This window comes from Schistocerca nitens, chromosome 12 (assembly GCF_023898315.1).
Source record: "Schistocerca nitens isolate TAMUIC-IGC-003100 chromosome 12, iqSchNite1.1, whole genome shotgun sequence".
Classification (NCBI taxonomy): Eukaryota; Metazoa; Arthropoda; class Insecta; order Orthoptera; family Acrididae; genus Schistocerca; species Schistocerca nitens.
In genome coordinates, this window is record NC_064625.1 from 86,387,306 (window position 1) to 86,531,484 (window position 144,179).

General features: G+C 44.4%; 1 protein-coding gene and 1 long non-coding RNA gene across 2 annotated transcripts; both read left to right on the forward strand.

The window, feature by feature from the left end:
* Positions 1 to 3,238: 3,238 nt before the first annotated feature.
* On the forward strand, positions 3,239 to 82,394 carry LOC126215149 (homeotic protein antennapedia-like). Its single transcript, XM_049941810.1, has 2 exons — positions 3,239 to 4,346; positions 81,991 to 82,394. Exons 1-2 carry the CDS (start codon positions 3,536 to 3,538, stop codon positions 82,248 to 82,250), a joined length of 1,071 nt encoding a protein of 356 aa, XP_049797767.1. The 5' UTR covers positions 3,239 to 3,535; the 3' UTR covers positions 82,251 to 82,394.
* Positions 82,395 to 82,516: 122 nt separating this feature from the next.
* LOC126215280 (uncharacterized) lies at positions 82,517 to 86,500 on the forward strand. The gene is made up of 2 exons (XR_007542114.1): positions 82,517 to 84,026; positions 85,591 to 86,500. It is a non-coding gene; the product is annotated as an uncharacterized LOC126215280 (long non-coding RNA).
* The last annotated feature ends 57,679 nt before the right edge of the window (positions 86,501 to 144,179 follow it).

The following is a 144,179-nucleotide window of genomic DNA, read 5'->3' on the forward strand; positions in this document are numbered from 1 at the left end:
TCACTAAAGTTTGTCGGTGCTTTTGTGGGAGGTGTGTGCGTGCGTGCGTGCGTGTGTGTGTGTGTGTGTGTGTGTGTGTGTGTGTGTGTGTGTGTGTGTGTGTGTGCTGTTGAGGGCGGTGGGGTACGAAACCCACTCGTTACTTGATAACGTCTTGCGGAGCCGAAAACTGCTCAATGAGTGAATTAGGGAAAAAAATTGGCCTTTTATGTAGCTGATAGGTTTTCGCTTAACGATAATCTCTATGAGGCCTGAAACAATTCCTTTAGAGATGTTGCTGGTGGGAAAACAATATATAGTTTGGGATCTCAGTAGCATCCATCATCCTGTATCTTAATAAAATGGTTTAAATGGCTGCAAGCACTATGGGACTTAACATCTGAGGTCATTAGTTCCGTAGACTTAGAACTACTTAAACCTAACTAACCTAAGAACCGCACACACATCCATGCCCGAGGCAGGATTCGAACCTGCGACCGTGGCAGCAGCGCGGTTCCGGACTGAAGCGCCTAAAACAGCTCGGCCACAGCGGACGGCCCAGTATCTTACCAACGAGGAATTTCAAAGGCGCACGCTCAACACAGCAGGAAGATAAGTTTGTTGTTATTGAATGGAAATGTCTGTAGCAGTTCTCTTGTGGTGTCTGTTATCATACACTGATGTAATTTTGGAGATGACTGTTCACACACACCTGATGCATTTTGTAATGTAGCATGAATCTGAAACTCTGGAGTTCCGTTCCTCAATTCCCGTACCATGACACAGTGTGAAGTGTCTCGCGAGTTTGTTAATGTCTTCTAATCTTCCACAGATACCATATCTAGAACATAAAAAATGTAGCGCCAAATCGTTTCTTGGAGGTGCCCAATTTGCAAGAAATCACTCATCATTATACGCACAATGATAGAAAAATATATTATATACACTTTATGATTGAATTTTCTTCTTTTTTTTTTTTTTTTTTTTTTTTGCGTGTGGGAAGAAAATCAAGTATAGCGATGTAGCGAAGGCTTGAATCGTACCTTGATGTGCCCCAAAGGAGAAAAGACTGAGAAACGTGGCTCTGAAGTAAAGCGTGTGGAGATGGAAAGTAATTTGTAGGTTTGTAGCTGTTTGCTTTGAGACGCCTACAATCAAAAACTATACTGAGACCACTCTACATCCTTGTACATTCGGTATCGCGATCGATTAGCAAATGATTGTCGTGTGGGGGGGAAAAAAGGGACAGTTATTAGGTTTATAGTGCCAAGTAAGCTTGTTACTGGCAGCAAACGGAATAAAAATTCTGTACACACCACTGTATGCACATTGGCGGTCTGCCTTTGTGCATCGTAACAGCTAAGGCGACTGCTCACGCTTCGTCGGGAAGCGATTTATAACGATTCGGGCCATACTGACGAAGCCATTGACTGTCGCTGCACACCCCTCCCCGTGCCCTTTGTAGCGCGTGACGCGCTTTATTTCGCCTGTTTACACGCCGCCCTGACGGAAAACCTTTGAAAAGCTGAACTGGCGATCAAAGTAGGCACATTGTCGCAAGCTGACGTCTCTATTTGTCGATGGCGAAATTTCGCATCCCGCCCCGAAAACTCACCCTCCACCTCCTCTTTCGTTCCCTCTCTCTCCCTCTCCCACTCCCTCCCTCCCTCCTCCCACTCCACCCCGGTCTCTCTCTCTCTCTCTCTCTCTCTATCATACCACACGAATCTGTTTGTTCCCATTCTGTGGCTTTCCCTCCTCTCCAAAATTCAGTGCACACCCTCAGCACGCTGGAACGAAAGAATAAGTGAAATCATCCATACTGAAAATCCACCACCCCTGCGCCTACATTCATCTTTTGTACCGGACGTCAGAAAAACAACAGACACGAAAACCAGAAAAATCGCTCGCAGCATGGCCTCTTTTGTCGTACTGTAACAGTAAAATTGGTCCCAGTATTGTGTCTTGTGGTACTCAACGTCGGCGTAGCCACGTGACTCTAGCAAAACACACTTCTCACCCCCCCCCCCCCCCCTCACACACACACACAGAAACATGCGCACGGACACACATGCTGCCCACCTATTCACCATTCTCCGCCAGATTTTCGTGCCTGTCAGATTATTAATTCTCATTTTGTTCCTTTTTCTGTGTGTTGCAGGGGCGGTGTTGGGTCAAAGCGTCTACGCTATTGGTCGCTGGCCTGAGGACTTCCGAAAGCAGCGATTCGGTCTCCAGACACCCCTGCGGGCAGCAAGCTCCGGGTGCCTCGTCACACAGAGTTAAACTCGCGGTTCGCGTCGTCGCAGCGACGCTTCGACTAGCACAGTAGCTGGCCGTGTATAGATACACATTCACCTATCCAGATCTCGAGATTAAGTATACTTACTACTGGGGAGGATAAATTATATATATATATACACGTGTGTACATAAAATAAATTCATCCGTCGCCGCCCCGTAGGAAAATTCGGATATATATATATTATATATACGTAAATGCAAGAAATTTAAAATATTTTCTCTCTCTCTTTTTTCGCACTAAAGATTATACTGCAGGTGTTTTTGTAGGACTTTTGTGAGAGGCTGAGTGTCGAGTGTCGTCTTTCCGAGAAGCGCTTTGTGTTCGTGAGCAGTGGATCAGCCCCTGAGGGGACAGTTTCGCGAGTTCTCTGGCGGGTCCAGCCTAGGAGTGTAATTGTTACAAAGTGTCAATATTAGTGCTCGCAGTTTTGGCCTGGAAGGAATAGATCGTGCAGGACGGTGATAGCGGAGCACGGCCGCGGTCCCTGAAGATGCCAGTCCGCTCGCTGCGAGTGAGGTAGAAGTGTCGACAGCCGAGAGAGAGCCACGTAACGGGAGTCGGGTTCCCCCGGGAGTCGAAGCAAGCCCGTAGCCTGGCGGTCGCCTGCACGAAGCTGTGGGGGTCCCCCACCAACTCCGCCGCCGCCGGCCCGTACGCGCCAGCCGCCGCGGACGCCGCCTCCGACGCCGCCGCCTCCGCCGCCGACGCGTCCTCCGCCGACGCGGGGCCCCGCCCCCAGCAACAGCAGCCGCCGCCGCCGCCGCTCCACCACCAGCCGCAGCAGTACCCCCAAGCCGCTGCCAAAATTTTGGTTTTCGGCGGCAGCCGCGCTGCGTCGAGTTGGGAGACCGAGGACGCGGCTGCGGGGGCGGCTGCGGGGGCGGCGGCGGCTACGGGGGCGGGGCCTGACGAGGACGGAGGCGTGCCGGGGGCGGGCGACGCGGGAGGCGGCGGTCCGGGGGCCGCCGCGGTGGCGCCGCCGCCCAAGATCTCGCCGCCGTGGTCCGACCTGTACCACAACCCCCACCACCACCAGCACGCGCACCACCACCACCCGCACCAGCTTCACCACGCGGCCGTGCAGCAGCAGCAGCAGCACCACCCGCAGCAGCACCACGGCCAGCCGCACCAGCCGCCCCCGCCGCCGCCCCACCCGCACCATCCCCACCACCACCAGCACCACCAGCACCACAACCACCACCAAGCCCAGCACCCGCACGCCCATCAGGGCTCTCCCCACCTCGACCCCGGCATGAGTTCCTATTTCGCCAACTCGTACATGCCCGACCTGCGCAACGGCGGCGTCGTGCCCGCCGAGCACCCGCACGCGCACTACGGCGCCGCCGTGCAGCAAGGCCCCGGAGGCGGCGCCGACCCCAGCTCGGGGGCGGGCGCCGCCTCGTGGGGCGGCGGCGGCGGCGGCGGCGCCGGGGCGCAGCAGCCGCCTCAGGGCATGCCCTACCCGCGCTTCCCTCCCTACGACCGCATGGACATCCGGAGCGCCGCCTACTACGGCGCGCAGCAGTCCGGCGGCGGCGGCGGCCTCGACGGCTCGCCCGGGGGCGGCGGTGGCAACGGGGGCGGCGGGGGCGGAGGCTACCGCTCGGGTTCCCCCATGGGTGGTGGCGGGCAGACCCCCGTCGTGTACGCGAGCTGCAAGCTCCAGGCGGCGGCGGCCGCGGCGGCCGCGGCGGCGGCGGGGAACGGGGGCGGGGCGGGCGGCGGGGGCAGCCCTCCGCTGGACGTGCCGCCTCACCAGCACCAGCACCACGCGCACCACGCGCCGCCCCACCTGCAGCAGCAGCAGCAGCAGCAGCAGCAGCTGTACGCCGACCCGGCGCCGCAGCAGCAGCAGCAGCAGCCGCCGCCGACGCAGCAGCCGCCGCCGGTGCCACCCCCGCACCAGCACCAGCCTCCGCTGGGCGCCGGCGTCCCGCCCCCCGGCCACCAGCACCAGCACCAGCACCCGCAGCAGCAGCAGCAGCCGCCCCCGCAGCAGCACAACGGCAGCCCCGCCAACACGCTGCCCAGCCCGCTCTACCCCTGGATGCGAAGCCAGTTCGGTGAGTGTCCTTTACCTACGTTAACTCTCTCCAACCCATATTTTATCTTACATTAGCAACAAAGTTAAAATACAATTTTTGACTTCTAGCAACACATTTCAGTTTTTGTTAGTGTAATTTCCTAATGGGTCTATGTGGAGGGGTTGGGTTGTTTGGGAGAGGAGACCAGACAGCGAGGTCATCGGTCTCATCGGACTAGGGAAGGAAGTCGGCCGTGCCCTTTGAAAGGAACCATCCCGGCATTCGCCTGGAGCGTTTTAGGGAAATCACGGAAAACCTAAATCAGGATGACGAGACGCGGGATTGGACCGTCGTCCCCCCGAATGCGAGTCAGTGTGGTCTATGTTGACCCAGTACTTATTATCTTGTTGGTCATCTAGTTTACAGGCGCTATGTCACGAATTGCACGTCTCCCCTCGTCGGAGGTTTGAGTCCTCCCTCGGGCATGGGTGTGTGTGTGTTGTCCTTACCTTCCCACGCCCGGGTTCCCGGGTTCGATTCCCGGCGGCGTCAGGGATTTTCTCTGCCTCGTGATGGCTGGGTGTTGTGTGCTGTCCTTAGGTTAGTTAGGTTTAAGTAGTTCTAAGTTCTAGGGGACTTATGACCACAGCAGTTGAGTCCCATAGTGCTCAGAGCCATTTGAACCATTTTGTTGTCCTTACCGTAGGTCAGTTTAAGTAGTGTGCAAGTCTAGGGACCGATGACCTCAGCAGTTTAGTCCCTTAGGAATTCAACCACATTTGTACATTTTGATCTAGTTTACAGATGCCATGTGAGAACACTGGGCTTTCGTGGATAATGCAGAAATATCTAAAATTTGTAATGGGTCCAATTCGATTCACTGGGCTGGAAAGTGTTAAGAGAGCTACTCGTAGAGTCAATCATAACCACGAAAAAATAAAAATAATTAATTCATCGTCACTTTTCTGCTCTATTCGCGGGTGCTTTGTGTCTCCCATTGCTTGCGATAAAGCCTTAACTGTCGCAAGGCTACCCCACGCAGCTAAAATATCTAACTTGCACAGAAATGGCTCAAATGGCTCTGAGCACTATGGGACTTCTGAGGTCATCAGTCCCCTAGAACATAGAACCACTTAAACCTAACTAACCTAAGGACATCACACACATCCATGCCCGAGGCAGGATTCGAACCTGCGACCGTAGCGGTCGCGCGGTTCCAGACTGTAGTTCCTAGAACCGCTCGGCTACTCCGGCCGGCAACTTGCACACAAATTCACTGCACAATTATGGTGGTATATGCACCAGACATTATATCGCTTCCAGCTGTAGCGAAATGCTGCCACCAACTTGATCAAGACCTGATAGACGTGGCTGATGCTGATCGGGAAGTTCAGATCCTACACAACCCATTTTTCGTGCTGTTCAGATCCTACACAACCCATTTTTCGTGCTGTCTGCAAGCTGAAATAACGTGCCAGGAAAAGAGATTTTCGACGCTGAAAACGTTCGCAAAGCGGTTCTCGAATGGCTTCGTGACGTAGAACTAGATTTCTGTCGTCGAGATCTGTAGGAGAGGCAGAAAGTTCCTACCGCTGTTTATAGAGACTTGGTGACTATGTTGAAAATTGTGTCATGTATTTGTGTCACTTTGACTGGTAATCCAGCAGTCAGTAAAAGCTACTTGGCTTGCCACAATAATGTATATCTTACTTTTTAAGTCCCTTCGGACTAAAGCACTTCCTTTTATGAAATGAAACAAGAATAAAAAGAATATAGTATGACGGAGTGAAACCTTCTCGTAAACTGTGAGAACATTCAGTGCGTGCATCACTTAGTCGCGTTTTTTCATACCGCTTTTGAAGGCTACTGGAGTAGATAACAGAATTCCAAACACCCTAAGTGTCAGCTTTTTACAATAAATCTTTTCCCGTAAACATGGACTCCAAAACGCGTACAGTAAGGGGCGTGACGCCTTGTTCATCTTCCTTACTGTGGAACACACCTCTCCTATTGAACAAGGGCTCATAGCTCTTTAGGTATGAAATTCTAGAACCCATGTTTACTGGACTTTTTTTCTTGTTTTGCTGTAAGTAACCTGTCCCCAAATTTTCTAGAAGTATTTTTGAAACACATGTACGGATGTAGACACGTGTGAGGTTGAATCTTGTAGTAACGTAAGCTTTCGGAATATTTGACAGTAAACCACTCAGCGATGCAATGCCTGTATTGTAGCGCCTGCCACGGCAGTTTATCTGAATGCTGGTACGTGAGGTTTCCGCGCTTACGGCACGAACCTGTCACGAAACGTGCTGCTCTTATTTGGATTTTCTCTATTTTCTCTCTCAGTTATACCAGACTAAAATGCCGGAGTGAGGAGCAATTCCTACGAATTCACATGTATCTACACACTCTACAAACAACTGTGATGAGCGTGGTTCATGGTACGTAGCGTTGTACCATAGGATACAGTTTCTTCCCGTTCAATGAATCATATAGGCGGCGGGGAGAATGCCTGCTTAAATTCCACTTTGCGTGGTGCACCTGCTCTTATTTAGTTTTTACTGCCCCTGCAGAAGTGATACTTAGCTGGACTCAAAAAAACGTCTACATTCTACACTTAATAATTTATCTTGAAATTTAGTAAGTAGGCTTTTGAGTGGTAATTTGAGTCTACTTTCAAGAGTACGCTTTTTCACGTCTTCCACTATTTCTACCACACCCTGTCGTGAATCAAACACACCTGTAACCACTCGTGCCGCCCTTGTTTGTATTTATTTAATATCCGCTCGTAGACCCCGTTTGGTATGGGTCCCATACACTTCAGAAATAATCCAAGGTGGGGCGCACAAGTGATTTTTGAGCATTCTACTTTGCAGATTGTGACTGCATTTTCACAGTATCTTGTCAACGAACTGCAATCTGACAAATCTTCTCCCTACAACATAGCCTGTGTGATAATTCCATTTCGTATCCCTCCACATTGTTAAACCTAGGCATTTGTGTGAGGCGTGGTCCTAATTGCGACTCATTGATATGGTAATCATAGGGTGCTACGTTTTTCTTTTTTTTCTATAGCGTGCCTAATTTTACATTTTTGTACGTTTCAAGCTAGTTGCCAGGTTTTCCGTAGTTCTGAAGTACATTATAAAAGAAAACCGACGCACCACTAGAAAATTATCCGAATGGAATGGAAATAGGTTAGTGCAATGTACATATACAGACAAACAAATGGTCACATTTTCTACATCTACATCTACATCCATACTCCGCAAGCCATCAGACGGTGTGTGGCGGAGGGTACCTTAAGTACCTCTATCGGTTCTCCCTTCTATTCCAGTTTCGTGTTGTTCGTGGAAAGAAAGATTGTCGGTATGCCTCTGTGTGTGCTCTAATCTCTCTGATTTATCCTCATGGTCTCTTCGAGAGATATACGTAGGAGAGAGTAATATACTGCTTGACTCCTCGGTGAAGGTATGTTCTCGAAACTTCAACAAAAGCCCATACCGAGCTACTGAGCGTCTCTCTTGCAGAGTCTTCCACTGGAGTTTATCTATCACCTCCGTAACGCTTTCGCGATTACTAAATGATCCTGTAAAGAAGCGTGTTGTTCTCCGTTGGATATTCTCTCTCTCTTCTATCAACCCTATCTGGTACGGATCCCACACTGCTGAGCAGTATTCAAACAGTGGCCGAACAAGTGTACTGTAACATAGTTCCTTTGTTTTCGGATTGTATTTCCTTAGGATTATTCCAATGAATCTCAGTCTGGCATCTGCTTTACCGATGATTAATTTTATATGGTCATTCCATTTAAATCACTCCTAATGCCTACTGCCAGATAATTTATGGAATTCACTGCTTTCCAGTTGCTGACCTGCTATACTGTAGCTAAGTGATAAAGGATCTTTCTTTCTGTGTGTTAGTAGCCCATTACACGTGTCTAAATTGAGACTCAACTGCCATTACCTGCACCATGCGTCAATTCGTTGCACATCTTCCTGCATTTCAGTACAATTTTCCATTCTTGCAACCTCTCGATATACTACAGCATCATCCGCAAAAAGCCTCAGTGGACGTCCGATAGTATCTACAAAAGCACTCCGTCTTCAGGCCACGAGTGGCTTACCGTTACCATCCGACCGCTGTGTCATCCTCAGTGGAGGATGCAGATAGGAGGGGCGTGGGGTCAGCACACCGCTCTTCCGATCGTTATGACGGTATTCTTGACCGGAGCCGCTACTATTCGGTCGAGTAGCTCCTCAATTGGCATCACGAGGCTGAGTGCACCCCGAAAAATGGCAACAACGCATGGCGGCCTGGATGGTCACCCATCCAAGTGCCGACCACGCCCGACAGCGCTTGACTTCGGTGACCTCACGGGAACCGGTGTAGCCACTGCGGCAAGGCCGTTGCCGGTGTTATGTACTACGAGGGGCGTTCAGACGGTAAGCTCCGATCGGTCGCGAAATGGAAACGACTATGAAAATCCGATAAAGCTTTGCACAGATGTGTTGGCTAGTGTCTCTAGTATAACCCCAGTTAGCATCACGTCGCTCTTCTCATTTCTGAGCTCGCAGTGAGTGCGTAAAGATGTCTAGAAAATAGTGTCTGCCGCCAAGTACGAGGGCCTGGTGAGAAATTTCGCCTGAAGCTATGCAGCTAACATTACATAACTGTCGTGCTGTTTCTTCTTCAAGACAATTCTCAGCCGCATTCTGCAGGGGCAATGAAGATGCTCCTGCATCGTTTTCAAATGGAAATGTTAGATTACCCACAATAGTCCGCAATTGTGTCCCCCTGAGTTTCATCTCTGGTCACATGAACCGCTATTTTTGAAGACAACATTTTGACACAGACAACGAGGTGTAGGCCAGCGTGGAGAATTGGCGGAAAGCACTGGCGGCTGCCTTCTATGATGAGGCTATTGAAAATTTGGTACAACGCTATGACAAAAGTCTAAGTCAGAACGGCGACTACGTAGAGAAGTAGCTGAAAGGTGTAGCTAATTGTTACAAGTAAAACATTTCTGATGTTCACTGTCGTTTCAATTTGGCAATCAATCGGAGCTTACTTTCTGAACAGGCCTCGTATATATAAATTTTGTGAATAGCATCGGTCTTACGACACTCCCCTGAGGCACACCTGAAATCACTCTTACTTCGGAAGACTTCTCTCCATCGAGAATGACATGCTGCGTACTGTTATCTAGCAACTCTTCAATCCAATCACACAATTGGTCTGATAGTCCATATGCTCTTACTTTGTTCATTAAACGAAAAACTGGATGATTTATTCAAGAGAAAGAGGTTCACAAATTGAGAAATTCAATAAAGCGTTGGCCCAATTCTGGCCCTTATGCAAGTAGTAATCAGCTTGCTATTCATTGACAGAGTTGTCGAATGTCCTCCTGAGGTGTACCGTGCCAAATTCTGCTCAATTGGAGCCTAGAAAGCGGTAGAAACCATCGCCGTGTTCGAGAGGCCACTGTATTGTCGAAATGTATGCCCGGGATGGCTAACCGCGAAGGGCAACTAAACGGGGCGTAGAATGTCGTCGACGTACCGTCGTGCTGTAAGGGCTCCAGCTATGAAATGAAGTGGCGCTCCAGACCAACACTCTTGGTTGTGGAGCCGTATGGTGGGCGACTGTCAGGTTGGTATCCCAGTGCTGGCCGTGGCGTCTCCAGACCCGTCTTAGTCGTGGAATCTCATTGACTGGAATACAGTGGTCTTCAGTGACGAGTCTCACTTCGAACTGAACATCGATGGTCACCGAAGACGTGTATGGAGGTTCCCCAGACAGTGGGGGGACACCAGCCCGACTATCGACGTCCATACGCCATGACAGCAGGACCCCTCTGGTCATCATCCGCCGCACCCTTAGAAGCCGGCCGCTGTAGATGAGCGGTTCTAGGCGCTACAGTCTGGAACCGCGTGACCGCTATGGTCGCTGGTTCGAATCCTGCCTCGGGCAAGTATGTGTGTGATGTCCTTAGCATAGTTAGGTTTAAGTAGTTCTAAGTTCTAGGGGACTCATGACCTCAGCAGTTAAGTCCCATAGTGCTCAGAGCCATTTGAACCTTAGCCACCCTTAGAGCGCAGCGGTGTGTCGACGATATTCTACGCCCCATTCAGTTGCCCTTGATGGCAAGCCCCCTGGGCTTACATTTCAGCAAAAAAATGCTCGCCCCCCACACGGCTAGATTTTCTATTACTTGTCTTCGTGCTTTCCAAACTCTACCTTGGCCAGCAGGGTCGCCATGTCCCTAGTTGAGAACGTTCGGAGCATTATGGGCAGGACCCTCCAAAAAGCTCGGGATTTTGACGATCGGCCGCGCCAAGTGGACAGAATTTGGCACCATATCCCACAGGAGGACATCCAAAAACTCGGTCAGTCAACGCTAAGCCGAATAACTGCCTGCTTACGTGCCAGAGATAGAGCTTCACGTTATTGACTCGCTTAGTTTGTGAAGCCCTTTCTCATGATTAATGCATCCAATGCGTCTGAAGTTGTAATCATTTGTTTGTCTGTACATGTACATCACAAATACCGATTTTTTGTCTCAGAGTGTATTTTCAAGATCTGTTTGAATACCCGAACACTTTTTTTCAGACTGTACCTCATTAAATACACTGAAGATAGAGAGAAACTGGTACACCTGTCTAGTATCGTGTAGCGCCATCACGAGCACGCAGAAGTGTCGCAACACGACGGGGCAAGGGCTCGGCTAATATCTGAAGTAATGCTGGGGGGAACTGACAGCATGAAACTTGCAGGGATGTCCATGAATCCGTAAGAGTACAAGGGGGTGGAGATCTCTTCTGAACAGCAGATTCCAAGGCATCAGAGATATGAATAATAATTTTCATTTTTGAGGAGTTTGGTAGGCAGCAGAATTGTTAAAATCTCAGAAGAGTGTTCCTGGAGTCACTCTGTAGCAAGGCTGGACGTGTGGGGTGTTGCATTGTTCTGCCAAGTCCGTCGGAATGCACAATGGCCGTGAATGGATGCAGGTGATCAGACAGGATGCTTACGTACGTGTCACCTGGCAGAGTCATATCTAGACGTATCAAGGTTCCCGTATCACTCCAACTGCACACGCCCCACACCATTACAGAGCCTCCAGCAGCTTGAACAGTCCCCTGCTGACATGCATGGTCCATGGATTCATAAGGTTGAGCCGGCGGAAGTGGCCGTGCGGTTAAAGGCGCTGCAGTCTGGAACCGCAAGACCGCTACGGTCGCAGGTTCGAATCCTGCCTCGGGCATGGATGTTTGTGATGTCCTTAGGTTAGTTAGGTTTAACTAGTTCTGAGTTCTAGGGGACTAATGACCTCAGCAGTTGAGTCCCACAGTGCTCAGAGCCATTTGAACCATTTTTTTGATTCATAAGGTTGTTTCCATGCCCGTACACGTCCATCCGCTGGATACAATTTGAAACGAGACTAGTCCGACCAGGCACAATGTTTCCAGTTATCAACAGTCCAATATCGTTGTTGACGGCCCAGGCGAGGCGTCAAGCTTAATGTCGGGCAGGCATCCAGGGTATACGAGAGGGCCTTCGGCTCCGAAAGCCGATATCGATGATGTTTCGTTGAATGGTTCGCACGCTGAGACTTGTTGACGGCCAGCATTGAAATTTGCAGCAATTTGCGGAATGGTTGGACTTCTGTCACGTTGAACGATTCTCTTCAGTCGTCGTTCGTCTCATTCTTGCAGGATCTTTTTCCAGCCGAAGCGATGTCGGAGATATGCTGTTTCACGGGATTCCTGATATTCACGGTACACTCATGAAATCATCGCACGGGAAAATCCCCACTTCATCGCTACCTCGCATGTGCTGTGACTCATCACTCGTACGCCGACTACAACACTGCGTTCAGACTCACTCAAATCTTGATAACCTTCCATTGTAGCAGTGGTAACCGATCTAACAACTCCGCCAGACACTTGCCTTATATTGACGTTGCCAACCGCAGCGCCGTATTCTGCCTGTTTACAAAAAAATGTTCAAATGTGTGTGAAATCTTATGGGACTTAACTGCTAAGGTCATCAGTCCCTAATCTTATACACTACTTAACCTAAACTATCCTAAGGACAAACACACAAAATTTTTCTACACTTACATTTTACTTTTTGTGCACAGTCTCCTTACTCTCTTCCACAATTGATACATCGCTAGCAACGCCGTTTCCACTTCCGGAAGCAGTGTTGGTAGGCCTCTTGCTGGATCGCGCCAAGCGCCGTCTGTGAATTTTCTTCTGTCTCGTCCATCGTTGCAAATCTTTTGTCCTTCCTATGGGGTTTTCAACTCTGCAATTAAAAATATTCCGGAATGGCCAGGTCTGGAGAGCGCAGAGGATGAGGCACCGCAGTGATCTCTCTCTCTCTCTCTCTCTCTCTCTCTCTCTCTCTCTCTCACGCACCAACAGGGATCAACGTGCGGGTGTGTTATCGTGATGCAAGAGCCGTGAATTGTTTCGCCACATTTCAGGCCGTTTCCTTCTCAATTATGGAAATGGAAGAGGATGTAGATGAAGATGAAATGGGAGATACGATACTGTGTGAAGAGTTTGACAGAGCACTGAAAGACCCGAGTCGAAACAAGGCCCCGGGAGTAGACAACATTCCATTGGAACTACTGACGGCCTTCGGAGAGCCAGTCCTAACAAAACTCTACCATCTGGTGAGCAAGATGTATGAGACAGGCGAAATACCCTCAGACTTCAAGAAGAATATAATAATTCCAATCCCAAAGAAAGCAGGTGTTGACAGATGTGAGAATTACCGAACAATCAGTTTAATAAGCCACAGCTGCAAAATACTAACACGAATTCTTTACAGACGAATGGAAAAACTAGTAAAAGCCGACCTCGGGTAAGATCAGTTTGGATTCCGTAGAAATACTGGAACACGTGAGGCAATACTGACCTTACGACTTATCTTAGAAGGAAGATTAAGGAAAGGCAAACCTACGTTTCTAGCATTTGTAGACTTTCAGAAAGCTTTTGACAATGTTGATTGGAATACTCTCTTTCAAATTCTGAAGGTGGCAGGGGTAAAATACAGGGAGCGAAAGGCTATTTGCAATTTGTACAGAAACCAGATGGCAGTTATAAGAGTCGAGGGGTATGAAAGGGAAGCAGAGATTGGGAAGGGAGTGAGACAGGGTTGTAGCCTCTCCCCGATGTTATTCAATCTGTATATTGAGCAAGCAGTAAAGGAAACAAAAGAAAAATTCGGAGTAGGTATTAAAATCCATGGAGAAGAAATAAAAACTTTGAGGTTCGCCGATGACATTGCAATTCTGTCAGAGACAGCAAAGGACTTGGAAGAGCAGTTGAACGGAATGGATTCTGTCTTGAAGGGAGGATATAAGATGAACATCAACAAAAGCAAAACGAAGATAATGGAATGTACTCGAATTAAGTCGGGTGATGCTGAGGGTATTAGATTAGGAAATGAGACACTTAAAGTAGTAAAGGAGTTTTGCTATTTGGGGAGTAAAATAACTGATAATGGTCGAAGTAGAGAGGATATAAAATGTAGACTGGCAATGGCAAGGAAAGCGTTTCTGAGGAAGAGAAATTTGTTAACATCGAGTATAGATTTAAATGTCAGGAAGTCATTTCTGAAAGTATTTGTATGGAGTGTAGCCATGTATGGAAGTGAAACATGGACGGTAAATAGTTTGGACAAGAAGAGAATAGAAGCTTTCGAAATGTGGTGCTACAGAAGAATGCTGAAGATTAGATGGGTAGATCACATAACCAGAAGAAGGGACCGGTTGGTAGGACATGTTCTGAGGCATCAAGGGATCACAAATTTAGCATTGGAAGGCAGCGTAGAGGGTAAAAATCGTAGAGGGAGACCAAGAGATGAATACACTAAGCAGATTCAGAAGAATGTAGGTTGCAGTAGGTACTGGGAGATGAAGAAGCTTGCACAGGATAGAGTAGCATGGAGAGCTGCATCAAACGAGTCTCAGGACTGAAGACCACAACAACAACAACAACAACCTTCTCACATTTTGTCGCAGGCGTCGCTACACGTTCCGATAGTACTATCGATTAACAGTCTACCCATTAACAGTTTGTCCCTGTGGCACGAAAAAAAAAAAAAAGACCTGAGCTGACGAGCTCTTTTTTATCTTGCTCTTTCACACACCTGTAAGTATGGTTTGTATGCTGTGCAAACTTCATCGAAGAATCTCTCGCACTTACGAAGAAAAGTGTACCTATACCAACAAATGCAGCCAATTGTAAGTGAAAAAAATGATGGAATTTCACTTGTGAATTTTTTTTGGTTATATTTTTCAACCTTTTACTGCTATGAGTGTGAATCTTGAATCCTTCCTGGTCATGCTGATAAACTATTATAAATTTATTTCTAAAAGTATAGACAATGGAAATTAAAATGTCCTGTGGTGCGACTCGTGTTCCAAGTCGGCCCGTTTGACGTCCACAACCCCCCCCCCCTCCCTCTACCCCATTAATGAACATCTCATTCTCATTTACGCGACCCAGAAGCTCCTCACAGTTTACCAGGCGAATGTCTTCCTGGTCTTGACTCATGACTCGTGGGACGAACTTGGTGGCAACACGATGCATTCCAGCCTGCTGTGTCAGTATTTCACGATATGATCTAACTGAAATGTCACATTCTTCTACTATCTCTCGGACAGTCAGTCTTCGATTGTCACGCACAGTTTCCTGACACGAGCGTCGTCGGTAGGCGTCGAAGGGCGTCCTGAACGAGGGTCATCTTTAACTTCCGTTCGGGCCTTTTTAAACTGTGTGAACCATTCGTATCACCGGGTACGGCTTAAGCACTCGTCACCGAACGCTTCTTGCATCATTTGTTTTACCTCTATAAAGGTTTTCTTGAGTTTCGCGAAAAATTTAAAGCAGACCCATTGCACCTCTAACTCTGTCGTCTCGAAATTCGGAAACTGTCTGACACAACGTTCTACTGAACCGTAACTAACAGACATACAACAATGAAACTTCCGGCACTTACACATTAAACACAGGCGTGTGCTGGAATGCCACCTGCATTTCGCTCCACCGCGCCGTTGGCGCAAAATTACGAATGTTCCGGAATTTTTTGAACAGGTCTCGTACTGGTATTTGAGGTGAGTCATAAAGTCGACCTCGCTCCAGACCTCACTGCAGATCATCGCTACCTTCAATGATTTCGATCATTAAGAAAGAATGAGCTGTCACTCTACAGGGACGTACAGATACCCCACTGAAAGCGATCCCAGCAGAGTACAAACCGACGCCAATGCGAAGGATGGACACACCTCATATTACACTACTGGCCACTAAAATTGCTACACCAAGAAAAAGTGCAGATGATAGATGGGTATTCATTGGACAAATATTTTGTACTAGAAGTGACGTGTGATTACATATGCACGCAATTTGGGTGCATAGATCCTGAGAAACCAGTAACCAGAACAACCACCTCTGGCCGTAATAACGGCCTTGATACGCCTGGGCATTGAGTCAAACAGAGCTTCGATGGCGTGTACAGGTACAGCTGCCCATGCAGCTTCGACACGATACCACAGTTCATCAAGAGTAGTGACTGGCGTATTGTGACGAGCCAGTTGCTCGGCCACCATTGACTAGACATTTCCAATTGTTGAGAGATCAGGAGAATGTGCTGGCCAGGGCAGCAGTCGAACATTTTCTGTATCCAGAAAGGCCCGTACAGGACCTGCAACATGCGGTCGTGCATTATCCTGCTGAAATGTGGAGTTTCGTAGGGATCGAATGAATGGTAGAGCCACGGGTCGTAACACATCTGAAGTGTAGCGTCCACTGTTCAAATTGCCGTCTGTGCGAACAAGAGGTGACCGAGACGTGTAACCAATGGCACCCCATACCATCACTCCGGGTGATACGCCAGTACGGCGATGACGAATACACGCTTCCAATGTGCGTTCACCGCGATGTCGCCAAACACGGATGCGACCGTCATGATGCTGAAAACAGAACCTGGATTCATCCGAGAAAATGACGTTTTGCCATTCGTGTACCCAGGTTCGTCGTTGAGGACACCATCGCAGGTGCTCCTGACTGTGATGCAGCGTCAAGGATAACCGCAGCCGTGGTCTCCGAGCTGATAGTCCATGCTGCTGCAAACGTCGTCGAACTGTTCGTGCAGATGGTTGTTGTCTTGCAAACGTCCTCATCTGTTGACTCAGTGATCGAGCCGTGGCTGCACGATCCGTTACAGCCATGCGGATAAGATGCCTGTCATCTCGACTGCTAGTGATACGAGGCCGTTGGGATCCAGCACGGCGTTCCGTATTACCCTCCTGAACCCACCGATTCCATATTCTGCTAACAGTCATTGGTCTCGACCAACGCGACCAATGCGATAAACCGCAATCGCGATAGGCTACAATCCGACCTTTATCATCGTCGGAAACGTGATGGTACGCATTTCTCCTCCTTAAACGAGGCATCACAACAACGTTTCACCAGGCAACGCTGGTCAACTGCTGTTTGTGTATGAGAATTCGGTTGGAAGCTGTAGGTGTCGCAAACGGCGCCAACCTTGTGTGAATGCTCTGGAAAGCTAATCATTTGCATATCGCAGCATCGTCTTTCTGTCGGTTTAATTTGGCGTCTGTAGCACGCCATCTTCGTTGTGTAGCAATTTTAATGGCCAGTAGTGTGCATGTGGTCAGGTAGCCTAGAGTGTATTGTCATGAGAATCGCTACGATTTATCGAGTGTCCCAAAAGAGACAGAATTTTAATCGTTTCATCAAGGATTTTTTTGTAAAAGCAGGAGAGTTGGACTCATCGAGGTTCGAATTAGCAAGAATGGACCGCATCTGTTTTGTTCCTCTTGGCCTCTCTCTCTCTCTCTCTCTCTCTCTCTCTTTCCCTCTTGCAGAAGATACGCGCGCGCCCGTACACACACACACACACACACACACACACACACACACACACACACACACCCCACACACCCAGAGAGAGAGAGAGAGAGAGAGAGAGAGAGAGAGAGTGAGAGAGGGGGGGGGGGGGGGGACACACGCTCAGGCAGCGTGCAGCCGCAGCAGATCGTAAGACGGTCACCTAGGCTGGCCTCCCCAGACACAGCACACAGCAGGATGGACAGAGGATTCGCCACGCATTCCTCGCGCCTGCACCCGCCTTGTTCTTGCGACTGCGGGGGCGAGCGGACAATACGAGACCTCCCGTCGCAGCCGGCACCGCTACAATGGCGGAGCCCCCCCGCGGACCGCCACCATTCAGATTGAGACGTCTGGCCCGTCCGAATAAATCACCCCCCACCACGCACTCCTCCCAGGTAGCTAGCGCCTCTGTTCCGTGGACAGGGAGTAATACGCGCCCGTTCCTTCGGCTCCCAGCGCACTCCCTTGTCGTAACCCGAAACAACTGAAAAATCATTTCAAGTTATTATCGCTATTATTCGTTGACGTCCAGCGACTGGCATAAACAACACAGTTTTAACGTTGTAGTCACTTTTAATGTCAACATTTAGTGTGGCAGTCCCAAAAGGCTTTCCAGATACCGCTACCATATAAAATTTTTTGTTGATTCTCGTAAATTACAAAGATAACACAAAATGGGGGTATATTTACATCGTTTGTTAGTATGCTGTGCACATAATTAAAAAAAAATCATCGCTGACTTCGCTCAGATGAAGTGAATGACTTGTTGTGATGTCTTCATTACATCCATTCGTGTGGCTCCTTCGATCTTGATAATCACTGTTTACAAATTTTCAAAGGGCACTTAAAACATGTCACAATCTACTCTACTTTACCGTACAAACAAGGTGATGTTCAACGCAAATTTTGATCAAAAATGGTTCAAATGGCTCTAAGCACTATGGGACTTAACATCTGAGGTCATCAGTCCCCTAGAACTTAGAACTACTTAAACCTAACTAACATGAAGACACCACACACATCCATGCCCGAGGCAGGATTCGAACCTGCGACCGTAACAGCAGCGCGGTTCTGGACTGAAGCGCCTAGAACCGCTCGGACATAACGGCTGGCGCTAATTTTGTTCCGATTTAACTAACGATGTGTCGACCGTCATGTTATCTATCATTTCTGTCTTCTGCACACCCTGCTAACGCATTTCAGATAAAGTATATTAAAACATGAGAGAGTGTGACAGTTTGGGCTAATAACAACAACATAAAAATTATTTGAAAGCATTACAAATATGTTACTTTTGGAACACAAAATCATATATATTTTTATTTTTATTTTAACTGATTAAGTGAAGTAGGCGAGTAAATGTGATTTCCTGAAATGCGTAATTTCTTTAAGATGTTTTTCCACTTTTGGGCATGGATGAATATTTCCATTGTCTCTAAGCCGCCATTTTCCAGCTCTTCTCTAAAGTGTTCAGTGTTTTAAGATCACTCTCTATTGGAACACTGTGTCCTATTCCATCTGTATGCTTCGCTATAGCTGTTTTGTTAGCGTTGTATAAACTGAAACAGCCAGCCTGTTCTTTACAGCGGGTTTAAAAATTTCTGCCTGTTCGGTCATAGAACATGCAAATACGGTAAGGAACGATTTTAATGTCTGCGCGTGTACTTTTGTTAAATCTTTTCGTTTAGCTATTGCAGCCTCAAGATGGGGTTTGTACCGCGAAATATGCTGTTTTAGTCAGTAATTTAAGTAAATCGACAAACATTTCTGACTGGTACCGATCTCTGAAACAATCTTTTCATATTTTTCAAGCCGGCCGAGGTGGTCGAGCGGTTCTAGGCGCTTCAGTCTGGAACCGCACGGCAGGTTCGAATCCTGCCTCGGGCATGGATGTGTGTGTTGTCCTTATGTTAGTTAGTTAGTTAGGTTTAAGTAGTTCTAAGTTCTAGGGGACGGATGACCTCTGAAGTCAAGTGCCATAGTGCTCAGAGACATTTGAACCATTTTGAGCCATATTTTTCAAATAGTCACGGCCGGTTAATGGTCACTAAGGTTTTAAATAGTTTTGCAGTATGCATTCTGGTATTCTGTTGTCTTTAGGTACCCATTGAAACGTGAAGAAGAATCGGAACAATGGGTAATATACGTGCCATTCAGTGTCAACAATTAAAAGTGTAAGAAACCTTATAGAAGATTCCGAGGCAATGATTTGCACATAATTTACTTTCTGTCACAGTAGTAGAGGATATATTGTAATAGGTACAGGTTCCGTGCATTAGACTGTATGCAAATACTAATTGAAAAACACGCAAAACTCTGTAATTCTATTCGTCTCTATTTGAAATGAGAAAACAAGAACGTAGTCTTCGTCACTGAATCGATGAAGTCCCTGACTAACAACCGAGTTGCAGCTCGACTTTAAGCATCGTTTCTTTTTCAGTCACTAGAAAATCAGGATTACGAAAACTCGTAAGAACCATTCCTGCCGATAACACTGCCACTTGTTTGTGAATCTCAAATGAGGTTCGTCACGTCAGTAGTGTTGTAGCAGAATAGACAAATTAGAAATTCCGCGAGAAATACCTCATAAGGCAGATAAAATGAAAATAAGTGTTTCATCCATTTGTACATGAAATACAACGCTACAGAAAGAAGAACTTGAGGTGGGCTTCAGATACGGCGCTGAAACTGGAATACGTTGCTGTAACACATACCTGGCAAATTAACAGTAGAAGATTAACTTGCTAGTGAATCTGCTGTAGTATAAGCTCAGTTCTCTGCAGCACCATTGCATACAGGAAACACAATTTTGATGCGTTTTCGAAAATCTGAAGATAGCACGGATAAAACACATGAAGCTATAGTTTGACTACAACTTTTACAGGAATCAGACTGCAGTTAACAGAACAGATGGACGGCAGAGGATGTAAGGGTTTGAAAAGTAATCACACAGGCTTGTAGCCTATCCGCGATTTTATTCAATATGTACACCGAGCAATAAGTAAAGCAAATAAGTAGACATTTGTAAAGAAAATTAAACATCAGGGAGAAGAAATAAACACTTTGAGGTTTTACGATAACAATGTTATTCTGTCATATATATAGGAATGGACTTACGGGAGCAGTTGAACGGAGGGGGCAGTGTCTTGAGTGGAGGGTATAAGGTCAACATCAACAAAAGCAAAAGTTGGATAATGGAGTGTACTCGAATCAGAATAGGAGATGATGAGAGATTAATGTCAGAAAATAAGACACTAAGTGTTGGTGTTTGGGCAGCAAAATAACTGAAGATGGCCGAAGTAGAGAGGATATCAAATACAGACTGGCAATAGGAAGAGAAGCGTTTCTGATGAATAGAAATTTTGTAATATAGATTTAAATGCTACGAAGCCCCTTCTGAAACTCTCTGGACTCTTTCCTTGGACGAAAGTGAAACGTGGACCATTAGCAGTTGAGGCAAAAATACAGTAGATGCTTTTGAAATGTGGTACTACAAGAGGATGCTGAATGTTAGATAGGTAGATCGAGTGGCAAATGAGGACATAGTGAACTCAATTGAGGAAAAAAGAAATTTGTGGCACAAATTGACTAAAGGAAGGAATCGGCTGACAGGACACACCGGGAGGCACCGGGAAGTTCTCAGTTTAGTAATTTCAGGAAGTATTAGGGCAAAAATTGTAGAGGGGAACCAAGAGATAAATATAGCAAACAGGTTGAAACGAATGCAGGGTGCAATAGGTGTGCAGAGATGAAGAAGCCTGCACAGGATAAACCAGTGTGGAGAGCTGCCTCAAACCAGCCCCACAATGTCATAACAACAACAACAACAACAAGTTTTGTCATAGCACACTACAAATCGGTTTCAAGCCCTTGTCCTGCGTTAATCCGATTACGGCATACCTCGAAAATCAGTGTAATTGCCAAATAGCTGTGTTGTTTCTTAAATGTTGTGAAGATAATACCATCAGCTTTATTTACTGGCTTTATTCGTACGTAACCTGTTTCAGTGTTACAGTAAGCTACCTTTAGGCCCATCTCTGACTGATGCTCACGTAGATATCGAGGAAATTGTTACTGTAAACTACCTTTATGCCCATCTGTGACTGATGCTCACGTAGATATTAAGGAAATTATTACTGTAGTTCCTGTAGAAGGACCAAAACATCGGCTTCCGCTAAGATGAAGCTTCTTCCCGCCTGTGGTGTGTAATAGGCGTGGACAGCCTTTGTTGACATCCGGACCAGACTGACATACTTAAGCTCGCGAGCACCTCGTAATGTGACGCAAATACAGTGCTCTTAGCGCATGAAGTCAGAACTATGGCACTCGTGACGTAAATGTTTATAGGGTATGAAAGACAGCCCTTTGCGACAAGCCAAAAATTCATTCTATGTTCAACACACCCTCAGATATTTACATTCATTTACGTATCATATTGGCCGGTCGGTGTGAGCAAGCGGTTCTAGGCGCATTAGTCTTGAACCGCGCGACCGCTACGGTCGCAGGTTCGAATACTGCCTCGGGCGTTGGTGTGTGTGATGTCCTTAGGTTAGTTAGATTTAAGTAGTTCTGAGTTCTAGGGGACTGATGACCTCCGATGTTAAGTCCCATAGTGCTCAGAGCCATTTGAACCATTTTACGTGTGATGCTGACTTGGCGACGTCTTACAATAGCTGTATTTCCCTTTGCAAAATTCTGCATCGTCTCTCTCTCTCTCTCTCTCTCTGTCTGTCTGTCTCTCTCTCTCTCTCTCTCTCTCTCTCTGGCTCCCGATGGTTGCCCACCCGTGGTGCATAATAATGTTTTTCTCAGTAAAGGTTACTCAGTCTTATAGACGCCTGTAGATGGTGTACAGTAACGCTGAAACCTGCTGCATTTGCCGGCCGCTGTGGCCGAGCGGTTCTAGGCGCTTCAGTTCGGAACCGCGCTGCTGCTACGGTGGGAGGTTCGAATCCTGCCTCGGGCGTGGATGTGTGTGATGTCCTTAGGTTAGTTAGGTTTAGGTAGTTCTAAGTCTAGGGGACTGATGACCTCAGATGCTAAGTCCCATAGTGCTTAGAGCCATTTGAACCTGTTGCATTTGAATAAAACCAGTTAGTACAGCTGACGGTGATATCCTTACTGCATATAAGATACAGTAACAGATGTTGTCAAATGGCTCTGAGCACTATGGGACTTAACATCTGAGGTCATCAGTCCCCTAGAACTTAGAACTACTTAAACCTATCTAACCTAAGGACATCACAGACATCCATGCCCGAGGCAGGATTCGAACCTGCGACCGTAGCGGTCGCACGGTTCCAGGCTGAAGCGCCTAGAACCGCTCGGCCACTCCGGCCGGCAACAGATGTTGTCCAAATGTGTCCACAAACTGGATGTACGAAGAAGTAGTGCCATTGGAAGATTATCACGCCGCGTACGTTCAACTCGTGCCCGGATCGCCCACTTGGAGTGGTGACCTCAGGGTCGACAACCCTCTCTGTCTGCAGATTTGGCACGCTCCTCGGGCGGAGTGAGTCGTCCCGAGGGACAGCTAAGGTAACCCGTTGTTGAAAAGACACGGCAGCGGGGGCGGACTCCCTGGAGACAAAAGCCTTCGTCGGACAATGGGGGACCCCTGGTCAATGTCCTCTTGGGGGCAGCGGCCGGGGCCACACGTCCACGCAGTGGAGCGGCGCCTTCAGTCTCTTCCAGTGTAGTTCCGCGCACGGGCGACTTCCCCGCGCCAAAGCATTTCTGCTGCGGTTTAGTTGCGATTGAGTTACGCGATGACGGAACATCCATCGCCACCTACACCGCCTGGCTAACGGACTGAGGTGAGTTTCTCGAGATCGCCTAACTAACGCGGTGTACGAGCGTTAAAGTTGAGTCTATATCATGTGAGTAACGAACGACTGAGCAATCTTCTCGACATAAGGCTTTTTGCGGATGATGCTGTGGTATATCGAGAAGTTGTAACAATGGAAAATTGTACTGAAATGCGGGAGGATCTTCAGCGAATTGACGCATGGTGCAGGGAATGGCAATTGAATCTCAATGTAGACAAGTGTAATGTGCTGCGAATACATAGAAAGAAAGATCCTTTATCATTTAGCTACAATATAGCAGGTCAGCAACTGGAAGCAGTTAATTCCATAAATTATCTGGGAGTAGGCATTAGGAGTTATTTAAAATGGAATGATCATATAAAGTTGATCGTCGGTAAAGCAGATGCCAGACTGAGATTCACTGGAAGAATCCTAAGGAAATGCAATCCGAAAGCTAAGGAAGTAGGTTACAGTACGCTTTTTCGCCCACTGCTTGAATACTGCTCAGCAGTGTGGGATCCGTACCAGATAGGGTTGATAGAAGAGATAGAGAATGTCCAACGGAGAGCAGCGCGCTTCGTTACAGGATCATTTAGTAATCGCGAAAGCGTTACGGAGATGATAGATAAACTCCAGTGGAAGACTCTGCAGGAGAGACGCTCAGTAGCTCGGTACGGGCTTTTGTTGAAGTTTCGAGAACATACCTTCCCCGAGGAGTCAAGCAGTATATTGCTCCCTCCTACGTATATCTCGCGAAGAGACCATGAGGATAAAATCAGAGAGATTAGAGCCCACACAGAGGCATACCGACAATCTTTCTTTCCACAAACAATACGAGACTGGAATAGAAGGGAGAACCGATAGAGGTGCTCAAGGTATCCTCCGCCACACACCTTCCGGGGGCTTTCGGAGTATGGATGTAGATGTAGATGTAGACATCGGCTGGACCGTGTACCAGTCATTTAAACTTCCCACTGGTGAATGACCAGTTTTGCCATTGTTGTGTCAGTTCCGGAGACTGGTTTGACATAGCATTCCTCACTACTCTATCCTGAGCAAGCGCCATCATCTCTGCATCCATTTGAACGCGCTTACTGTAGTAAAGGTGAGCTTGATGGTCTAGTGATTAAGTACAAGCGCAAGCGCCGTAATGTCGAGGGGTCGAAAGCAGGTCAGCCACCGTAACTTTGCCTTTACTCTAGACCTCACGTCTCAGTGACTTGAAGACACGTCGGGAATGACACGTGGATCGGATTGCATGTAAAAGTATAGTTCTCCTTTCCGCCGTATAATTGCTGGGATATGTTACGAGTGAGCAAGTCGGCGGAGTGAAGTCCGATTTTTCATAACTTGCAAACAGACTGCTGAACGTCACTCTTGAGGGACTTAGAGCTAATCGTGCCGTACGAAATTACTTTATAGTAGTCAAGAGTCCCCCTCCACAATTTCTACCTCGCCACATTGTCCTCCATCTTCTTTAAGTCAACGTGCTTAATAATTTTTTTCCTTTCTTTTCGACTCAGAACGTTTCCATTAGTTATACGATCTCTACCCGCCTAGTCTTCAGCTTTCTTCTTCAGCACAACATTTCAAAAGCTCCTCGTCTGAACTGTTTATCGTCCGTGTTTCACTTTCGAACAAGGGAGCACGCCAGACTAATACTTGAAGACTTAAATTTATGCTGGATGTTAACAAATTTCTCTTTCCCTAAACTGCCTTAATCGCTATTGTCAGTGTTATACCGCCTCTGTTTGATCCATCGTCAGTTATTTTGTTACCCAAATAGCAATCTTCTATTTTTAGTGCTCTGTTCTCTAATCTAATTCCCTCAGCATCGCCTGGTTTAACCTGGCTACATTCCATTACTCTTGTTTACTTTTGTTGATATTCATCTTACAATCTCTTTTCAAGACAGTGTCTAGTTCGGCCAACTACTCTTCCAAGCCGGCCGGAGTGGCCGAGCGGTTCTAGGCGCTACAGTCTGGAACCGCGCGACCGCTACGGTCGCTGGTTCGAGTCGAGCCTCGGGCATGGATGTGTGTGATGTCCTCAGGTTATTTAGGTTTAAGCAGTTCTAAGTTCTAGGGGACTGATGACCTCAGATGTCAAGTCCCATACTGCTCAGAGCCATTTGAACCATTTTCTCTTCCAAGTCATTTGCTGTCTCTGATAGAACTACAGTATCATCAGCCCTCTTCAAGCTTTTTAGTTCTTCCCCGTGGGCTTTAACTCCCTTTCCAATTGCCTGCTTGGTTTCCTCTCCCGTCTAGTCAGTGTAGTGATTGAGTGACATGAAACTCATTTGCATTTGAAAATGGTTCAAATGGCTCTGAGCACTATGGGACTCAACATCTTAGGTCATAAGTCCCCTAGAACTTTGAACTACTTAAACCTAACTAACCTAAGGACACCACACACACCCATGCCCGAGGCAGGATTCGAACCTGCGACCGTAGCAGTCCCGCGGTTCCGGACTGCAGCGCCAGAACCGCTAGACCACCGCGGCCGGCTGCATTTGAACTATCTCCAGCTGTATAATGTATGCCGAGAATGAAAATTTGGGCCTGACAGGGACTCGAACCCGGATTGTTCGTTTTACGAGAGCGGTCGTCTTAGCCGGTACAGTTATCCAAGCACGATCCACGGCCACACCGTAAATGTCGTCGTGCACCTGTCACACTTCTACTCGTACGTCCCATTGACGTTATTCCCGGACAAGTGAGATATTTATTTGTAAGCCGAAGGCCGGATAAATACGCGAGAGCAGTGCCTATCTTGTGTAGCAGTGCGAAGCAATGTTTCTTTGGACAAGCATGCATATTTGCAACTGCGAATACGTTTCGTGTCTTTCGCAGCAGCTGTAGTTGCCACAGTTCACAGTCCTTCAGCCATGCATGCATGCTAATCCGAAGCAACATTTCATCGTACCTTTTAACAACACAGGCAATGCCGTACCAACTGCGGTACGGTACAACCCTGTCTCACTTCCTTCTCAAGTACTGCCTTCTTATCGTGTGCTTCGACTCTTTATACTCTTCTAACAGCAGTCTTGTTCCTGTACAAGCTATAAATGACCTTTCGCTCCCTCGGTTGTTTGGGGTAAGAGACGAAACAGTGAAGTCATCGGTCTCATCGGATTAGGGAAGGATGGGGAAGGAAGTCGGCCTTGCCCTTTCAAAGAAACCATCCCGGAATTTGCCTGGAGCGATTTAGGGAAATCACGGAAAACCTAAATCAGGATGGCCGGACGCGGGATTGAACCGTCCTGAATGCGAGTCCAGTGTGCTAACCACTGCGCCACCTCGCTCGGTCCCTGCGTTTTAACCCCGCTACCTTTAGAATTGAGGCACGGTCCATGGTTCTTGAGCTTACTATCTCAACTAATTAATGGCATTGCGGTAATTTTAACGGCCTAGCCGCAGTGGTAACACCGGTTGCTGTCAGATCTACAAAGTGAAGCGCATTGCGGTAATTTTAACGGCCTAGCCGCAGTGGTAACACCGGTTGCTGTCAGATCTACAAAGTGAAGCGCTGTCGGGTTTGGTTAGCACTTGGATGGGTGACCGTCCGGGCATGCTGAGCATTGTTGGCAACCGGTGTCCCCTCAACCCTTGAGAATCCATTTGAGGAGCTACTTGACCGAGAAGTAGCTGTTCTGGGCACGAAAACTTCCAACGGCCAGGAGAATGGTGTGCTTCCATATTCACATCCTGTGGCGGCTGTCGATGAGGTTGACACGGCGGTCGGTCGGTGCCGGTGGGCCATCTGATCACAGAAACATCACGTCCAAAGTATCCAGCCGTGGACGGAAATTCAAAGTTTGACTATTCAGCAGAAATCATTATCTACAGCGAATTTATTTTTTTTCGCGTAACAGGCATTAGATGGGACAAGCCAGTTTGAATGCACAGACTTGGCCGTGCTCGTCGCGGGTTGACTGTCGTTTCTTGACCATAGCTCTACAGCCGTACGGTTCCGACATGTGGTAATCTGGTATAATTTTACACGACTCGACGTGCTCTACTTTGCTCTAATCTCCATGCTAATTTCTCTCCACCCTGCACAAGTTACGTGCCGTTCACAAGTTGCTAGCATCTAGCAGAAGTTGAAAATACCGCTTCAGTTGTGAATTACTTTATTTTCACACGACCGGTTTCGGACTGTTATAAGCCCATCCTCAGGTGTCGTAGCTGTGCTGTGGTCCCGAGTCCCTGTTCTGCGCTCATAGGCAGCACACAGCGCCTGCTACACGCGGAGCTCGGGGACCACAGCACAGCTGCGACACCTGAGAATGGGCTTATAACAGTCCGAAACCGTCCGTGGGAAAATAAAGTAATTCACAACTGGAGCGGTATTTTAAACCTCTGCTATAATGCCCAGTTGCGGATGATCTGCCAACAGGATTGTTTGTTTCTAGCACCTGCTGCGTCTGTTCTGCTTGTGACCTCTTATACGACATAACGCGGTTGAGCTCGAGAACGTAACTGCTCGTCCGATACCATTGAACTAGTCAGTTTTGATGAAGCTTGTCACAGCCTAAAGACGAAGTCTTAACTCAGAAACAGTTGCGTTCTAATACATCGCGTCAAAAATGGCTCTGAGCACTATGGGACTTAACTTCGGAGGTCATCAGTCGCCTAGAACTTAGAACTAATTAAACCTAACTAACCTAAGGACATCACACACATCCATGCCCGAGGCAGGATTCGAACCTGCGACCGTAGCGGTAGCTCGGCTCCAGACTGTAGCGACTAGAACCGCGTGACCACTCCGGCCGGCGCTCAAACGAAAAGTTGATGCATTGCGACTTATTTCGTTTGCCTCTCTGCTTCGGTGAGCAGTGTTATATGGTACGAGGGGCCTCCCTGTGCGAGAGTCATCGGAAACGTTGGATTTTCTTTCGGTATTTTTGACGAGTAACCGAGTATTTGCTGTTGTTAGCAATGGTTTTGTGAAATTTTCTACTGGACTCCTATTTCCAGAATGAGATTTTCACACTGCAGCGGAGTGTGCGCTGGTATGAAACTTCCTGGCAGATTAAAACTGTGTGCCGGACCGAGACTCGAACTCGGGACCTTCGCCTTTCGTGGGTAGGTGCTCTACCAACTGAGCTACCCAAGCAAGAGAGCTTCTGTAAAGTTTGGAAGGTAGTAGACGAGGTACTTGCAGAAGTAAAGCTGTGAGGACGGGGCGTGAGTCGTGCTTGGGTAGCTTAGTTGGTAGAGCACTTGCCCGCGAAAGGCAAAGTTCCCGAGTTCGAGTCTCGGTCCGGCACACTGTTTTAATCTGCCTTGAACTCCTATTCTATAGCCAGGTTAGATAATTCTCGGAAGCGCGCACTAGCCTTAGCTATGATTATCTCGGAAAAAAAAAAAATACCAGGTCGGCATCATCACAGGACTCTATTAAAATTATGTACCGGTTAATCAAAAAGTCAGTATAAATTTTAAAACTGAGTAAATCCCGTAATAGTGTAGATAGAGAGGTACAAATTGACACACATGCTTGGAATGACATAGGGTTTTATTAGAACCAAAAAAATACAAAAGTTCAAAAAATGTCCGACAGATGGCGCTTCATCTGATCAGAATAGCAATAAGTAGCATAACAAAGTAAGACAAAGGAAAGATGATGATGTTTACAGGAAATGCTCAATATGTCCACCATCATTCAGCAACAATAGCTGTAGTCGAGGAATAATGTTGCGAACAGCACTGTAAAGCATGTCCGGAGTTATGGTGAGGCATTGGCGTCGGATGTTGTCTTTCAGCATCCCTATAGATGTCGGTCGATCACGATACACTTGCGACTTCAGGTAACCCCAAAGCCAATAATCGCACGGACTGAGCTCTGAGGACCTGGGAGGCCAAGCATGACGAAAGTGGCGGCTGAGCACACGATCATCACCAAACGACGCCATCTGTCGGACATTTTGTGGCATTTTTTTTTTGTTTTAATAAAACCCCATGTCATTCCAAGCATGTGTGTCAATTTTTACCTCTCTATCTACATTATTCCGTGGTTTATTAAGTTTTCAAATTTATACTGACTTTTTGATCACCCGGCATTATTAACACAGCATCCGTTACTTCTTAGAAACGGACCGGTACTGTATTTCAGACTCTAATCCCCTCTGCGTGGCGTTCACAATACGTGTACGACAAAAGCGGAATACTGATGTTTGTAGGGAGCAACAGAGGTTGCCGTGCGACTACTTTCAGACTTTTAACGGACGCTGTACTGTACCCTGCTTCCACACACACACACACACACACACACACACACACACACAAGGGAACGGTTACTCCATATACAGACGCGCACCCAGCCGCCGCACCGCCGACTGTTTCCAAGTTTGATTGGCCGCCCCTGTCAGACCCGCATCCAATCTGCGCCAGCCTCGGGCCCCCGGGGGCCTTGCAACGTAATTCCATATATACATTTTTTTACTATTTTTTTTTATTCCCCGGCCGCGTTCCGTCTCTTGCAACCGCCCCGTCCCACTTGGCGGCCTCCCTATATACCTGCTGCAGCAACCCTCCTCCGCCACACACCGCACCACCGCCGCGCCGCCCAACGACTTTTTCCTGCGCTCGCGCTGCGGGGAACCCCCGCCGGGAATTGGCAGGGATGAAATTCCTCTAATTAAAACGCCTTGCTGGGTCGACGGCGGCCGGCGAGCGGACTCCGCGTCAGGAATCCACCACGGGATTGTCTTCGTTTTCCGAGCCGGCGCTCCGGCACGAACAAAAACTGAAAATAATAAAAAAAATACAGAGAGCGGGGGGACAGGCAGATAGATACAACACGGAATTCGATTTAAGCCCCTCTGCGAAGCCCCTTTTGCTTTATACTTATTTTTTCCCCCGCCCCCCCCCCCCCGCCCCTTTTCGAGTGACAGTGTTGGTAGCCCCGTGTCTCATTTGTCTGTGTAGGAGCTGACTGTCAGCTTCCCCCTTTTACTGCATGTCAGTGCGTGTATGTATATATGTGTGCGTGTGTGTGTGTGTGTGTGTTACGTAGTGTGTGCGGTATTTCGTCCGGCGCAGAGCTGCCTTATTTCGACCTTGCCACTCGCTACATTTTTGTTTTGTTTTATTGTTACATCTGACCTGCCAAATCGTTGACGAGTCCGCGTGCTTCCCTGTCGAACGGCCAGCAACGAGGAAAAAAAACTGTTGGTGCAGTCTGATTAAAAATTGTAGTGTTCAAACGGAATGGGGGACTAGGTTTTATCACTTCACATCTCCTGTAGAGTTCGGATCCTGTCTTTTCGTAACTACTAACTGTCGCCCCTTAGCCTTAGAAAAAATTGTTCAAATAGCTCTGAGCACCATGGGACTTAACATCTGAGGTCATCAGTGCCCTAGAACTTAGAACTGCTTAAACCTAACTAACCTAAGGACATCACACACATCCATGCCCGAGGCAGGATTCGAACCCGCGACCGTAGCGGTCGCGCGCTTCCAGACTGAAGCACCTAGAACCACTCGGCCACACCGGCCGGCGTTAGCCTTCAAATACAGGAACATACGAGTATAGTGTTGTCTACTCCACCGTAGGCAAAATAAGAGAATCGACACACACCCAGGATCAACCAAGTAACAGAAATACTTCCCTGGAAGCGCGATCTAGAATGGTCACGTACTCCCAATATTTCTAAATCGAAGTCATTTTCTTCCATGGCTGTCCTTTTGTTTCGAAATAAACAGTTTATTTCATTTATTCGTGTTGTTGGGCCGCCGTATTATATGACACTAACTTTGACCAACTCTTCTTCAGGGCGACTGAGCAACTTAGTCGACCTGAAGGGGACCACCGCAAAGACGGTCGAAACGTCGGCGCTGTAGTTTGTTTAGTATTTCTTACTGACGCGACCTAGTACCCGGAATGCATTTTATTAACTTTGATACTGAAAGTTTCTGGCAAAATTGAAAGTTTGTGTTGAATCGGGACTCGAACCTAGTACCTTTGCGGTCAAGTTCTCTATCAACTAAGCTACCCAAATACAACTCAAAACCAGCTATCGCAGATTTACTTCCGTCAGTGTCTCACGAATTATATTAATATATATGTAATATGTAAAGGGGAACGTTGTTCTTGACCGACGTACTTGAAGTGTTTACACGATGCTTAAAGTCCGCAGCTCGTGGTCGTGCGGTAGCGTTCTCGCTTCCCACGCCCGGGTTCCCGGGTTCGATTCCCGGCGGGTCGGGAATTTTCTCTGCCTCGTAATGAGTGGGTGTTGTGTGGTGTCCTTAGGTTAGTTAGGTTTAAGTAGTTCTAAGTTCTATGGGACTAATGACCATAGATGTTAAGTCCCATAGTGTTCAGAGCCATTTGAACCATTTGAACAACGCTTAAATGAGCATTCGTCTCACATAGATTATATATTTTTAATATACATAATATATAAATATGTTTGTAATGTATAAATATGACATGTAGTTATCAAAAATTTCTAAAAGTTTTGGACCGATTTACTTCATATTTTTACATGATACTCTAATCGATATTGGGATGGACATAAGCTATATTTTTTTTTAAACCACAACGTTGTATTTATAGCTTGTCGGTGTTTGATTATAACAGTACTGTGGACTGGGAATCGTCCGAAAGTTGGTAATCCTACCCATTCGCAAATAAAAACTAAGCGAACGAATGCCATGGAAGCTACTGTCCTCAGCTGGAGAGGTCTCTCTTGTACCCTTATACCCCGTATACAAATGATCCGATCGATTTAGTTATTCATTTTAAGCGACTGCAATTCCCTGTCAAGGCTCAAGGTCAGGAAAAAGGGTAAAAGGACATAGGGGAGGCGAGGCGAGGAAAAAATTGAGGAGGGAGGAGGAGTAGACGGACAAAAAGAGGAGAAGGAGAAGATGGAGGTGCGCAGGAGAAGTGAGGGAGGGAGGGGGGGGGTGGCGAGGACTTACGAGATACATCCAATTCCCATACATATTTAGCAATTGCGAAGCTTTGCAGGGTTCGAAGTTTTCTGTGTACTCAAACCCATCAATTCGCTCTTTGACTTGACTATAACTGATGCTATTTTCTTTTGTACGTGTTAATTATCTCTTACTTTTGTCCTATAATTATTTCCACGCTTATTTTCACCTTTACTCTTATTTATAAATTCCTGAGAGAGCTATGAAAACGCTCTTCATGCGGAATGATCTCAGTACAAAGCGTTTCGTAGACACCCCACAGTCGCTCAGTATTGTTCCGAAGTAACATTCTTTGTGACTGAAACTCTGTAATGATTTCACCTCTCCAAGCATTATTACTGTTGCATAAACGTCTATGGTTTAACTGAGCACTGTTTTGACACAGTCGTTCTCAAAGAAAAGTCTATCAAATCGACAGACTTCCTACCAGTAGTAATCTGAAATTTTTCTTCACCTCCATTAAGATAGAACTGCAGCTCGTTTCTAGAACTGTAAAACACGTTTTGTATTTATTGAAGCTCTTGGGAAGTAACTGACTGGGCTCCTTTCTAAGCGAATACAGGACTCGGAGGTAATATTTACGAGGCAGCTATAACGCACATCACCAACAACAGTTCGTCATACATGGGTGTCATTCACCACATTCAGGTTATAGGTGATGTTAATTTAGTATTAAAAATTGTTAGGCGAACTGACAACGAAATGGGCAATGCATGTTCCTCAATGGATTAACGTCGCCATTATTTCAAACCACTTTGTAAAAAAAATGGTTCAAACGGCTCTGAGCAGTATGGGACTTAACTTCTGAGGTCATCAGTCCCCTAGAACTTAGAACTACTTAAACCTAACTAACCTAAGGACATCACACACATCCATGTCCGAGGCAGGATTCGAACCTGCGACCGTAGCGGTCGAGCGGTTCCAGGCTGAAGCGCATAGAACCGCTCGTCCACAGCTGCCGGCACTTTGTAAAAGCTCGACAAAAAATGTGTAATAATTTTAATTCATTATACGATTTAGAGATGTAGTTAAGAGGTAAAATGCAAAATGCACTCTGGTTTATTTTCAGGCTTTTCAGGATTCCCTGTCACAATCTGTAAAAGCGGAACCCTTACAAGGTTGCTTTATTGTCCGTCGGTTAAGAGCCTTTTTCTCTGGAACAGGGCGTTCAAATTTATGTCACATACTAAGGTCTATAGTCCTTTTGCGGGTTAAGAATATTAAGCTCCTACGTCAATGCAATCAAAAGATACGGGCAATTTACGTCACATATTTTTATACTCGAAAACTCACTCATCAAAATCTATAGCGTGCTTCCCATTCACCTAGAGAGATGATATTTCGCAAGAAGCAAGGTTTCACAGTACAAGTAAAGGAAAAAAATCTGAAAAATTGTTAATTTGTTATTATATTGTACGAAAAAAAATATCGTCTGTCATTTTCATCCGTCTGTCTGTTTGCCCGTCTGTTAAGACCATTAATCTCTAGAACAGGTTGGCGTTTCAAGTTCAAATACTAGAGTTTATGGTGTAAAAATTCTGCGCTTCTAGCCCGCATCTCGTGGTCGTGCGGTAGCGTTCTCGCTTCCCACGCCCGGGTTCCCGGGTTCGATTCCCGGCGGGGTCAGGGATTTTCTCTGCCTCGTGATGGCTGGGTGTTGTGTGCTGTCCTTAGGTTAGTTAGGTTTAAGTAGTTCTAAGTTCTAGGGGACTTATGACCACAGCAGTTGAGTCCCATAGTGCTCAGAGCCATTTGAACCATTTCTGCGCTTCTAAGTGAATACTAACGAAAGATTCGGTCGTTTATGTCACATATTTTGAAACTCACAAACTCAGTCATCAAAACCTGTAAGGTACTTCCCATTGGCCTACAATCGTGAAATTTGGCAAGAGGGCAGGTTTCACAGTATAGGTAAAGGAAAAAAATTCGAAAATTATTAATTTGTTAATTATATAACACGAAAAATATAGGTTTGTCATTTTTTATCCGTCTGTCTGTCCGTTCCTTAAGACCCTACTCCTCTGGAACAAGCTGGCGTATCAAATTCAAATTGACGTCACATAGTAAACTCTATGGTCTGTTGGCGTTGTAAGAAATTTAAACTTCTAAGTCAATGCGATCAGAAGATTCAGTCTTTCATGTCACATATTTTGATAGTGGCAAACTCACCATCATTGCCTATTAGGTGATTCCCGTTGACCTAGAATCGTGATATTTGGCAAGAAGCAAAGTTTCACATTAAAAATATCTGAAACTTGTTCAGTTGTAATCGTATCACATAAAAAATACATTTTAGCCATTTGATCAACCATTGCATTCATCATCCGTCAAAAGCACAACAGACGAACATTGCTGTATGCGAACATAAACTGTAGGCTGTAGTCATGTTTTAGTAAGAAAATAAAACGATGTTTTATTAAATATTCCTCCTCTACATATTTAAACACAAGCCCCTGCACGTTTCTTTTGGTATGTCCCGGCTAGCCTCAGGAACTGCTATAGAGATTTTGATACGGACTTGGAATTCCCCGTACAAATGTCTTGCTAGTATCGATATCGACAACAGGCCAAAATCGTTGACATTCTCGTTTTCTAGGGTCGACGAAATACACATAATTAAGTTTGTACTGAACCCTCGGTGCGCAAGTTCTACTCACACTTGGCCATTTCTTTCTTTTTTTGCGTAAGTTTCTTTTGCACTTCTCTTGTAGTAAAATCTGCACAAGATAGATGACAGATATCGATCAGTGTATTCAGAGGACATTAACAGAACGGTGTCACGGGAGTAGCGCGTCAATTTATCTCGTTTGTAGCTGAAACCGGAAATGTCTAGTATACAGTTTTCCACTGTCATGTAGAACAGACGACATAGACATGATTCTACATACGCGAGTGAATAAGTGTTTTGACGCAATGCATAACTGATAGCAAATCTTCAGATTAGCGCGTGATCTGAGCTTGGTTTTTGATGACGTCTGCTTATAATAGATGGTCACTGGGAATTCACTCTTCATCGGCCTATCGGACGATGTTGTTATCTTGCAGTCGCAAGCGAAATTATTTCCTCATAATTTTTTTACTGCTGACAGAATAGACAGTGTTGTTTGAAACTACATGGGTTTTTTTGTTTTTTTTTTTATATCTGTCGCTAAAGGCGTTCAATTACGGGGCATTGAACTATCAAGGAAGCATTCGTGTTCTGTGCGTGTATTAGTGGGTGTGGGGGACGGGTACAGGGGGCGTGTCTTTTGAACTGTAGTTGATAGAAGTTACTACATTCGTACATCCGTGTTCTTGTGTGTGTGTGTGTGTGTGTGTGTGTGTGTGTGTGTGTGTGTGTGTGTGTACCCACTGCTTATTACTTAAACTATTAAACTGAATATGTTTGCTGTAAACTATCAGTTTTTCTGGCATACAAAAATGTTACAGCGCGAAGACGACGAAATGCGTACGTGGCTTCGATAATAGAAGTCCAACATACCTACCAAAAGCAATTCCTCTCATTTCTGCAAAAATTTTAGCTGCCTATTGCGAGCTGCCGCAACAGTAATTAATACGTACTGGTAAATATACAGCAGGTGGTTCATATCGTGATGTAATTTGGAATAAATCATAATTTGTGTAAACAAGAGGAAAAATTCAGTGATATTCAATTCAGTGCCAGTCGTAAAAGTACAGATTGCGTTAAATTCATTAGACATACAGAAATAAATTACCGAAGTAACATGAAATTGAAAGAAGACGTAAAATCATTTGTAAAGAGGCTGAGAAGATGAATTAAATGTATCTGGAAGGTTCTGGGGAAATGCGACGTATTTGTGAAAAGTAACTTAATACTCTCGACCTATTCATAAGTACTGATTTATTTTATCGGGTCCTACCTGCAAACTTGAAGAATGAGGCCGAAGTATCTCATAAAGTTGCCGTCTGGGTTGTAGCAGAAAGATCTGATGTGAGGCTGATTTTTGAAGATGCATGAAAGGGGTGCTGTGTTGAAACGCCCACGTGATCAAATCTTGCCCTTAGAGCGAAACATGTTTTCATGAACTTTGGCAAAAAAAAAAGAAAAAGAAAATAGTCAACACAATTAGCACTTGATGATTTGACTATGAAAAGAAAAGGAGGAAGTTTGAAGGAAAATAAGGCGTATATTTTTCAGCAGGTGGACAAAAGTATGGACGAAGACACAAACGATTTAAATCAAACTACTGTAGAGGTTTCTACAGGCGAACTTCTGTTCCATCTGCTCGATCCACCCTGTTTTCTTTTGAAATTTTAAACGTAGTAAGTAAAGTGTTCTCTAAAGACAAGGAATCCTTGTTGGAAGAAATAGGCGCCCCATGTCACGAAGATGATGGGATATAGGTGGCGATTTTCTAAAATGATGATGGATCCGTACGCTTCTTACAGTGGGCTTTATCTGTAACCTTGAACGTTACTCTAAAGTTAATGTAAACATGGGATTAAAACTAGACATTGGATGTTTCGAATTATTCTGCAACGCTGCGTTATTTTGGATTAGAGCTTACCATCAGTTGTCACGCGTGAAAGCTGCAGAGGGAACAAAAGATTAATACAAGAACTACTCGTATTACGGAGTACAGAAACACTCTGGGAATTTAAATGTTGATCACTGGAAGAGAGACAATGGTTTTTTTTTCTGGAGTAACACCTTTGGTGAAGTAGACTGATTCTAATGTAGCTCAGCGTTTTCCACGTAAGGACCGTGAGGGAAAGATGGCAGAGATTATAACACGTGCGCTGACTCACGGATAGTAATGTTTTTGATCCCCGCCTACTCGAATGAATCAGTAGGAAGTGTTCTCCATCACGACCGGTACTGCAGACTGCAGAATATATCTGGCAGAGTAAACAAATAGCTTTTATTGATTTTGTGGGGAGAGTACGTTTTCGTTTCTTTCGTGCAGAAAAATGCGTTGTTATCCTTTGCCGCATACTCAATTTGCTATGCGCTTGTTTTTCCTTTGTAGGACGGCATTACGATGCATTACAAAAACGTGCATACCTTCGACGGAGTCGTAGGTTTTTCTGCATTTATTAATCTAGTCTGTCGTGCAGCTGTAATTTAATAGCATTCCCGCTCCCTGTGCATTCTGTCATTTCTTTATCAAAACAAATCAATATTTAGCTTAAAAGTGAATGTTTCCGTACCAACTTTTTTTTTGGTTTCTTACATTTATTCTGTCTGCAGTTTCGAATTTTTTGCAACCTAAAAACAGTTCGTTTAATTTCTCCTCTTCAAACAAATTGTTAATAGTTTACAGTACTTTCATTCGCTCACATTAACAATTATTTCGTTATAAAATAACTGAGGTCAAAAATAAGGAAAATAATTTAAAATTGTTCTTTATATTACTACGGATGTAATGATACCTTCCTTACAGCCCGTGTTTCACCATGACAGGTTAAAAAAAAAAGGAAAAAAACCCGGTAACCGTTTTAGAAGCTGTTCCAGGTGTTAGTTTACTTGTATAAGTACCTCAGCCTCGGACGCACAAGGAGAGACTTAGTTTTAAAATACATGTGAAACAAACTAAGATACAACAGAGTTTCTCTTGGAACTCGGTAGAGAATAATAAATAACATGGAACATACTTCTGTATTCTCACAACTGTTTTAGTAGTTATTTCACTCGTTGGGCTTATGGCGCTCTATGGGATTACATTTGGTCACGAAATATCTTTTGATGAACAAGTATCACTCGCTTTCTTCGAAAAAGAAAACCTACTTTATATACACTGTGTCAGGTTGTTGACGATTTTCTACACTTTAAGAAAAGTTTAATACATCTTTTTGTCAATTTCTGCAACATTTGCTGTTAGCAGTAACTTTTATACGGCGTGCTGTGACTAGTTATTTGATGATTTGTGTAATGTAAACTGAGAAAAAATTATTGAATGGTGAACACTAACTACGAGTTTAACCTCAAATTTTTTCGTTATGTGGTATTAATATAATATAAAAGATATGGGTTATTGGTAGTTTGAAATGCTCAGAGCTTTTACAAATGATCAAGTCTCTTCACTGCTACTTCTACAGAAAAATTGCACCGGATTATCATTTTTCTGCCAGTTTTTTGCGTCAGTAAGAATCTGTCTAACCGCAACTTCGATGTCATTTACTTGGGAAGTAAACCGCACAGGTTTTATTGCCGCAGACGTTCTTCAATAGAGCAGATATTAGTATATCTAGTTTACAAACTATATTTAACTTTGTAAGTAATTTTCTCTTAGCTTATTGTAATAATTGTTCTGTTGTCTCGTTGAATAACAAATTACGTGCACAACTCTACAAAAGGCGTTTTCGCTTTCTCTTTTTCGTTGCCGTTTCCCTCTTCGGCGCTAAGCCGTCCACGCACATATCTGCGGAATGATTTGTGCCAAATATTCTCGCTTTTATTCCCCGTCGACCTGTTCCCCGATTAACAAGTCCAGAACTCTCCAGCACTAGAATATCGGAGGTGTAAAAGCTACTCTTTTATGTACCTGCCCACGAGTTGATGACCAGACCGCCTATGTGTAATGTGTAACTGACAACTCATATTTCATTTCACGTGAATAACAGTCTATGTGATGTGTGGTGCAGTTCCATGCTTGGCCAGATTTTGCAACAGCTCGTGCTGCAAAACTGGATTATCTGTGGCGATACGCAACTACGGTCCAAAATCGTAAGGGTTCTTACGAAGTTGTAGTTGATGGCTGCAAACATTTATAACTGAAATTTTGACGGAAATTTCATTGTAAAAATTTGCTCTGTTGAATAGTCGGGAGGGGGGGGGGGGAGTGGGGGCGTGTTTCTGTTATCCGGGAAAGATAGGCTCTACAAAATGTGACGAAGATACGTCAGCATTTTGAATAGGAAATATTTTATTATAATACGGGACTGTGATAGTGATAAGAAACGTGTAGTTGCTTTACTAATACACATTATTTAAACAGAAAGAAATAGCGAAAATAAAGAAAAATTGTTTGCTTTATCATCCACAGTGCTTCGACAAGAAATACTAATCCATAACACTCCAGCAGAACTCCTGCCATTTTAAGTAATTTAAAGGAAACAAGTGTCAAATACTGCACTTGAATTTCTATTTAAGAATTAAATTAGTTTATCTGCACTGCGAGGTGGTTTCCAGCTTACAGCGCCGTAATGAAGCGAATACTGACCACTCTCATTTTAAGACAGTAATGCACAAAACAGCACGGAAACATGGAGTAGAGGTACAAATGTTACTATAAGCTGAAAATAGTGTTAATGGATATAAACGGACTTGCACTCACTAGTGCTGCTATATACGGTAGAAAATGTTTATTCAGCACCTCATTTATCGGTATTCCGTGAAATTTAGACGACGCATAACTTCCTAAGGAGCAGAAGTGCGTGACATCGGATTGTGCGGCGATGATTGCGGCAATACGCACACTGTGTAATAAATATTGAACACCAGTCACATTGTTTAGTTACATTTCTCCTGACGTGCTGTTAATGATAAATATTTAGACACTACTCACAATCATTAGGAAAAACTGCTGAATAAAATGTGTTATGTGAGTGTACGGGGAAAATATTTTATAGTTATAAAGGTTACTGGAAAAGAATTGCAGTGCACGGGGGATATCACATATCGATAATAATCAAACATTGAGTGACATTCGTTTCTTTAATAATGTCTCGCTATTTCTTTGTGGTTAAATGACATGACAACCAACGCTTCTGTAACTATGGTGACGTTTCTTCGTGCTAAAATATTTTGTTTACAAATAAATGGAGTTTTATTAGTCGACTTCCGTAACTCCTCCTCCTTGTGTTTAATGGATACACACAAAAACTGTATGATTATAACCTGTAACAAAAATATGCTAGTAGAAGAACTGTTAAGTATTTAATCCTAAATGGGCAAGGCACAAAAAAGCAATATGAACGTAAGGTTTAATCAATACTCACATAGAGAGCGTTGCATGAAAGAAAGACATGCTGGGTTTAAACTCAGTTTTGCTAATAAATACACATTTCTGTTACGTTGAATCTATTATTTTGATTAAAACCTTTTTCATGCAGTGATGTCTTTCCACTTGGAGTCGCTTGTACAGCAAATTTGGTTTTCCATTGAGGCAAAAATATCCGTCCTCATTGAAAACACGTAAGCAACGTTTTGTGTACTTTAATATTCTGGAGCCAAGAGCTACATGTAAACAGACAATCAGTGCAGTGAATTTAAATTGGTTACCGTGTTGTGACGATGTTTATTGCATTAAATGGTTGGAGAAGAAATAAATTACAACATACTTCGTTCAGTCCTAAGCAGGCACGTACAACTGATATTCAGAATGCAAAATAATTAGCCCTGAACCGATAAAACAATATAAAGTACTATTGGTTGATTCTAGTGGGTGTGACGGTAAAGCATAAACAGAAATATTGACATCCCATTCGCAGAAGTTTCTACTCTTTTGACCTTAAAGCAACATGATTTGTTGCTGTAATGGGATTCATTATTATGACTGCCGATATGTTAGCTACAAATGTAATAGTAACAAATTCTTGTAAAGTTACTACGTATACTATTGGAGATGGTAGTACAAACAGTTTTTTTACAAATGGTCGCTTCATTTAAATTCTACTTTGTGAGTGGTCTCTTTGCGTTATAGATTTTACTAATAAACAATTAATTCTCTGTCTTTTTATAACTACGTTACTGAAAAATTAATACTCAAAAGTGCAAGTACATTCCATTAATGTCGTCACGTAAAACAATGCATTTTGAAACTGCATTTGCTCATAAGTTTCTGGACTAACGTCCCATGTTGAATCACACTTTGTACACGCACTTTCACTGGTACATTAACAGATACTATGTACAGTTAAGCAGTGAGCAAATACGCAAAAAAGAACTAGTAAAATGACTAAGAATATCCACTGAAATCACGTATTTGATGACAACATTGTGATCCAAAATGACAGCTGTCAATACCATAGCCCACAACTGGAAAACACACTATGTAATTTGATTAAGCCCTCTTTCCTTAGGCAATGCGCAAATCAATACCAAAATCCTAGTAATAGAAGTAAATGTTCTCCTGCTAACTGACCAGAGAGTGTTTAAATCGTCCAGGAAATGAGCTGATGGTGTAGATGAAACACTTTTCCTCATTTTCACACACTATAGCAACTGGGTTAGGTGTCTGCAAATTATGGTACAGCTTTTCACACGAAGCAACAGATCTGCTGTTTAAATCTTCATTCCACTCTCCCTATTTACATTTGGTAACTAGTTTGATATAGGTTGCTTACGAACATTTTAAGCACACTGTTCATATTTATATATTTTTTTTATTTGGACACTACGGCGCTGACAGGAGACAACTATGAAAATTCACGAGACGTCACCACATTTTTTTCCGCGTTATAACGTGACAATCACCATACACTATTACAGAAAAGTAGGAGAACCACAAACGAAGTTTTTTTGGTAATTTTCTAAGATTTCACGCAACTTTCCAACACTACTGTAGACTTAGCCGCCCGTTCACTTCTGCCCTCTCGCGACCGTTCGTGTGAACTATGTTTACGACCACTCTCACTTTTGATTGGTCTACTGAGTTCGTAGAGAAAGGGGGGGTAGGAGCACCGGAGAGAGCAGTGTGGAGGGAGTTGTAGGGTGGGGGGAGGTGGAAGGGGGGAGGGGGAAGAGTCGGAGAGAGAGAGAGAGAGAACCGTGGGACAGAGACAGAGAAACAGACGTTAGGAGAGAGACAGCGCGAGGTTTGTGTGAGAGAGAAGGAGAGAGACGAAGAGATCAAAAATAGGGAGAAAAAACACAAAATTCCCCTGTGGCGGGGGCGCTAGCAGGGGGGCGGGGGGAAGGAAGAACTGGCCGCGCAAGGGGACCCATGGGATTTTCGGGAGTGCGGGGGAGGGGGTGATGGAAAAAGTGGGAGGGAGAGATGTGGTCATTTTTCAGATGTCGCTTTTCTCGCCGCTTATATCCATCACAGTGCACAGTACTTCGAAACTGCTTCCTTCCCTTTCCTAGCATATCGCCAGCTTTGTTTTTTCGTATTTTTATTTCCTCTGTCTTACAAGTTTTCAGAAAAAGGGGGAAAGCGTGCTGGTGGAATTGAAGAAACACACAGAGAGCACAGTCGTGAGAAAAGGATTTATAATTCATGTTATCGGGTAGAAAGCGTGATGTGATACTCCTTCGTGTTAGTGTCAGCAATGAAGAGGTTGATCACGGGTGCACCGAAATTTGTCCCTTAGCTCAACTCACGCAGTTACGCCCTCCTCAACCTACGGCTAGGTTGCAATGGGCAGAAAGTCGGGCAATGCTGCAGAGCAACGATTTTTATCATTTCCCGCATTTGCTACCGAGTAGCCCTACGTATCAGCTACGATCGGAAGCGACCAACAACCACGTTCGCTATTACAGCGTACAAGGTTTCAAGAAGAAGTGGTCAATACTTAGGGATATGGTAGGAATGATCCTTCGAAGCAAAAAAGTCCAATAAACGTGGCTTCTAAAGTACATACTCTAAGAGCTATGAGCACTTCATCATCTTCGACACCATTAAACAAATATCTTCTGCTGCAAGCTCTGTGCTTTCCATGAATACAGAAGTTAGTTAGTTATAGGTTCCACGGGTGATTTTGCACGATAGATGGTAACAATGCGGAATGAGTCAGTTTACATTCACATCGCAAATTACTAATTAATCTGAACATGTGGTTTCATTCTGAACTTTTCTAAGCTTTTCTTTTTCTTTGTTTTTCTTTAAAGGAAAAAAGGTATACAGACGGTAGTTAGAAATTCCTACCCACTCCTTTTACACATTACTGTAACATAGATTCTTCTACGATGTAGAAGGACTTGTCAAGGAGAAACTGTTTCAGGCTGTTTTCAAATTTTACTTTGCTGCCTGTCACACATTTTATTTCTCAGGGTAAGTGATCAGTTATAATGTGGAGAAATGAATTTCATTATTCCTTCTGGTATTGTTATTATTTATGTCATTGTTCCTTTTGAACTGCAGTTAATTATTTACAAAAAAAATGGCTCACATGGCTCTGAGCACTATGGGACTTAACATCTGAGGTCATCAGTGCCCTAGAACTTAGAACTACTCAAACCTAACTAACCTAAGGACATCACACACATCCATGCCCGAGGCAGGATTCGAACCTGCGACCGTAGCGGTCTCGCAGTTCCAGACTGAAGCGCCTAGAACCACTTGGCCACTTCGGCCGGCGTCTATTTACAACAAACTGCATGACGGAATATATATATACTGTGAATCGGTAGTCAGAACGTCCAACTTTTTAAACAAAATGTCTATAATATAATAGTGTGTGAGCACCATATATTATTTTTACATCACGTATTTGCGCAATTAAGACTTTCTTTCTTAAATATGAGTTACCCGAACATTATTCCATATGACATTATTGAATGAAAGTATGCAAACTATGTCAACTTACTTATTTATCTCTTCTCAAGATTTGCAATGACCCTAGGAACAAATGTGGCCGAACTAAGTTCTTGTAGGATCTCCGATTTGTGCTTTTTCCAAATTTGAATTCTCATCAGTACGGACACCTAAGAATTTTGAAGTTTCCGCCCTATCTATTATTTCCTCAGCATGCGTTTCACTTATCATCGGTTAGTACCCCAAAATGTACAGAACTATGTATGTTGTGTCTTCTGAAAATTGAATTTGAGACCATTCCCAGATAACGAATCAATGATACTTTTAAGAATTTTGTTTACCATTTCTTCTGTTTCTGTGTGTGTGCTTGGATTGATTACAATACTTGTGTCATCTCCAAGAAGAATTAATGCTGCTTGTTGTCTATCAGGTGGAAGTTCATTTAAATATATGAGGAGCAATAGTGGACCTAAGATTGAGCCATGGGGAACCCCATAAGTGATTTCTTCCCAGTTAGAATTATGTCTTCGGACTATATTTGTTGAATTGCTAAGTAGAACTTCCCGCATTCTTTTGGTTAGATATGCTATTATCCATTAGATCGTTACACATCAATACTATAAAACTTCAGTTTATGTAGGAAAATACTGTGACACACACAGCTGGTGGTATAGACCAAAACAAGAAACATTTGTCCAGTAAACACCGTCTCTAAAGCGCATATCTTACGAGCTCTGAACATTCGCTCGTCTTCGTTACTATGAAACAAATCTTTTTCAGTTGAATAGTTCGTAAGGTATGCATTTTAGAGCACATTTTTACTAGACATTTGTTTTCTTGTTTTGGTCCGTACTACCGCCTCCCAAAATTAGGAAAGCAAAGAGCCGGCAGTAGAAGATATTTGTTTCACAATACTGGAGGCAAAGAAGTGCTCATAGCACTATAGAGACCATGTTTACTCGACTTTTTCACTTCGGATGATCGTTCCTGTCATATCCCTGAATTCGTTGACGTCCTATATACAGATAAGGGTCTCTCAGTTTTGAGAAGTTACTCAGAAATTTGCAATACCATCGCAATTAGCAATAACAGGGAGCCATTTAATGTTGATTTTAATTCTCTTTAATCTCAGTGCAGTAACAGGTCACCAACCCCATCACCCGGCAGTTTGTGTTTGAAGTATCAACAGTCTAAATGTCATACTGCCGTGTTTCTGGACGTACTGAATGTATTCCGCATTTGATTTTAATTGACATCACCTTGTTGGCATAATGGTGTTTATCAAATGACCTTTTTCACATGTTGACATTCAGATTTGAAGATAGTCATCACAGAGGGAAATCGGTAACTAAGTGATATACGTTTGCAGTCAAGCACTGGGACTAAAGCGAATTGAAATCACCATTTAGAAATTCATTTTAAACAAAAATTTTTTTTGTTGAAATAGGCCTAGTGAATGGCCTTTCCGTCGACGAAATCAACCCCAAGCTCAGACTACTTGTATTATCAGCCACATACCGCAGTTCACACGTCATTCCTCATTCGCGATCGGCATACGAGAAGTAAATCTAAATGGGAGACTGAAAAATGCTTCGTACAACATCTCATACGGTAGATACGAGGCTGCTCGCATTGTCAGTTAACTTTTTGTTCCGGTGTACTACTATGAGATTGTTTTGCGAGGCTTGCTCCGTATTCTTGCACGGTGACATACTTACTCAAACTCGTATTTGCTCAGCGGCAGTGAATAATTTCTTCACTTCAGAGGTGTCCTTGTGTTCAGGTTACGTAGTGTACAATGTTCGACAGAAACGGGCCCAGACTGAGATTACAAACCCGTTTGTTCTACTACTCAAAACATTTTATAAATCTCGTTTTCCGTGCGCCTGTGCTTTCCAGTTTGGGTTCAGGAACACGTCCGTTGTAAACTGCTCTCCCACTGTTACTGAGTTCATCAGTTTTGATGAATTTGTCACAGAGTAAGAACAGAGTTCAAGATCCGAAAAAAGTAGAGCGCTGATGTGCCGTTAACAGCCACTTAGTAATGGAAGTGGTCTCACTTTCTGTGTCAGAGGTAGTATTTACACAACGTAATTTCTCGAATTCTATAAGCAGCCAATCTTGAGTTGAGTAGTATCTTTGGTTATGTCGGGTGTAACTATTCGTCATCTTCGTGAGCCCCCATCGTTCACCGTGCTGTCTAGTATCCGCAATAGTATTTACTGTGTGACTAGAAACGCTCATTGGGTGCGAAGAACTTCGTATGAGTTTCGTTTCGACACTAATTGCAGTCTCGGAGTATAGTGTTAAATGTCTTTCATTATTTAGTCTTCCGTCATCACCATTTTAAAAGTGACGGGTTTCGATGACAGGTGGAAGATTGGAACAAAATGAATGGGATATTGTAGTGTAAAAGGGGAGATTGGAGAGAACTTATAAAGATGTCAACAAAAGGCGTTTAGTTGTCTAACTTACTCGGCCAATAATAAGCCTGCTACTGGGGAAGGAGTCTGTGGAAAAAGTTCAGGGGAGTAGCACCATATAGAAATGAAGCTCAACTAGTAGGGAAACCGAAGCAAAAGAAATTGGAGTCATTTCAAATGTGCTCTGCGGAAGGAGGAAGCTAGAAATAAAGTGAGTAGATAAGGTGCGTAATGGAGAGATGTTAGAGTTGTGGATAAATAAATGTATTGTACATTAATTTCAGAAACTGACATATGTTGATGAGATCTGTATTATAGAGTGACAGAGTACCTTGTTATGTGAGTGATAGGAGAAGCTGAGGGGAAAGCTACAAATCGGCTAGCATGGCATAAAAGGTAACAGAAAGAGTGATGAATATTAAAAAGAATGGACATTTTTGAAAGGCAGTGCTCCAAAAGTGTGATCTAATGCAGGAATGGCATTATGACTAACAGTTTCGGCTACTGAAGTAAACAGATTTATTGATTGTCGATTTCAGGCTACATGAGTATTTTAAGGTAGGTGAAAGTTATTTAATTCATTAGCTGGAGGTATTCGTAATGTCATTCCCGGAAATATGAAATCACTGAATCATTTATGACCCCGGATCTCTCTGCTCACAACTGTTTGTTTATAGCGAAAAATGTGAAGTAACCATTTACCACTCGCTTTTCTGAATATAATTATAAATTCACCATTGTGTAGCACAGAACTTTCGTATTTTATGAATGTTTACTCACCTTGTTCCACGTTCTGTGTAGCATGATAAGAAAATAAGCATCTCTCACGACAAAATTGCCCCTCCTTTGGATTACAGCATATGTTTGTACCTCACTCTGCCAATCTGCCTGTCTTCAAAGGTCACAGATTTTCCCAAAGACGAATAATAGAGTTGCTGAAAATAAGGAAATTGTTTCCATACAATAAAATGACCACCCAAGGTAACCGTTTGTATGACCAATTTTGTGAAGGTGAAAATTAGCAGTGTTCCCTAATGACTCTGTCAAGGAAGAGAAGATATTTCTTCAAAAATGCGATCCAGTAAAATCGAGTAAGGAAATGTCAGTTATCAACTGTTCTCAGCTCTGAGATAACATATTTGGATGTAGTAAGAAAATTCTTAACAACTTACCATAGGTCAACCATTTTATAAACAAATTCTCACAGATGACGTAATGCATCGTATCATTTCTCATTAAGAGACGGAACCGTTCCATCACGATAACAGCAATTTGTTCTTACGAAAGCAGAGTTTGTTTGATGAGACGAAATTTTCAAGATCAACAGCTATTATGAAGAACTTCAGTCTCTGTTAAACCTGAATCATGGGGGTAGATTAAATGGTAGGACCTCCTAATGAAACAGCCACATCTTTGCATAAATGGAAGTATTCAGTATTATTCATAACAATATAGCCGTAAATGTAATATTTTAATAATTTTCCCAATATATATAATAAACAGCAAAATTCCAACCTCTAAGACTAAAAAAAAGTGAAGAATGATAAAAATCATAAAACACACCATCTTCATGGTTGACCATACAAGCCTTCCGTTAATATAGGAATTCGAGATCATCTTTTTCCCTCTTCCAAGGGTGCCCGACGTATTTCCGACAAATCGGTTTGGTATAATAAAACATTTTTGACAGTTTTTTTTTGTCTTCCATTCGTAAGAAGTGCTCGTATGGGCAATTTTATTTTTTAATTAATATTAAATTTCTTTAATTCCTGGCTGACACGAGTTTCTCATATCGTATGTGACGGTCACTAAGGGTATTTCTAGCCGTCTTGTTAGGAATTTCACTTTCGCCGTTTCATTGATTCTCTTCTTCTTGTCTTCACAGACCAACCTCCACATCATAAAACTGTTATAATGCTTGATTTGCTAGGATATCGTTGAAGAACAGAGAAATAAGTTAAATAAATTTCAACTGTTATGGTAATGGCGCTACGAACGGGACGCTTGCCAGACGAAATAAGAAAATACAAACAAATTATATTTTATAAACAATAACAACCACATAAATTATTATCGCCGCCTTATATAAGGTGTAGCCGTAAGTCTGATATGCAAGTTACATTTAAAACACAAGTTAACAGTACTTTAGACACAAAAGAATTCACCGTAAACAGTCATATTGGTGGATACTTTTCTTAGTAAGTCGCATTTCGAAATTATATCTTTAGTCTCTGGCTATGAAACACATATCATTTGTATATTTGACTCTATGCCACATCCCAAGCGCATCGTAAATGAACGCGTCCCTAACTCTTTACAACGGAAAGAAATTTAGAAATACTCATATATACTTCCAAAGGGAAATAGGTTTCCATAATTGCAGCTATTTATCGAATTATTCTTCGTACTGTGTAGACTTGAGTAAGAAAGAAACAGTGATAACCTATGGGGGATGAGTTCGTGTATTCAGAATTTTCATTTAAGTGACGTAGGAAGTGTTTCATTATGTTGATTTTTCTCATTTTGAGAGAACTGGAGGACGATCTATTTAATCGTTAAAAACAGTTCAGCAGCAGAGGTCGCATAAAATACTTTGTTTATTTAAGACATACGGTTTCAACAAACTATGCTGTCATCTTCAGGTCTTAAAACCTTTTGTTGTGAAACATGTTCATTTTACGCTCACCTCTCGCACAAGATGTCAAGTAGATAAAAATAGCACATTTAGCGATGACAGACCTTTTATAATATGATAATTTTACCCACTTGACGCTACGGTCGCAGGTTCGAATCCTGCCTCGGGCATGGATGTGTGTGATGTCCTTAGGTTAGTTAGGTTTAACTAGTTCTAAGTTCTAGGGGACTAATGACCTCAGCAGTTGAGTCCCATAGTGCTCAGAGCCATTTGAACCATCTTTTGCATGAGGTCACCGTAAAATGAACCTGTTTCACAAAAAAAGATTTTAAGACCTGAAGATAACAGCATAGTCTGTTGAAACTGTTTGTCTTAAATATATATAAAAAATGTGATCTTGGGTGTTGAATGGCTTTCAACAGTTTCATTATGTTACCTGAGTAATAAAAAATTTGTTGGAAACGCTTTGTGATGCATACGGCACTAGCAACAGTGCAAAGTCTATGTTTCTCTAATTTAAACTTACCTGGGATCCTCAGTAATATGTAAGTTTCTCACATCATCATACACTGGAACTACAGCAAAGTGGCATGTACATTGTTTTGGAAGGATTCTAGAGTGAGAACAGTGGGGTGAAGAAGGATAAAACTGAAAATTAGAACAGAAACACAGTTGAGATAAACGATTTCTTTATTTCTGAAATTACAGCATTATCCGTGACAGATATTATTTTCGAAAATATTATGTACGAAATTCTGGGTGCACGTTTAAACGTTGATATTTCAGTGCTGTCGAATTGACTGTTTTAGAGGAGAGGGAATACGGATATTTCTGAAAAATTCTGCCCAAATGAACAGAAGAATAGGCTGGCCACGTGGCTTCACTTTTCATGCGCACTTTGCTTGTCGATGTCGGTAAGCGTTATACGTAGACATTGCGAAAGGCCCATCGTTTGATGAGCAATGAGAGACGCACAAAAGGAAGACTAAGGAAAAAAGCAACAAAATTTATTAAATGGCACAAGCTCAAACGCTTGTAATAGCTGTTACAAAAAATTACTTGTTATATTTGTAGTTGTGACTACATGAACAGTTTGGATGGTCTATAGCGAAATATATTAAAACGGCATGCTGCTGATGTCTTCATGACGAATACCTACTAGAAAAGTATAACATTCACTGTAAGTAGCTAGAAACCTTCTTATAGGAAAAGCCACTCACGTACATCTGCAAATCGGTCTAGCCTCTACAAGCAAAGTTCCTCGGATATTGACAAATAGTAGACCTAATACGCACTGCTGTGTGAAATTAAGTTTAGTAGAGCAGTGATAAAATAACTAACTAAATTGGAAATTCGACTAGAGCTTTCTATTAATTCGCAGGCAAATATTACACACACTGCTGCCCCAATATATAGACTGCCTCATTTGATTTATAGCTACTAATATTAATCCTTTGAAATGGAACTGCAGAATTCAGTGAGTAGTCATTGTCCAGAACATGATTTAAATCTCGGTAGGATTCGACAAATAAGCTGTGAACTATTCTACAGGTTCTCATTCTTAATAGGCTTCTAATAGAATTGAAAAACTAATAATCTTAAGATTTTCAAGATATGAGTTTAAAAGTTTTCATGTGGCACTTTTCGTTTATCTTGTACAGGAATTCCAAGTAATAGTATGGAGAAATTATGTGCAGTGTAATATTTATATGTACATACGAGTACTAATATCTTGGGTTTCGAGACGAGTCAGCATTCCTGGAAGTACATATGTAGCGATTACTTAAGCGTTCAAGTGATTCTGATTTACACATTATGACAGAATCTGTGAAAATGAAGATTGATTAAACATGTGTTAGTTAATTAAATGATTAGTTACTACATGTTAATGAACGAAGAGACACAGGTATTTAGCATCTGATGTATGTATTGCCGGCCGTTGTGGCCGAGCGGTTCTAGGCGCTTCAGTCGGGAACCACGCTGCTGCTACGGTCGCAGGTTCGAATCCTGCCTTGGCATGGATGTGTGTGATGTCCTTAGGTTAGTTAGGTTTAATTAGTTCTAAGTTCTAGGGGACTGATGACCACAGATGTTAAGTCCCATAGTGCTCAGAGCCATTTGAACCATTGTTTGATGTATGTATTAAACTAGCGTAATGATAAATCTGCTGTTAGATTACACGGACTTAGACAGTTAACCTTGGAGACAGTTATTAGTGTTCGAAAATCCAGAAATTTACTTCAAAATGCAATAATTTTGTTATCACACCTTCGCATTCCGCAGAAGCGCGTTTCAAATCTCCTTCCGGCCATCCAAATTTTTTGACTGAATGACGGAGTTGTTTCTATGAAAAGCACACAGTAAATTTCTTCCCGATTCTCGCCCAATCCGGTGCTCTCTTATCTCTAGAGATGTTAAAGCCTGAACTTATTTACTCCTTTCTTACTCCTCGTATCCTTTGTATACAAATGCAACCGTTCTCTTTCGCTGTGCAGCCTCGCATTGAGTCTCTGAGTGGCTAGGCAGTCTAGGTTCAATTTCAACGGTCGCTACGAACCATAAATATCACTTACAGCATCAGAAGTATGTTTCCGGCAACGTTTCATCGTGAAAAGCTTGCTTTGTGGAAGCGAAAGGTGTACAGCCGTGATATTAGTCAGTAATGTGTAGTGATGTTTCTAACGCGGTAAGCTGTGAACGAAACCAGCTAAGCCACTGGACGGCAAGCCCACGTTGTTGTATATGTGCATGTTGCGGACAGACATGATCTGACGCGTGCGGAAAAAAAAAAATAACTGAAGTGTATTATCAAACCTGCCCTTGAACCGTGCTGGGATAGAGACATGTTTAGCAAAATGATTTCATGAATAGAGAAATTAAACAACCGGCTGAGAACTGAGAGCTCCTTTCACTTACCGTGTTCTCTGTTTCATTCGTAGTGCGCATAGATTTACAAGATACCGAGCGTGTGAAAAACAACATGCTCCCTTCACAAGTGATTTCCTGTACCAGTTTTGGAGGGGGCCTTCTCCAATGACGAAAAGTTTTCAGTTGATTGTCGTATCGACGCCTACTGCAGAAAATACGCCCATGCGGAATAGAGGATCAGATACGCGACTGGATTGACGGTCTGTTGCTAAGAAAATCTTATGAGGGCAGTTCTCAATAGACACGTATAGGTCATTTCGAGAATGAACCAAAGTGTTTCAGGGACATTCGGTTGGAAAACTCGACAACGTTGTACAAATACAAGATCTTAAGCTGCAGGTCGTTTGTATAGCTTAAAATGCACTCCTTTTTCTAAGTATGCACCTTTTATGCTAATTCATATTCGTGTAACGCTTTTCTAATGATCTCATTCCATCCTTGAACCATTGTTAAGGAAGGTTTCACAGAGATCCATGTACGTCAGCCAGAACTTATATATTCGAATCAGCCGGCCGGGGCGGCCGAGCGGTTCTAGGCGCTATGGTCTGGAACCGCGCGACCGCTACGGTCGCAGGTTCGAATCCTGCCTCGGGCATAGATGTGTGTGATGTCCTTAGGTTAGTTAGGTTTAAGTAGTTCTAAGTTCTAGGGGACTGATGAACTCAGAAGTTATGTCCCATAGTGCTCAGAGCCATCTGAACCATATTCGAATCAACACGTGTTTCAGATACCAGTATCGCTAGATGTGGCAATAGGTTGAGGTCAGACAGTGCCAAACGTGCTGAGTAAAAGCGGTGTTTGTATTGTTCGTACTTCAAATCCCTGTTTGTACTTTGCCGAAATAACTTTGTTGACAGCTTTATTGCACTGATGATTTTTTTTATACTTTAAGACCCAGTCCTTTAATACACATTACATTTTTCATCCAGTTCTTCTGTATGATTTGCACAGTATCTGCGAGACAATTTATGAGAAGAGGACTGATGTCTGAGGGGATTATAGTTCGAACTGCCATGTGTCTTTCTAGATTTAGAATTTTTTCTTTTTATGCACTTACGGAGAATGCCGTGGTTGTTTTGTTCCCATAACGGGACTGCTACCAATCCAATGACAATTACTTTTAGGTCGTCAGTCCTCTGAAAGGTTTAAGCGGTCTATCACAAATTCATCTACCTCTAAATCTACATGATTACTCTGCAGTTCACAAATACGTGTCTGGCAGAGAGTTCTCCGAAGCTCCTTCAGACTATTTTCCTACTGTTCCACTCTCTAACGGCACGTGAGCAAAATTAACGGTTAAATCTTTCTGTACGAGATCTGATTTCTCCTATTTTCTTACAATGACCATTTCTCCATATCTACGTTGGCGACAATAAAATATTTTCACATTCGGAGGAAAAATTTGATGACTGAAATTTCGCGAAAAGATCTCGCTGCAACGAATAGCGCCTTTGTTTTAATGATTTCCATCCCATCATATCTATGAGACTCTCTCCCTGATTCCGCGATAGTGCAAAATGAGCTGCCCTTCAATGAAATTTTTCGATGTCCTCCGTCAATCCTTTCTGGTAAGGATCCTATACCGCATAGCAGTACTCTAGTAGAGGACGAACAAGCGTAGTGTAGTCAGTCTCTCTATTAGATCTGTTACATTTCTCAGTGTTCTACCAATAAAACACAGTCTTTGGTTTGCTTTTTGATCTTACCAACCTACATTGTTCGTAACTGTAATTCTCAGATACGTATTCGAACTGACAGCCTTTATATTCGTGTGATTTATCGTGTAATAGAAATTTAAAGAATTTATGATACATGCCATGTGGGTGGCATCGCACTTTTCCGTACTGTGAGAGAATTGCCACTATTCAGATATCGTAACTAAGTCATTTTGTATTTGCTTTGATGTTCTGATGACTTTATTAGACGGTAAATGACAGCATCATGTGCTAACTATCTAAGAGGGCTCCTCAGATTGTCTCCTAAATCGTTCATATAGATTAGGAACAACAAAGAACCTACAGAGTGTTCAGAAATTCCCGTTAAAAACTTCTAGCACTTGTAGAGAGGACTGAGTACATAGTATTCTGAATAGGAACCCTTGTCCTGAAACGTACCGTATCCAGCCGCACAACTGAAGCGGTACTCCATAGGCATGCAGTTGGATTACAAGTGTCTTGTGAGGGGCAGTGTCAAAAGCCTTCTGGAAATCACTTTGTGTGAATAAAGAGCTATTTGCGTTTCACAAGAGCGGTATTTTCTGAATCCGTTCTGACTGTGTGTCAATACACCGTTACCTTCGAGGTAATCCATAACGTTCGAACACAGCACAGGCTCCAGAATTCTACTCCTGTGCCAACCTCTTCGTCTCAGAGTAGCACTTACACAGAATTTCCTTAATTATTTTTTGGCTGTATTCCAGTCACTGTCTTCCCCAACAGGTTTTGATAGCTACGGCTCCCTTTAGTTCCAAGGATGCTCTTCTGTCGCGTCTCAACATACATTCTATTTTCTTCTTGTCTCCGTTCTCGAATTATTGCTTTCTCGCCTCATCATTTACCATCAGTCCACTTTACTCTCAACATCCTTTTATTGCACGACATATCAGATCTTTCAATTCTCTTCTGTTCCAGTTTTCCCACAGTCGATGACTTGTTGCCATTCAGTGCTCTTCCCCAGAAATACTTTCTCAAACAGTTTTTCCCCAAAACTGAGGCCGATTTTTGACGCTAGTGAGCGAAGGAAGTCAACGCGGAACTGCCGTGCGGGTGGACCGGGTTCGATTCCCGGTACTGCCAGGGAATTTTCCTCGGTAGGATGATTGGAAGGGGCTACACTCAATCTTGTGAGGTGGTTGAACCGAATAGTAGCGCCTCTAGGCTACGAAATCTGAAAACGGCATCCACACCTGCATACTGCATGAAATGACACCACTGTCAGAGGAAGACACGGCGGTCGGTCGGTGACCTAGGGCCTGCCACGCCCTGCAGGCGGAGTTTGCGTATTAAAAGTCTTGTTTTAGCATAAAAGTCAATTTTACCGGTTCTAGCCTGCATCTAATGTCCTCCATCCTCCGACTGGTATGTATTATTTTTCAAGATAACAGAATTCCTTCACTTGTTCTACTTCGTGAACTGCAATTTTGACGTTAATTTAATAAGCAGTCTCATTTTTTGTTGCTTCTTATCACTTATTACTTCCGCCTCTCTTGGTCGTTTGACTGCCCATTCTACTCAAGTGTTGTGGCTCTTCCTCACAGTCATAGTAGCAGTGTCATCAGCGTGTCTCATCATAGATCTTGTTTCACAGTGGATTCATATTTTTCACTTCTGAAACTGTTTTTTATTAACTTCGTTGCATATGGACTGGACAATATGGGAGAACGACAGCATTCCTGTCGTATGCCGTTTTTCATCCAAGAACGCTTTTCATGATCCTCATTGTTCCTTCTTGGTTCTTGACATATTTTGTATTACCCTTCTTTCCATACAGCCTGTACATACTTTTCTTATTATTTCAAACATCTTGCACCAGTCACGTGGATTAACACTTTTTGTAGTTCGGCAAATCCCTCAACAGTGTCTTGAATTTTCTTACCTCTTTCTCGCCTCCATTATGAAACGCAACGTTAGAGTTGCCTCTATAGTGCCGTCACCATTCATAAAGCCTACGTACTACATAAATGCTCTCACTGGTCAGATGAGTCCTGATTTCAGTCGGTAAGAGCTGGCCGTGGGGCTCGAATTTGGCGCAGACCCAATAAAATTGGAAATCGGCGATAAGGACCCATGGGACCAAACTGCTGAGGTCATTGGTCCCTGGGCTTCACACTACTACTTACTGTAACTGAAACTATCTTACGCTAAGGACAACACACACACACACACCCACACCCACCCACACACACACACACACACACACACACACACACACACACACACACACACACACACACCCGAGGGAGGACTCGAACCTCCAACGGGAGCAGCCGCGCGAACCGTGACAGGACGCCTGAGACCACGCGGCTATCCCGCGCGGCACCCAACAAAACCGAGGACCCAAGTTTTGTCAAGGCACTGTAGAAGCTAGTGTGGCCTAAATTTGCATAGATTGGACTGGGTCCTCTGGCCCAACTGAACCGGTCGTTGATTGGACATGGTTATGGTCTCTGCTTGGAGACCTTTTGCAGCTCTTCATGAATTTCATGGTGCCGAACAACGATGGAATTTTTATGGACGACAATGCGCCATGTTCGCAATTAGTTTTAAGAACATTCTGGGCAATTTGAGCGACTGATTCGGTCACCCATTGAACATTTATGGGACAAAAAAAATGTTCAAATGTGTGTGAAATCTTATGGAACTTAACAGCTAAGGTCATCAGTCCCTAAGCTTACACACTACTTAACCTAAATTATCCTAAGGACAAACACACACACCCATGCCCGAGGGAGGACTCGAACCTCCGGCCGGCCGAAGTGGCTGTGCGGTTAAAGGCGCTGCAGTCTGGAACCGCAAGACCGCTACGGTAGCAGGTTCGAATCCTGCCTCGGGCATGGATGTTTGTGATGTCCTTAGGGTAGTTAGGTTTAACTAGTTCTAAGTTCTAGGGGACTAATGACCTCAGCAGTTGAGTCCCATAGTGCTCAGAGCCATTTGAACCATTTTTGAACTCGAACCTCCGTCGGGATCAGCCGCACAGTCTATGACTGCAGCGCCGTAGACCGCTCGGCTAATCCCGCGCGGCTTTATGGAACATAATCGAGATGTCAGTCCATGTAGAAATTCCTCCACCAGCAACACTTCCACAATTATGGATGGCTTTAGAGGCAGCATGGCTCAATATTTACATAGTGGAGTACGAAAATGGTTCAAATGGCTCTGAGCACTATGGGACTTAACTGTTGTGGTCATCAGTCCCCTAGAACTTAGAACTACTTAAACGTAACTAACCTGAGGACATTACACACACCCATGCCCGAGGCAGGATTCGAACCTGCGACCGTAGCAGTCGCGCGGTTCCGGACTGAGCACCTAGAACCGCTAGACCACCGCGGCCGGCAGTGGAGTACCAACGACTTGTAAGAGTCTATGCTACGTCCAGCTGCGGCACTACGCTGGGGAAAAGGAGGTTCGGAACGATATTAGGAGATATCCCATGACTTTTGCCATCTCGATGTAGTGCTACATCTACAATGATGTGACCCCCACCCCCCGCCTCCCACGCCCGTTTTGGGGAGATGGTAGTCCCCGGCGCCTAATCACAATCGTGTTTCTCGAATTCTGCCCTTTCACTGGTCACGTTTAATTTTCCAGCTGCCGAAAGCGTTACGAGGGAAGCATTTGCGATCGACCACGACACTGTGCGTGCGCGGTGGGTGGCGAGGCGCAAGAGCTCCAGACACATCGCATCAGATGCTGTGCGCTGACCGCGTAAGCACGACTCTTGACGCCCCTCGAGATTTCTGATTACCGGTTGTGAGCTAGCGGCCACTTGCCAGAGTATCACTTACGGTTACATGGACTCCCGCGGTCGCTGCAGCTAGCTATCAGGAGATCGGTCATCCTAAGACGGCCGCTCTCCTTCTGTCAGGTACATCGGAGATCACTCCTGTGTCTGTGCGTGACTCCCCACCCAGGACAAGGAGCAACGTTCTGTTTGGCAGTAAACTTTCCGTTCCAGTCACAAACCTAGTGGCGCATCGTATACGGGTGCACTTTTTTTAGTCTGATGTCAACGAAACTTTGTATATCTATGCAGCATCGGTAGGTACGTAAATGATTAAGAGTTGCATTTGCCTGTGACAGGTAGAAATGTCACAAGAGTTCATCAGTGTTGTTCGGGTTTAGTGTTGTTAGCAGGCCTGTTAGCGTATATAAGGGGCGTGAGCAGCTTCAGTGATCACTGTGGAGGACACGGACATGCTGCGTACTCGTACGAGACAGCGTTATCAGCACCTGACACACCTGGAATGGAGCCTCATGGTGGTTCTCCATTTGGCCAGCTGGTCGAATTTTGCGATGTCCATATTTGTGGGGATATCGGGTCTGGCTGTGGTCTAATGTAGGACTACATGTGAACGTGGAGCAGGCAACAGTCATCATCAAGGTTCTGGTGGACCACATCTGGCTACTGCAAGTGTGTGCATCTAGCACATACTAACCTCTTCACATGGGTGCCTGGCATCCATAAACACCTAATGAACTCCCTATAACATTCTGTGTCATGCCACACCATTGGTCAGAGCCTAGCGGTAGCTGGAGTAGGGAATAAACATCCGATTCATAGACTGGTGTCAACACAAATGGCTTCTTCATCTTCGATAAGGATAGAAGCTGACGTAATGTATTGAAATATATGGCAAGGCTGGGACTCGAACCCGGGTCTCCTTGTTACTACGGAGATGTGTCAGCCACAATACCCTGGTGACGTAACAGGTAACACATCTGCCTAATAAGCAGTACACCCAGGCTCAAGTCCTGGTCATGGCACGAATTTTAATTAATTACTTTTGCTGCTAGCTTTACCAAAGATAAAGTTGAGATTCAGTATCACTCTATGAAAATTTAATTTCCCGTCAGATCAATAGATAGGCTACGCTTGAGGTACAGGCAGGATTTCCCAATTACGTACAAACCTGGGGTGCTATTCCAATATTGGAGAGCATCGTCAAAAATGACAACTTAAGAATGGGAAAAGCAAGATGGGTTGAGGTGTGAATTGAGGTTTATGATAGGGAGGACGTCGAACTAGGGCTGTGTTAGCGACAATACCACTGTGATGCAATCGATAACACATCTGCTTAGTAATCAGGACGCCTGGGTTCAAGTCGTGGCTTTGGCACAAATTTTAACTCACGACTTCAGCTTCTATCCCAGTTGAAGATAACGCTGAGACTCAGTATGCCTCCAAGAAGTTGTAACCCCATCAGATCAGCAAACGGTTGCGTTTAGAGGGACACCGTGACGGGGAAACATGGACTGCTGATGAAGAGCACTGCATTGTATTCAGCAACGAATCGCGATTCTGAACAACCCTCCAACTTCCATGACCGATGTGTATTGTTTTAAGCATTGGGCAGGTCACATTCTTCCAATGTTTGGTAGAGGCACAGTGGTGTTACTCTTGGCGTTATGGTGTGAGGAGCCATCGGGTCTATCTAATGGTCATGGCTGATAGTGACTGAGGGAAATCTGATGGCACAGCGGAAGGCTGCGGACATCCTGTGTTCTCAAGTGTTACCTCTCATGCGACAGTATCCTTATTCCATTTTCCAACGGGACAAGGCTCGTGCACACATGAAATGTGAACTCTCTGCTTGATGTTGAGATGCTTTCATGGCCACCACGAGATCTGTCCCCGATAGAACACGTGTGAGACCAGCTCGGGTGTCAGTTCTGTCCCACTGTCTGAGATATCAAAGACCAGTTCCAATAATTCTGCACCAGTTTGCTATTCGAAGAGGTTAAAACGGCGTTATGACAGCCTTCCCAACCGAATCAGTGGACGCATCCAGGCTAGAGGGGGCCAGCGTGATATTGATTAAGTGGACTTAAATTGCAAAGTTCTTTCCAAACTTTACTCGGTGTTGTTGAAATCACTGACATCACATACCCCCTCAACCTGTGAAGTTTCATTTCATTTCCTCCTCTCTATTTGGATGATTTTTTTTTATTTTAGGCAGTGTAACACACCCGAGGAAACATATTGTATTGTATTTATTGTACGTTAAACGGGGACCTAGAAACGACGGAGAGGCTCCGTCCCCGCCGCAACCGCAGTGGTCCACAACGCTACGACGACTACCGCAGTCCACTTCACCCCTCCGCCGTCTCCCACACCGAACCCAGCGCTATTGTGCGGTTCGGCCCCCGGTGGACCCCCTCAGGGAACGTCTCACACCAGACGAGTGTAGCCCCTATGTTTGCGTGGTAGAGTAATAGTGGTGTACGCGTACGTGGAGAACTTGTTAGCGCAGAAATCGCCGACATAGTGTAACTGACGCGACGCCCCTTCCCGCCAGGAAAGCCGTGCGTTAGACCGCACGGCCAACCAGGCGGGCCTGAGGAAACATACAGATTATGTTCCTCGCAGAAATGAAATCGTTATCAAGGCTAGAGACAGTACTGCAGGATACTGGCGTGATGACTCGTGAGGGTGATGAGCTTTTTATCTACTATGCTTTTGTAGTGACAAAGTTATTAACAAACGTAATGGCATAACATTTGCGAGTGGTTTAGATTCAGTAAAGGTGCAGCCTGGAAGGGATCTCTTTGCACAGTGTACACAACGGACGTCGGCGTAAAGCAGAGGCGAGCAGAAGATGGACGGAAGGAAAGTGAGAGGGCCATGTAGACGAAGAAAACAGCCGGCGGCAGTAATAAGCGGACTGTGGGTCCCTGGCCGGAGAGCCCATCCATCTTGGTCATCCGAGGCAGCGGTCAAAGCAGGTGCCCTTTTTTGTTAATACTATTTTCTCATCGCGTGCCCGCCCAGCCTCACTGAGTACAGCGCGTTGGTTCGCTTCACGCAGATGTCTGCGCCTCTCACGACGCGGTCATTGGCTCCCTCCGTTCTTCCCTCTCAAGGTTTGACACTCAGTCTTGTTTTGTAGCAGTTCCATCTAGCATTTTCTGCTTTGACACTAGTCCTATTTCCACTGAAATACTGTCGATATACAGAGTGTTCAGAAATACCCGTCACAAGCTTCTGGAATTTGTTCAGGGGAATGAGTACATAATATTTTGAATAGAACCCCATGTCCGTAAACGTCATCCAACGACTACCTGAGCCCCCATCTTACTGTTACTAGCTCCTGTGAACGAGAACGCGTTATGCAGATCGTGGTGCCCCTCGTGTCCATCTAGAAAAGATAACCTGAAGATGCCTAAGTAAGGCGAAACGCCTCGTTGAAAAATAAAAAACTAAAATTGCAACCAAGACTGTTTTTAACCAATACGCTACAGAGCGTCGAAGTGAATAGGCGTCAGCGCCTGTATACATATATACATATAAATCATTCTTGAAAGTTTGTAATATATATTTACATACACACACCGTGATGATATTACAAACTTTCAAGAATGAATTATATGTAAATGTATATATGTATACAGGCGCTGACGCCTATAACGTATTGGTTAAAAACAGTCTTGGTTGCAATTTTAGTTTTTTATTTTTCAACGACGCGTTTCGCCTTACTTAGGCATCTTCAGGTTATCTTTTCTAGATGGATGCGAGTTGCTTTAAATATGTCTGCTTGTGTCTGTATATGTGTGGATGGATATGTGTGTGTGTGTGTGCGCGAGTGTATACCCGTCCTTTTTTCCCCCTAAGGTAAGTCTTTCCACTCCCGGTATTGGAATGACTCCTTACCCTCTCCCTTAAAACCCACATCCTTTCGTCTTTCCCTCTCCTTCCCTCTTTCCTGATGAGGCAACAGTTTGTTGCGAAAGCTTGAATTCTGTGTGTATGTTTGTGTGTCTGTCGACCTGCCAGCACTTTCATTTGGTAAGTCACATCATCTTTGTTTATATATATATATATATATATATATATATATATATATATATATATATATATATACCTTGATGATGTTACAAAGTTTCAAGAATGATGGAGAAGGATAAATGTATCAAGCCTAGGCAAGGTTCCTTGCACCGGAAACGAATGAGTCGAAAGGTACAAGCGAAAACCGTTCTAATACCTCTGACAGTGGATTACATGTACCGCTACTGTTATTGCTAAGACTGTAGGGTAAGCAGCTTTCAGGTTTGGTAGTGTGGACGAAAACAAGAAAATGGTCCAGAAAACATGACCTCCAAAATGCATACCTGAGGAGCTGTGAGTACTTGTTCGTCTTCGCTAGTCGGAGTGGCTGAGCGTTTCTAGGCGCCTCAGTCCGGAGCCGCGCTGCTGTTACGGTCGCAAGTTCGAATCCTGCCTCGGGCATGGATGTGTGTGATGTCCTTAGCTTAGTTAGGTGTAAGTAGTTCTAAGTCTAGGGGACTGATGACCTCAGATGTTAAGTCCCTTAGTGCTCAGAGCCATTTGAACCATCTTTGCTAGTGTGAAACTCATCTCCTGTATTGGACAAGAGCTCATAGTTCTTACGTTATACATTCTAGAATCCATGTGTACTAGACATACTTTCTTGTTTTGGTCCTTACTACCACCTCTGAAAGTTACCTACAATTTTATCAGCAACAGTATCGGTACATGTATTCCACTGTCAGAGATAAAAGAACGGTTTTCGCTTCTAGCTTTCGACTCGTTCGTTTCCGGCACAGAGACCCTTACCTCAAATTGACACATTTATCCTTCTCCATTATCCTTGATAATTTGTAACATAATGACGGAATCACCATGTATATACTCGTACACAGATTTACAGGCGCTGCAGCCTGTAACTTTGAGGCTCGCTATCGTCGTTGGATGACGTTCTCTGACATGGGTTCCTATTCAGAGTAGTATGTACTCTCTCCCCTCTACAAGTCTTTCCGAACAGACTTTCTTGTGTTCAGAGGTCAAACTTCTTTAACCCAAATTAGGCTATGTTCATTATTTCCTTCCTTCGCTGCCATAATTCGTTGACGATACATCCGCCGGGTGAGTCAGAACAGGTCAGGAGATGTTCCATGTCGCCATATTCCTCATAATCAAAAATGGCTCAAATGGCTCTGAGCACTATGGGACTTAACATCTGTGGTCATCAGTCCCCTAGAACTTAGAACTACTTAAACCTACCTAACCTAAGGACATCACACACATCCATGCCCGAGGCAGGATTCGAACCTGCGACCGTAGCAGTCGCGCGGTTCCTCATAATCACATCTGTCTTCATATACCGTGTAAGTTCCCACTTGATTGTGTTTTTCCCCCACTGGTGTCACGCCCATTCTGATGCGTTTCAGGTTTTTTCCAAGTCCGGCGTCTCATTCTCCTCGCTGAACATCTCCTGTTGTGGGGGGGATCGTCATTTGGAGGCTTGTTACATTCTTTGCTCATGAACGTCTTGCGGTATATAAGTCTCCAGGTATCCAGGAAGCACCGAATTGGATGTTACCTCCATCAAAGTAATGATTAATTTTACTAGCGTTCATCATTGTCTGTCCGAGACATGACGTAAATAAGTTCGACTACTTTATATAGTTTATGATGTGTGTATTTTTTTTTTTTTTTTGCCGTTCATGAGGGATGTCTAAAAATTAAGGGAAATTCTTCTCGTTTATGGTCGTGCTTATTCTGGGAGCCTCTCGTTGTCTGAGGTCATGTGATCAGGGTTACAATGTCGAGGAGGAGGACGAGGAGATTAGAGTGTAACGAGGTCATAATAGACGGAGCACAAGCTCGGATTAGGGAAGGAAATCTGTCGTGCCCTTTCAACGTAACCGTTCCGGCATTTACCTGAATCGGTTTAGGAACATCACGGAAAACCTAAATCAGGATGATCGGACTCACGTTTGAACCGTCGTCCTTCCGATAGCGAGTCGAGTGTGCTAAACACTTCGCCACCTCGCTCTGTATATAAGCTCGAGTATTGTCTGCGAAGAATGGTCACGTTTCCATAGTGTGTATTTTCCGTACATATCAGCACCGACTGAACTTTTGTAACTGCTGAAAAGGCTGTTGTTATACATGAAGAGAACTCAACTTCAGAAGTACCGCAGGGTACTGTGTTAGGGCCAGTACTAAATCTCCTTTGCATTAGCATCCCTTTTTCACAAGATACCATATAGTCATGCACTACCTATGTAGTACGTGAAGGCACCAGAGGGGCAGCTCTGACGTTACTCTTGATACTGGAGGAGAAAAAGTGGTAAGAAAAATCAAGACACTGTTGAGAATGCACAGACTATTAGAGTAATTTTCTTCGTTCCTATTATATACGAGGATATACATCTACGTCCACACTGTGCAAATATCTTAAAGTTCACAGCAAGGAGTATTTTCCACAGCACTACGTGCTATACCCGCTCCAGGACAAGTTGCAGCATGTTGTAATAATGTCAGCTGGCGCCAGTGCTACAACCTGAACTGCCAACGTTCGTCCACTTACCTCACTAATAGTCGCTGATGTTTGCCGGAAGGACTTCGCTTCTCATATTGCTCATGCACACAGGTCACTTTCTTCTTATTGTGCCCCTCGCCCCTCTTACTGAGAACACCTCGTAGTGCGACCATAGTATTCGGAATGATTCGCGTTCCATTCGCGTATGGAACACAATACACCGTAAAAGCCTCTTTGGACTCTGCAGTTAGTATAATATTGTCTTCGCAGCCTCCGCGAGACTAATAAGCAGGAGGCTGTAGACTCGCACTATACTGTTCGCTTGACACTGAGCAGCCATTCTGACCGGAAATCGTTTAGGAATGCAATATTCCCAGATCCACAATTTCAAGAATTTGCCGAGAATACCAAATCTGAAGCATTACGTCTCACCACGGACAACGCAGGGGCTGGTGACCTTCTCATTTAAGGACCGAGAACAGCGGCGTTTGAGCACAATTGTCAGTGCTAACAGACAAACAAAACTGATTTAAATAACCGCAGAAACTGATGTGGGACGTACGACGAACGTATCCAATAGGACAGTGCGGCGAAATTTTGCATTAGTGGGCAAAGGCGGCGGACGACAGTCGCGAGTGCCTTTGCTAACAGCACGACATCGCTTGCAACGTCTCTCCTGGGCTCGTGACCATATCGGTTTCACCCTAGAAACTGGAAAATAGTGGCCTGCTCAGATGAGTTCCGATCCCAGTTGGTAAGAGCTGATGGTAGGGTTCGTCGCGAGGACACCACGAAGTGGTGAGCCAAAGTTGTTAACAAGATACAGTCCAAATTGGTAGTGGCTCAATAATTGGGAGGTCTGTGTTTACATGGAATGTACAATGTCCTCTGGTCCAACTGAACTGATCATTGACTGGAAATGGTTCGGCTACCTGGAGACCATTTGCAGCCATTCATGTTGTTCATGTTTCCAAACAACGATGGAATTTTTGTGGATGATAACAGGCCATGTCACCGGTCCACAGTTGTTCATGACGGGCTTGAAGAACATTCTAAACACTTCGAGTGAATGATTTGGCCACTCTGGTAGCCGGACGTGATTCCCATCGAACATTTATTGGACGTAATCCACAGTTCAGTTCGTGCACAAAATCCTGCACCAGCACCACTTCCGCAATTATGGACGAGCCGTGGAGGAGAAGTGACTCGATATTTCTGCAGGGGACATCTAGCGACTTGTTGAATCAGTTTCACGGTGACTTGGTGCACCACGCAGGGAAAGAGGAGACCCGACACGATATTAGATATCATTGTCATCTCAGCGTATACAACACTGTATGTTCCTTGTTCAGGAAGAAACTGTAGCTTATAATTGCTGTTGGATGTGCACTGGAGGTGCTGGACTCCTTGATGATGCCTGTATCATTATTAATGCAAAGCAGAAACAACACTGGTGCTAAAATAGTGCCCTGAGGTACTCCCAGAGTTCTTCTTCAGTAGATATAAAAGTTTAGATGGCACTTTGACTTCTACCCGTACTCCTTTCTCTCGCCCGCAGAAATAATACTGTACCCAACATAGTGCCCTGCGGTATTCTGCATTGATGATGGAATATTGTCTTCAGTAGATATAAAAGTTGCGTTGGTGTTTGGTTACTGAAGGGAACTCTTTGATCTCGCCTGTAGGAACATTACTGGCCCCAACATAGTACGCTTAGGTATTCTCTATAGATGATGCAACAGTGTCTTCAGTAGATATAATAGTTGTATTAGCACTTTGGCTACTATACTCCTTATACTCGCCTATAGAAATAGTATTGGAGCTAACATAAAGCCCTGAGGTAACCTTTGCAGATGATGCAGCAACGTCTTCAGTAGGCTAGTTATAAATGTTAAATTGGTGCTTTGGCTACCGAGCCAAACTCCTTGCTCTCGCCTACGGAACCTCCTTCCCTCTTCCTCCTCGGCCCCCAACACGCCCTCCCCTCCATCGCCCCCTACCGCTGGCGCCAGAACCCCTCTGCCTGCGGCGTGTTCGCTTCCTTTGCCGTCTGTACTCGTGCGCTTCTTTTTGTTTCTCATCCCACCGGGGCGCTCAGGACTGTGCGTTTGATGGTTTCTTAATTAACCCCTGAAACATACGTCTGTCTGACGGACGGGGCACAACTGGAAACCCAGGAAGAGCGGCGGGCGGCGGTAATTTAATATGTGCCCGAGTACCTGCCAAGATGTCTCTCTCTCTCTCTCTCTCTCTCTCTCTCTCTCTCTCTCTTCCTCCCTCCTTCCTTCCTCCCTCCCTCCCTCCCTCCCCGCCCCCCTCTCTCTGTTTTCTCTACGTCTCGTTCTTTGCAACTCCTCGTCACTCCGCGGGCTTGAAGTAATGCTCCAGGGCAAGAGGCACAGCTGTTAGTTCTAAGGAGATTTTAATAGGCAAAAGCGATCAGAAAGGGAACTATCCTGATTTAGAGCTATCTGCAGAGGCGGCTAATTGTTCCGGCGGTGTCGATCAAAGGGCACAAGGTACTCTAAATTTGGCGTCCATCTCGATGAACCCACCTTGGACGCTAACAGCCTGTGCTGAAGTAATTTAGTGAAAGTTGACAGACTTGCTGCATCTTCAGCCGAGGCAACTCGAGTTCTTTTTGTTTGCCAAACCTGGTGGGTGACAGTTGTTCAGACAGTCTACTCACTTTTCGGAGGACGACGTTTCAAATCCCCGTTTCGACATCGAGATTTAGGTCTTCCACGATTCCTTAAATCGCTTAAGGCGATTATCGGGATGGTTCCTTGCAAACGGAAAGGCAGGTTTCTTAGCTCATCCTTCCCCGATCCGTAAGAGCTGATGGCCAATTCGAGTGCGGCGCAGACCCCATGTAGTCATCGTCCCGAGTGGTTCAAATGGCTCTGAGCACTATGGGACTTAACATCGTAGGTCATCAGTCCCCTAGAACTTAGAACTGCTTAAACCTAACTAAGTTAAGGACATAACATCCATCCATGCCCGAGGCAGGATTCGAACTTGCGACCGTAGCAGTCGCGCGGTTCCGGACTGATGCGCCTAGAACCGCTCGGCCACCGCGGCCGGCGGTCCCGAGTGGTCAACAAGGCACTGTGCAATCTGGTGGTGGTTCCATAATCGTAAGGGATGTGTTGACATGGTCCTGTGGTCCAACTTAACCGATCATTAAATGAAAATGATTGATAGGCTTCTTGGAGAGCACCTGCAGCCATTAATGAACTTCACGTCCCGAAACGACTATCTAATTTTTATGGATGTCAGTGCGCCATGTCATTGGGCCACAGTTGTTCGCGATTGGTTTCTAGAACATTCAGGACGATTCGAGCGAATAGTTTGTCCACCCAGTACGCCCCATATAATTTCCATGGGACGTTTACGGGTCAAAATCGAGAGGTCAGTTCGTGCACAAAATCCTGCACGAGCAACAGTTTCGCAGTTATGGACGGCTATAGAGGAAACATCGCTTATATTTCTGGAGGGGCTTCCAAGGACTTTTTGAGACCATGTCACTTCAAGCTGCTGCACGACATCGGACAAAAGCAGGCCCGACACGACATCAGGAGGTACCACACGACTTTTTTCACCTCAGTGTACTAAGTGGCAGCCCCATAACAATGAGATGGAACACAATTACAAAATCAGTGGTAAGTTCCTGGATCATGTCACATCGTTAAGTACATCGTAAGTATGCGATATAAAATGCTTGAAACCAGTAGTGAGGAAAACCAAGTGGGAGAGTTGGCAAGATGTAGTACTTCTGCAAATGAAACCGCCCTCTAGACGCTATTGTTGGAACCAGTTCTAAATTACTGCTCCATCGTTTGGAGTCCTTATCAACAGACCATGACATTCTCTCGGTCTTCCTCTGCCATCTTCAACTTCGCACGCCACCACTCTTCCCTAAAGTTCCAGATCAACTGTACTTTGATACCGCCTAATGTGTCATCTCAACTTGCTCCTTCATTCAGGCATGTTATTCCATAAAGCTCATCTCCCCGCCCCCCTCCCTGTTTCACTCAGTAAATCTTATCTACCTATCCGACATCGGTAACCTTTTGTAATAAATCATTTCAGTAGCTTCTGTTCTGTCCTTCTTCCTCGTTTCGCTACAATACTGGCAGAACACACTTCAGAACACCTAGCTTTATCAGAATGAGATTTTCACTCTGCAGTGGAGTGTACGCTGGTATGAAACTTCCTGGCAGAGTAAAACTGTGTGTTGGGCCGAGACTCGAACTCGGGACCTTTGCCTTTAGCGGGCAAGTGCTCTACCAACTGAGCTACCCAGTTAGCTAGCTCAGTTGATAGAGCACTTGCCCGCGAAAGGCAAAGGTCCCGAGTTCGAGTCTCGGCCCGGCACACAGTTTTAATCTGTCAGGAAGTTTCATCTAGCTTTATTATTTTTTTTCCTTGACGTACTTCTTCGTTTTCAGGAAATCTCTTGCTACTAATTGCCAATCTGCGTTTTATACCGTCTTAAATTTTTCTTTCGGCAGTTATATTGATTTCAGTTAACACACTTCGCCAATTACTTCCGACTCCTCATTTCCTAATCTAATTCCTCCATCATTGCTATTATCGTTGTTTCACTTTTGTTGATATCTCTCTTTTCAACCACTGCTTGCTCAATGTGAAATTTGAATAACCTGGAGCATAGTCTACAACCCTGTTTCTCACCTTCCTCAATTATTTCCTCTATTTCATATCCACCGACCCGAATTGCAGCCGGAATTCTCTAAAAGTTATAGATAGCCACTAGGTGAGAAGAAGAAAGATAGAAAATTGTTTACCTTGACCGTTCTTCTGATGAAATCTGTCTTCATATGCACACATACCATGCAAACTCGTGGTATATTGCTCCTGTAAGGTTGATTTCGACCGTACTACGTTTAAAGCACGATCTTGTGGGATTGGAGATCAATAAACGTGTGTTGAGGCCAGAAAGTGGTACCGTATTTAGCGAAAGAGTTTGCCATGATCATTTCAGAAGAGAGAGTATGGTATGTAGTATACAATCTCAGTTGGAGGTAATGAATTATTTACGAACGGTTTCAGTTGGCAGCCATCCGATTCAAACGTGAAACAGTGATGAAGCTATCGCTCTGTGACTGACTGATTGCTTCATCACTGTTTCGAGTCTGATAATGAATACTCACTCTATGAAACACGTCGTCAATAAACGATAACTTTTTGAGAAAGTGATAGCATCATCACTAATACTTAGATGATAGATGCCTGTAACCGAAAACTGTTCGTCAATAAATTGCAACATGCGACGGAGAGTGTATACTACATACTATATTCTGCCCACTTGCTGTTGATGGGTGTCGCTACGGCAAATATTATGCTGAAGAAATCCCACTCGTGTTTCGAAAAAACTGCATTGTGAGTTTGTGTCGTTTGAACCCTATGTCAACTCTGCCGAAAGAGACCATGCTTCACCCTCAGCGGTGCCTGTGCAAAACTTTTTAATTAACGCCAATTAAGTGCGATACGTGCCCCGAAACAATTACGACGGGTAATTATCTGATAGCCGCGCGTAGCCTTCGGACGCTTCTAATTAGCCACTCTTCCGCATGAACGGCATCGCCCCACAAACAAACAAATGGCTGTAAAAGCTCACGCCGCTCGACACATGAGCGAATCTCCGAACATCGGAGTCACACTGCTTTAGGATTCTACCACTTCTTGCTAAGCGAGCTGAAATACTTTAAAATGTTCCGCCAGCTTCTAATTCGAAAGTCGTTTCTTAAGGGGAGGGAGAGAGAGAGAGAGAGAGAGAGAGAGAGAGAGAGAGAGAGAGAGATGCCTGTGCCTGGCCTCCGAGCCATCACAGTCTGCCGCCGGTCGAAGTGGCCGTGCGGTTAAAGGCGCTGCAGTCTGGAACCGCAAGACCGCTACGGTCGCAGGTTCGAATCCCGCCTCGGGCATGGATGTTTGTGATGTCCTTAGGTTAGTTAGGTTTAACTAGTTCTAAGTTCTAGGGGACTAATGACCTCAGCAGTTGAGTCCCATAGTGCTCAGAGCCATTTGAACCATTTGAACAGTCTGCCCTCGGTCAAACATAGATCGCGCGCCTTCCCCATTCGCCAGATGAGGCTGATATCGCCTGGATGGTTTTATATTGATAGCAGGTCGGTGGTCTTAATGTTGTGGCTGATCAATATATGTAGCTACAATATACAACCAGTCGTTCACCGGCTGCTGTGGCCGAGCGGTTGTAGCCGCTTCAGTCCGGAACTACGCGGCTGCTAGGTCGCAGGTTCGAATCCTGTCTCGGGCATGGATGTTTGTGATGTCCTTAGGTTAGTTTGGTTTAAGTAGTTCTACGTCTAGAGGACTGATGACCTCTGCTGTTAAGTCCCATAGTACTTAGAGCCATTTGAACCATTTTGAACCAGTCGCTCTTTGAGTTGGTGCGATTTTCTGTATTATTGACTACTACTCGAACCGCTGCAGGCCCATCATCAGATGAAAGTCTCACAGAATACCATGTTCCCGTAAGACCACCCTAACTTGCTTCTCATATCAGTGATACTCAGGAGGGGACCTTCTGGGAGGTGTATCGAGTTATGTGCTCCCACTTCGCCTGCTTATAGTGTGGGTAGGCACGTTTAACACCGTAATATTGTAGGTGCCAATGAGGCCTCGTTTTTGAAATATTGCCTGTTAAAGTTTTGGCAGCTCTTTACGTACAGAAAAGTTTCACAATTGTGACCAGTGAGCGAGTAGCTTGTTCGGTCAGAGAGCTGGTTGGCCTCTGTGATAAAAAACTGAGTGGAAGGATCAGCAAATGAACTTTAACGTATGTTATGTGACGTCCGCAACGACAAAAAAAAAAAAAAAAAAAAAAAAAAAAAAAAAAAAAAAGTGGCGAGCGAGCGAGACTCCCGTCAAGGCGACCCTGGTTCGAGACCCGTCTATGCTACTTTTGTTTTCGCGACGCTGGATCCACCGCAAAAAGAAATATTCCATGACGTCAACTTGAGAAAATACAGGTGCGATTGCAACGAAAATGAATGTGCATTCGTACAATTTTCGTGGTGTCCAAAGTACAAATGTTTTGATTGTTTTTGTAACAATGCTCTGAAAAGCTAATCATTTGCATATCAGAGCATCTTCTTGCTGTCGGTTAAGTTTCGCGTCTGTAGCACGTCATCTACATCTACATTTATACTCCGCAAGCCACCCAACGGTGTGTGGCGGAGGGCACTTTACGTGCCACTGTCATTATTACCTCCCTTTCCTGTTCCAGTCACGTATGGTTCGCGGGAAGAACTGCTGCCGAAAAGCTTCGTGCGCGCTCGAATCTCTCTAATTTTACGTTCGTGATCTCCTCGGGAGGCATAAGTAGGGGGAAGCAATATATTCGATACCTCATCCAGAAACGCACCCTCTCCCAAACTTGGACAGCAAGCTACACCGCGATGCAGAGCGCCTCTCTTACAGAGTCTGCCGCTTGAGTTTATTAAACATCTCCGTAACGCTATCACGGGTACTAAATAACCCTGTGATGAAACGCGCCGCTCTTCTTTGGATCTTCTCTATCTCCTCTGTCAACCCGATCTGGTACGGATCCCACACTGATGAGCAATACTCTAGTATAGGTCGAACGACTGTTTTGTAAGCCACCTCCTTTGTTGATGGACTACATTTTCTAAGGACTCTCCCAATGAATCACAACCTGGCAGCCACCTTACCAACAATTAATTTTATATGATCATTCCACTTCAAATCGTTCCGCACGCATACTCCCAAATATTTTACAGAAGTAACTGCCACCAGTGTTTGTTCCGCTATCATATAATCATACAATAAAGGATCCTTCTTTCTATGTATTCGCAATACATTACATTTATCTATGTTAACGGTCAGTTGCCACTCCCTGCACCAAGTGCCTATCCGCTGTCTTCGTGGTGTAGCAATTTTAATGGCCAGCAGTGTATATTGGAAGTTGAGGGTTGGACTGGTGTGGGCGGACGTGGCTGTACTGCCTGAGCCGGAGATGGGGCGAGAGAGCTGGTGATGCTGCCACGGGGGGCTCGCTGAGGGGGGGAGGGGATAGGGGGAGGGACTGGCAGAGGCGACTCACAAACGGACAGAGCCCGCCTGCCGCTGGAATGTGTTTGAAAAGCGCCGTTTGTCTTCATCACGGCGTGACGTAAGCCGGGCCCACTGCGCCCCCCCCCCCCCTCCAACGCCATCGCTCTACCGGCAGCGAGTGGCCGGCGCAGATACGGCAAGACGCGGCCACCCGCCGTGACGTCACACTCGCGGTCCGGCCGCGTAAACTGTCACACTGGTGCCCGCGACGCGACGGCATAATCTCGTTAGGTGTCCGCGGTCATCTGCAGCAGCGCGTTGCGACGTCGCTCGGCGGCAGCTGGCCAGCACCTGCGAGTTTACAGCGACTGTGGCGTGTGCGCTGCGCGCGCTAGATAACGAAGTTACTCTGATGCTATACGGCTGGCCCCACCCCTGTGTCCGAATCTCGCAACGGATTCGCGTGACAGCCGTAGAAGCACGCTGCTCCAGCAGACGGTTGCAGCCCCATATACCTGGATCACGATAACAAACGGACTGACGGCTGGTTGTTTACTGGACAGCCACAAAAAATGGCTCTGAGCACTATGGGACTCAACTGCTGAGGTCATTAGTCCCCTAGAACTTAGAACTAGTTAAACCTAACTAACCTAAGGACATCACAAACATCCATGCCCGAGGCAGGATTTGAACCTGCGACCGTAGCGGTCTTGCGGTGCCAGACTGCAGCGCCTTTAACCGCACGGCCACTTCGGCCGGCCGGACAGCCACAGCGTGACAATTATTGAACTATATGAAATAAAATCATTATTCACTGAAGACCCAAAGAAACCGGTACACCTGCCTGATATTGTGTAGGGCCCCCGCAACACGACGTGGTGTGGACTTGACTGACGGCTGCAGTAGTGCTAGAGGGAATTGACACCATGAATCCTATAGGGCTGGCCATAAATCTGTAAGAGTACGAGAGGGTGGAGATCTCTTCTGAGCAGCTCGTTGCAAGGCATATGCTCACAAGGGAACCTCGCCATCGCACCCCCCTCAGATTTAGTTATAAGTTGGCACAGTTGATAGGCCTTGAAAAACTGAACACAGATCAATCGAGAAAACAGGAAGAAGTTGTATGGAACTATGAAAAAAATAAGCAAAATATACAAACTCAGTAATCCATACGCAAGATAGGCAATATAAAGGAAAGTGTGTGCTCAGGAGCGCCGTGGTCCCGTGGTTAGCGTGAGTAGCTGCGGAACGTAAGGTCCTTGGTTCAAGTCTTCCTTCGAGTGTAAAGTTTACTTTCTTTATTTTCGCAAAGTTATGATCTGTCCGTTCGTTTATTGACGTCTCTGTTCACTGTAATAAGTTTAGTGTGTGTGTGTTTCGCGACCGCACCGCAAAACCGTGTGATTAGTAAACGAAAGGATGTGCCTCTCCAATGGGAACCGAAAACATTTGGTGGATTCATACTACCCACGGAATACATCTCACGTATTTAATGCACTCTCGTCCAAAGTAGCGAACAGTCAACTGGTAGCCAGGGAGCCTCGTTAGCAGGATACTCTCTCTTCCGTGCGCTGTAGTCGACTGACGTCGTGTGTTTCGATGTTTGTTTACGTGTAACGTCCCCATACTACGGCGCAGTTACCTCGCATCGGACGGATGGACGGACGGACAGATAATAAATGTCTGAAAATAAAAAATTAAACTTTTCACACGAGGGAAAACTTGAACCAAGGACCTCTCGTTCCGCAGCTGATCACGCTAACCAAGGGACCACGGCGCTCCTCAGCTCACATTCTCCTTGATGTTGCCTATCTTGCGCATGGACTACTCAGTTTGTACACTCCTGGAAATTGAAATAAGAACACCGTGAATTCATTGTCCCAGGAAGGGGAAACTTTATTGACACATTCCTGGGGTCAGATACATCACATGATCACACTGACAGAACCACAGGCACATAGACACAGGCAACAGAGCATGCACAATGTCGGCACTAGTACAGTGTATATCCACCTTTCGCAGCAATGCAGGCTGCTATTCTCCCATGGAGACGATCGTAGAGATGCTGGATGTAGTCCTGTGGAACGGCTTGCCATGCCATTTCCACCTGGCGCCTCAGTTGGACCAGCGTTCTTGCTGGACGTGCAGACCGCGTGAGACGACGCTTCATCCAGTCCCAAACATGCTCAATGGGGGACAGATCCGGAGATCTTGCTGGCCAGGGTAGTTGACTTACACCTTCTAGAGCACGTTGGGTGGCACGGGATACATGCGGACGTGCATTGTCCTGTTGGAACAGCAAGTTCCCTTGCCGGTCTAGGAATGGTAGAACGATGGGTTCGATGACGGTTTGGATGTACCGTGCACTATTCAGTGTCCCCTCGACGATCACCAGTGGTGTACGGCCAGTGTAGGAGATCGCTCCCCACACCATGATGCCGGGTGTTGGCCCTGTGTGCCTCGGTCGTATGCAGTCCTGATTGTGGCGCTCACCTGCACGGCGCCAAACACGCATACGACCATCATTGGCACCAAGGCAGAAGCGACTCTCATCGCTGAAGACGACACGTCTCCATTCGTCCCTCCATTCACGCCTGTCGCGACACCACTGGAGGCGGGCTGCACGATGTTGGGGCGTGAGCGGAAGACGGCCTAACGGTGTGCGGGACCGTAGCCCAGCTTCATGGAGACGGTTGCGAATGGTGCTCGCCGATACCCCAGGAGCAACAGTGTCCCTAATTTGCTGGGAAGTGGCGGTGCGGTCCCCTACGGCACTGCGTAGGATCCTACGGTCTTGGCGTGCATCCGTGCGTCGCTGCGGTCCGGTCCCAGGTCGACGGGCACGTGCACCTTCCGCCGACCACTGGCGACAACATCGATGTACTGTGGAGACCTCACGCCCCACGTGTTGAGCAATTCGGCGGTACGTCCACCCGGCCTCCCGCATGCCCACTATACGCCCTCGCTCAAAGTCCGTCAACTGCACATACGGTTCACGTCCACGCTGTCGCGGCATGCTGCCAGTGTTAAAGACTGCGATGGAGCTCCGTATGCCACGGCAAACTGGCTGACACTGACGGCGGCGGTGCACAAATGCTGCGCAGCTAGCGCCATTCGACGGGCAACACCGCGGTTCCTGGTGTGTCCGCTGTGCCGTGCGTGTGATCATTGCTTGTACAGCCCTCTCGCAGTGTCCGGAGCAAGTATGGTGGGTCTGACACACCGGTGTCAATGTGTTCTTTTTTCCATTTCCAGGAGTGTATATTTTGCTTATTTTTTCATATTTCCACACAACTTCTTCTTGTTTTCCCGACTGATCTGTGTTCAGTTTTTCAAGGCCTATCCACTGTGCCAACTTATAACTAAATCTGAGGGGGGTCCGATGGGGAGGTTCCCTTGTCAGTAATGTTCATATCTGGGGAGTATGGAGGCCAGCGGAAGTGTTTAAACTCAGGAGACTGTTCCTGGAGCCACTCTAGAAATTCTGGACGTATTGGGTGTCGCATTGTCCTGCTGGAATTGCCCAAGTCCGCCGGAATACACAATGGACATGAAAATGCAGGTGATCAGGCAGGGTGCTTACGTATGAGGGTTGTCCCAAAAGTAAGGTCTCCTATTTTTTTTATAAGTACATAGACCTGTTTATTTCTACAAAGGTTATCATCAGTTTACAGCTTGAACTTTTAGCTATTTTCCAACATAATCACCATTTCTGTCGATTCATTTTTGTAGACGCTGTGGCACTCTCTGTACGCTCATGTCATACCAGCTCGCCGCCATGCTGTTCAGAAGGTGAAGAGCGGACAGAGGGGCCTCAACCAGGCTGACATTCCTCCACGTGTAGATGTGCGGGTTCGATAACAACACCCGTACGTGGAAGGCATGATGCCGACGTCACCAGAGCAGACACAATAGCCACTGCGCGACAACCTCCCCCAGCGTGACCGCGCTCGCCTATAAATAGTACAGACCAAAGAGTCTGCTGCAGTAAACACGTGAGTCGGTCGTGTTACCAACCTACGGTTTCTATGTACACCAAAGACAGAACTCGCAATAGATAGTAGGTACACTACGGGCGGGAGTTCAAACGAAAGAGCTTCATAAAAGACCAACCCTGAACAACCGCGGAAAAACGAAATAGAAGCGAAGCAATAAAAGACAGCAACGAGTTGCTAGAGCTCGATCGCGCCCAAACACTGTCGATTACCCAAAATATTGGCTCCACACAACGCTCAGGAAGCGAGCTGTGGAAGAAAGTGCACACGGCTCAACGACCTCTTTCAAACTGAGTGAGGCGTTGGTTTGATTCCCAATCTTGGTACAAGTTTTCACTCGCCACTTCAGTCTATATACATGAAAACATGTCTTTATGGGACAGTGAAGTCTCTGACAGTGCGTCTTTTCATTTGTATAAGTACATGCGCCTGGGTTTCAGGCTGGCTTCTCCATGCTGAGGTGCTACTCCAGAACATGGAGAGCCTCAGCAATTCTGTTCGTGTGTAAGGAGAAATTGAAAGAAGACAAATGTTGATGGTGTTAGGACAGCAACCAGCAACAAATTTACTATCAGTTCCTTTATTCAAAGGGTACCGTTACCGGTTTCGAATCGTTGTGATTCATCCTCAGACGGTTTACACGCTTCCTTTATGAGATGTGGTGTGTTTTTTTACAGATTAACTGTCGTGAAACGTCTGTTTGGAGTGTTTGTTTCCATAACATTCGTCCAACAGATGTAAATGCATTCCCACTGCATTCTTATTGTTGCACACGTAAATTGTTCTCACTAAACACTTTAGATTTATTCAGTGAGAACAATTTACGTGTGCAACAATAAGAATGCAGTGGGAATGCATTTACATCTGTTGGACGAATGTTGTGGAAACAAACACTCCAAACAGACGACAATGAATCTGTAAAAAACACACAACATCTCATAAAGAAAGCGTGTAAACTGTCTGAGGATTAATCACAACGATTCGAAACCGGTAGCGGTACCCTTTGAATAAAGGAACTGAAAGTAAATTTGTGGTTGGTTGCTGTCCTCGCACCATCAACATTTGTCTTCAAACAACAGCCACAGTCTCCATCATGTCATCATATGACAAAATTGAATTTAAAGAAGACTGGGGCGGCAGTGAGAATCTTGATCGAGGAGGGAGGCGAGCCAGGATAAACCGTGCTGTTATGTGAACCGCTGTGTCAAGGTGGCTAATGCACATGCCTAGTGAGGGGAAGACCCAGGTTCGATTCACGGCCTTGGTACTAATTGTCACTCTCCGCTTCAGTCCACGTACATGAAATCATACTTTCTTTTTACCACATCATCTGATTTAATGCAGTGCATCCTGTAACCACATTGTAAACTAGTAAAAGTATTAAAATCAGCAGTAACGATTTTTTAAACATACGGTGTGTAGCAGCTTATTTTGGTTTGAGCTACCATAAGCTTCAATATCAGGTCCATTGTTGTTCATCTAACATTAGATGCAAGACCGTGTACTTTATGTTTGCTGGAACTGCATTCCTGCTATCCAGTTAGAACGATGTGGGGGGGAGGGGGGGCGTCGAAGACTGACAGAATGATGATACATAGCGGAAATATGAAAAAAGAATTGAAAAGGTGTACGGTTGTTAAGGGAGAAACTGAGCTACCACAAGATACAGTACTGCGTCCAAATTTTTCCTGTAACACTAAACGAAATTGTAGGTACACCATAACATCATTTCTGCCATTCAGTAAACTTACTAACGAGCAAGTGGGAGTAGCTGAAAACTGAGACAATGATGATGCAGCGTGGAAATGTGAAAGGGGAATGTAAGAGGTGGGAAGGTTGTTAAGGGAGTGGACTGCAATTACGAGTGGCCCGGTGGGCGGCTTTGTTAATCCCGTCGCCCCCCGCGCTGCGCAGTCGCTGTGTGTCTAATTGGCGACCAATCGGGGAGTCGGCAGTAATTGCGTGTCAGCCACCTCGGTGAGACGCGGCCGACAGATGGACGAAGACGGACGTCCGAGGCGGCAACGCAAAAGGACCAGCAGGGGCCGGCCGGGCTGCCTAATGGAAAGGAGGAAACTCCGAAACGGCTGGCTGGTTCCCGTGCAGCGTGCGGTGTCTGGCCTCACTGATTACCGACACCCACTGCTACGAAAAGCGAGCCCGGTATAAAAAGACGCCAACGACTGTTACAGACGAAGGGCGACGGAACACTTCCAGGACACTAAAATTTTTCTACGATCGAAACAGCACTTTCATTTTTATAAGTTACAGAAAACATTTATGGTAGGAATAAAAGCGTCCAGAATGAGATTTTCACTCTGCAGCGGAGTGTGCACTGATATGAAACTTCCTGGCAGATTAAAACTGTGAGCCGGACCGAGACTCGAACTCGGGACCTTTGCCTTTCGCGGGCAAGTGCTCTACCAACTGAGCTACCCAAGCACGACTCACGCCCCGTCCTCACAGCTTTACTTCTGCCAGGACCTCGTCTCCTACCTTCCAAACTTTAAAGAAGCTCTCCCGCGAACCTTGCAGAGGTTCATATCAGCGCACACTCCGCTGCAGAGTGAAAATCTCATTCTGGAAACATCCCCGTGGCTGTGGCTAAGCCATGTCTCCACAATATCCTTTCTTTCAGGAGTGCTAGTTCTGCAAGGTTCGCAGGAGAGCTTCTGTAAAGTCTCGGTCCGGCACACAGTTTTACTCTGCCAGGAAGTTTCAATAAAAGCGTCATTTGTAAGTTTCAATCAGGTTCGCATATTGTGACAGTCGGTCCACAGCATTAAGTGTTAGGGCTCCATCCAGCATCAGATTCTGTTACATAAAATGAATGAAGAACGTCAATGTGATTGGAATCAGACAGTACATAAAAATACAGTTCCAGGCGGGTTAAAACTGTACGTGCCATACCGGGATTCTTCTCCCGTTAATCAAAAGTGGTTCAAATGGCTCTAACAAGGGAACCTCCCCATCGCACCCCCATCAGTTATAAGTTGGCACAGTGGACAGGCCTTGATAAACTGAACACGGATCAACTGAGAAAACAGGAAGACGTTGTGTGGAACTGTGAAAAAATAAGCAAAATATACAAACTGAGTAGTCCATGGGCTACATAGGCAACATCATGGACAATGAGCAGAGGAGCGCCATGGTCCCGTGGTAGCGTGAGCAGTTGCAGAACGATAGGTCCTTGGTTCAAGTCTTCACTCGAGTGAAAATTTTACCTTCTTTATTTTTGCATAGTTATTATCTGTCCGTTGGTTCATTGACGTCTCTGTTCACTGTAATAAGTTTAGTGTCTGTGTTTTGCGACCGCATCGCAAAACCGTGCGATTAGTAGACGAAAGGACGTGCCTCTCCAATGGGCACTGAAATCATTTGCTCGCAAGGTCATAGGTCAACCGATTCCTCCACAGGAAAACACATCTGATATATTCTATACGACACTGGTGACGGCATGTGCGTCACATAACAGGAATATGTTGTCGACCCACCTGTCTTGTACACTTGGCGAATGGGTAAAAAGATTCTTCTACCTTGCCCGATTTAGGTTTTCTTGTGGATGTGATAAGTGTTTGTCACATAAACTGAAAATAAAAAATTAAACTTTTCACTCGATGGGAGATTTGAACCAACGACCTTTCGTTCCGCAGCTGCTCACGTGACCACGAGACCACGGCGCTCCTGCGCTCCCAGTGTCCTTGATGATGCCTATCTTCCACGAACTACTCAGTTTGTATATTTTGCTTATTTTTTCACAGTTCCACACAACGTCTTCCTGTTTTCTCAGTTGATCTGTGTTCAGTTTTTCAAGGCCTATCCACTATGCCAACTTATAACTAAATCTGAGGGGGGTGCGATGGGGAGGTTCCCTTGTAAGCACTATGGGACTTAACTTCGGAGGTCATCAGTCGCCTAGACTTAGAACTACTTAAACCTAACTAACCTAAGGACACCACACACATCCATGCCCGAGGCAGGATTTGAACCTGCGACCGTAACAGTCGCGCGGTTCCAGACTGAAGCGCCTAGAACCGCTAGGCCACAGCGGCCGGCCTCGTCTATGGATGTGAGAATGATCACGTGACCACTGATACCAGCATCGTTACACAACTGAACCAGCTCGTCCAACTTGTGTGGCCATTCTCCGAAACGACTATTCTGCCACTCGGAAATTGGAAATTTGTGGTAAGGACTATGGGACCAAACTGCTGAGGTCATCGGTCCCTAGACTACTTAATCCAACGTAAACTAGCTTATGCTAAGGACAACACACACACACCCATGCCCGAGGTAGGACTCCAACTTCCGACGGGGGGGGGGGGGGGGGGGGAGCTGCGCGAACCGTGGCTAGGTGCCCTAGACCTCACGGCTACCCCGCGTGGCCGCCACTCGGAAGATCACATTTTGACCCCTTTGAAAATCGCTCAGTTGGCTATAGTAAGCAAGAGTGCATCTCAGGGCATGGTTGCGTGCTTGCTTCACACGTTTGCACCACGCTGAACCTTCTGGCTGTGAGCATTGCCAGGTAAAAGGTAGACACAGATGGCGCTCTGATGGCTATTTCACTACACTATCTCTAGGTCGACGCCGTTGAAACCATTATCGGTACATCTTGAAAGTCCTCTTTAAATAATAAAAATGTGGCTGACGTACTCGGTTTTGAATAACAAGAGCTGTGCAGAAATAATGAGAAGGCAAGCCTTTAATACCGGTAAAGTGAATAATCTGACTATAATTTTGAAAACCTACGATGATTAGTTGTGCAAATCTGATCTCTGATCCAAGATCCCAGAACTAAAGCTGACACATAACACCTGTCTCTGAATGACGTAAGTTGGCCCTGGTCGAATAAAAACAACATCAAAATATTTAGACCTTACCTCCGTTCTGCGCAAATCTGGATAAAGCGTTGCAGTACTGCTCTGTCTTGCGCGCCGCTATACTAAACCTGCAAATTACTATATCTACACAGAGACACTCGTTAGGTGCAGCGAGTTCTATGCTCGTTGCAAATCGAAGTATTTTCGGAACACACTTGGTTCCTTTTCTACTTAAAAAAGAACCGTGATCAATTAAAAATTGTAAGAGAAAGGTAGGTAAAAAAGGCGCTGCAATAAAAAAAAGTGTGTCTTCAGAAAAATTACCTTATAATTCCTCTTCTCGCAGATGAGTTACCAATACAATCTTAATTAAATACATCGATATTTGAAACTTTACATTTGAAACATAACATTACACCTGCTTCTTCAGTTTAACACAGTAACCAGTATCTGCTCCTGCGCCTACGCGCACACCAAAGATGGTAACCTAACCCTCCGATAGAGCTTAAAACATTGGCGCCCGCTCACATATAACAGCTCGAGAGAAAGATATGGCACTATTGTGCAATCGATTAATACTCAAATAACACCTGTCAATCTATGTCCCCCATGTGGCATATGACATCATCGGATCGAAATCGGCGTCATTTTTCCAGTTGTTTTTCCGGCAGTGCAACTTACAGATTGCGAATGGGTACGCTGCGTAAAATGATCCGTTTACTTTTTTTTTATCGAGTATTGAAGCATGTGGTAGCTCGTAACTAAAGTTACGTTTTATATCCCTGATTTGTCAGAATATGGCAAACCACCTTGTAGCTGTTTTTAACACTTTTTACTTTATATTGCTCTGCTGGATATGTAAAATGAGCTGCTTTTTTCAGTTTTTGGAGGCAAAAGAAGCCGTTGAACCGTGTTTTGAAGCTTGTGGTCACTCATAAGAAAAATAACCGTTTATATGCGTCTAGAATTAAATTTTCACTGTACAGCGGAGTGTGCGCTGATATGAAACTTCCTGGCAGATTAAAACTGTGTGCCAAACCGAGTCTCGATCTCGGGACCTTTGCCTCTCACGGGAAAGTGCTCTACCAACTGAGCTACCCAAACACGACTCACGCCCCGTCCTCACAGCCTTAATTCCTCCAGTACCTCGTCTCCTACCTTCCATCCTTCGCAAAAGCTCTCCTACATACCTGGTAGAGCACTTGCCCGCCAAAGGCAAAGGTCCCGAGATCGAGTCTCGGTCCAGCACACAGTTTTGATCTGCTAGGAAGTTTCATATCAGCGCACACTCCACTGTAGAGTGAAAATTTCATCCTAGAAACATCCCCCAGGCTGTGGCTTAGCCATGTCTCCGTGCTAGTTCTGCAAGGTTCGCAGGAGACATTCTGTGAAGTTCGGAAGGTAGGAGACGAGGTACTGGCGGAATTAAAGCTGTGAGGACGGGGCGTGAGTCGTGTGCTTGGGTAGCTCAGTTGGCAGAGCACTTGCCCTCGAAAGGCAAAGGTCCCGAGTTCGAGAGTCGGTCCGGCGCACAGTTTTAATCTGCCAGGAAGTTTATATGCGTCATTTGCGGAGACTGTGTTGTCACAGGCTGTCTTTACAGCTGCTTTTTAACACTGTCCGTGCTACCGGTAAGCGGCATAGCCTCACGATACGGCACCTGTTCTTGTGTTGCAGAGCGCAAGCGCGGCCGGCAGACGTACACGCGCTACCAGACGCTCGAGCTGGAGAAGGAGTTCCACTTCAACCGCTACCTGACGCGCCGCCGGCGCATCGAGATCGCGCACGCGCTCTGCCTCACCGAGCGCCAGATCAAGATCTGGTTCCAGAACCGCCGCATGAAGTGGAAGAAGGAGAACAAGTCCAAGCCCGACGCCGGCCAGAATGGGGACGGCAACGCCGGCTCCGACATCACCCCGCAGACGTCGCCGCAGTGAGCGGGCCGCGCGCCGACCACCCTCCGCCACGCACCTCCGGCCTCCGCACAGAGGAATTCGCCCTCCCCTCCCCCCCGCCCCGCCCCGAACCCTCTCAGAAGCTGTTCCCGCAGAAAAGTATTATGACGTCCACCCTCATGTGCCCCCGAGAAATTTTGTGGCTGTCCCTCCCCCATAACCCCCATACATCGTTAGAGAAAGGACCCTTTTTACTCAGAGCGGCAGCCTTTTTTTTTTTTTTTGCAATTACCCAGCTGTGCTGCGAGTGTGTGCTAAATTATATATATATATACATATACGCGTATAGTCACTATATTTAAGAAAGCAGCGCTTGAAGTGTAGCAAGAGGAGACAGTGAACAAAATTTGAAAATATATATTATAAATGTGCTAAAATTTTGACAAGTCCAATGTAAATAGTCACTAAGCATATATTCAAACTGTTTTCTGTGCGTTTCTAGACGTGTTCGTGTAAGCGCTTTTAAATTAGGAACTTGGCTGTAAATGGGATGTGGCGTTTATGGAACAATTTTTATTGTGTTCAGACGCAAGCTCAGACGAAGAGGAACATCGACACTGTAGCTCAAAGGATGCTAGCAGATTTAACCTCTTCAGTTAACAACCTGGGCATATGGGAGGCACATCCCAATTTCTTTTAATGCATCGCATCTAAGCTCACTGTCGTACATTTCATAAAATCCGTGTAAAAAGAGAGGAAAAAATAAAAAGAACACACAATTTCAGCATCCAAGTAGAAAAGCAAGTATAATAACAAGCTTAGTATCACGAGCTAACCTTATCCTAGGAAAAACAAACGACAGATGTGCTTGTGTTAACAGTAGATGTAACGCTACAGTAAATGTTGTCACAACCTTTTTGCCCTCATGCAAATGTGATGCAGCTAGAAGAACCTATCCCTTTTACAACTGAACGCTGAGAATACGTTTTGCATTGCCCCCTTTTTTTTTAAAAAAAAAAAGAGAGAAAAAATGAAAGTGACTTCTTCAGTGGAGCGACTGACTGTTTTTGATCTGCCAAAATGTGACGAACGAAGAAGGGTAACCATGTGGTGTAGCGACCTACGGAACACACGTTTGGCGCTCTGACTGTGATGCGGTCTCCGTTAAAAACCTCGGAAATGAGATTTTTCGACGACAGGAAGACCTACGAGAGAGTCCTCTATGTGGATAATTGAACGAAGGCTGCGTGGACTGTTGGTCTGCGCAGATCTCCTATAATTTCATGACTAGTCGCAGCGAGCGATGAATGTGTGCAGATGCGCCGCCGATGGTCCAGTATTTTCAAGCTTTGAAAGTGCTTAGCTGTGTGTGGTGTATGCGTGTGCATCGAAGCTCTGCAGTGTTATCGTATTAATGTAGGAGGTAAAGAAAAATTGCGAGCATCGTATTACTGGTGATCAGGGAGTGAGTTATTCGAGTGAAAGTTGCCAAAAGTGATGTTGCTAATTGTTTCCTTGGTCGTGTGGCAGTGGTAATGTTTCGCCCAGTTGAGGGAGTCAACACCACCGTTCCCTGCCATCGCCAGTCTGCAGCCCCAAAACGTCCTGCCCATCTTCAGCGGGAGAGAGGTCCATCTACATTGCCCTCCTCCCCCCCCCCCCAAGCCCCACATCCCACGTACGTGCAGGAAACCTCTGGGCTATGAAACGTCTACACGACACCAGTCTAAGAAGTGGCAGATCAGAAGACATTGAGGTTCACAGGCGTACGCCGTAGCGTGTAAGAACAGACAAGCTCTGCAGACTTTCGTCGGAAAGGTCAGTGAAAGACTATGAACATTGCTGGCTGGATCGTTCATTTTTAATTTTTCTTTTTCAATTTGTGATAAAGACGCTTTTAACTAGTTAGTAAGGACATTTCTAAAAATGCTAAAAAATACATGTTAGAGTTCTAGAATGTAGTGTTCCAAGAGATATTATTCACTCTGATACCACACGTGGAGGAACTTTTGTGGCTACCAGTTTTATTAATAAATTTTATTTTGCTCCAGTGAATGGAAAAATATATGTTCCTAATCACCTGTACAGCTGTACAGAGTAGGTCCACAATGTTCTCCATGGTGCAGACTGGTTAACATCTGTTGGAATGGATAGTTCGTGTTGAGCAAAATTTTATTTTGTAGTCTATCTATCTCTATGCCCTATGAGATGGTTCTGTGTCAATGTCCCTTGCTGTCCCCAACCCACCAGTTGACCATTTCATTTGATGTCTGCTGGTGTGACAACCTTAAAGCTACCAAAATAGTGGAAGGACTTACATGCAGAGATTATAGAAATGTTGGTTCCGAGCCTAACTTGGAATATTATGGTTAGATGACACGTGTAGAGTAAGAAGGTGATATCCTCACTTGTGAGGGCTTCGCGTATTGTAGTTGAACAGTACCTCAGCTCTGTTTTTGAATTTTCTAGAGGTCAGTTTGTCAGTAGAGGGGGCACCTTTATCCCCATACATATTATTAAATGTGCAATATAAACTATGAAATATATATAACTATATACAAGGAAAGATTTATCGTATAGTTCATTACGTGTGAATGCATAGAACGACTAGCTATTAACTCGTAAGTTTTACACTACTGTATGTGAATACCAGCTATGATGGTTGAGCTTACAGACAAGAAAAAGGGGGAAATTCGAAAGGTATTCTTGATTTTCCAACAATAACACCTGTAGAATGCGTCACGTAGAAAGCAAGAGAACAAAGATAATATAGGTATCGATATAGAATACCATTTTGCACTATGTTATGTTATTGATTTTGTGACTAAACGCGTTTATACCAAAGCTGAGATAAATTATTTTTATTTTCGTTCATTGTTAACTAGGAAAAATGTATAATTTTCCATTACTGTAAAATTCCTTGGCTCAGTTACCAGAGGCCTCGTAATATATAAACCATGAACATATTTTCTAATTAAAAGGTATAATAACTTCCTGTGTGTTTATATCTCTCAGAGTTTCAATGAATCTTGCATCAAAAATTTCAGTTTTGCTATTCGTTGACACTTCAATAGATTTTTTTGTTTTACATTAAATATATACATTTCATGCAAAATTATCACAATGAATTGACAAAAGGAATAATTTGTGGACATTCAATTTTAAAGAAACAAAATCGCTATTTTGTATACAAAGGCAAAAAGGCAACATTACATCAATATAATGAAACTAGGGACTTACATAATTAAGGTATAAAAGCTTATTAAAGTATATACATTATATTTCAAAAGGAATAAAAATCGGTATTTGTTATAATAGGAGGAATGCTGGGACCCCTCCATATGAAATTGTTTGTGATGAATTGTATAATTTCTTTTTTCAGATGAACAAGGAAACGATATACGTAAGAAGGAGTCTGTAACAAAACTTGCACACACTTTTTTGTGTAAGATTGAAACTGGTATACGTAATATAAAATGACGTAAACTATTTCTGGTCCTATATGAAACTGTAGAATACGTCTTTATACACCAATGGAATAGCATACATATGTTTCGTACAGAAGTTTTGAGTGTTTCGATAGGTTTAAACTAATTTATAGCAAGAAATATGTGCTGTGCTAAAATACGTACTACTGATATTAACAAAAAAGAACACTTTTTTAAGAGGAAGGTATTCTCAGAACATATTTCATATTCCATAGAAAGTAATGGAAAGTATTTGTCTTTACTATTAACCATTGATGTGTATTTGTTAAAGTCTACACACTAAAATTTGGGACAACCGATTCAGAGATTATTGTATCAATTCTGCTGAAAACACCACAGCATCGGTAGTCATCAAATGAGTGTTGTTTGTCGATTTATTTTACTTGAATTCATTATTGTAATTCAACGTAATTTTTGTATGATAAGTATTGTTTCGAAAGAATGAGAATATCCTATATAAGTATACATACATATATAAACAGTCACATCGCGTTCAATATTATTATATAGTATATTAAATTGAAGTAACTAAACATAAATATTCACAGAAGTTCGAACACTTGAGTCTTGCGGTTCAATTTCACCAGAAGAAAACAGTACTACTATTCATTTCTCAGACATTATAAGTAAGCATTGAACGTTGACTGTAGTTTGTGAAAATTACATAAAACAATTCAGAAATGGGTCCTTGTAACTTTTCGTAGTGTAAAGATATATTTAAAAGTCTTGTGCGTGTGTGAGTTAATTTTTTGTAGTTAACTGTACAAAAGTAATAATAATAAATTAATATAATAAACAGTGTCAGATATGTTTTTTATACTTCAAACATAATACATTAATCAGGTTCCAGTTTCCTTCCACAAATCTCTTAAAGACCATGTCTTTACAGACATCTTCCAAACAGGTGCAAGCCACAATTAATGATACAATATGGAGTGCAAAAACATAAAATGCTGCACTGAAATTACAGTACATTACCAGAGAAATTTTAAAAAGTACTAATTTATTGATCACATAAAACACCAATTTAGTACTTAAAAACTCACTGAATGACGGAGCTCTCAGGAAGTGCAACAAAACAAACAAAACGGTCTTGTTACACAGTAACACAGTATTTGTTGGAAACAAAAAAAAAAAAACACTACTTATAATAGAAGGCGTCGAAACAACTACAAGGAAACTATTTCTTATTTTACTCATTCAGGTTCAAATCAATTGAACTGTAACTTGAGTGTAGTATCTAAGAAATTGCTTTTGTCAACACATTAGAGGTTTTCAGGTATGGTGAAGGACTGTGTGTTAAGGAAAATATACTAGCACAATGCTGTAACTGAACATTTTATTAGCAACCTTGCATCACTGAACAATGTATCTGAATGTCCTCAGACACAGAATATACTTATGCAGTCTGCATTAATGACGAAAATACTTGGTTAATGTAAGCTGCAGTTCACTTAAGAAATGGTTCATTTTCTTAATTATGAGTGTAGCAGAATACTAGAACTAATTTTACAAACGTATTTTCTCTCAGTTTCTGAGTGATATACATGTACAACAAGGAAAAAAAGAAAAAGTAGTTAGAACTGACACAAACTCACTGGAGTACTAGAAATCGACATCAGTTTACATAAAAATTTTGCATCGTATTCTTAATGGCACATTTGAATGAGAAGAAGAGGGATGGAGTGACAGGAGTTATATTTTTTATCCATAGTTTTGAATAGACTTACGGGCAATCGAAGTAGGTATACTTCCCTAGAAGGGTGCTAAACCACTGTCCATTTTGAGAGGCTCATTGTGTCAAGGAATTCCTAAAAGCTGAGGTGCATTTGTCATGATACTGATCTATGGCCACTCACTGGCCATTCACAATTCTTTAAGCATTGATGCAGAAGATCGAAGGTATGCCCAACGCTTGAAGGTCACCACGGTAATGTTCCATACCTTTTACACCAGGAGAACTATAGGGTCAACTGTATATCATCATGTGCACAGAGAATTCTAAAAATAATTCTGATGTGATATGGGAGAAAAACACATATAATTTGAGAGGATAATGCAAGTGAATGAATGGGTGATGTAATTTGTTAGTTCTTACAACTGCTCACAACGGGGAGCTCAGTGGGTCATGTACCAAATTATTCAATGTAAACTATTAACCCACCGGTCCAATGCCATAGATATGAAATTATTCCGTTGGGAAGAGCAATCCATTACTTCACATTCATTTAGACATACGTGTACCCTACCATCAGCGTGTCGCAGCGTTTTGGGCTGGTCACCTTGCTAGGTGGCAAGGTCCATGCTCAAGGATTAATTCTTGTCATTGGGCATCTAAAGTGTAGTCAGAGAAGGTTCCCTAGGTAGAACGTTGCTTCTTGGCTGAAGGCCTGTATCCGTGGTGGATGCATTAGTGAACAATCATTTTTATTAGCTGGGACTGTAATTGGATTAAGAAATGACCCAGAGCCCTGCATGCCCGCCTTATAATCTCTGTTCTTACTGGTCAATTTACAGGCCAGGCATACAATTATACGTGGTCTTTCCGTTTGTTCATCCACGTATTGGATGGGAAACACCAGTATGACAGTCACTGGAGTTCTCTGGGTGACAAAGTTGTTGTTGACAATCAGTGAATTAGCAAGTGTCCTGTACTTTACTCCATTGGCCTACTCATTCAGCCACCGAGCTAGCCAATGTCAATAATTGTAATCTGCCATAACCAGCATGACTTCACTGATTTTACTGGATTCGATGTCCTGGTGTTGGACCAGTGACACAGTGACTACAAACCCTAATGACCCTTAGGTTTCGGAAGTGGGGTGTCCCATGTGTCTGGCTGTGTTAAGATTCTCTCACATCTCTTATCTTGTCCAGCCTTAGCGCAACTGTAATTCGGACGACACCTCAGTAACCCATTTCATTCTCTGAGGCGATATCAATGTTCTCGGCCAACACAGCTATCTCTAATTCAATTGCTCATCAATGGATTATTTATATGGGAAACATCCCACAATTTAAACAATGTAAAGGCATAGCTCTTGGAAGATGAAAGCCATTATACTAAAATTCTTTTGGGTTTGAGGCCACTTCATGCTGCCCCTATAGGTTTCCATAATTGCGAAGGTGTTAGCGGAGAAGTGTTTTGTGCACAACCTCGCCTCTCGATTGTTGTTGTTGTTGTTGTTGTGGTCTTCAGTCCTGAGACTGGTTTGATGCACCTCTCCATGCTACTCTATCCTGTGCAAGCTTCTTCATCTCCCAGTACCTACGGCAGCCTACATCCTTCTGAATCTGCTTAGTGTAATCATCTCTTGGTCGCCCTCTACGATTTTTACCCTCCACGCTGCCCTCCAATACTAAATTGGTGGTCCCTTGATGCCTCAGAACATGTCCTACCAACCGATCTCTTCTTCTGGTCAAGTTGTGCCACAAACTCCTCCCCAATTCTATTCAACACCTCCTCATTAGTTATGTGATCTACCCATCTAATCTTCAGCATTCTTCTGTAGCACCACATTTCGAAAGCTTCTATTCTCTTCTTGTCCAAACTATTTATCGTCCATGTTTCACTTCCATACATGGCTACACTCCATACAAATACTTTCAGAAATGACTTCCTGACACTTAAATCTATACTCGATATTAACAAATTTCTCTTCTTCAGAAACGCTTTCCTTGCCATTGCCAGTCTACATTTTATATCCTCTCTACTTCTACCATCATCAGTTATTTTGCTCCCCAGATAGCAAAACTCCTTTACTACTTTAAGTGTCTCATCTCCTAATTCCATCAGCATCACCCGACTTAATTCGACTACATTCCAGTATCCTCGTTTTGCTTCTGTTGATGTTCATCTGATATCCTCCTCTCAAGACACTGTCCATTCCGTTCAACTGATCTTCCAAGTCTTTTGCTGTCTGTGACAGAATTACAATGTCATCGGCGAACCTAAAAGTTTTTATTTCTTCTCCATGGATTTTAACACCTACTCCGAACTTTTCTTTTGTTTCCTTTACTGCTTGCTCAATATACAGATTGAACAACATCGGGGAGAGGGTACAACCCTGTCTCACTCCCTTCCCAACCACTGCTTCCCTTTCATATCCCTCGAATGTCTCTTAAATGTTCGATGGGATCCATGTCGGGCGACCATGGTGGCCAAATCATTCGCTCAAATTGTCCAGAATGTCCTTCCGACCAGTTGCAAACAACTGTGGCCTGCTGACATGACATCGTTGTTTGGGCACATGAAGACCATGAATGTCTGCAAATGCTCTCCATGTAGCTGAACATAACCATTTCCAGTGAGCCCGCACCATTACGAGCCACCACTGGCTCTGATAATGTCTTGTTGACAACTTGTGTCCATGGCTCCATGGAGTCTGCGCCACGCTCGGAATCTACCATCAGCTCTTACCAGCTTAAATTGGGAATCGTATGACCTGGCCACGGTTTACCAGTCGTCTAGAATCCAACCAATATGGTCACGAGCACGGGAGGGGCTCTGCAGGTGATGTCGTGCTATTAGCAAAGCAACTCGTCTGCTGCCATAGCCCATTAACGCCACATTTCGACTGACCGTCCCAATGGATACATCCATCGTAGGTCCGATATTGATTTCTGCGGGCATTTCATGCAGTGTTGCTTGTCTGTTAGAACTGACAGCTGTACGTAAACGCCGTTGCTCTCGGTCGTTAAGTGAAGGCCATCGGTGGGTCGTTAAGTGAAGGCCATCGGCGGGTCGTTAAGTGATGGCCACGGTGGGTCGTTAAGTGAAGGCCATCGGTGGGTCGTTAAGTGAAGGCCATCGGTGGGTCGTTAAGTGAAGGCCATCGGTGGGTCGTTAAGTGAAGGCCATCAGTCGCTGCATTGTCCGTGGTGAGAGGTAATGCCTGAAATTCCGTATTTTCGGCACACTCTTTACACTGTGGATCTCGGAATACTGAATTCCATAACGATTTCCGAAATAGAATGCCCCATGCGTCCAGCTCCAACTACCATTCCGCATTCAGAGTCTGTTAATTACCGTCGTGCGGTCATGATGACGTCAGAAATCTTTTCATACGAATCACCTTAGCACAGCTCCGCCAGTGCATGGCCCTTTTATGCCTTTTCTACTCGATATTCACTGCCACCTGTATATGTGGGTATCACAATCCCGTTACTTTGTGACCTCTATAATTACAACTGGATCAGATTATCATTAATACTTCCTCAGTTATTAAAATCCAGAGGCCTTTGTGGAACACCCTGTAATGTACCTGTAGTGAACAACCACTGCTTGAGAGGTTTTTACTTTGCAATTGATATTTCCTATCCGACGTGTTTAACCATAATCAATAAGCTCAGTCGCTGTTGACAAACATTTCCCAAACTACTACTTTTCTGTCAGAAGGCAAACATGTTGGAACACTTTCGCAGCTTTGGGGAGCGACGAGCAGAAATGTTGTGAGCTGTGGCAGGAATGAAAGCAGACGTGCGTGGACGCATTAGAGTTCACCTTACTAAAGAAAACACAAGAACAGAATTAGATAGAATTCAAACAGCAACGCATGTATGGGCTACAATCCTAATATAGTCGATATGATATACAGGAAGCAATTACCGCTAAATTCGCCAACGAAAATGAAATGACATTAGCGAATGCAGAAAGAAGAAGAATGAAAAATTCGTTACAATAGAATATAGATACGAGAAATATTAACAAAAAAAAAAGTAACACATTTCGTAATACTAAAAACTGAAATTATATTTGCACAAAGAATAAAGTAGGAATTTGCAGGATACACAGAACAGACACCGATTAAAAATACGACCAGTGGGGAATACGTACCATTAAATGTAGCGAATGTGGCATGTTCTATATCCAACAAACACGATACATATTTACTATAGATACAAAGAACATAAGTAAAGGTGGAAACATTTCCAGATTTAGTAAACACCTTCCCGAGAATCTACACTCTACAGTAAACTAAGAACTAATGTTTCCATACGTCAGTGAGTCGAAAAAGGAAACTCCATGAACATCGTAGTATTACACGAAATAGATAAAGCTACACATATTTATAAAAAAAATACCAAATAACATTTTAAGAACAAACAGAAGTTCAAAATAAAATTGATTGATAGTTTTGACAAAAGTCATATCAGTGATAGACAATTCAAGAATTAAAGACGGTCCTGAATATTAGAGTTATTCATATATAACGGATTTCCAGCATCTGGAAGTCATTTTTTTGGATGGGAGAGAGAAGGGGAGTACCGAGATATCTCACGAAACTTTCTCGTTCTGTTTTGAAATCTGTCAGTTCCATGGAAAAATTTATGGCATCCTGTGTGATTCTGGAATGTTAGGCGCATAGCTGTACCAGACAATTTGGGAAATATTGATACCTTTGAAGCTATATAAACATTTTCACGAGTCTACAATCTGTCGGTTTTGCCTCGGATGCCTGGGCAATATCGGCACTCCTACAGTTTTATACCAACTGTATGAAATAAAGACAGGATTAAATTCCTTTCCCAAGGAATGTTATTACCTTTACATGTATCAAAACACATACATATCATGTTTTTCGAAAATGATGTTCAGGTTGGAAGAAAAAATATAAATCAACACCAGCTTTATTGAAACCTAGAACCCTGTTGCTGATGATTTTCTTAAGCGCATTTTAGGAGTCCTCTTTTTAAAACCAGAAACCCAGTCTACTCCAGTCATTTTGGTAATTTTATCGAAATTGTGCTGGAGGACCAGCTTTACTGTTAGATCATAGGCAATTCGCCGCAATTCAACCAGGCAAATGCCATAGAATAACTGCGTCAGAATAGTCACATGGTTGACTAATTCTTGTTCTTGTCCTTGTACCAGAGGAAGGTTTCTTATCTGAATATGATTTTAATAAGTAGTAAAGTGTAATTTTTAGTATGTTCAGCTCCTTTGGGACGCTGGTCAATTATCTACCTGGCTTCACTAAACTTAATGCGTTTTTTAAAGAGTTTTCTCAGTTCATTTAACCCTCTGATTTTCTTTTGCTTGTCCTCGCAATTTGAAATTATATGGAAGATCTTACTTACGTGTAAAAAAATTTTTGCTGCAGTCTACAGCATGGGGAAATATCGGCACCCTGTTGACGCTGCCACCCGTTCTTCTGACGCCATTTCCCCACTCAGACATCATGGCAGGGAACAGAGTATAAAGGCTTTGCAAATGCTGGGGAAGTTACAAAACCTGGCAGCGAAAATAGTACCAAAAGTGATAGCAGCTTCAACAAAAGTGAGATAAAAATAAAATTGTTTCTTGTTGAAAGTGTTACAACCTGTGCTAACGTTTTACTGTCAGGTAGCTTGGTAATGCCGAAGGGAGCGACTTTGCCAATTGTTAATTTGTGAAATAAAGTGTTTATTTCAGGATAAAATGAAGACTTACGCTTGGAAAATAAGTTCTTTTAAGAAATTTACAGCGCCTGAAGAGACGTACATGCCAAAGGCTACATAGTTATAGTTCCTTTTCTGTCAAAACTGCGCTCGAAATTTTCTAGCAGGACGCAGAACCAAGCCTGTGGTCAACTGCTCGTTCATTGCCACTGGGGTAATCAAGCACATCTGAACATGGCACCGCGTAAGGACACTGAGCGTGACCGCCAAAGAATGAATTCACCCACTAGAAATAGCTCCTTAGAAACGCGAGCTGTCATAGTCTTCTTCATATACATACGTACACCGCAAGCCACCGTATGGTGCGTGGCGGAGGGTATCCTGTACCACTACTACTCACTTCCATAAATAGACCGAGGGAAAAATGACTATATACACCACTGGCCATTAAAATTGCTACACCAAGAAGAAATGCACATGATAAACGGGTACTCACTGGACAAATATATTATACTAGATCTGATATGTGATTACATTTTCACGCAATTTGGGTGCATACATACTGAGAAATCAGTACCCAGAACAACCACCTCTGGCCGTAATAACGGCCTTGATACGCATGGGCATTGAGTCAGAGCGTGTACAGGTACAGCTGCCCATGCAGCTTCAACACGATACCACAGTTCATCAAGAGTACTGACTGGCGTATTGTGACGAGCCAGTTGCTCGGCCACCGTTGACCAAACGTTTTCAGTTGGTGAGAGATCTGGAGAATGTGCTGGCCAGGGCAGCAGTCGAACATTTTCTGTATCCAGAAAGACCCGTACAGGACCTGTAACATACGGTCGTGCATTATCCTGCTGGGATGGCAGGGATCGAATGAAGGGTAGAGCCACGGGTCGTAACACATCTGAAATGTAACGTTCACTGTTCAAAAGTGCCGTCAATGCGAACAAGAGGTGACGGAGACGTGTAACCAATGGCACTCCATGCCACCACGCCGGGTGATACGCCAGTATGGCGATGACGAATACACGCTTCCAATGTGCGTTCTCCGCGATGTCGCCAAACACGGATGCGACCATCATGATGCTGTAAACAGAACCTGGATTCATCCGAAAAAATGAGGTTTTGCCATTCGTGCACCCAGGTTCGTTGTTGAGTACACCATCGCAGACGCTCCTGTCTGTGATGCAGCGTCAAGGGTAACCGCAGCCATGGTCTCAGAGCTGATAGTCCATGCTGATGCAAACGTCGTCGAACTGTTCGTGCAGATGGTTGTCGTCTTGCAAACGTCCCCATCTGTTGACTCAGGGATCGAGACGGGGCTGCACGATCCGTTACAGCCATGCGGATAAGATGCCTGTCATCTCGACTGCTAGTGATAGGAGGCCGTTGGGATGCAACACGGCGTTTCGTATTACCCTCCTGAACCCACCGATTCCATATTCTGTTAACAGTCATTGGATCTCGACCAACGCGAGCAGCAATATCGCCATACGATAAACCGCAATCGCGATAGGCTACAATCCGACCTTCATCAATGTCGGAAACGTGATGGCACGCATGTCTCCTCCTTACACGAAGCATCAAAACAACGTTTCACCAGGCAACGCCCGTCAACTGCTGCTTGTGTATGAGAAATCGGTTGGAAACGTTCCTAATGTCAGCACGTTGTATGTGTCGCCACCGGCGCCAACCTTGTGTGAATGCTCTGAAAAGCTAATCATTTGCATATCACAGCATCTTCTTCCTGTCGATTATATTTGGCGTCATTAGCACGTCATCTTCGTGGTGTAGCAATTTTAATGGCCAGTAGTGTACCTTCGTGCTCCTTACGCGCAATGTACGATGGAGGCAGTAGGATCGTTCCGCATTCAAGTACAAATGGCAGTTCTCTAAATGTTCTCAATGGTGTTTCTCGAAAAGATCGTGTCCTTCCCTCCAGGGATTCCCATTTGAGTTCCCAAAGAATCTCCGCAACACTTACGTGTCGTTCGAACCTACCGGTAACAAATCTAACAGCCCGCCTCTGAACTGCTTTCGATGTCTTCCTTAAATCCGACCAGTTACTGATCCCGAACACATGACCTGTACTTAAGATCAGATTGAGCTAGCGTCCTATATGCGGTCTCCTTTACAGATAAACCACACGTATCCAAAATTCTTCCAGTAAACCGACGTCGACCATTCACCTTCCGTACAACAACCAGCACAAGATTGTTGCATTTCGTATTGCTTTGTGACGTTACGCCCAGCTATTTAAACGACTTGACTGTGTCAACCAGGACATTACAGATTTGCTCCTGCTACTCATCCGCATTAGCTTAAACTTTTATACATTTTGAGCTAGCTGCTATTCATCACACCAACTGGAAATTTTGTGCAGGTCGTTTTGTATCTTCCTGGAGTCACTGTACTTCGACTCCTTACCGTTCACCACAACATCACTACCAAACAACAGCAGATTGCTTCCCACTCTGTCCGCGAAATCATTTACGTATGCAGAGAACGGTAGCGGCCCTGCCACTCTTCTCTGTGGCACTCCTGACGATGCCCTAGTCTCTGACGAACATTCGCCGTCGAGGACAACATACTCTGCTCTGTTACTTAAGAACGAGCCACTCACATATCTGGGAATCAATTCTACATTCTAGTACCTTCGTTAACTGTCAACAGTGGGGTGCCGTATCAAATGCTTCCCGGAAATCTAGAAATACGGAATCTTCCTATTGGTCTTCATGGATAGTTCGCAGTATATCATATGATAAAACGACAAGCTGAGTTTCTAACGAGCGATGCTTTCTTTTCTGTAAAAGTAGTATTTCTGATTCGTTTTTTTCTCCTTCGATTATTCAGTTATACAGCCACAGAAAATTGAAGGGAAATTGTTTCCTAGTTTACTACTGGAGCCAGGAGACATTGTTTACCTCCGCGTATCACTGGTAAACGAGTCTGATTGCTACTCTGAGGACCAGGCATCGATTCCGCGTACTGGCAGCTCTTTTCCCTGGTAGGATGACTGGAATGGCGTGCACTCAGCCTCAGCAGTGAGGGCAGTGTGTTGATCTGGTGGTCCTCCAGACCGCATGCAACGACATCGCTGGTACAGGAGGACATGGCGTGCGGTCGGTCCCGAATGGTCCATCCGGGCCACAACGCGGAGCTTTGCTTCCTTGGCAAGAGGCATTGCCGTAATACTGTGCCACACCGCCTCTGTTCTTGACAGTTGCTTGGTTGATTGATTGATTCGGGGGAGGGGACCAAACAGCGAGGTCATCGGTCCCATCGGGTTAGGTAATTATGGGGAAGGAAGTTGGCCGTGCCGTTTCAAAGAAACCAGCCCAGCATTTGCCTGAAGCCATTTAGGGAAACCAACGATAACCTTAATCAGGATGGCCGGGCGTGGGTTTGAACCGTCATACTCTCGGATGCGAGTCCAGTGTGCTAACCACTGCGCCACCTCGCTCGGTGGCAATAGCTTGACAACATTTTTTTAGGTATGCCATATCCTTGGCCACTCATTCATGAGCAGATCCAGTACAGCTGCCAAGTTTCGAGGAGACTTGTTGCTATGTCTCACCCGCCGTTCTAAACAGACCCATTACATCAGTAGTGTGTGTGTGTGTGTGTGTGTGTGTGTGTGTGTGTGTCTGTGTGTGTGTGTGTGTGTGTGTGTGTGTGTGTGTATTGGTATAAATCAGTGCCCACTGGCTGCGAGATCAACATGGTTCGGGTCTTTGGGACATTTCCGTGGGACACAACATACACTCCTGGAAATTGAAATAAGAACACCGTGAATTCATTGTCCCAGGAAGGGGAAACTTTATTGACACATTCCTGGGGTCAGATACATCACATGATCACACTGACAGAACCACAGGCACATAGACACAGACAACAGAGCATGCACAATGTCGGCACTAGTACAGTGTATATCCACCTTTCGCAGCAATGCAGGCTGCTATTCTCCCATGGAGACGATCGTAGAGATGCTGGATGTAGTCCTGTGGAACGGCTTGCCATGCCATTTCCACCTGGCGCCTCAGTTGGACCAGCGTTCGTGCTGGACGTGCAGACCGCGTGAGACGACGCTTCATCCAGTCCCAAACATGCTCAATGGGGGACAGATCCGGAGATCTTGCTGGCCAGGGTAGTTGACTTACACCTTCTAGAATACGGTGGGTGGCACGGGATACATGCGGACGTGCATTGTCCTGTTGGAACAGCAAGTTCCCTTGCCGGTCTAGGAATGGTAGAACGATGGGTTCGATGACGGTTTGGATGTACCGTGCACTATTCAGTGTCCCCTCGACGATCACCAGTGGTGTACGGCCAGTGTAGGAGATCGGTCCCCACACCATGATGTCGGGTGTTGGCCCTGTGTGCCTCGGTCGTATGCAGTCCTGATTGTGGCGCTCACCTGCACGGCGCCAAACACGCATACGACCATCATTGGCACCAAGGCAGAAGCGACTCTCATCGCTGAAGACGACACGTCTCCATTCGTCCCTCCATTCACGCCTGTCGCGACACCACTGGAGGCGGGCTGCACGATGTTGGGGCGTGAGCGGAAGACGGCCTAACGGTGTGCGGGACCGTAGCCCAGCTTCATGGAGACGGTTGCGAATGGTGCTCGCCGATACCCCAGGAGCAACAGTGTCCCTAATTTGCTGGGAAGTGGCGGTGCGGTCCCCTACGGCACTGCGTAGGATCCTACGGTCTTGGCGTGCATCCGTGCGTCGCTGCGGTCCGGTCCCAGGTCGACGGGCACGTGCACCTTCCGCCGACCACTGGCGACAACATCGATGTACTGTGGAGACCTCACGCCCCACGTGTTGAGCAATTCGGCGGTACGTCCACCCGGCCTCCCGCATGCCCACTATACGCCCTCGCTCAAAGTCCGTCAACTGCACATACGGTTCACGTCCACGCTGTCGCGGCATGCTACCAGTGTTAAAGACTGCGATGGAGCTCCGTATGCCACGGCAAACTGGCTGACACTGACGGCGGCGGTGCACAAATGCTGCGCAGCTAGCGCCATTCGACGGCCAACACCGCGGTTCCTGGTGTGTCCGCTGTGCCGTGCGTGTGATCATTGCTTGTACAGCCCTCTCGCAGTGTCCGGAGCAAGTATGGTGGGTCTGACACACCGGTGTCAATGTGTTCTTTTTTCCATTTCCAGGAGTGTATATACAACATAATTAGGGATTTCCGTCTGCAACTACACAGATTTTATATGCTTAACGTCAAATATTTAACACAGTAACTCATTCGTAAAGTAATCAGACGTTGAAACTGTTTAAAGGATCAGGGGTTATAGGGGGGTGACCAACTCTGCCGTGTTTTCCGGGATCTCCCGTATTACAGAATTTTTCTTTATCCTCCGGGCTCCCTTATTGACCGCCTGTCTCTCCCGTATATTTCATCAGTGATCACTGTTACGACCATTAGCCACTTGAAGTACCATTCACATTTCTCAAGGAAACATAGAGCGTGTGAGGTGGGCTAGCAATAGGTTTTCATAGTGTCAAGCATAGTACCAGCTGCAGATGTATGGACTGTGGAAAAAAAATTATCACCGAGCGAGGTGATGCAGTGTTTAGCCCACCGGAATCGCTTTCGGGAGGATGAGGGTTCAAACTCACGTCGTGCCACCCTGATTTAGGTTTCACGTGATTTCCCTATACAGCTTCAGGCAAATGCCGTGATGGTTGCTTTGGAAGGCGACGGCGGACTTTCTTCCCCATTCTTTTCTGCTCCGACGGGGCCGATGACCTCGTTGTTTGGTCCCCTCCCCCCAAATCAATCAAACAACCGAATAAATTATAGCAGAACGTTTTGCTTAACTCTGATTTTGAGATGTAAACAAGCGCTTTTATGGTGCACATAATATACTGAGCCAGCCGTGGTGGCCGAGCGGTTCTAGGCACTTCAGTTCGACACCGCGCGACTGCTACGGTCGCAGGTTCGAATCCTGCCTCGGGCATGGATGTGTGTGATGTCCTTAGGTTAATTACGTTTAAGTAGTTCTATGTTCTAGGGGACTGATGACCTCAGATGTTAAGTCCCATAGTACTCGGAGCCATTAGCGAATATACTGACGGAAAAAATGGTAACAAAAATAATTAATGTAGAGTAATGAAATTTCGGGAATACGTTTGTCCAGTTAACATATTTAAGTGAATGACATTGCAAGATCATAGGTTAATGTAATTGAGACGTAAGTCATTGCAAACGTGATTTGCTGGTACATTAATAGCCGGTATAACCGCTAGAATGTTGAATGCAACTATGAAAACATACATTGATTGTGTTGTAAAGGTGCCGGGTATCAGATTGAGAGGTAGAGCCCCATGTCTGTCGCACTTGATCGGTCAGTACAAGGACGTCTAATGCTGTTTGTGGGTGACGCTGGAGTTGTCTCATATGTGCTCGACTGGAGAGAGATCTGGTGACTGAGCAGGCGAGGCGATCATATCGACACTCTAGAGAGGGTGTTGGGTTACAACAAGAGCATGGGGGTGAGCGTTATCCTACTGGAAAACACCCCTTGCAATTCTCTTCATGAATGGTAGCACAACAGGGCGAATCACCGGATTGAGGCACAAATTGGCAGTCACGAAACTTAGGATAACCACAAGAGTGCTCCAAGCTCACATACGAAATCGCTCCCCAGGCCATAACTCCAGGTGTAGGTCCAGTGTAGACCTAGACAAGTTGGTTGCAGACCCTCAACAGGCATCCTAAACAACAGATTTTTGGAGAACATGGTTATGGGGAGAAGCAGCAATTAGTATGATTAAACAATAATTGAAAAACAGTCTTAATCGCATTTTTTCTTATTACACCGCCAACCGGTTTCAACCCGACGTAGGAGGTCATCTTCTGGGCGTTCACACCATTGGTCGACTGCTGGTGACTGGTCGACTGTGATAGTTTCCTGCCGTCCAGTCGCAAAGCTAGCTAACGCTCGTGACTGTTTCAGCGTGTATTTAAAGCAAGCCTGATATGTGTCCTCGTAGTGGGGCTACTAGCGCCACTTCTATGTGGCGGCCGCGAATCAGAATCATCTTTCAGATGCAGAAACACGCCTACCAACTTTCGGTTATGTCGCACATCTCCTCCTTGGTGGTACAATTTTTTTCCCGTCAATGTACACTACTGGCTGCTAAAATTGCTACACGACGACGATGACGTGCTACAGACGCGAAATTTAACCGACAGGAAGAAGATGCGGTGATATGCAAATGATTGGCTTTTCAGAGCATTCACACAAGGTTGGCGCCGGTGGTGACACCTAACCCGTGCTGACATGAGGAAAGTTTCCAACCGATTTCTCATGCACAAACAGCAGTTGACCGGCGTTGCCTGGTGAAACGTAGTTTTGATGCCTCGTGTAAGGAGAAGAAATGCGCACCATCACGTTTCCGACTTTGATAAAGGTCGGATTGTAGCCTATCGCGATTGCGGTTTATCGTATCGCGACATTGGTGCTCGCGTTGGTCGAGATCCAATGAATGTTATCAGAACATGAAATCGGTGGGTTCGAGAGGGTAATACGGAACGCCGTGCTGGATCCCAAAGGCCTCGTATCACTAGCAGTCGAGATGACAGCCATCTTATCCGCATGGCTGTAACGGATCGTGCAGCCACGTCTCAATCCCTGAGTCAACGTCTGCAAGACAAGAACCATCTGCACGAACAGTTCGACGACGTTTGCAGCAGCATGGACTATCAGCTCGGAGACCATGGCTGCGGTTACCCTTGACGCTGCATCACAGACAGGAGCGCCTGCGATAGTGTACTCAACGACGAACCTGGGTACACCAATGGCAAAACGTCATTTTTTCGGATGAATCCAGGTTCTGTTTACAGCATCATGATGGTCGCATCCATGTGTGGAGACATCGCGGTGAACGTACATTGGAAGCGTGTATTCGTCATCGCCATACTGGCGTATCACCCGGTGTGATGGTATGGGGTGCTATTGGTTACACGTCTCGGTCACGTCTTGTTCGCATTGACGGCACTTTGAACAGTGGACGTCACATTTCAGATGTGTTGCGACCCGTGGCTCTTCCCTTCATTCGATCCCTGCGAAACGCTACATTTCAGCAGGATAATGTACGACCGCATGTTGCAGGTCCTGTACGGGCCTTTCTGGATACAGAAAATGTTAGACTGCTGCCCTGACCAGCACATTCTCCAAATCTCTCACCAATTGAAAAAGTATGGTCAATGGTGCACGAGCAACTGCCTCGTCACAATACGCCAGTCACTACTCTTGATGAACTCTGGTATCGTGTTGAAGCTGCATGGGCAGCTGTAGCTGTACACACCATCCAAGCTCTGTTTGACTGAATGCCCAGACGTATCGAGGCCGTTATTACGGCCAGAGGTGGTTGTTCTGGGTACTGATTTCTCAGGATCTATGGACTCAAATTGCGTGAAAATGTAATCACATGTCAGTTCTAGTATAATAAAATTGTCCAATGAATACCCGTTTATCATCTGCATTTCTTCTTGGTGTAGCAATTTCAATGGCCAGTAGTGTATTCTTGTTTGTTTCTGAGCAGGAAAGCTATGCTCTTAAGAAGCTCTTAACGTCAGTTGACGTTTTTGGAGTCGGCTGTCAGTCGCCACATGTATATCAATATAAAATACGGCTGATAACCGCGTGCCGCACTAATACTTCATTTGGACCACATGCTGCTTGTGGGCCACAATTTGACGTGTATTGCTTTAAAGGATCGTGGGTGGGGACTGGTCGGGAGGCGGCTCCTGGTTACCTCATACTGCGGTCAACACCATCAAGCTGTACAATTTTCTTGATAACTTCTTTACTTTTCTTCTGGGGAAACGCTGTTTGGGGTGATCAAGATACGAGGTTCGCTCCAAAAGAAATGCACACTATTTTTTTTTTTTATCTGTGCTTTATTCTAGATGTCTGAAAGTTTTACAGTGTGCAGATACCTCTTTTAGGAACAATATTTTCATTTCTCCGCATAATTTCTATCCCTCTAAACTGCCTTACGCCATCTTGGAACCAGCGCCTGTATACCCGCACGGTAAAATTCTGGACCAACCTGTTGGAGCCATTGTTTGGCAGCGTGCACAAGGGAGTCATCATCTTCGAAACTTGTTCCACGAAGAGAGTCTTTCAGTTTCCCAAAGAGATGATAGTCACATGGAGCCAGGTGAGGACTGTAAGGCGGGTGTTTCAGTGTTGTCCATGCGAGTTTTGTGATCGCTTCCATCGTATTTTTGACTGATATGTGGCCGTGCACTGTCGTGCATCAGCAAAACATCCTGCTTTTGCCGATGTGGTCGAACACGACTCAGTCGAGCTTGAAGTTTCTTCAGTGTCGTCACATATGCATCAGAATTTATGGTGGCTCCACTTGGCGTGATGTCCTCTAGCACAAGAGTCCTTCGGAATCGAAAAACACTTTTCCAGCAGAAGGTGTGGTTTCAAATTTTTTTCTAGGGTGAATTTGCATGATGCCTGTCCACTGATTGCCTTTTCGTCTCTGGTGAAAAATGGAGCCATGTTTCATCACCTGTCACAATTCTTCCAAGAAATTCATCTCCACCGTTCTCGTACTGTTCCAAAAGTTCGCTGCATACCGCTTTTCTTGTTTCTTTGTGAGCCACTGTCAAAATCCTGGGAACCCACCTGGCACAAACCTTTTTTAACGCCAACACTTTCAGTATTCTGAAAACACTTCATTCCCCTATCCCAACGTAGAGTGACAATTGGTTCACTGTGATGCGTCTGTCAGCAGTCACGAATTCGTTAACTCTCTGCACATTGTCTGGAGTGTGTGCAGTACGAGGCTTGCCGCCGCGAGGACAGTCCTCAATATTGCCGTGCCCACTTTCATCACGTAACCTGCTTACCCACCGACTAACTGTACTTCGATCGACAGCAGAATCTCCACACACCTTTTTCAACCTCTTGTGGATGTTTCCCACTGTCTCGTTTCCACAGCACAGGAATTCTGTGACAGCACGTTGCTTCCGACGAACGCTTCGACGATAGATACTAATAGACTAGCCTTGCTGTACAAAAGCTATAGGGCTCGTGTGGCTCCAACATAAACCACGTGAGTGTTGGCAAAACGTGGCGGGATTTCAAATCAGCGGTCTGCCGTCCTATGTTTGTATCGTATTTTTCCCACATTTCTCAATTGACTGCCAAACGCTTCCAACAAAAATTACTTTTTTATTTGCGAAAAATTACGTCTGAGCAACGTTTGACCTGGATTTGTTTACAGTACCATTTATAAAATCTAACAAATAGATCAGATGCCCCTCTGGTGGGCAGCGGGACGAAATTACTATAAACTATCAATTAAAGTAAAATGTCATTAAAATTCTTTTAAACAGTCAGAGTGGGGTCGTGTCAAAACTTTAAATATTGGATTCGGAGCGTTTTGAGCTCTAGTCACTTATAAAAGAAAATGGGATATGGGAATCATGTGAACTATAGGTGCCAAAATTGTCGACTTTAGGAGCAGGTCCATTTTGCAGTATCAACTTTAGGTGCACTTCAAAGGTTCAGTTCCTACTATTTTTACAAAAGTTTAAACTATCAGTTTAAAAAACGATATTTTAGATGGAAGGTGAGACTTTGAAGTTTCAGAAAATAATTTTGGAGCCTACATTTAATAGTATTAGAAGGGAGAAAAAAAATTCTCTTCATGTGTCGACTATAGGTGCTCTTACGTTATTATAATCTCTCTTGTATATACAAAAAGGCGCGTATGTGCAGATGGCTTAAAGTTTTTTCCGTTTAAGGACCTGTATCCAAACCTGCCTTCGGTTTTCGTCCTTAGGGAACCTATGAGTAGGAACGAGAAACAGTTATACTTACTTCTGTAACAGAATTATCACAGATACTTTCCAAAATGTAATATGAGTCTGGCATTACAGGCATCACTTTCAACACTTTAATTTACGTGATACTCTACTTCAAGTGTAAAAAACATATAAAAGTCACTTCAGCAGATTTCAATAAACGCATCTGCACTATCATAGAAACACATATGAAATGTAATGCCATTTCCCCCGACAAAAAGGTGAGTAGGGCCATAAGCGCAACACGAAACAACCATGTTTTGCCAACATTCACGTGACTTTAGCCCAGAGATGTTGGAGCCACGAAAATGACGTCAGGGCCAGTCTATTATATTTATGGTCGAAGGACGAACGTCAAGTGTAGCAGCCATCTTGAAGGCATGCTGTGACGGCGCCACTCACGGGAACAGGTTGAGCTAAGTTTGAAAACAAGAGGGAAGGATCTAGCTACACACCGTAAAAATTTCACACATGCTGAATGAAAAACTGTAGATGGTGTTAGGACAGCAACCAGCCACAAATTTACTTTCAGTTCCTTTATTCAAAGGAAACCGCTACCGGTTTCGAATCGTTGTGATTCATCCTCAGACGATTTACACGCTTTCTTTATGACATTTGGTGTCTGAGGATGAATCACAACGATTCGAAACCGGTAACGGTCTCCTTTGTATAAAGGAATTGAAAGTAAATTTGTGGATGGTTGCTGTCCTCAACACCATCAACATTTGTCTTCAAGCAACAGCCACAGTCTCCATCATGTCATCATATGACAAAATTGCCTGAAAAACTGTATTTTTACAAAAATAGTGTGCATTTCTTTTGGAGTAACCCTCGTAGATGGGACATTGTACGTGGAGAGTTTCGCAATATTTTCCGAGTAGGCACGTTCAGGCTGTCGAGTTCAGATATCTGCCAGTGATTACACTTAACTCCACGCGAAACGCAGGGATTAAAGACGTAGTGCTGAGGTGCGGGGACCACTGCCACCCCTCTCGGCCTGCGCCATAGGCGACATCCGGCCGCCTCCACGCCATGGGTCCAGCGCGGCCCTCTCGCAGCCAGGGGTGTCCACCACGCGGGCCACTGCCTGACGGCTTCGCCGGCCCGCTTTCCAACCCCCGTCTTCCCTCGCAGCCATCCGTCCGTCCGTCCTGCGCCCTCCTCCTCAACTTCCTCTCTTTCGTTTTTCGCGTTCCTCCCCGTCCGCGCTTCCGCCAGAGGGGAGAAGCCGGGCCTTCCAAGATGGCCTCTCCTCTCTGCGCGTATTATTATTGGCTAATACCGGGGGTTGGGCCCCGCCTCGCCCCGCGCTGACGGCGCTGATGTATCGATTCTCGACGCCGCCCGAGGTCGACCTCTCGGTCGCGCCCCGATGTTCGCCCTCCGCCGGGCCTCTGCTCCTTACGCACGCATTACGCCCGCTCTCTCTTCGTCTGGTCTATCCGGATGTGGGGTGCGCACTATCGCGCAGTTGACACTAATTCACCCGCTATTTCTTCATTCCACATCCATGACCTGCAAAGTACTTTGAAGTGCAACGCAAACGGTATTTTTCATTTGATACCTTATTATGGTTGACGACTATTATTATTACATCAGTTTTAGAACACCTACCTGCTATGTCATATCCCCAGTTCCATGATCTTGTATCGTACCATTGATATTCTTTTAACTCCTTTGACATCATACACTACTGGCCAATAAAATTGCTGCACCAAGAAAAAAATGCAGATGATAAACGGGTATTCATTGGACAAATATATTATACTAGAACTGACATGTGATTACATTTACACGCAATTTGGGTGCATAGATACTCAGAAACCAGTACCCAGAACAACCACCTCTGGCCATAATAGCGGCCTTGATACGCCTGGGCATTGAGTCATGCAAAGCTTGGATGGCGTGTACAGGTACAGTTGCCCCATGTAGCTTCAACACGATACCACAATTCATCAAGAGTAGTGACTGGTGTATTGTGACGAGCAAGTTGCTCGGCACCATTGACCAGACGTTTTCAATTCGTGAGTGATCTGGAGAATCTTCTGGCCAGGGCAGCAGTCAAACATTTTCTGTATCCACAAAGGCCCGTACAGGACCTGCAGCATGCGGTCGTGCATTATCCTGCTGAAATGTAGGGTTCCGCAGGGATAGAATGAAGGGTAGAGCCACGGGTCGTAACACATCTGAAATGTAACGTCCACTGTTCAAAGTACCGTCAGTGCGAACAAGAGGTGACCAAGACGTTTAACCAATGGCACCCCATACCATCACGTCGGGTGATACCCCAGTATGGCGACGACGAATAGTGCATTCGCCGCGATGTCGTCAAACACGGATGCTAGCATCATGATGCTGTAAATAGAACCTGGATTCATCCGAAAAAATGACGTTTAGCCATTCGTGCACCCAGGTTTGTCGTTGAGTACGCCATCCCAGGCGCTCCTGTCTGTGATGCAGCGTCAAGGGTAACCGCAGCCAATGGTCTCCGAGCTGATAGTCCATGCTGCTGCAGACGTTGTCGAACTGTTCGTACAGATGGTTGTCGTATTGCAAACGTCCCCATCTGTTGACTTAGGGATCGAGACGTGGCTGCACGATCCGTTACAGCCACGCGCATAAGATGCCTGTCATCTCGACTTCCAGTGACACGAGGCCGTTGGGATCCGTATTACCCTCCTGAACCGACCGATTCCATATTCTGCTAACAGTCATTTTATCTCGACAAACGCGAGCAGCAATGTCACGATACGATAAACCGCAATCGCGATAGGCTACAATCCGACCTTTATCAAAGTCGGAAACGTGATGGTATGCATTTCTCCTGCTTACACGAGGCATCACAACAACGTTTCACCAGGCAACGCCGGTCAACTGCTGTTTGTGTATGAGAAAAGGGAGGTAATAACTTTCCTCATGTCAACGTGTTGTAGGTGTCGCCACCGGCACCATCCTTGTGTGAATGCTCTGAAAAGTTAATAATTTGCATATCACAGCATCTTCTTCCTGTCGGTTAAATTTCGCGTCTGTAGTACGTCGTCTTCGTGGTGTAGCAATTTTAATTTCCAGTAGTGTATTTACAATTCCCTCTTCCGTGTTTCCCTCGGTGTTCCACCTTTTCTGCGGTCCGGTGCTATCCACAGTATATTCTTCTTACGGAATTTGGATTCATCCATCCGTTTGAAATGGCCAACATATATTGTTTCCGTTCTAAGTTGCTGCTACTGACCCTTCTACACCGACTCGCAACCGAACTTCTTTGTCACGTATTTTCTTTCTTCTACATTTTCCCAATAACCGTCTCAACCCATCCGTGTTGGTCGCCTCCAACTTCCTCCTCTTATTCTCTGTAACTCTCCATGCATTGCGGCGCACAACAAGGAACTCTTTTTATTAGAGTAGCATATATAATAATATATTTGACAAACCAGGAAAGTGGACTTTAGCCGGTTTGCCACATCCCACTATGTGAATACCTGTCTGCTACCCAAGTCCCACGTCAGAATTCGTCACATTTAGAAAACATTTGCACACTGTGTGTGTATGTGTCTGCTGGTCGGTGTGGCCGAGCGGGTCTAGGCGCTTCAGTCTGGACCACGCGACTGCTACGACCGAAGGTTCGAATCCTGCCTCGGGCATGGATGTGTGTGATGTCCTCAGGTTAGTTACGTTTAAGTAGTTCTATGTTCTAGGGAACTGATGACCTCAGATCTTAAGTCCCGTAGCGCTCAGAGCCATTTCAACCATTTTTGTGCGCGCGCGCGCGCGCGTGTGTGTGTGTGTGTGTGTGTGTGTGTGAGAGAGAGAGAGAGAGAGAGAGAGAGAGAGAGAGAGAGAGAGAATATAGGGTGGTCATAAATTATTCTACCTTTTTTTAGCATGAAACCGATATTTTTTTACTTTAATGAATAATGTATGAAGAAAACTGGGTAGGTACACAAATTCTCTCACGTGGTGGAAGGGTGCCGGTAACAATTACATCCGACTATCGTCTACCACTTACATTTCCAAATCCAATAATTCACATGCCGACCCCGTGACGATATTGAGTGAAGGGCAGAGAAAAAAGAATAAGATAATGTATTTCCGTTTCTTTCCTATTTCATTACTAAAAATGATCCCTTTTAAACAAGATGTCAGTTTCTTAGCCTAGTTATTCGTTTTCTAATTTATTTACCGTCTTTATTTGTAGTGTCAGAGTCTATTCCTATATTTGTTTAACTACTGCAAGCTGCAGTTTCCTTTGTGTCGAGTTTTTGTGGTCAGACTATCGATTTCGGTATATAATGACCGTCTTCAGATCTGTTTTATAAAAACATGTCATAATATAATGGGGCAATAGTGGTATCGGCTCCAGTATATTAGGACATGTTTTTACAAAGTAGATCTGAAGATCGTTATTATACACCGATATCGTTAGTCTAATAACAAAAAATTTGTGACCATACACGTGTAGTAAAGGTAATTTATTCTATACTCGGGTCCCTGTTCAATTCGCGACCACGTCGCAGCTTGTGTACACCATTCTTTGTAACTCTCTACACAGAGTCACTGTGCTGCTCGACTTTGATAGCTATAATATTTTGAAGAATCAACCTCAGTTGTGCAAATTTTCTGGTCTTTACCAGGTTTCGGCTAAATAAATCTAGCCTTCTTCAGAAGCATAAAGTTACTATAAAATGCCCCCGCCAAGACTTTAGTTACGTAGTTTTAATTCGACATAGTATCAGGGTACTATAGGTTTTAATTTTAATTTTGACTGTGCCTTACTCTGGCATGTTATAGTAATTTTATGCTTCTGAAGAAGGCTAGATTAATTTAGCCGAAACCTGGTAAAGACCAGAAAATTTGCTCAACTGAGGCAGATTCTTCAAAATATTAGTCTATTACAGTTTGCAAAAACAGACATAATGTCTGATGGGATAGCAGCAATCAGCGATTGTATAATGTTGCTTATAATCCGTCTTGATTGCAATTTTTTTTTTCATATGAGCGGTTTTGGTTATAAGTAACATTCTATTACAGTTGCTGACGGGGCTGCAATATGCTGAAAATTATTTCTTTGACAGCATTTTGCAGAGTGATTCCTTCCAGTGATTTCTCCCAATTTTTGGCGACCATTCCGCGTAATGGTCGACCATCCTCGTTCGTCGTTACCACTAGTGATCCGGCTCGTCTTGCTTTAGTTGTGGTTGTTCATTCGCCTTTTCCATTTCACAGTCTCACCACCAAAGATCGACTCGTGCAGCTTGAGAGGGGATGAAATTTCCGTGATGGATTTGTTGCTCAGGTGACATCCGGTGACTAATCAACGTTCGATGTGACTGACCCCTCCTAACCAACTCATTCTGCTGTTTCTCTACTGACAACACAATAAGCCCCATCCCCTTTCATACTGTAGGATCCGCCTTACGTGACAACTAGTACTCATGCGGCTATTTCCGACAGCACATCATTATAAAGGGTGTTTACGTAAGAGAGTGGAAAAATGAAACAGGACATAGAGAATGCTCCACTGAACAATTTTAGATGGGGAACCTGGAGTCGGAGAAACCAGCTTAGCGAGATTTGGAAGTAAACTTGTCTATCGCTTTGTCTAGCATTACTGTTTTTACAGTTTATTTGCAACCAACGTGCGTACATATTTACACGTACTGTGCTGTTTGTTTACATGTACATTCTTTATGTCCTGCAAGGTAACAAGGAGGACGAGCCTGATTACTAGGAAGTCATGCTGCAGGTATTGTTTACTTTACTCGTCCATCAGGTGGCTCTGTTGTATTTTCACTGAAACATATCAGAACGTTGAATCAACGACAGACCCATTCATTACTCAGTGCTATTCAGAGACGTACAGTAAAATACGATGAGGCAGTACCGGTTCAATATTTCCTCGTCATTGTGTTGAAAGGGGAGGTCCTGTTCCATGGCCTGGATCCTCTTGATTATTTCCTATGGGGATATCTAAAGTCACTTGCATGTGAGACTCCAATGGATACGGAGATGGAGTTAGTTGCCAGAATTGTAGCTGTGATTCGAAACACACCAGAGATATTTGTCAAGATGTATCAGAATACTGTTCTCCGATGTCATGCTCGCTTTGCGGCTGATGGCCGTCACTTTCAGCACATTTTGTAAGATACTGTGCAAATGGTACGTTCAGTGTGACAATGGCGGTATTTGCAGTTAAGTGATGTAAATAAAAAAGTACAGAGTAATGTGATTTTATTCATGTTATCTTCTTAAGCTGACTTCTCCGATCCCAGGTTCCCTACCTCAAAATGGTTAGTGGAGCATCCCCTATGTCCCGTTAAACTTTTGCTCTCTTTTACGGTAACACCCTCTAAATATCTACATCGCCTGCGAAAGATCTAGGGTAGCTGTTGATATTGGCCGGCCGTTGTGGCCGAGTGGTTCTAGCCGCTTCAGTCTGGAACCTCCCGATCGCTACGGTCGCAGGTTCGAATCCTGCCTCGGGCATGGATGTGTGTGATGTCCTTAGGTTAGTTAGGTTTAAGTAGTTCTAAGTTCTAGGGGACTGATGACCTCAGATGTTAAGTTCCATTGTGCTCAGAGCCATTTGAACCATTTTTGTTAATATTGTCTGCCACGTCATCAACATACAACATGAATTTCTGAATCGAGTTACAAATTTGGTTTCATGCCCACAAAATCGTGCTTTGGTTAGTAAAGAGACTCATCAAAAAATTGCAGTCGCTGTCAGGCATTGTCCGTAAACGACACTACCACACTCAGCGGGCTGTTCTCTCGCGAGAACTGTTACAAAATTCGGTCACCGTAAGAATGAAGTCATTACGACATGAGTTCCCAGCCGCGAATAGGATACCGTGGGTTGTCGAGCACGCATATAAATGCAGATTGTAAATGCTTTTGGTGCCAGATTGACACGAACACGTTTCATAACCTCGTGTCGACTCATTTCTGATGTGCGTCGACGCTTCTAATTAAGCCAGAACCGGCGCACGATTCCCTGCGGACTCTACTACAGCACTCCGGCTGTTTATTCGCAAATCGCGCCGGCCACAGACACCCTGTTTGGGGAGATCCCTAAGCGGCTATTGCAAGCTCGTGTATTCGATCTGAAGCCGACATAGTTGCGTTTTTACACAAGGCCCCTAAATCCCACAACACTTGCCGCTGCTCTCTCTCTCTCTCTCTCTCTCTCTCTCTCTCTCTCACACACACACACACACACACACACATTCACGCCTCCACCTACACACGATCTGCGAGTACAGTGGAATTTTTTTTCCTTGTTTGTTTTCTGATTTTCCATCAACACGACTACATCGCCAGGAGCCCATTCGGTTTGCAGAGGTCAGCCGGGCAATTCGCCATAATGGGCAATGCCACACTTGGGGATCGGCACCAATAAAACGATTAATCGCCCGCCACGTACGTTCAAATCGAAACCGTATCATTTGGGAAGCCGTCGCGAACGCTTAATCAGTCAGCTGTGGAAACAGGGGCCAACAATATAGCTTGCCGTGCTATCCAAAGCTAGCGCTCTCTCTCTCTCTCTCTCTCTCTCTCTCTCCCCCCTCACTCGTGTGGGTATGTGTGTGTGTGTGTGTGTGTGTGTGTGTGTGTGTGTGCCCGAACTGGCTGGGAAGGCTATGTACCACTTCGAGCAAATCATTGGGCGATAATTGCTGTAAACCGCTCGCCGCTGCGTTGATAGGGCGGTATTCCATTTGCGTAATCAAACCATTGTGGCGTCGAGTATGAGAGGGGGAAAAAAAAGAAAGGACGGGTGCAAAAGAGAAAAAAAATTACCAGCGAGGACCTTCGGTAAGCAAAGTGATGCTAAATTAGCGCTCGCACACAATTAGTTCTACGCTGTCAGATGAAGACTACGACCATCAAGTTTACCGAGTCTTAGACTCTTTTGATAATTTTTATTTTGGCTGGAGCCACAGTCACGGTAAATTTTTTGGGATGATGCTGCCTCCATTTGACTGTAACAACTTTTATTTTATTGGTCTGCGATCCAGATTCGCCCTTAACCCATTTTCAAGTACAAAAACTTACTTATGTGAAAAGACATCAGACTGGTAGGAAATGCAAGTCCTTGTCGAAAAAGCATATCTCGTCATATAGGCCAAATCTGTCATTAGTAAATGTGAAAACATCTCTAAAACGCCAAAATATATTGTAGACTCTAATTTCTCGACCCTATAGCACAGCTGTTGTATGGAACTGCTAACCAATAAACATCTGTATTCTCCACAAGTACCTTACGATGCGTGGCGGAGGGTACATTGTACCACTACTAGTTCCTCTAGCCGGCCGTTGTGGCCGTGCGGTTCTAGGCGCTTCAGTCTGGAACCGCGTGACCGCTACGATCGCAGTTTCGAATCCTGCCTCGGGCATGGATGTGTGTGATGTCTTTAGGTTAGTTAGGTTTAAGTAGTTCTAAGTTCTAGGGGACTGATGACCATATATGTTAAGTCCCATAGTGCTCAGAGCCATTTGAACCATTTAGTTCCTCTACCACTCGCAGATAGATCGAGGGAAAAGTACTGCCTCCGTATGAGTCCTAATTTTTCGTATCTTGTATAAATCGAAGTCGACAATTCGCCTTCCCTACCACAATCCTCAAATCCTCGTTCCATTCCATACAGCCGCGCAGCGTTGCGCCCAGATATTCAAACGACGTGACTGTGTCAAACAGAACGCTTCTAAGGATGTATTCGAATATTACCGCTTTTTTTGCTACTCATGGATATTAACTTACATTTTTCTACATTTACAGTCAGCTGCCTTTCATCACACCAACTAAAAATTTTCTCTAGGTCACCTTGTAACCGCCTATAGTTGCTCATCTTCGACACCTTCCTATAGGCCACAGCATCATCCGCGAAAACTGCAGATTGCTGCCCAAAGTATTCACCGAATCATATTTTGCCATTAAAGAGCGCAGTTGGACTAAACTAAATGGCCAGTTCCTTTTGCTGCCTTCCTTGCTGCCCAAACTTCCCTCATTTGCTCGCTGTGTTTCTGTTTCCGGTCCTCTGTCCATGCTTCTAGTCGGCTTCGTGTCTTCGGCTTCATCTTGATTGCCTTTTTGGTTCCCCATATTTCTTTCATCTTCCGGCTGTGATCTTGCTTGCTTTCTTCGGTCCATTTTACGCCTGTTCGATTGTCACAGTGTATCTCATGTAGTTTACTTTTCTTAATGATGTTTCTGAATTTTATTCTGTCGTTTATTGTGTCTGCTGTTATGTTGAGTTGGTTCAGGTCGTATTTTACCTCTGCCACCCATTTGTTGTTTCTAGTGGTTACCCAGTCAAAGATCTGTTTGGTCGATCTGTGTGATGGCATTCTGTATAGGTGTCCATAGAATTGTAGTCTGCGTTTTCTAATCTTTTCTCGGACCGTCTCCGTATGTTTGTATAGTTTATCTGTAGGTTTCTTGATCCATATTTCATTGTTGTTAGTTGCGCCAAATATTTTTCTAAGTATTTTCCGTTCTACTTTTTCTAGTTGCCTGATATATGCCCTAGGATTAGTGTGGTCTCTGCTGCATATAGCGGCTCGGGGAGCACCACCGTGTCGTACTGGCGTAATTTGGCTTTTTGTGAGATAGACTTCTTGTTGTAATGATTCCACTGCAGACTGTTATAGAAGGTACGAGCGTACAGAATAGGCCCCCAGATGTGTGACTGGTTCGAAGACTTTTAAGGAGCTCCGGAACGCCCTATACTTGCAATGTTAAAATAACGCTTATAAATTACATCTTTCCTCACAAAGTATTTGAGGTAGGAAGTTGAACTTTTTACAGATTATTTATTGGAATATGGGCTACAACTTAACACAGGGATTTTACAAAATTTTAGTTCAGTTATTAAAGATGATTTTTTTCAATTGTAATGAAAATTCACAACATTTTTTTTGCAATTTTTTATTTATATATTCAAAAATATACAGTTTTTTGGAAAAAGGCTGAGTTAAATTACGCAGAAGGTACTGTGTAACATTTACTGAAAGTTTGAAACAAATATGTTTGGAAGATCCTTAGAATACATGTAATTAGTATGAGAAAATAAAAGTTTTGGGAATCGAGCGACAAAGATTGGATTAACTTTTTAGTGCATTCCAGGTCCATAGGATGGATTATCTTCATCCTCTGCAAACTCCTCCTCCAGCTTCCTCTTGTTCCTCCTCCTGTTTACTCTTGCTTGTATTTCTAGACTCTTTACAGCCCTGTCTGCAGCCCGAAGGCGTTCCTTGTCTAAAGCAAGCATCGCTCGTTGTTGTGTTCGTAGATTTTGCTACCATTTTCTTCAGTTGCAGTTACTGCACCACTGTTCCAAAAGGTGGTCATGTATGAACACTTATCACATTTCATTTGTATTTCACTAGCAAGTCCTACGTGCTTTATTATGGAGAGTTGCAGACCAACTTCGCTACAATGAATACATCTTACACAGTTTGAAAAAATTCCTTTGAGAACCGACATATCAAATATTTCATTCACATCCGATTCGCCCATAAAACATTCATAGTTTTCACTCATTGAACCAAGCTTCTTCTGTGAAGTATTTTCTTTCCCACTTTGACTGCTATAGGCAGGTGTACTTGAGAGGTTAGGTTCACTCACTTGGTTATCGTCTTTATTGTTTACAGTAATAACACATACCTTTGGCTTTCCAACATTTCTCCTTTTCTTAAAAGCCTTCAGAGGATTTCTAATAACTTTACTTTTACTCATTATTATACCTCAACAAAACAGAGACTCAAGAAACAGAATTAATTACGAATATTTTCGAGATAACGACAGAGTAAATAAACATGAAACAATCGACAATCACACGAGCGGTATATATTGAACCATCACAGGTTAGCCACAACACATACTTTATCTCACATCATTAAAATGTACCTGATGAACACGGACGTTAATAATAACACCATTTGACAGCAGTTTAACAGCGCCACAGTGGGTCACGCCCATGTAGAACACATTTCAAAAAAAAATTTAAAAATAGTTGTAGTCTTCGGAATTGAATAAATTATATATCTATTAAAAGGTAATAGTCTGCAGATTCAGAAAACGCAAAAAAGGAAAAATTGAACTTTTCATGTTTTTGATCCTTTCCGGAGCCCCTTAAGTAATAGAAGCCAGTATGTTGTCCTCGACGGCGAGTGTTCATCGGAGACAGGGGTAACATCAGGGGTGTCCAGGAAAGTGGGGGGGGGGGGGGAGAGAGAGAGAGAGAGAGAGAGAGAGAGAGAGAGAGAATAGCAACGGTGCTATCGCACTTCCCCGGGCACCCCTGATGTTAGCCCTGTCTCCGATGAACACTCGCCGTTGAGTACAACATACTGCCTTCTATTACACAAGAGTCTTCGAACCAGTCACACATCTGGGGGCCTGTTCCGTACGCTCCTACCTTCTACAACAGTCTGCTTTTCGGAAATCTAAAATTATGGACTCTGCCTGTTGTTCTTCTTCTGTAGTACGCAGTATATGACGTGAGAATAGGGCAAGCTGAGGTTCGCACGAGCTATGCCTTTTACAACCGTGCTGATTCGCGGACATGTCCTTTTCAACCACTAAGAAATTTACTATATTCGAAGTCAGAATATGCTCTAAAATTCTGCAGCAAACCGATGTTAAGGATACTGGTCTGTAACTTTGCGGGTCCGTCCTTATACGCTTCTTGTATGCAGGAGTCACCTGCGTTTTTCGGAAACTTGTGGTATGTTCCTATGGGACCAAACTGCTGAGGTTATCAGTCCCTAGGCTTACACACTACTTAATCCAACTTAAACTAACTAGCGCTAAGGACAACGCACACACACTTGCCCGCGGGAGGACTCGAACCTCATACTGGAGGAGCCGTGCGAACCGTGGCAAGGCGTCTAAGACCACGCTGCTAGCCCGCGCGGCCTGCGTTTGTCTTCAGTCGCTTGGCACTTTGCGGTTGCCTACATGAATAGATATGCTTTTGCGACAGGGACTTGTGCTTCATAACAGTTTGATATTTTTTGACAAATTATTACAGTCAAAAGGCAGTAGCATCATTCAAAAAGTTGAACTGTTTTATTTTTCGATACCGTGTCTACAGTGCAGGCTGTTACAGACAGCTAAGTAACACTGATGGAGAGATATATGTTAAAGCTGAATGTGAATCTTTCTGAGGTTGGACAAAAATGTGGAAACGGAGTGGGCAATGCAAATGCAGATGTTAGCCAAGTCTGCAGATTGCGCTACTGCATTTCGCCAGAAACGACACCTGTGCGAATTTCCTCAGTACACTGTGTCAGTCGTGGTCAAAATAGTATTTTGTGTAGTTGTCAATCTAGTACGCTGGATGCCCTGAACGTTTCACTCTCTTCAGTAACACATATGCACTCATACAACATAGACAAATATACACAACATTTTAATTTTTGGCAGGGACAGCATTCCCCCTAGAAATAAACTGGTATGTTTCCAACCCCCGGTTCCAACCGAGGTTTCCGGGAGGTTTCCCTTGGTTATAGGGCGCATGCCGGAACTGGTAAGCCCCTACCAGTTATTCCCGATTGCGATCCCTCATTTGACCGATTATCACAGGATTTGTGATTGGTGTAAAGAATGGCAGCTAGCTCTAAATATACTCTCCTGGAAATTGAAATAAGAACACCGTGAATTCATTGTCCCAGGAAGGGGAAACTTTATTGACACATTCCTGGGGTCAGATACATCACATGATCACACTGATAGAACCACAGGCACATAGACACAGGCAACAGAGCATACACAATGTCGGCACTAGTACAGTGTATATCCACCATTCGCAGCAATGCAGGCTGCTATTCTCCCATGGAGACGATCGTAGAGATGCTGGATGTAGTCCTGTGGAACGGCTTGCCATGCCATTTCCACCTGGCGCCTCAGTTGGACCAGCGTTCGTGCCGGACGTGCAGACCGCGTGAGACGACGCTTCATCCAGTCCCAAACATGCTCAATGGGGGACAGATCCGAAGATCTTGCTGGCCAGGGTAGTTGACTTACACCTTCTAGAGCACGTTGGGTGGCACGGGATACATGCGGACGTGCATTGTCCTGTTGGAACAGCAAGTTCCCTTGCCAGTCTAGGAATGGTAGAACGATGGGTTCGATGACGGTTTGGATGTACCGTGCACTATTCAGTGTCCCCTCGACGATCACCAGTGGTGTACGGCCAGTGTAGGAGATCGCTCCCCACACCATGATGCCGGGTGTTGGCCCTGTGTGCCTCGGTCGTATGCAGTCCTGATAGTGGCGCTCACCTGCACGGCGCCAAACACGCATACGACCATCATTGGCACCAAGGCAGAAGCGACTCTCATCGCTGAAGACGACACGTCTCCATTCGTCCCTCCATTCACGCCTGTCGCGACACCACTGGAGGCGGGCTGCACGATGTTGGGGCGTGAGCGGAAGAAGGCCTAACGGTGTGCGGGACCGTAGCCCAGCTTCATGGAGACGGTTGCGGATGGTCCTCGCCGATACCCCAGGAGCAACAGTGTCCCTAATTTGCTGGGAAGTGGCGGTGCGGTCCCCTACGGCACTGCGTAGGATCCTACGGTCTTGGCGTGCATCCGTGCGTCGCTGCGGTCCGGTCCCAGGTCGACGGGCACGTGCACCTTCCGCCGACCACTGGCGACAACATCGATGTACTGTGGAGACCTCACGCCCCACGTGTTGAGCAATTCGGCGGTACGTCCACCCGGCCTCCCGCATGCCCACCATACGCCCTCGCTCAAAGTCCGTCAACTGCACATACGGTTCACGTCCACGCTGTCGCGGCATGCTACCAGTGTTAAAGTCTGCGATGGAGCTCCGTATGCCACGGCAAACTGGCTGACACTGACGGCGGCGGTGCACAAATGCTGCGCAGCTAGCGCCATTCGACGGCCAACACCGCGGTTCCTGGTGTGTCCGCTGTGCCGTGCGTGTGATCATCGCTTGTACAGCCCTCTCGCAGTGTCCGGAGCAAGTATGGTGGGTCTGACACACCGGTGTCAATGTGTTCTCTTTTCCATTTCCGGGAGTGTAGATAAATGTAAATCAATGCAGATTAATAGGAAAAAAAATCCCGTAATGTTTGAATACTCCATTAGTAGTGTAGCGCTTGACACAGTCACGTCGATTAAATATTTGGGCGTAACATTGCAGAGCGATATGAAGTGAGGCAAGCATGTAATGGCAGTTGTGGGGAAGGCGGATAGTCGTTTTCGGTTCATTGGCAGAATTTTGGGAAGATGTGGTTCATCTGTAAAGGAGACCGCCTATAAAACACTAATACGACCTATTCTTGAGTACTGCTCGAGCGTTTGGGATCGCTATAAGGTCGCATTGAGGGAGGACATAGAAGCAATTCAGGGGCGGGCTGCTAGGTTTGTTACTTGTAGGTTTGATCATCACGCGAGTGTTACGGAAATGCTTCAGAAACTCGGATGGGAGTCTCTAGAGGAAAGGAGGCCTTTTTTTCGTGAATCGCTACTGAGGAAGTTTAGAGAACCAACATTTGAGGCTGACTGCAGTACAATTTTACAGCCGCCAACTTACACTTCGCGGAAAGACCACCAAGGTAAGATAAGAGAGGTTAGGGCTCGTACAGAGGCATATAGGCAGTCATTTTTCCCTCGTTCTGTTTGGGAGTGGAACAGGAAGAGAAGATGCTGGTTGTGGTACGAGGTAACCTCCGCCACGCACCGTATGGTGGATTGCGGAGTATGTATGTAGATGTATCACATTGTCTGATATTTGGCTGTACAGAAACGCGTCTCTATCATAGCCTGGGTATGTAATAGCAAGCTCCACTCCTGGGAGTGGAGAATGCAAAGAGTAAAATATATAAGTTATGTCCGACCTAAATGAAATGGACATTGTTGGTGCTCGTATGGTGAACAAGTGCGTAAGCGAGGTAGCTGAAGTGTTTAGTGTTTCAAGAGGAACCGTATCGAAAATTTATACCACAAACAGGGGACGCAGAAAAACATCATCTACTAAGACACAAAGCGGACGAAAGTATGTTGAGTGGCTGTAACAGACGGTCGTTGAAGAGGACTGTGACGAAAAATAAGAGCACAACAGTTGCAAAAGTCACTGCAGAACTGAATTTCACTCTCGCGAACCCTACCAGCACCAAAACAATGCGAAGGGAACTCCATGAGCTGGGAACTGCATGGCAAGCTGGAATTCCCCAAAACCACTCATCATTGGACCAAATGCCCGTTCCTGGTGGTGGTGAGGCCATAAGACATGGACTATGGAGCAGTGGAAGAAAGTCATTTGGTCGGACGAGTCTTGTTTGACACTGTTTCCAGCTTCTGGTCGAGTTTACGTCCCACGCGTGAAGCGTGGACAGGGGTTTGGTCATGATAGGAGCAACCATATCGTGGTATTCCACGTGCCCCGTGGTTACGCTGCAAGGTCGCAGAGTATTATGTGACCATTTTGGCTGGTCAGGTCCCATCCTGTGCTACAATATTTGTTCCCCCAGTGATGATGCGGTATTCCAAGATATCAGGTCCCATATTCACAAAGCTCGCACCGTCCACGACTGGTTTTGTGAACACGAGGATAAATTGTCGCATCTCCCCTGCCTATCATAGTTAAAAGCGATACCAGTATTCCAGTTCAGAATAACCGGTATTTTTCTGTATTTTTTTTTTGGTTACAGTTAAAACAGGTGCTTTTTTATTTTTTACTAATACCGAGTAAATAACCGAAAGGAAGTATCAATTAGGCTATTAGCAGCAATGCTAAAATATTTCGTTTTTAAATAAACCTTTTTTAAAAAAGCAAGTAATTTTTTATTCGTAGAACTTGCTTTGGTTTGACGTACTGCGTCATTATAGAAAATAGGGAAAGTGATTAGTGCTGTTTAAACAACAACGTCGGCAGAAATTAGCAACAGACACATGGCATAAGAATTGCTACAGCATTGCTGAGAGAACGACGTCCGTATTGACGTGTGTCGCGGTTTAAGGTTTTCCCCCACGTGGACTGTACGGTAGTTTCTCGCTTTCGTCGCCAGACATCCGTTGTATTGCAGAATGACATCAACTCCAGGCTGGAAATATTTTTACGAATTGCCGTAGCAATGAAGCACAGTGCTTCATTTGCTTTAAAAGATTAAAGATTTCTCTACTGTTTCTGTGAAATGTAAAAGAGGTAGAAAGTAGTGAATCTGTTGCCTATGTCTACATAATACGCTTGTATGTGCTTGTTTCCCGTGAAAACGGTCAGATCAAGAGGGTGATCACAGTTCTTCAATCTCAGTTTCCACCCTTTAGGATTATTCGCAGTGCCCGAATAGAGATATGATCCCCGACGACAACATAATTTTTGAGCAGAATGTCATAATATTAGAATCAATAGCAGAATACTGGCGAATTTTTTGCAGTATTGAAACCAGTTACCAGTGTATCTTTTCTTTTATTTACCTACTTAATTTAATAGTTTATTTCTGTGTATCTTGAAGCTAAGAGAGTCAAAATTTTTCTTTCTTTGTTCGATTTCGACAGAAAATAAAATGGTAAAAAGACCGAAAATCGGTTATTTCAGAAACCGGTTAATTTAGCTGTTTCAACAACTTGTGCGGAAAAACAATCGAATACAACCGAAAACTGGTTGTCTCGGCGATTATCGCCATCTCTGTCTCGGAGATACCCGTACTGTAGTCGGAGAAAAGGGAAGGAAAAAGCATTTGTATTACTTTGTACACCCCTGGTATGCTTCTGTTTCCCGATATCCGCCCGGTACAGGTGATCCAACACACTGTCTTTCCCACAAACGTCCACGTGGTTGTCCTCTGTACTGAGAACCGTTCCGTAGGTGTTGTAGACTTAGGTGTAAAGTGCGTCGTTGCGTACGGTACATAAAAAAGTAGTGTTGGTGGTGTTGACACAGAGCGACAAGTGCCCCAGTGTTGCGTCTGACCCAACAGCAGGTGGAGCAATAACGCCTGAGCTACGACCGGCCTTGGCGCATTTACGCGGGACATTTGCCGAGGCCGTTTTAAATGCCTCCTCCCTCCCTCCTCTGTCTCTCTCCCACCGCCTCGACCGCCGCTCTCTCCCTCTCTCCCTCCCCCCTTCGCCACCTGCTCCTTTTCCTCCTCCTCCGTCGCTCTCTAGCGGCGCGGCCCGCTGCGGCTCTCCTCCCGGCGTCTGCCGGGATCAGAATGTTTATGGCGGTCATAAAAGTGTAAGCAAGGCTTCCCTTCCCTGCCCCTTCGCCCCCCGACCCACACCGACCGCTTAAAGAACAGCGCACGCGACGCGCGGGCGGCCAGATAGGGCAAAACACCCCATAAAGTTGGCGGCGGACAGTTACGGCTCTTTAATAGCCGCCCTGGCCCTGTGTAGCGGCCGCCGCCACTACTGTACTCCACACAGCTGGCCGCGTAGTAGGGCTGTCCAAAGCGCGCCGCACCGCGCCGTCACGCGTGGCGCGGCCTAGTCTGTTGAACCAACTCTGCACTTTTTATCAAGAGGATTTTTAGCATACATCTGCGAAATAGGCTATATATTTTTTCTTATACAGGGTGTTACAAAAAGGTACGGCCAAACTTTCAGGAAACATTCGTCACACACAAATAAAGAGAAGATGTTATGTGTACATGTGTCCGGAAACGCTTAATTTCCATGTCAGAGCTCATTTTAGTTTCGTCGGTATGTACTGTACTTCCTCGATTCACCGCCAGTTGGCCCAATTGAAGGAAGGTAAAGTTGACTTCGGTGCTTGTGTTGACATGCGACTCATTGCTCTACAGTACTAGCATCAAGCATCAACAGGTTAGTGTTCATAACGAACGTAGTTTTGCAGTCAGTGCAATGTTCACAAATGCGGAGTTGGCAGATGCCCAGTTGATGTACTGTATGGATTAGCACGGGGCAATAGCCATGGCGCGGTACATTTGTAACGAGACAGATTTCCAGAACGAAGGTGTCCCGGCAGGAAGACGTTCGAAGCAATTGATCGGTATCTTAGGGAGCACGGAACATTCCAGCCTATGACTCGCGACTGGGCGAGACCTAGAACGACGAGGACACCTGCAATGGACGACGCAATTCTTCGTGCAGTTGACGATAACCCTAATGTCAGCGTCAGAGAAGTTGCTGCTGTACAGAGTAACGTTGACCACGTTACTGTATGGAGAGTGCTACGGGAGAACCAGTTGTTTCCGTACCATGTACAGCGTGTGCAGGCACTATCAGCAGCTGATTGGCCTCCACGGGTACACTTCTGCGAATGGTTCATCCAACAATGTGTCAATCCTCATTTCAGTGCAAATGTTCTCTTTACGGATGAGGCTTCATTCCAACGTGATCAAATTGTAAATTTTCACAATCAACATGTGTGGGCTGACTAGAATCCGCACGCAATTGAGCAGTCACGTCATCAACACAGATTTTATGTGAACGTTTGGGCAGGCATTGTTGGTAATGTCTTGATTGGGCCCCATGTTCTTCCAACTGCGCTCAATGGAGCACGTTATCACGATTTCATACGGGATACTCTACCTGTGCTGCTAGAACATGTGGTTCATGCACGATGGGGCTCCTGCACATTTCAGTCGAACTGTTTGTACGCTTCTCAACAACAGATTCGGTGACCGATGGATTGGTAGAGGCGGACCAATTCCATGGCCTCCACGCTCTCCTGACCTCAACCCTCTTGACTTTCATTTATGGGGGCATTTGAAAGCTCTTGTCTACGCAACCCCGGTACCAAATGCAGAGACTCTTCGTGCTCGTATTGTGGACGGCTGTGATACAATACGCCATTCTCCAGGGCTGCATCACCGCATCAGGGATTCCATGCGACGGTGGGTGGATGCATGTATCCTCGCTAACGGAGGACATTTTGAACATTTCCTGTAACAAAGTGTTTGAAGTCACGCTGGTACGTTCTGTTGCTGTGTGTTTCCATTCCATGATTAATGTGATTTGAAAAGTAATAAAATGAGCTCTAACATGGAAAGTAAGCGTTTCCGGACACATGTCCACATAACAAATTTTCTTTCTTTGTGTGTGAGGAATGTTTCCTGAAAGTTTGGCCGTACCTTTTTGTAACACCCTGTATACACTGATGAGCCAGAGCATTATGACCACCTGCTTAATGGCTTGTTTTTACGTATTTGGAACGAAATAATATATCACTGATTCAAATGGTTCAAATGGCTCTGAGAACTATGGTACTTAACAGCGGATGTCGTCAGTCCCTTAGAACCTAGAACTATTTAAGGGGGGTAGGACGTCAAACGGGCCGCCTTGGAGCAGGAGACACACCACAGGACATTTTAATTTCCACTGTCTACACTTTTAGGAATAAATTCATAAAACTTTGTCAGCATGACCAACAAGGATTCGGGATCCATAATCATAGCAGTGGAAGTTCAAAAAAAAAAAAAAAATAAATAAATAAAATAAAATAAAATAAAAATAAAAAAATAACAAAATAATTTTTTTTACATGTGAAAGTTCATCATTTTTTCACTTCTATTGGCTGCGTTTGTTGCTATAGGTTTACGTTTCATCGTAAGTAAGAGAGATTCTTCGATGAATTTTGCACAGCATACAAACCATACTTACAGGTGTACGAAACTCTGGAAATTATTTAATTTATGAAAAAGTGAATGTGCTGTTACATTTTCAACTTTATGTTTAGAAAAAACTCAAATATTATAGTTAATTATCTCAATTTTTAGCACAGTTTTTAATATATTTGGAAAATTCTAGAGTTTCATACACCTGTAAGTATGATTTGTATGCTGTGCAAAATAAATCGAAGAATCTCCCTTACTTAGGAAGAAAAGTGTACTTATAGCAACAAAGGCAGCCAATGGTAAGTGAAAAAAAGCTGAAATACAAATGTAAAAAAAAAAATTATTTTTTTTATATTTTTGAACTTCCACCACTATAAGTGTAAATCCTGAATCCTTTCTGGTCATTCTGACAAAGTTTTGTGAATTTATTTTTAGAAGTATAGACAGTGGAAGTTAAAAATTCCTGTGGTATCTCTCCTGCTCCAAGTCGTCCCGTTTGACGTCGTACCCCCCCCCCCCCCCCCCCCCCCCTTAAACCTAACTAACCTAAGGACATCATACACATCCATGCCCGAGGCAGGATTAGAACCTGTGACCGTAGTAGTGTTGCGGTTCCGGACTGAAGCGCCTAGCACCGCTCGGCCACCGCGGCCGGCTACATCACTGATTCTGCGTATCATGGATCACACAGTTTGTTGGTAGGTTTCTGGAGGCATGTGGCATGAGCTGTCTACGCGCAGGTCATGTAATACGCACGAACAACGGGCCATTTATTCGCGTACACAGTGATGGCGCGCCATGGCGACCCAGATGGGATCCATAGGATAATACTTCGGGTGAATTTTGTTGCTGAGACATCAACGTGAATCCGCTGTAACGCTCCTCAAACCACTGCAGCACGGTTCTGGCTCCGAGACACGGACAGTTATACCACTGAAAGATGACACCGCCATTGGGGAAGACAACAAGCATGGTGGTTCGCAGCTAATAGGGTGTCCTCGATTACTACCACAGATCCCATGTAAACGCTGATGAATGACTCCCATGGAGTAATAGTGCTGCCATTAGCCAGCGTCCGTGGCGCACTGCACGTTTCGAGCCTCCGTTCACCTCGATGACGGCGTTTGTGGAGGCGATCACCGACCGAGTGTGGCAAAAATGTGATTCACCTGAAAAGCCGACACGTTTCCACTGATCGACAGTCGGATCCCGATGGTCCCGTGCCCACTATCATCGTAATGGACGATGTCGTTGAGTCAGCATGTGAACACGTAGGGGTGGTCTGCTACGGAGTTCCGTGTTCAATAATGTATGATGAACGGCGTGCTCAGAAACACTTGTGCGTCAGCCAGCATAGTTCTCTTTCCTATCCTTTCTCTATCCTAATTTACAGTGCAGACAAGACTCCAAACAGCGTCTTGTGTGAAGAGTTGTGGATGTCCTACTATTTAACGGCTAGGAGCAGTTTCATTGTCCTCCTACCTCATTCTGCAGACGCTCACGACAGTAGCACGTGAACATTCGATCAGCATCGCGGTTTTCGAGGCACTCCTTCACAGGCTCTGCTTAATAATGACATGCCCTTTGTGAAAGTCGCTTCTCTCAAAGAACTTCCCCATCATCAGCAGGCCATATGCCCCATCCTTGTCTGGTCCGCTTACATTCTTTTACTACCCCGTCATGTGGCCGCAACACAACCAGGCGGCATCAAACGACGCAGCGGGCAGCGGCCATAATGTTTTGGCTCACCAGTGTACATAATGAAACCGTTATGTAGTAGTTACAAATATGTTCCTACATTATGTTTTCTCATGTTGTTCTCTTTTTTTCTGATAAGAAATAACTCTTCTAGCACAACCCTTGTGAGGTTAAAATATCATTTGGTGTTACGACTCCCCATGTGGCTACTCCATGTATAAGGTTCTGAAGATGTGTTCATTCGGTCCCTGTACTCCAGACGGCTGGTTTCACTCGCACTTTTCATTGTGGACTCAACATGTTTGTTTTTTTGTCAACTGTCACTGTGTGTTTATCGTTCGTCTTTTGTTTGGTGTGTGTGTGTTTTGTCTCTCTCTCTCTCTCTCTCTCTCATATATATATATATATATATATATATATATATATATATATATATATATATAGAGAGAGAGAGAGAGAGAGAGAGAGAGAAGAGTTGTGGATGTCCCACTATTTAACGGCTATATATATGGCTGAATGGCTGAATGTCATATGTATATAATCTGATAAACAAGAGAAAACGTAACATAGTAATGTATTTGTAACTATATATATATACCGTCTTCTGTGAAGAGTTGTGGATGTCCCACTATATATATATATATATATAGCCGTTAAATAGTGGGACATCCACAACTCTTCACAGAAGACGGTATATATATATATATATATATATATATATATATATATATATATATATATATATAGTTACAAATACATTGCTATGTTACGTTTTCTCTTGTTTATCAGATTATATACATATGACATTCAGCCATTCATTTAGTCGCAAAGACTGAACGTATTGATGGAGGCATGATGGTAGTAAATGAAATGAACTGCCTTTCATTTACTTCCAAAGACGGATCATACCTCCATCAATAAGTTCAGTCTTTGCCACTAAATGAATGGCTGAATGCCAGACGGGTTTTCTTCTTAATTTTAGAAAAATATTAATTAGTTTATAATAAGAGGATAATCATAAAGTTTTATTTATCACCTCGAAAAAGCAAAGTAAAGGAATCAAATGTTTGGTAGGATGTCAAAACAACTGGAAAGAATGTGAACGATTATGGGTAAAGGGCCCCTAATGCGGTGGTTGACTGTTGTTTCGGTTCTTAGCAGAGTATTTTATACATTATGAATGACGCTGGTGTAATATTCTACAATATTTGATATTCATGTCATAGACCGGATTTCGGTTCTTACGTCACCATCAGGTACTACAACACATGTTTATCTCTGTACGTGGCGTTGGCGTAACAGCCGAAAACCTGTTTGTAAAATAAGTGACAAATATTGTAGAATATTACGCGAGTATTCTGTTTGTTTTTATCCGTATTGTCAGTATTTATTGAACAGTGCAAAAATATTGTTAGTCCAAGATTAATACTGACAGTTTGCACAATATACCGTAGAAGACAATAAAGTCTTAAGAAACTGATTCTCTTTCAATATATTGTGTTATATATTGTGTTCCCGCTGGGAACGAGAGAAATACAGTTCGCCCCGAAAGGAAATTTCCGGGCACAACTGAAACAAGTAAATGGCAGAAATTAGTAAGTGGGCTGAAAGATTTACGAGTATATGAAAGCACAATGTGGTACTCTGAAGAAATGAAATTCTTGATTGCTCTGGAAACGCCACATACTTCAATGTCTACAATAGCAGAGGAAAGTAAGTGTCGTGATGCCCTGACAGTAAGCAGAAATCTTAAGTTTACTTTTTACAGTTCTCAGAATTGACTAATAATATCAGTAAGCAGACACGTTCAATTTTCTTGAAACTTGTAACAGGACACACGAAAGACCACGTAAGCTTTCAGTCACAATAATTGTTGTATTTTGTTTGCAACAGTAAGTGCAATAGAGAAATACATAGAAAGCAGCACAGGTACACGAAAAGTTGTACGGTTCAATTGTTTAATTTTTAATATTTTGTTTAATTTATAGTTATGGTTTACAAATCTGTTCTGCCCATTAAAGAGCCCCTGGTGTACTGAAAATGTTCACATAAAGCAACATGGAATAGTTTCGCCCGTCGTGCGTAATACCTGTTGGTGTATTGCAAGGCAAGCAACTCAGTTGCAATATGTTTGTCTTCCACATTGCCAAGCACCGGCATGTTCGCTTTAAAGGCACAGTTCTAACTGAAGTACGGGAATAAATACTGCACAACAATATTGTGCCGTTATAGGTCTCGCACTGAACGCACAATATATTGACACGATAATATTGTGCCAACTATATTCAGCGCCGGCCTCTGGTTCAAAATGGTTCAAATGGCTCTGAGCACTATGGGACTCAACTGCTGAGGTCATTAGTCCCCTAGAACTTAGAACTAGTTAAACCTAACTAACCTAAGGACATCACAAACATCCATGCCCGAGGCAGGATTCGAACCTGCGACCGTAGCGGTCTTGCGGTTCCAGACTGCAGCGCCTTTAACCGCACGGCCACTTCGGCCGGCGCCGGCCTCTGGTGGCCGAGCGGTTCTGGCGCTACAGTCTGGAACCGCGCGAACGCTACGGTCGCAGGTTTGAATCCTGCCTCGGGCATGGATGTGTGTGTTGTCCTTAGGTTAGTTAGGTTTAAGTAGTTTTAAGTTCTAGGGGACTTATGACCTCAGCAGGTGAGTCCCATAGTGCTCAGAGCCATTTGAACCATTTTAACCTATATTCAGCGCGCGAGGGCCGCTTAAGACGGCATGTTAGGCCACCTTTACCGCGTTGATCGGCTAAGGTTAAAAAAAAAAATGGTTCAAATGGCTCTGAGCACTGTGGGACTTAACAGCTATGGTCATCAGTCCCCTAGAACTTAGAACTACTTAAACCTAACTAACCTAAGGACATCACACAACACCCAGTCATCACGAGGCAGAGAAAATCCATGACCCCGCCGGGAATCGAACCCGGGAACCCGGGCGTGGGAAGCGAGAACGCTACCGCACGACCACGAGCTGCGGACAGGTTAAGGTTCGTTTCGTGCATTGTAAGCATACCAGGTGTCGAGGAAGCATTACGAATGCTTTTAAAAAAATCAAAACAAGTCATGGTCGTCTTCGACAATTTTAACAACGTTTTGTGTGTTAAACACAGTGCCGTATTACAATTTCTGCTTTTAGATCTTTTCAAACTGCGACACGCGAAAGTCAAAATTTGAAAATATCAGACAAACTTTATCTTTTCATTTATTTACATATTTATTTAGTTTGTCACGATTAGATCCATCTGGCTCTCTATATTTATATTATATTATATTAATTAAGAAATGCGTGTTTGAACACCTCAGAAATTTTTTGTTTGGTGCCGGAAACAAGTACACGTTGCACTCCTTATACAGGATGAAATTTCCGCTGCAGAAAGATCCAGAAGAAAATGCCTTGTAAGGGGAGGGTTGACATGTGGATTACCGATTTTGTTTCAGTTTTGTTAGGATATTCTGCGCTGAAAAGAGACACATGTTTTGGATTTTTTTTTACACGATCTCTACTTTTTGAAAAAGTTTAAGTCAAAGTCGATGACGGAAAATTGTATTTTCAATGCCATGCATGGAAAGACCGTCTAAAAACAAACATTTATTATTAATATAATACAGGGTACGAAGTTACTATGCCTGTGTTTTCGTATCTTAGCTAGGGTACCTGTCATTCTATGTGTCTACAAGAGCGAAGTTGGATGGCCAGAGGTCAAGAAGTGTTAAACTACCAAAACTGGTCCGTTTTTTATTGTTGGTAGCGTCATTTTTTCATTAGATAGGTTTTCCGATGTATCTGATACAATTTTGATTATCAGAATATTTTATTTTTCCTTTTTGTTGAAGTAGATTATTAATCAAATATATATCGTAATGTATTAACAGCCATTTTCCGCGTCAGACAAAGTGCAAAAATACAAAAAAATAGCTCTGAGCACTATGGGATTTAACATCTGAGGTCATCAGTTCCCTTGAACTTAGAACTACTTAAACCTAACTAAACTAAGGACCTCACACACATCCATGCCCGAGGCAGGATTCGAACCTGCGACCGTAGCGGTCGCGCGGTTCCAGACTGAAGCGCCTAGAACCGCTCGGCTACACTGGGCGGCGCAAAAATACACTTGAAACATATTATTGCGTAATCCTAACAGATTCTCTATTCGTGGACGCAACCGGTAGAGTGAAACTTGTCTTAGAAACAGGCAAAACAACTATTTCTCGCATCACGCGAAACACTCGAACGATATCTCGCCACACCGAGACGTTTTTCCGTACATTGTTCGTAGAAAACATATCCGATTCACGTTGCTAAGAACAGAGCTATCAGATAACAGTCCGGATGCGTACCAAGCGTACAAAAGCAAATCTTGAAAGACGAGAATGCACGACTTGCTACGGACCAACGCATGACTTGTGATAGCATCCGCCCTGTTTCGTAACTATCTCCTCTGATGTCGCGTGATTTTGAAGTCGTGCGATGAAATTCTTTACCTGTCGAAAAGTGTAAACGTCACACGTCTAACAAAGAGAGGCACATTCCGGTGATATCATGTCACCATGCACGTCTACGTAAGACCTATCTAGCACGTCATGTATCAAAATGAAAATCACTGTCAGTACATTGTGTATACTTATTTGACTATCAGTCACATCTCCCTACATTTTACTTCAAAAAAAAAAAAAAAGGAAACAAAGGTATTCTCCCAATCACAATATTGTCAGATGTGCTGAAACATGTGGAATACAGAAACACCACGACGAAGAATCGAACACAGATCCGCGATTTGGTAGTTCAATGCCTCAACCGCTTAACCGCCGACATCACACTTCTAGACGCACTGAATGACGTGTATCCAAGCACAGGCGTGAAAATACAAAACTGTAGATATCTCGAATATTATTAACTTTGGACCACATATAATATTGATAGCAAATTTTATTTTGAGGCGATCTTTCGATGTATAGCGTTGAAAATACAATTTTCCGTCATAAACTTTTAGCTCGATTTAAAAAAAAAAAAAACTAGTGAGCGTCTAGCAAACAACCGAATGACGTGTCTCTTTATTTCAAACATAGAACGTCCCTGCAAAAGTTGATCGAAAACCGTGACCCATGTGTCAGACCCTCCGCTTGTTGGGTTGAGTTGTTTGTGGGAGGAGACCAGACAGCGAGGTCATCGGTCTCATCGGATTACGGAAGGATGGGGAAGGAAGTCGGCCGTGCCGTTTCAAAGGAACTATCCCGGCATTGGCCTGGAGCGATTTAGAGAAATCACGCAAAACCTAAATCAGGATCGAACCGTCGTCCTCCCGAATGCGAGTCCAATGTGCTAGCACCTGCACCACCTCGCTCAGTCCTCCGCTTACCAGACCATTCATAAATGGGAGACTGGATACGCCATTTTGTTTTCGCCCTCACGTGGCGTGCCATGGTGGTGTACCAGCACTGCAGACATGTACCCGTAACAAACAAAAATCTAACAACAACTTTATATTTTCGGGATGACAGTTAAAAACTTATGGCTACCCAACGAATGTTAGTTTTGTACGACATAAATATTAATTCCTTTCTGCACTGCATTTCTCTGGCTGTTTCTTCGGTTAAATGGTTCAAATGGCTCTGAGGACTATGGGACTTAACATCTGAGGTCATCAGTCCCCTAGAACTTAGAACTATTTAAACCTAACTAACCTAAGGGAATCACACACATCCATGCCCGAGGCAGGATTCGAACTTGCGACCGTAGCAGTCGCGCGGTTCCGGACTGAAGTGCCTAGAACCGCTCGGCTACCGCGGCCGGCACACCAGTTAAAAAGCATTCGTGGTAATCACATCTGAATCTGAAAATCGGTCATAGTATACCCGGTTTACGGTACTTGTAGCTTTTGGCTTGTCTTTGCATGCACCCTCCGCCTCGCACCGTACGGTGAGCTGCGGAGTGTAGGTGTCTACACGACTGACGAGCGTAGGTAGCATCATGAGCGGGCTGAGCGTATGCCATTGTAAAGGCAACTGGGCTCTCTAAGACACATGGTGAGGTTCTGGAAAGTGTGAATGTTGCGCAGACGTTTGTTCTGGAGCGGCCAGCACACACAGAGCCAGCCAGCTGGCCGGGAGAACTCGCAGCGGCGCCTCCAGCGGCAGGTCCAGATTACAGCTTCCGGCCTGGAGCCGGCTGGAACGCGAGCCGGCTTGGCAACGCGGCCTCCTGCTCGCCCAGACGGGACCCCCGGCCCTGCCTGGTGTTCGGTTTCTGGCGCTGCCCGCCGAGAGATGGCTGCCGACGACTCCACCTAACTCCTAAACCAACTCACAGATACCAGGAATACCCACAAGTTCCATTTAATGCGCTATTTAGCCCCTTCATTGTATTTTCTACCTCCAGATTGCACGTACCGGGTGATCAAAAAGTCAGTACAAATTTGAAAACTTAATAAACCACGGAATAATGTAGATAGAGAGGTAAAAATTTACACACATGCTTGGAATGACTCGGGGTTTTATTAGAACCAAAACAAAAAAAAACAAAGTTCACAAAAATGTTCGACAGATGGCACTGGACAGCAAAACGTCAGTGACTGCGCATGACAATCGTGTATAATACAGGGTGTCCAGAAAAGGGCTCCCGGATTTCAAAATTAAATATCTCGAAAACAAAGATCGATAGAGGAATGCAGTAAACGGTATGTTTATTGTGAAAGCTGTAAGAAGTTTATACAGCAGTTTGAAATAATAGTTACAAAAGCTGCTAACAGATGGCGCTGTACGCTGTATAGCTCATATCAGCATACATAAGTGAAATAATCGTATAAAAACAATCTTTGCAAACAATCACATCACAATTTTTTCAAAATGTTCACCATTGGCACTACATAGGTGGCGCAAACGAAGAATGAAATTCGCCATCACATTTCGTAGCGTCTCAAACGAAATGGATTCACATGGCACAGAGATCGCCGATTCAAGCTCGTCCAGCGTGGCGGGATGCTTCGGGTAGACCATGTCTTTCACTGTGCCCCACAAAAAAAAAAGTCACAAGGAGTCAAATCCGGCGAATATGGAGGCCAATCCATGCCTGCACCAGTAAATTTGGGATATTCCAAAGCAATGACTCGATTCCCGAAGTATTCCTCAAGAAAGCGAAACACTTGTTCGGTTCGATGTGGTCGGACTCCATCGTGCATAAACCATTCAGTACCTGGTCGATCCTCTAACGCTTGCTGTGTGGCGACAAATTGTTCCAAAATTGCAACGTAACGTGCACCAGTGACCGTTTTTCGAATGAAAAAAGGGCCAATAATGCCTCTGCTGCATACTGCAGCCCGCACAGTAACTTTAGGAGACTACAGGGGTTTCGCTTCACACCAATATGGCTTTTCGGAAACCCAGAATCGCCAGTTCTGCTTATTCACGTATCCATTCAGGTGGAAGTGTGCTTCATCTGTAAACCAGATGCAGCCAACATCAAATCCTTCACTATCAATCATTCTGAGCATCTGATTAGCAAAGGCAACCCTTTGTTGCACAGCTCGTACAGGTATGGCCTGGTGCGTTTGAATTTTGAATGGAAACATGTGTAGGCTCTTTCTCAGTATTTTCTGCGTGCTGGAACGCTTCAAACCAGTCTCAGATGCAATTCTACGGACGGATGACATTGGATTTCGCTGAATAATTCCAGAAACTGTGGCGATATTTTCAGGCGTAGCTGCGGTTTGCTTGCGGCCAACATGCCCCACTAGATCATTAGTTACACTTCCTGTTCGTTAAAATTTTGCGAAGAGCGTACGAATGGTTTTTGGATCGGGTCCTTGTGGAACATTAAATCGTGCTTGAAAACTTCGCCTTGTTGCCGTAGGACTCTCTTCTAACCTGTGGTACTGTAGCACCAGAAAAACTCGTTGTTCAATGGAGTACATGGTTTTAATCTCTTCCTTCGGTACGCTAACCTCCTTTCACGTTTCAATAGTGGAACTGATCGCTCTGGGTTTCGGATCACTATTTATACTAGGCATTACGTATGGCGATTACAGCGCCATCTGTTAGCAGATTTTGTAACTATTATTTCAAACTGCTGTATAAACTTCTTACAGCTTTCACAATAAACATACTTTTTACTGCTTTCCTCTATCGATCTTTGTTTCCGAGATATTTAATTTTGAAATCTGGGAGTCCTTTTCTGGACACCCTGTAGGAACTGTAATGAGACAGTGAATCAGATGCGCCAGCAGTCGCAGCATGTTGACGTTACCTGAAAAGGCGCTTTTAAGTGAAGCTGTACTATCACAATGGGGAATGTGCTAGTCCAGCGTTACGGTCCTATCGCCATAGGAAGGGGATTCGAACGGGTAAAGGTCCGTTGACAAATGCAGCTGTGGCGAGAATGATTTCGAAGTTCGAAGCCACGGGTTGTTTAGACGATAGACCCCGCAGTGGCCGACCGAGCACAAGGCGTAATGCTGCTGAGACAGTTCAGGAAGAAATGGAGACTGTAACGGGTTCGTCTATGCACGGGGAAGTCAGCGCTCGTGCAGTCGCACGTCGCACCGGCATTCCACACACTACTGTTTGGTTGGCACTTAGGCGTACCCTCCGATGCTATCCGTACAAAATCCATCGGCATCATGAACTGTTACCTGGCGATTTAGTGAAGCGGAGGGCATTTGCGGTGTGGGCGTTTCAAAAGATGGCGGAAGATGACGATTGGTTGAGTAACGTGTTGTGGACCGACGAAGCTCATTTCAGCCCCGAGGGTCTGCAACGCCCACAACTGCAGAATTTGGGCTACCGAAAATCCTAGAACTGTCGTGGAAACTCCATTGCACGATGAGAAAGTAACGGTATGGGTTGCATTAACCACGTCTACTGTTATCGGGCCTTTTTGCTTCGAGGAAATGCGTGGTTCTGGTTTTGTAACTGCTACCGTGACGGGTGAGATGTACGCCGATATGTTACAGAATCGCATCATCCCCAGCCTGGCTGATAAACACCTGCTGGAACGTACGATGTTTAGGCCGGATGGCGGTCCACCCCATATTGCTAGACGCGTGAAAGATCTCTTGTGCGCATCGTTTGGTGATGATCGTGTGCTCAGCCGCCACTATCGTCATGCTAGACCTCCTAGGTTCCCAGACCTTAGTCCGTGCGATTATTGGCTTTGTGGTTACCTGAAGTCGCAAGTGTATCGTGATCGACCGACATCTCTAGGGATGCTGAAAGACAACATCCGGTGCCAATACCTCACCATAACTTCGGACATGCTTTACAGTGCTGTTCACAACATTATTCCTCGACTACAGCTATTGCTGAGGAATGATGGTGGACATATTGAGCATTTCCTGTAAAGAACATCGTCTTTGCTTTGTCTTACTTTGTTATGCGAATTATTGCTATTCTGATCAGATGAAGCGCCATCTGTCGGACATTTTTTGAACTTTTGTATTTTTTTGGTTCTAATATAACCCCATGTCATTCCAAGCATGTGTGTGAATTTGTACCTCTCTATCTACATTATTCCGTGATTTATTTGGTTTTCAAATTTATACTGACTTTTTGATCACCCGGTATATTGTCGCTAGTTTCACGAAGATATGTAAATATTTTAATAAGTTATTCTACAACTAAAACTAAGGGAAAAAATTCATATGAACATAGGTCCGCAAATGTTTAGTTACGGAGCTACTGCTAATAAAAATTTTGTCTGAAATGTAGCAACTTCGCTAATATGAATCCATTGCAAAACTGTAAGAGGTTAAAGTAAAGTACGATTTCCATTTATTTTGTTGTTATTGATCTGGTGAATCTAATAAAACATGTCCCAGACGTGTATCTGCAGTAGTTTGCCAGAACATCCGGAGAAACAAAGAAGTAATTTCGTAAAATTCTTAATTTGTTAATTACTTGGCCAATTTGTTTTTTAAATTCCAGACAATTGCACATAGTTTTTAACTGAAGTTGAAGAGAATTTAATTTAGGAAAAATGAAGCTAATAACGTAACTGAAAATGTATGAATGTATCAGATAAGCTGCTTTTATTAATATCATAGCACAAGTGAATTCATATTAAGCAGATAATCTGATATATTCATTTTCAGTTACGTTATTACCTTCATTTTTCCAAAATTAAATTCTCTTCAACATCAGTTGAAAACTATGTACAACTGTCTGGAATTAAAAAAAAAAACAAATTGGCCAAATAATTAACAAATTAAAAATTTTACGAAATAACTTCATCTACATCTACATACATACTCCGCAATCCACCATACGATGCGTGGCGGAGGGTACCTCGTACCAAAACTACCATCTTCTCTCCCTGTTCCACTCCCTAACAGAACTAGGGAAAAATGACTGCCTATATGCCTCTGTATGAGCCCTAATCTCTCTTATCTTATCTTTGTGGTGTTTCCGTGAAATGTAAGTTGGCGGCTGTAAAATTGTACTGCAGTCAGCCTCAAATGCTGGTTCTCTAAGTTTTCTCAGTAGCGATTCACGAAAAAAATGCCTCCTTTCCTCTAGAGACTCCCATCCGAGTTTCTGAAGCATTTCCGTAACACTCGCGTGATGATCAAACCTACAAGTAACAAATCTAGCAGCCCGCCTCTGAATTGCTTCTATGTCCTCCCTCAATGCGACCTGATAGGGATCCCAAACGCTCGAGCAGTACTCATGAATAGGTCGTATTAGTGCTTTATAAGCGGTCTCCTTTACAGATGAACCACATCTTCCCAAAATTCTACCAATGAACCGAAGACATCCGCCTTCCCCACAACTGCCATTACATGCTTGTTCCACTTCATATCGCTCTGCAATGTTACGCCCAAATATTTAATCGACGTGACTGTGTCAAGCGCTACACTACTAATGGAGTATTCAAACATTACGGGATTCTTTTTCCTATTCATCTGCATTGATTTACATTTATCTATATTTAGAGTTAGCTGCCATTCTTCACACCAATCACAAATCCTGTCCAAGTCATCTTGTATCCTCCAACAGGCACTCAACGACGACACCTTCCCGTACACCACAGCATCATCAGCAAACAGCCGCACATTGCTATCCACCCTATCCAAAAGATCATTTATGTAGATAGAAAACAACAGCGAACCTACCACACTTTCCTGGGGCACTCCAGATGATACCCTCTCCTCCGATGAACACTCACCATCAAGGACAACGTACTGGGTTCTATTACTTACTTTTTTCCTTCTCCGGATGTTCTGGAAAACTACTTCAGATACACGTCTGGGACATGTTTTATTAGATTCATATCAATAACTACAAAATAAATGAAAATCGTTCTTTACTTTAACCTTGTACAGTTTTGCGATGGCTTCGTTTTAGCGAAGTTCCTAAATTTCAGGCAAAATTTTTTTGCTAGCTGTAACTCCGTAACTATGCGGGCCTATATTTATATGAACTTTTTTCTTTAGTTTTACTTGTACAATAACATATTAAAATATTTGCATATCTTCGTGAACCACCCTGTATAGTGTGGCAGATATTACTTTGTACTGCTAGAGCTCCGCAAGGTTCAGTTCTGGGACCACTCCTATTCTTGATATACAGTATGTCCCATATACCTTGACAACCGCAAGTAGTAAAATTAAAAAGCAAAATGATGTGTAAATACCAGTGGGCATTAACCAGCACGATTCCCTTCCACGGACCGAAGATAGGAACAGCTGTAAGTCTTTTTTAAACGGCACCCAATATCTTATTCGATTATCCGCTTACTCTCCTCAAGCCCGGTTAAAAACATATCGCATTCACGTAAATATGAGATTATAACACAGAACTGACTTCGACTCTCTCGCATTAAGAAGCAATGCAGATATTCGGGTTAATGTAATTCATCCACTTGAGGGAGCTGACAATAAAAATGGTTCAAATGGCTCTGAGCACTATGGGACTCAACTGCTGTGGTCATCAATCCCCTAGAACTTAGAACTACTTAAACCTAACTAACCTAAGGACATCACACACACCCATGCCCGAGGCAGGATTCGAACCTGCGACCGTAGCAGCAGCGTGGCTACGGACTGGAGCGCCTAGAACCGCACGGCCACCGCGACCGGCAGCTGACACTAAACAAATGGAAGCACAAGGAAATGCACAACGATCATTCAGTAAACTGTCTCCAATTGTTGGTTCGTCACCGAAGATAACATACAAATTCTGCTCATCTGTCGAGAATGTAAGTTTACTGTTTTTCGACCTGTGTCTCTTTGTGTTTACATTTATTTTGTTGTCATTTCCAGCAAGTAGGCACAGGTTTGTGCTAGTGCAGAAGAGTCAAAAACAGTTTTATGTTACGTTTTTAATAACGTTGTATTTACTTGAATTGTACACTGTGATACGTTAATTCACCGACCTTGAAGAGAGTGAATGGATTAACGAATAAAAAAAGTACAGGGTACTATTTAGTAAAAACATAACGAACATGGTTTCCTTTCCCGTAGGAAAGTAACCATGCTGGTAAACTGCATTTGCTTGATACATTTCTTATTTTCCTGCTGAACAAAATATTATTTGTACTCACCCTGTGGACTGGGCGGCTGGTCCCGGCGGAGGTTCGAGTCCTCCCTCGGGCACGGGTGTGTGTGTGTTTGTCCTTAGGATAATTTAGGTTCAGTAGTGTATAAGCTTAGGGACTGACGACCTTAGCAGTTAAGTCCCATAAGACTTCACACTCATTTGAACATTTTGGACACACCCTGCGCAGAAGGTGTCACATAAAACGGACCACTGCCTTTATTTCGTGAACGCCTCGAGATAATTAAACGCGATTGTCGGCAAAAGACAGTACGCAGAAGGGCACATATTTTCATAGCATGTTTTATCAGTCGAGATACAGAAGCAAGTATGGGATTTTTAAATGAGACGATATACTTTTTGTAACAATGTACGAAATGTGTTGAGAAGACGATCTATAGTGATACAGCGCTCGTTAATGTTGGCATTGAAATTTTCCTGTGTTTTCTTGAGTGAGACTACACGCTTTTTTGATTAAGTGCGAAATGTGTTGAGAAGACGTCTTTAATGATAAAGCACTGAATTTTTTCTCAAAAGCACCCGAGTAGTGTGCTAATAGCCAACGCGACAGGAATCGGCTAATGGTGTGTAAACTTCGCCAAATGGGCTTCTGATGCCAGACTCGGTCCCTATTTGCAGCAACAGCAACATGTCTACACTATGAAGGATGACACGTATTTTACATATCGCCTCTACTTCATCGATAAAGTATCTGTTACGACTGGGCTAAATGGAACTATACGCCAGCTTCAAAGCAGATCGGTGAGGCTTGGAAAATTGTTTAAAATATGTGTGCGTACTCCTGTTTAAATGAACAACTTTTGTGAGGGCCTCAGAAGGTAAACAGTAGAAAAGCTAGGGCCCTACTTGGCGATGTTTACACCCCAGTTGCCAATTTCGGGCGCGCTGTCTTTTAGTTTTAGCGCGTTTCTCGAACATTTTTGAGACAATTTCACCAACAGTAACAAGCGTTGTATTACCATGCTAGTATTTGTAAGAACTTTCGAATGTCATTAAAAGTATATCGTTCCGCTAAGAAAGAATGAAACATTATTACTTCGATATCTCGGTTGACGAAAGAATTAATAACATTAAACACGCAACAAAATTAGTCACCCAGTATATACGACCTTCCATATTACAATGACAGCGCAGAAAAAGTGCCCAGTGCTCTTTGCCTTTGATGTAAGCACCATAATCAAGCCCAACAGTACTGCAGCATCAGAGGGAACAGTACGTGGAAGGTTCAAATGTATTATTGATCGGTTAGCCATAAATGGTCCTTCTCTTGACTTAGAAAGTTCACTCAGTTCCGTACAAGCGTGATAACTCATCATCAATAAAGATGCAGTATAGAGAAAAGCAAATGCGCTTTAGCAGCTGGTCTTCCCATGACACATTAAGTTTTTGAAGCGCCAGCGCATGTAGCAGGAACACACCTCAGTCACTGATCTCACTACATCTGCATCTACATTTACACCTAGATAGATACTCCGCAATCCACCATACGGAGGACACCCGTACCAATACTAGCCACTTCCTTTCCTGTTCTACTCGCAGATAGAGCGAGGGAAGAACTACTGTCTGTATGCCTCCATATGAGCCCTAATTGCTCGAATCTTATCTTCGTGGTCCTTGCACGCAGTGTATGTTGGTGGCAGCAGAATCGTTCTGCAGTCAGTTTCACAATGGGAGGCCGCCAATTGTGAAATTCAGATTGGATTCATACTGCGCATAATAAAAGCTCATGGCCAGAGGTGTAATGTGGCAAAGCACCAAGATGCACTTCTCAGCCGTTGTCGAGAAAATCGACAGTTAAAAGAAACCGTTGCCTTGAAATACTCTCTACGATTAATAATTTTCTACAGCGTCGTGGCGCAGCAGTAAGCGCTCGGGTTCATAATCCGAAGGTCGCCGGATCGAATCTCGCGCCATGCAACCATTTTTTGTATTTGTTTTTAGTAATATATATATATATATATATATATATATATATATATATAAAAATTCCCAGCAATCAGTTGCAACAATTATGCATATAATAAGTTGTTGAAAGTCGTTTGTTGTGCAAAAACTGGCGACTTCGAACATCATTATGTTTTCCGCAAACAAAGTTGTATTTCACAAATGTTATTAATTGTCTTCATAATGTTAACCACGTATAGTTAACGGAAGACGTAGAAACGGTATTCCGAAACGAATACGTGTAGTGTAAGTCAAACGTTCGAATTACGAGGGCAGTTCAATAAGTAATGCAACACTTTTTTTTCTCGGCCAATTTTGGTTGAAAAAAAACGGAAATTTCTTGTGGAATATTTTCAAACATTCCCGCTTCGTCTCGTATAGTTTCATTGACTTCCGACAGGTGGCAGCGCTGTACGGAGCTGTTAAAATGGCGTCTGTAACGGATGTGCGTTGCAAACAACGGGCAGTGATCGAGTTTCTTTTGGCGGAAAACCAGGGCATCTCAGATATTCATAGGCACTTGCAGAATGTCTACGGTGATCTGGCAGTGGACAAAAGCACGGTGAGTCGTTGGGCAAAGCGTGTGTCATCATCGCCGCAAGGTCAAGCAAGACTGTCTGATCTCCCGCGTGCGGGCCGGCCGTGCACAGCTGTGACTCCTGCAATGGCGGAGCGTGCGAACACACTCGTTCGAGATGATCGACGGATCACCATCAAACAACTCAGTGCTCAACTTGACATCTCTGTTGGTAGTGCTGTCACAATTGTTCACCAGTTGGGATATTCAAAGGTTTGTTCCCGCTGGGTCCCTCGTTGTCTAACCGAACACCATAAAGAGCAAAGAAGAACCATCTGTGCAGAATTGCTTGCTCGTCATGTGGCTGAGGGTGACAATTTCTTGTCAAAGATTGTTACAGGCGATGAAACATGGGTTCATCACTTCGAACTTAAAACAAAACGGCAATCAATGGATTGGCGCCACACCCACTCCCCTACCAAGAAAAAGTTTAAAGCCATACCCTCAGCCGGTAAAGTAATGGTTACAGTCTTCTGGGACGCTGAAGGGGTTATTCTGTTCGATGTCCTTCCCCGTGGTCAAACGATCAACTCTGAAGTGTATTGTGCTACTCTTCAGAAATTGAACGACTTCAGCGTGTTCGTAGGCACAAAAATCTGAACGAACTTCTTCTTCATGACAACGCAAGACCACACACAAGTCTTCGCACCCGAGAGGAGCTCACAAAACTTCAGTGGACTGTTGTTCCTCACGCACCCTACAGCCCCGATCTCGCACCGTCGGATTTCCATATGTTTGGCCCAATGAAGGACGCAATCCGTGGGACGCACTACGCGGATGATGAAGAAGTTATTGATGCAGTACGACGTTGGCTCCGACATCGACCAATGGAATGGTACCGTGCAGGCATACAGGCCCTCATTTCAAGGTGGCGTAAGGCCGTAGCATTGAATGGAGATTAGGTTGAAAAATAGTGTTGTGTAGCTAAAAGATTGGGGAATAACCTGGTGTATTTCAATGCTGAATAAAAGAACCCCTGTTTCAGAAAAAAAATGTGTTGCATTACTTATTGAACTGCCCTCGTAGAATAGAGACCCCACGAACACAAATTTGCTGCGGCATGTATGAAATATAAACTCCGTTACTCGCTCGTTACACTTGAAGGACAGATGTTGAATGGGCCGAAACGAGCCGCCGCATAACAGCGTAGTTGCCTGCTAACTTCGAAAGAAGGTAGATGCGGTCCCTAGCGCAACTTATAATATCGTCGAAAATCAGTGCGGACGGGAGAGCTTTGGTACACCCTGTTAAAAAAACGGAAAAATGGAGGCGGTACAATTGGAGAGCGATCCGCCTTCTATATATATATATATATATATATATATATATATATATATGAATTACAAACAACTAATAATAAAAAAAATTGCATGGCGCGAGATTCGATCCGGCGACCTTCGGATTACGAACCCGAGCGCTTACCGCTGCGCCACGACGCTGTAGAAAATTATTAATCGTAGAGAGTATTTCACCGCAACGGTTTCTTTTCACTGTCGATTTTCTCGACAACGGCTGAGAAGTGCATCTTGGTGCTTTGCCACATTACACCTCTGGCCATGAGCTTTTCTTATACGCAGTATGAATCGAATCTGAATTTCACAATTGGTGGCCTCCCCTTGTCAGATACCAGTTCTCTAAATTTTCTCAATAGTGTTTCTCGAAAAGAACGTCGGCTTTCCTCCAGCTATTCTCGTTTGAGTTCCCTAAGTATGTCTGCATTATCCGCCTGTTGTTCGAACCTACCGGTAACAAATATAGCAACACGCCTCTGAATTGCTTCGACTTCAGCTTTCAGTCCGACCTGGTACGGACGCCAAACACTCGAGAAGTACTCAAGAATAGGTCGCACCAGTGCCCTATATTCGGTCTCCTTCACAGGTGAACCACTGACTCTTTCCTACAATTCTCCCAAGAAACCGAAGCCTACCATTCGCCTTGCCTATCGCAGTTCTCAAATGATCGTTCCATTTCATATCGCTTTGGAACGTTACGCCCAGGTATTTAAACGACTTGACTGTGTCAGGCAGGACACTAGTAATACTGTAACTGAACATTAAAGGTTTGTTCTTCCTACTCATCGCCATTACTTATATTTTTCCACATTAGAGCTGGCTGCCATTCGTCCAACTAACTAGAAATTTTGTCTAAATCCCCTTTTATCTTCCTGCATTAAGGGGCTCCGGAACGCCCTATACTTGCAATGTTAAAATAACGCTTATACATTACATCTTTCCTCACAAAGTATTTGAGGTAGGAAGTTGAACTTTTTACAGATTATTTATTGGAATATGGGCTACAACTTAACACAGGGATTTTACAAAATTTTAGTTCAGTTATTAAAGATGATTTTTTTTCAATTGTAATGAAAATTCACAACATTTTTTTGCAATTTTTTATTTATATATTAAAAAATATACAGTTTTTTGGAAAAAGGCTGTGTTAAATTATGCAGAAGGTACTGTGTAACATTTACTGAAGGTTTGAAACAAATATGTTTGGAAGATCCATAGAAAGCATCTATTTAGTATGAGAAAATAAAAGTTTTGGGAATCGAGGGACAAAGATTGGATTAACTTTTTAGTGCATTCCAGGTCCATAGGATGGATTATCTTCATCCTCTGCAAACTCCTCCTCCAGCTTCCTCTTGTTCCTCCTCCTGTTTACTCTTGCTTGTATTTCTAGACTCTTTACAGCCCTGTCTGCAGCCCGAAGGCGTTCCTTGTCTAAAGCAAGCATCGCTCGTACCATGTTAGAACCTATCTTCATTCCCATATTTCTAAATACCTTGCACCTTACAATGTTGCCATCATTGAAAGTCGCAACAGCATCATACACACCAAAGTGAAGTGTTTCTATTCCAACAAATACAGTCTTGGGGATTCTCGACCATATAACACTATTTACACTTTCATTGGGGTTTTGAGTTTTTCCGTGAATACACTTTTTCAACAGTTCAGATGCTGCTAAGTCTCTGAAAATAGGTTTTATACTTTATCTCACATCACTAAAATGTACCTGATGAACACGGACGTTAATAATAACACCATTTGACAGCAGTTTAACAGCGCCACAGTGGGTCACGCCCATGTAGAACACATTTCAAAAAAAATTTAAAAATAGTTGTAGTCTTCGGAATTGAATAAATTATATATCTATTAAAAGGTAATAGTCTGCAGATTCAGAAAACGCAAAAAAGTAAAAATTGAACTTTTCATGATTTTGAGCCTTTCCGGAGCCCCTTAAGTGAGCTTCGACACAATCATCAGCATACAACCTCAGATTGTTGGCCACCCTGTCCATCAAATCATTTACAACAGTGGTCCTATCATATTCCCCTGAGGCACTCCTGACGAAGGCGACCGATGTGGCCGAGTGCTTCTAGGTGCTTCAGTCTGGAACCGTGTGACTGCTACGGTCACAGGTTCGAATGCTGCCTCGGGCATGGATGTGTGTGACGTCCTTAGGTTAGTTACCGTAGGTTTAAGTAGTTCTAAGTTCTAGGGGACTGATGACCTCAGATGTTAAGTCCCATAGTGCTCAGAGCCATTTGAACCATTTTGAACTCCTGACGATATCCTTGTATCTGACCAACATTCGCCGTCGAGGATAACACACTAGGTTCCACTACTCAGGAACTTTTCGAGCCATTCACGTAACTGTGAGCTTCTTCCATATGCTCGTACCTTTCTGAACATCTACTACTGCACCCTCCAAGACACTGCGTATCCATGGTGGAGGGTACTCCCCTGGTACCACTTATTAGGGCTCCTTCATTTTCCATTCGAGTGCGAAGCGCGGACACAATGACTGGTTAATCGCCTCTGTGCGAACTGTCATTAGTCTGATAGACTCTTTACGGTCCCTACGCGAGTGATAAATAGTGGGTTAAATTACTC

Coding starts and splice junctions, on each gene's coding strand:
- LOC126215149 (XM_049941810.1), top strand. CDS start 3,536: ATGAGTTCCTATTTCGCCAACTCGTACATGCCCGACCTGCGCAACGGC. Junction 4,347..81,990: donor CTGGATGCGAAGCCAGTTCG/GTGAGTGTCCTT, acceptor CTTGTGTTGCAG/AGCGCAAGCGCGGCCGGCAG.